Below are 144,179 nucleotides of genomic sequence, written 5' to 3'. Positions count from 1 at the left end.
CATCTTTGTCATATTTAGATCAGAGTGCTCAGAATCAGAGTGAGTGAGTGAGTTTGGAGTAACGCCGCTTTTAACAGTATTCTAGTTATATCACTGGGTGTCAGCTTTATGTGAGAGGAAAGCCCGAAGTGATGCAGGTCTCAGACGTTTACCACTTCAGTGAAACCCACGATCATGGGTATGGTGCTAACCGGGGCAAACCGAGATTCGAACCCACAATCATAGGTTTCTGGTGTGTCCAAGGGACGCAACTATGCCTTTAGCCGACTGGGTCACCCGTGCCCCCGCTCAGAATTAGAGTGAGTGAGTGAGTATGGTTTTACGCCGCTTTTAGCAATATTCAAGCAATATCACGGCGGGGGACACCAAAAATGGGCTTCACACATTGTACCCATGTCAGAATTAGAACTCAGAGTGACAATAGAGCATTCACAAGACTGTATCATAAGAGGGATGACCTTCCCATAGTCATTTTTCCGTTTTATATGGCAAATATTGCAGTAGCTCCAACTTTTGGCGTCTACATTTCACAACTTTTGAAGAACAATAAAACACACCTTTTCTTCCAAGATCTTAAATAGCGTTTTACGACCCTTGCTCAAAAATTATTTGATCCGAGTGGCCTGTGACAGTGGAGGTGTCTGCTCGTCAATCGTCGACGCACGGTGTCCGCACTAATGTGTCGCTGGTGTGTCCCAATTGTCTGTCGAGCAGTTTCCGCAGCAGTAACAAAGCGATCTTGAAGATGCTGTCGCACAATCTGACGATCCTGACGTCAGGTGGTGACCCTTGGTCTTCTACTACGTGGTCGGTCACCTGTAGTGTTGGTGGTGTGGTGCCGTTGCTGGAGCCTGTATATGGTCCTTACGTGGACTTGTAATGCATGGGCTACTTGCCGGGCGGTTTGTCCAGCTTGCAATCGTCCAAGGGCTTGGTGTCGCTGATTTCTTGTCAATCTTTGCATATGGTAGCAATTCAATAACGAATGAATGTTTTCCGACCTGGGTGGTTTTTTATAGGGAAAGAACTGGGGGAACGCATGTGCATTTCAATTTGCACGGAACTCACGTGCATCGGGTTACCATGGCCGTTGCCGTGATGCCTTTGGGCGATCGGTTTTATTGTCATCTGCTTTGTTTTTTTAATCATCAAATTTCATTTTTCCGGACAAGGTAATGTTAAATTTTAGAAACTTTGACAAAAATTACCCAGAAATTTTAATGACAACTTTTAATGCAATGTTACTTGGGGTGACGTTTCTTTTGCGGTTCAGTATATTGATGACCTTCACTTTGAATATCTACATGTTCCATGTGTGCCATTTGGAGCCTAGGACAATGACAATGATGTCAATTTTGAACAATCGATTGCCATCTGTTGACATGTGTATCTAAAGTTTTGCGTTTCTATTTTAGCAGAGTATATGTCGGTTCTAGTAATACCCTTCTTAACAACATGCAAAAGGAGGATTTGTAGAGGGAGAATGATCATTATTTCAAAATGCATTTTTATCATTCGAGTGTAGTTTTTTTTCAAAATGATAAAAATGCATCTTTTTATGATAAGAAAGCAACAAACGCAAGTAAGTGACAAAACGATCTGATTCACGAACAATCAATAAAAATTGTGGCCTGTTTCAACATGCACTATTTTCTAATTTGCATAGTTTAAGTGTTATGAAATATATTTTTAGCATATTGTGTGGTATTAGCTTTATGTGTTTACATGTAGATATGCATTATTTATTGTAAATACCATATATCTAACACTTTCACCAAAATGACGTTTGAAATTTTGGTCGCTTTCTGTCATTTTGGGTACACAGCTACTTAGAACCATTTCAAGAAAACACTGCCCCTCGCAAAAGTCCACCATACCAAAATGTCTAACGAGTGGGGTACGCTACATGATATATATAAAATGATGTTTGGTCACTCAAGGAGGTAAGACTGACCTCACACTGACAACAGCTATATTATTTATTATTTATTATTTATACTATATTGATTGTGATAAGCACTCCGTCACGATATGGCTGACATATTGCCGATGTGACGTTAAACTTTAACTCACTTGTCAGCACTTGTAGTTATTTCCCACCTCAATTCTCACTTGAAGACCTTGTATGCTATGTAATTAGATGAACATGGACTTTTCAAATCAAACTTTCCTTCAGTATTACGGAGAATATTTGATCAGATTGGATGATTGATTGTAAGCTGGTGTGCAAACGTTGTTGTTTGAGAAAGCAATATCCCCGCTACACATCGCCATGATATAGTCGGAATCGTACAATGGAAATGTTTTTGACGCTTTTATTTGCACAGTAATCTATTTGAGTGTGTTGTTTATTTACAACACACTGAAGGGGTATACGGACATGTATGAAATTAACCAATAATATTCAAGTATTGTACCTGTAAGGTAAGATACATAATATACATTATACGTTTTCAGTGACGCTAGTTTTACAATTTACATGATACAATACTGGATCTCTTCTCTTCATGAGAACAATTTTCAAAAAATTCAATTCCAGTAAAACAGTTTAAAAGAGATTTAAATTATGAATGTAGACGAAATAATCTGATGCAATATATTCTCAAATATTTAGTGTGCCTTGTATATAGTCAGCATTCTGATATATAGAACAACGTCTTTGCTTAACAGATTATGTATCTTGACTGTCTTAACAGTTGCCTTATTGACGCTTCAGGACTCATATCGTCACTGAGCGTTTTTCGAAATACACAGATAACAATATTTATCATATAATGGGTAGGTTTCTCGGCAGGATAAAGCGAACGGGTAAAAACGATATCCGTTGGGGTCATATGCGGATAGAGATGCAAATATCAAAGGTCAAGTTGGGACTACTTTCAGTGTTTATAAACAAACATGGCGTCGCTCTTGTCATTCGGCGATCGAGTCAGATTTAACCATCGGGAATATGGATAAACTACCGAGATAATTGCTATCATTATCAAAAGAACAGTTTAATATACATAAAATCAGTGTCTAGCTGTGACGTAGCTAAGGCATTTTATAATTTTTGGCAACTTTGGACATATAAATTTCGAAACAATTTTGCGAGGGGACTAGGCCTAGCCAAGCGGGACCAGTAGCCATATATCTGTGCTTGTAGACCTCTGCGGCTTGTAACCTTAATTTTCTACAAATTAAAATAGTTGGATTTGGCAGAAATATGTTTAAATTGTTACCTTGTTTCGTTTTGTCGCTGTGTGTACATCTGATTGCACTTTTTAACGTTATGACAGGACAGGCCGAATGTCAACAAAGTCTGAACGCGGCCTTGACGTCTCATAGACTAGGGTTAGAGTAGCTTCCCTTTGACAAAGGGCAGTTACTCTAGCGGACAGACCGATGTATTGCCGCGAAATACAAGTAAAACAATTGTTGTTTTGCGTATATGTTGCTTCGCCACTGTATAAGAAACAGATTTCAGTTTGAACTATATTGGCTACTGTCACTGACCGACTGACACATCACTTACCCTGTGACGTAATAAATATTAATGCTCGCATTCCAGGCAAACTCGCAATGTTTAGGTAATGTTTGTGAGAGAGTGAAAGCGATTTTCAAGCACAGAATTAAAGAATGACATTATATGATAAAGAGGTTATCACGCTTGTGTGTTTAGGGATGGTAAATATCCTGTATTAGGAATAAATACTATGTATTTAGCTCGCCAAGGCTCGCGAAATACAATATTTATTCCTAATGCAGGATATTTACCATCCCCAAACACACTCGCGCGATAACCTCTATATATTTAAAAACTAGTCGATTGTACTATTCCGGCTATATCACGAGAAGGTAGTGATGATATCAAATAGTGACGATACCAGGTGTGCATCACGTTCTGTTTTACTGTTATCTAGAAGAGTGATCATCCAGTTCAGCATAGAGTGTCAACACAATGGGAATAAAAGCGACAAAACACATTCCATAATCTTTACGAAATCTCTACCAAAACTCCATGGCACGATTCCAACTTCATCATAAGATTGTGTGTATGAATCACTATGAAATATTGATGCTCCTTGGTGTTCGCGTTAGGTAAGCGAATCTGTGCTTCCTGAGACACCCATCACAAACACGTACAAAGGTAATTGTTCACCTGCAAAAACACGGAAAACTATGGCTACCATACAACTTTCCGACATCTTCCCGAGGCAAGGGAACTTGTACAGTCAGTTAACCCCCTTGTCTCGGGATTTCTCAAGATTATTTAACAGAGATATAAGATTTTCCGTTTTCATGTTCACTTGCCATCGGCCAAAACACACGTCATTTAGTACAAGGCCCTGAAACAATCCATTAAAGAGATGCCATACAGATGAATGCAGCACGTAATTACGTTTGCGCGACACTGTGTCTGACTCTGAGGGATGTAGAATATTAAATTCCCTATCTGATGGTGTACAGTTAAGTACAGATATTAACTGTTTGGAAAGCAGACAGTGATGAGTGTTTTCCGAGATTTTGTGACCTAATTCGTCTAGTTTCATCTTGCACCGATAAAGTTACTGCGCGACAATATTTTGGACTTTACAGCATTAAGGAAACTTGAGCAAACAAGATACTGTCCAATATCTGAACGATTTATTTATGTTTGTTTGTTTGTTTGTTTGTTGTTTAACGCCGCACTCAGCAATATTCCTGCTATATGACGGCGGCCTGTAAATAATCGAGTCTGGACCAGACAATCCAGTGATTGACATTGACATCATGAGCATCGATCCACGCAATTGAGATACGATAACATGCATCAACCAAGTCAGCGAGCCTGACCAACCGATCCCGTTACTCGCCTCTTACGGCAAGCATAGTCGCATTTTACGGCAAGCATGGGTTGCTGAAGACCTATTATACCCTGTTCTTCACGGGTCTAAATATTTATATGAAAAAATAAGCTTGCCATAAATGACAAAAGTCGACTTTCCTCTATGACGTCTGAAGACGGAAGAGAGGATAACACACGCAAATATCAATTTAAAGAGGGCATACCGCTGCGATGCTCAGAACATGGCCTCTCTAACTAGGTTCATTTGGTGAGAACTTGCATTGCTGTGAATAACGACAGCAGTATATTTTCGTATGGTTTTGGTCACGATTAACCAATCTCTTCCCACACAAATATCGAAATTGAAACAACGTAGAAAAAATATTTAATAGCGAAATGAAGGGCCCAATCTAACATGTAAACTAGTCTCTTGATGCACGCATTCACCTGGTTATATGAATGTAACCTTTTTTCATGTTGCGCCATGACTGATTGAGAACAAACATTATTCTCCCACGAGCATCGATCCGCGCAGTTGAGATACGATGACATGCATCAACCATGTCAGCGAGCCTGACCATCCGATCCCGTCAGTCGCCTCTAACGACAAGCAAAAGTCGCCTTTTACGGCAAGCATGAGTTGCTGAAGACCAAGATAAGAGACACCCCAAAAGGGCAGGTTCACATAATCCAGTATTAGGAGTTTGCAAGGAAACAAACTACACAATTCCCTCCATGACAACAACTTAAACTCCAACAAATAGAAGACTCTGAGAAAATCCTGCACAACGGATATGAATATGTTTATTCATCTGCAGTAAACTACGGTTATAACGAACTCAAAGGGACTACTAATTTTAGTTCGTTATAACCGTAGTTCGTTATAGGCATATACACAGCACAACTACAGCAAATAGTCGGGACCAAAAAAAGTAAGTTCGTTATATCCGTCAGTTCGTTATAAGCGTGTTCGTTAAAACCGTGGTTTACTGTATTTTGTTTTCATTTGAAGTAATGTATTTATATGTTGCGAAATTCGGTTGCTTTTGTTACAGTTTATTGACCATTAAATAATTAGTTCACAAAAATGCCTCAGAAATATGATGAAATAAACGAATTATGGATTACAATTGGCAAATCGTCCGTGCACCGTTTCACATTTTTTATGGCGTATTCAGACACAGCCTATTTTTTATGTACTTTCGCGGTTCTGTGTGGATTTGTCGCTATCTTACACAAACAAATTATATCCAAATTAATTTTACTCTTATCAAGGTCCTCTATACGATAGTCTGAAACAGAACGATTATGATTTATAGAAAAATACGTACCTGTTAAGTCTGTTTAGATCTCTATTTAACAAAGAAAGCGTACTGACAAATGTAATTTCTTACAAACTCTTTTCTACGGGTGTCACCTTTAATATACATGAAACAGGATTGCAATGTTACAACTAAAGTCTCTAACATCTGATCATACTCATCGTTGAATAAACAAATCTACAGAATATCATTATCATATAGTATAAGTATAAGCCCAATCTATACATAAACATATGCAAATATCACTATGCAACTGTTTGGTATATTTACCTCACAATTTAAGCAGTCAACATCTTGAACAACAAATACTTAAGTGTATGATATAAAGTTCAGTTATGAAAGATTCGGTGTTATGCAAAAGATTCTTTAAAATAAACAACATGGTTATAATAATAATGAATAATGGGCATCGTATATTTACGTTATAGTTTCTAAAAGTGTTGCTGTAATTAGGTTTCCACAATGCTGTTGTGTGTGTACATTGTAGTGAAGGACCCATATATAGAAATCTATTGATTTCTCACACGATCCTTCAACAGGTCGTAGTGACCTACCCAAGACCTTGGATCATGTCTTTGTCTTCAGGCATTAACCTTGAGTGTTTGTTTTCTTTGTACTGTGCACCTCTTGACATTGTCGTTTTAGCATCGCTGTTGCCTTGTTGAAACTCTTTGAAGAACATTTATACACGTTATACATCCTTCTGATATCATGGGAGATGAAGTTTCTGATCTACGTTGGTTTGACGACTCAATATCCATAATAATGTAAACCAGAAAAGTTTTGATAATGATTGTTCGTTTCAAGGCATTTTCGATACTTTCACCTCCTGCACAAAAATGTCCAAGAGTTGAAGTTCCTCAGTCCGAAAATATTGTTATATGTATATTGCTTTGGATTTCTTTCTGTTGAGTTGTATTGCTCCAGTAAGCTGTGGTTAGAGAAAACTTGCCCTGAGTTGCTGAAGATTGTTTCGCATTAGGAAAATCAGTGGAATGTCCATATCAATATACATGTTCTTAAGTATAATAAATATGGCATTTGTTAAATGTATAAGCATACAGATAAGGCATTTATTACATGTATAAGCATATAAATAAGCCATATATTAAATATATAAGCATATAAATAAGCCATTTATTAAATGTATAAGCATATAAATAAGGCATTTATTAAATGTATAAGCATAAAAATAAGTCATTTATTGAATGTATAAGCATATTAATAAGGCATTTATTAAATTATAAGCATATAAATAAGGCATTTATTGAATGTATAAGCATAATAATAAGGCATTTAGTAAATTATAAGCATATAAATAAGGCATTTATTGAATGTATAAGCATATAAATAAGGCATTTATTAAATGTATGAGCATATAAATAAGGCATTTATTAAATGTATAAGCATATTAATAAGGCATTTAGTAAATTATAAGCATATAAATAAGGCATTTATTGAATGTATAAGCATGATAATAAGGCATTTAGTAAATTATAAGCATATAAATAAGGCATTTATTAAATGTATAAGCATATAAATAAGGCATTTATTAAATGTATAAGCATATAAATAAGGCATTTATTAAATGTATAAGCATATAAATAAGGCATTTATTGAATTATAAGCATATGAATAAGACATTTATTAAATGTATAAACATATAAATAAGAGCGACAAAACCATAACCATAATCATAAGAAAACTCAGTTTACAAATCTCAGCAAACAAACCGTCTACAACAATAAGTGATCAGACATGTTGATTGACCGAGGGTGGTCAGTTCTAGTCCAGCTCTTCATTGTCGTCCTGATTTAGTCCGAGCTAGCTGAACCAGTGTTTGACAGAACCAGCAACGTCCCATGCATTCTGAGCAATTATGAAAGACAGTCACGTCAAATATTGTGGGATCCGGATCCATATCAAGGGGATATCGAAATGCATGGGTGGGTAAAGAATGGATGATAAATGAACGGCAATACGGACGAATAAAGGATGCGAATTTTGGACAGAGATAAAGTATTACGCGAATACCCTTTCACCCTACTCTCGTGCGCAACATATTGAATGGATAATTAATTGCACTGTGAATTTTTCATCTAAAAATAAAATATTATGAATTGTCTTCAATTGAAAGATGGGCAAAGACATAATTGCACACAGGTGATGCTTGTCCTGCACAAACAGACAAACCAGTTACATGTCGCGGACTTCAACATGACGTTGCTCCCTTTGGGGTTGAATGACGTTGTCCGAAATCAATTCAGTCCATATTTAAGATTGCCACACATGTGCGATCCTGACACGTTGGCTACAGTTAATCAAGTATGATATTGTACTATTCATGATCATTTCCGGGGGGTACGGATGGCCCACTCGTCTTAGGCGCCGCGATTCGGTGTGCAGAGCTGCGTCCCTTGGGCACGCCAGAAAAATGATTGTTTGTTCGAATCCCGGTTCGACCCAATTATGTTTCTAGGTTTGTCAGCACCATACCCGTGCTCGTGGGTTTCACCGAAGTGGTAAACGTCTAAGACCTGCATCACTTCGGGCTTTCCTTCCACATTAAGTTGACACGCCGTGATATAACTGGAAAATTGTTAAAGCGGCGTTATATCCAACTCACTCACTCACTCATTATCATTTTCCATTTTAATGCATGCACTTCATGAGACTTTGAAAATCACTTTTCGTACTTCAGCTCCTCAACAGACATCATTTCACATATCAGCGACAGAACACTTTCCAGTTTCATCACAAATCTCTGCTACAAGATAGTGACCATTGTATGATTCCGGGGCGGTCGGGTAGCCTGGTGGTTAAAGCGTTCGCTCGTCACGCCGAAGACCCGGGTTCGATTCCCGACATGGGTACAATGTGTGAAGCCCATTTCTGGTGTCCCCTGGCCGTGATATTGCTGGAATATTGCTAAAAGCGGCGTTAAACCAAACTCAGTCAGTCAGTCAGTCAGTCAGTCAGTATGATTCCGTCAACGCTACACTCGTAACGAATTCCCAAAAGGATAATACTAGCTCGAGAAAATGACATCAGTATTAAGAATACTGGGTTGAACCCTAATAAATCACATTATAAATAACGCGATTTTGAGTTGTACTATAGTATTACCTCGTTATAGGGAGCAGTAGTTGATGGTAAATATAGTACTTGGAAGCTCGAAGCTTAAGCAATGACACCTCCCTTTGCACGCACATGTGCTTCGACCCAATGCTTTTTCTGTGTTTTTTTTTAGTTTCAACTCATCTAGAAAAACATACTTTGTTCATTATGCCATTTTTCAATTAATATTGAACTCTTGTACTTTTACTTGTTCCTTCTAAGGATACGCGTTTTCATACTTGGACTAGTTCAACAAGTGCTCTACCTTCGCGAATCAGTAATTTATTTACCCAACGAGTGTTCATCTTTGCCTAACCTGAAACCCTTAATTATGAACAGCACGTCGCCATAATGATGATGAATAATGGTAATGATGACGTAAGTTTACTTTTCAGTTTCTAATAGTGTTTCCTGTGATTAGGTTCCTAGAAAACCGCTGTATGTATACATTATAACAAAGGCCGACAGGTACAATATTGATTTCTCTCACGAATCCTTAAATATGTCAAAATGACTTACCCAAGACCTCGGATAATGTCTGTGTCGTGAGACATTAACAACATGGCCTTGATCTATATATGTGTTCTTAAGTATTCGTTTTCCAAACACTGAACTGTTTGCAAGAAACAGATTGCATTATACGTAGATGTGTTGTGAGTGAGTGAGTGAGTGGGGTTTAACGCCGCTTTTAACAGTATTCCAGTTATATCACGGCGTGCCAGCTTAATGTGGGAGGAAAGCCCGAAGTGATGCAGGTCTCAGACGTTTACCACTTCGGTGAAACCCACCAGCACGGGTATGGGGCTGACAAACCTAGAAACATAATCGTTGCGAACCGGGATTCGAACCCACAATCATAGGTTTCTGGCGTGCCAAAGGGACGCAACTCTGCACAGCGAATCGCGGCGCCTTAGACGACTGGGCCACCCGTGCCCCCAGATGTGTTGTGAGTACGGGTTGGCAACATCGTCTTATTTCGTATGTGGCCCTGATGCATGTTTCCATGACAGAGGAAACAAAACCAATGGTTGATCTATGGAAAACCAATCATGCAATGGAGGTTGGATAGCCCATATTCAGTTTGTTTTTTTCATGCTCAAATCTGGACCAGGCAAAAAATGGTTTATGTTATGAGCACCGTCAATGACGTCAAGAAGCAGCACAGTAAGCCAAATCATATAGCCATATGACTCGTGAACATCCGGGTTAGAATAGGTCTTCAGCAACCCATACTTGCCGTAAAATTCGACTATGCTTGCTGTAGAATGCGACTAACGGGATGGGGTGGTCAGGCTCGCTGACTTGGTTGATGCATGTCATCGTATCCCAGTTGCATGGATCGATGCTCATGATGTCATTAATTGGGTTTTCTGGTCCAGACTTGATTATTTACAGACCGCCGTCACATACCTGGAATATTGTTGAGTAGGGCGTTAAACAACAAATAAACAAACATATAGCCATACCATGTGATCCATTTAATTGTCTCATACAAAATGCATAGGTTACTGATCTATTCTAAACCGCAGAGCATATTCCAATCATTTGAATTATTTTTGAATTATAGTTTAATTTCAAGTGAACCCGTGGAGATGTTGGCCTTCAGCAAAACACTCTGGTCGTAAGCGGCGCTAAATGGATCGGGTATGGATCGGGTGTGGATCGGGACTCGGTGACTTGGCTGATTGTTCGTCACCGACAGAGTGGACATTGCAGTACATGTATTATGCTTTCGCCTTAAACGATTTACTGCAGTTAAACACAAGAAGTAGGTGAGGTGAAATTGGGTTTAACGTCGCGTCCAAGATTATTGCACTTATATAGCGACGTGCATGCACGTGTATGTGTGTGTGTGGCTGCTTGTACTAGTCCGGACTGATGCCGATTTATAGTGCTAGCTCCCTGAGATACCATGCCGCAGTTTAACATGAATACCCCACTCAGACACAGTATACTGACTCCGAGCCGACCAGTCCTTGTTTTAGCCCCTTAATGCCGAGCGCCAGACAGGGTAACAACAAGTACAATCTTTTAACGTCTTTTTGTATGACGCGGCCCGGGATCGAACCCTGGACCTTCCGCTCTCCAGGCGGACGCTCTACCACAAGACCACGGAGGCGGTCCACAAGAAATAAACGTTTCACATCTAACATATAATATATTGATCAAAGCGACAAAACAGTTTCCACAATCAAGAAATCTGAACCAAAAGGAAAGTCCATTGTGCGGCGCCAACTAAATGGAAAGTATTTGTCTTTGAAACACTATCAAACAGCGATTATAGCAGGTTTGGTGGTGAGCGTCTCCTGTCCCATCGGAGGCACTGTCATAAACACATTCAATGTTCACGTCAAAAAGATGGGAACATATGGCACAAGTCAAAATAGGGAATTGCATCGGACATTAATTTTGTTGCTGATGCGTCAAATGTAGAAGTGTTCTCCATCTTCTGAATGTTTTAACTTTGATCAAAACAGTTTTGAGCAAGAGTCGTATGGGCGTTTTATTTCTCTATAGTGTCAACTAGACGCTCGTAAATGACAACATTCTGCATCAAAGCCCTCGTTCCTCGCACTTAAAGCTGACTCTCCGCGAGATAACTTAAAATATCATTCAAAGCGGCGAGAAACCATCTCAATCATCCATTCTAGTATCAATATTGACGTAGGGTGAGACATCTTGACATCCTTTTACTCTCTGTGGTACATTAGTGTTGTAATTTCTTTAAAAACAATTAGTTGCAAAACCAAACACCAGTGACTGTTCTTTGTTTGAATGAGATTTAAAATAGTGATTGTTAATGTTATTTGATTATTTCTTTTACTGCTGATGTCATCGTACATTTTTCTGATACTTTGTCTGAGCAGCACATTTTCAAGATTCTGATTTATTGTTGGAAACAAACACCTAACACCATGTACAATGGAACCCTGTTAACTCGAAGTCTATTTAGTCGATATATCGTTTAAGGTGTACATCTGAGGACCCGACATAAAATCCAAACAAGACAAAGGTCTAATATCCACATTTCGCTACATGTGTACCATGATCTATTCTATATCAGGCTATATTACTGTAGTTAACTGCGGACATCTCTATTGATTTGTTGAAGGTTTTGAATTAATGTCTTGATACCGTGTTCGTGAGAGTTCACAGTTGGTGTGAACACATGAATTGTTGATGCGGCCATATGTCACGTGTTTTCTTCTTCTAACATGTGTCCCATGGACCAATGTTTATGTGCACCAATTGTTCACATTACCAAATTAAAGTTAATCTCCATTAATTGTGAATTAACACCTTCTTAAACATTATTCAATGCCAGGATAATATTTGCCATCTTCATGTTCTTTGAAGGGGGCACGGCTGGCTCAGTCATCTAAGGCGCCACGCTTCGCCGCGCAGAGTTACGTCCTTTGGGCACGCCAGAAACCTATGATTGTGGGTTCGAATCCCGGTTCGTCTCGATTATGTTTCTAGGTTTGTTAGCACCATACCCGTGCTCGTGGATTTCACCGAAATGGTAAACGTCTAAGACCTGCATCACTTCGGGCTTTCCTCCCACATTAAGCTGACACACTGGATATAACTGGAATACTGTTAAAAACTCACTCACTCACGTTCTTTGATTAATGTATATGTTTAAGGTTCTTCAAATTAGCAAATTCCACCCGCACTGACAGGCGAGACGCAAGATAACCCATTACGTACAGAAGTGTCATTTAATTATATCTAGACCACATCGGTGAGGGCGGCCTTTACATAAGTATAACATGATCAAAGGTGTCTGCATTGCATGAAATGAAATCTTAATCCTCGTAAATATTTCAGCTTAAACCGACCTTTTTATATATTACATATCTTTTGCCTGCATGCATTCACCATGTCAGTTTATTCTAAGTATATAACTTTTTCAATTGATAAAAGTAACAAACCCTTGCCATTATCAGAAAGAGTCCAGTGTATGATTCTGGCCCTATCATAAGCATGTGTTAATGAATTCAAAACGTTAACGCCCCGAGTATCCCCTGAGACAGATTCCATTGGGATTTAAAGGCAAAATAGTGATGAAAATTATATGGATGGATCACTGAAAATCAGTGATGACACCAGGTGTTCGCGAAAAGGGTAAGCATGTGCTGCTCCACCCTATTTTGAGTTGCATCGTAGTTATTGTGGGGTTTTTTTCAGGTTAACGATTGACTTGCCTTTGCATGTGTTTGTGACGGGTGGCACCGGTGTGGCAGGATACCCTCACCTTTTTGCGATTACCTGGTATCATATTAACTATTTGACAGTGATTCATAAACACACGATTATGATATTGTAGGATTTGTGCAATGGACCCAGTAGCAGTATTATCATTATGAATTTTTTTTAGTGTATTTTGCTGCATTTATTTACATGCAATTCATACCATTTTGGGAATAAATAACTGCCAAATGTAAACATAAAATATACATGTATTGTGTTTGGACTACTTAATGTTCTCATACAAAATAATGGCTTGTTCATTACAGAAGACAACTACCTACTATATAATCGTACAATCGATAGATGTAAAATTATAGGTATTCATATACACCTGCTTTGTTTGTTTGTTTGTTTGTTTGTTTGTTGTTTAACGCCGCACTCAGCAATATTCCAGCTAAATGACGGCGGTCTGTTAATAATCGAGTCGGGAACAGACAATCCAGTGATTGATGTCACGAGCATCGAACCACGCAATTGGGATCGATGACATGCATCAACCAAGTCAGCGAGACTGACCACCCGATCCCGTTAGTCGCCTCTGAAGACAAGTACGGGTTGCCGAAGACCAATTCTAACCAGGGTCTTCATTGGTCAAAATGCTCATGTAATCGCTAGCTTATTGTGTACTACTTTAGTACAAGACAATATTGGTAGTAATTATACAGTATAGTCGCATAGTCGCCTTTTACGGCAAGCATGGGTTGCTGAAGACCTATTCTACCCCGGATCTTCAGAGCTGTACTGAGGTAATTGTACTATGAAGCAAGTTTTTTTTATATGGCATACGTATAACCGACATGTCAGGTCCATGAGTGAAATTTTGATTTACGTCTCTCTTCATACGTTCACGGTATGTACAGATATGGACATATTTTGTCCCCACCATCTGCAAGCGTGTGACAGCAATAGCAGAGACAGCATCATTTCGTTCAGTCACAGCTGAGTAATGATCCATTGACACAAACACGCCACTAATGTCTGTCGTAACTGCTAATAGGTAACTATGTTGTGCGTATATCATCAATACGTTGGAGAACATCACAGGCGTGTATGTCTAGACGATCATCTACATTGTTAGTTAGTAGGTAACAGAATACGATGCCCATATGCTTCCTTCGTGTAAGGCCCTAATGTATTCTATGTAATAAACAAGAATTTGTGATTTGGTACGAAATTATGATTTGTATATTTTTTTTTAAATTCCAAACTTTAAAAATGAATCATACTAACTGAAAGTTTGTGTTCAATCGTGACGAAAGTACAATGATTCATTGAATGCAAATACTTTTTATTGCATTGTTAGAAGAAGAGCTCACACTGGCTTAAGTGTGGTAAAATCTTTGCTGACTCTAAAATCTAAAGTACATATGTTCCATGTTAATGAGGGGCGGTTTGGGAGCCTCGTCACGCCGAAGACCCGGGTTCGATTCCCGACATGGGTACAATGTGTGAAGCCCATTTCTGATGTCCCCCGCCGTGATATTGCTGATATATTGCTAAAAGAGACGTAAAACCAAACTCACTCACTTACTCCATGTAAATGATCCTATTAGTTAATTATAACATACACTTTGCTGTGTGGGAACTTATGTACTTATGGATATTTCTTGAAATTGTGAATGTGATGGGAATGTACTCTATCAAACCATAACAGTATATCATAATCAATAAGCATTATACGTGTTTGCGTCATTGTTTGCATCCCATACTTACAGTAAAATACCTTTACCTGTACCAGGTGTAACAGAGCCAGTAGTCTTTTATTCTCATTCTTTCCTAAACTGGCCTTTTCATTGAATTTGTAAAATGTATTATCACATAAAGAACTTCACAAATCTGAAGTCCTTTAGATCCGGGGTAGAATAGCTCTTCAGCAACCCATGCTTGCCGTAAAAGGCGACTATGCTTGTCGTAAAAGGCGACTAACGGGATCGGGTGGTCAGGCTCGCTGAATTGGTTGATGCATGTCATCGATCCCAATTGCGTTGATCGATGCTCATGATATCAATCATTGGGTTGTCTGGTCCACACTCGATAATTTACAGACCGCCGTCATTAGCTGGAATATTGCTGAGTGCGGCGTTAAACAACAAACAACACAACCAAACAACAACATTTATATATCTTTTTCTCAATTCAGAGTCGAATATATTTGGTAAAATACTAACAAATTTCTGGTTGTGTAAGTTAGATTGCCCTTATGTGTGTGTAATGCACTCAACTATACAGTATTACATAATCAATCGGCATTTATCCGTGTTTGCGTTATTGTCTGCATCCCATATTATAATATGACCGTTTCTTAATTTGCTTACATTGAACACTATTATTCCTTTTTATTCTCAAATGTAACAACCACCTTACATTGTAAGTTAGTGATGTCAAGGAACACCACGTTTGCCAATCTATACCCTGTTAGACTACGTTCACACAGTGACGATTATGGCTCCCGTTTGAGATCAGACAGCGCTACGACACGAAAAGTGAAAAAGTCGGATTACTATCCTCAGTGACCTGGAATGTCCTATCATTGTCTGAACGCAATGTCCTAAGGATCGGGAAAGGTCCAGAGAGGTCGGCCAAGCACTCCCGACAGTATGGTGCGTCCCGTAACATTCGGGAAACTCAACCGATTTTGTCTGGTCAGATTACAATCGTGACTAGATCGTGACAGATTCTGCTGTATCGGATCAAAATCGTAACAATGTCCTGTGTTGTCTGGGCGGTGTCCTGTGGATCGGGACGCTGTCGTGATGAACGGGCATCATGATCATTTAGAGAAATTGTTCATTGACGTTTCTTGTCGATTGAGTCAAGAATGCGTCCAGATCTTGCTGAATGCGAACCGTCTTTGTCGGTTCACTGTCCGGTCACTGTCTGATCTCTGTCGGGTCGCATTCGTGAGAATCGGGACGCTGTTGGGACAGATTCGATCGTTTTTTACCATGCGGAAGATACAAATCGGATCAGATTCGGATTGAGAACGGGAGAATCGGGACGAATTCGGCTGGACACGGCTGAATCGGGACGCTTCCTGAACAATATCTGATTGTTGTCGTGATTAAATAAATGTTTAAACAAATTTGTGAATTTCCACCACGAATCACAGGATCTTGATCAGACTTTTGACAAATTTTAATCGGAATGGTCCTTTCAAGGACGGCAGTCTAGTCTAGTCTGTCTTACAGACCCTGATACAAATATATATCAAATACAGCCCATGCAAGTCTATAATGTTTGGCAAGTATAGATTATGAAGAGAGTCTCTGTGCTCCCTTTTATTATATATCTAATAGAAAAATTGAACAACTGTTGTTGTTTTTCTGTACGATATGTTCATTTCAGAGACTAGATGTAAGTCTATAAAAATCTAGACTAACATTAAGTCTTTGAAATCTTATATTACACAATATCCTTCTTGACTCTAAAAATAAAAAAATTCCCTATACTGATAGAGCTAGCTTGAGCTGGCTAGACTTGCTTTTTTATGCATTTCTAGATTATTATTTTTTCATAAAATAAATATATTCCACGGTCATGGTGCAGGACTAATAAAAATCCTTAATGTGTGACTGAGCCCTTATAGGAGTAAAAGTTTCTTGAGTGCGTTCAGATATCATACATTGATTCGACATCCACTTTGTTGTTCATTTCATTTATGTGTAATTGGGTTGTTTCATTTGCATTGAGGGTTTATTGAACGTTTGTTGAAAGAAAATGTCTTTGCAATGATTTGGGTAAAGAAAATGAAATTATGGATTATAATTTGCTTATACCAACCCAGGGAAGACACATTGATATTTTTCTTTTCATGCGTTGTCACTGAATCGATCGTCCCACAGTGCTTCGAGTGTTTTCTGCGGGTAACTGAAATGCACAAAGAACGATACATCGCGACGTGATACGTAAATAGAAGCGACACAACACTTTTCTCTATCACAAGAAAGCTGTAATAATAGATTTGGTTTGGTTTGTTGTTTTACGCCGCACTCAGCAATATTCCAGCTATATGACGGCGGTCTAGTCTGGACCAGACAATCCAGTGATTGACCTCATGAGCATCCATCCACGCAATTGGGATCGATGACATGCATCAACCAAGTCAGCGATCCTGACCACCCGATCCCGTTAGTCGGCTTTTACGACAAGCATAGTCGCCTTTTACGGCAAGCATGGGTTGCTGAAGAGCTATTCTACCCCGGAATCTTCACGGGTCTGTAAAAAATAAAAGAAGAGTCCATGAAAGAAGAGTCGATTGTTCACATCTCTTTATGAATTACTATTAAATAGCGATGGTTCTAGGTGTTCGCCAAAAGGTGGGCGTATCCCGTTCCCCGTCACAAACACATGCAAAATGAAGTCAAGTATTCACCTGAACAAGCACAAAAAAATTATACGATGCAAGTCACATCTGGGCATTGCATCGAACATCATTTTCGTCGCTTGTGCGTCAGATTAAGACATGGCATTCAAAGGTGTACCCTAAAAGAATGAGTGAGTGAGTGAGTGAGTGAGTTTGGTTTAACGCCGCTTTTAACAGTATTCCAGTTCTATCACGGCGTGTCAGCTTAATGTGGGAGGAAAGCTCGAAGTGATGCAGGTCTCAGACGTTTACCACTTCGGTGAAACCCACGAGCACGGGTATGGTGCTGACAAACCTAGAAACATAATTGGGGCGAACCGGGATTCGAACCCACAATCATAGGTTTCTGGCGTGCCCAAGGGACGCAACTCTGCACAGCGAATCGCGGCGCCTTAGACCATATGATATTCCTCGACATAAAGGCATAGTTTACAATTGGAAAGTTGAAATGTCCCTTTTGTCATACAGTTTTTTATAGAATCTTTATGCATCTTCTTTCTTTTCTGTGTTTGTTGTTTAACGCCGCACTCAGCAAATATTCCAGCTATATGACGGCGGTCTGTAAATAATCGAGTCTGGACGACAATCCAGTGATTGACATCATGAGCATCGGCCACGTAATTGGGACCGATGATATGCGTCAACCAATCAGCGAGCCTGACCACTCGATCCCGTTAGTCGACTCTTACGACAAGCATAGTCGCCTTTTACGGCAAGCATGGGTTGCTGGAGACCTATTCTACCCCGTATATTCACCGGTGAGGCAGTGGCGGATGTCTCTTTTGTTTCTAGTTCTTGTGGGTAAAACAGAAGAAGGGAATTGTTTATTTGACCGCCATTGAACTTTATGTGTATCAGATCATCGATATACCTGAATAAAATAAACTTCGAGGTTAAATTCCCATGATTTGATTTTGCTAATCCGAGTATGTAGCTATTCTTGTAAATTTATATACAATCAACCCTTTATCGGCCTACTGACGCGTGTTCCATTTGAGCCTCGCATGACGGGGGTTTATGTGCATATACCAGCTTTAACGTCAGTTGACTTTGGGTCAGTTGGATATGACATGTTGATTATTGATTAAATAACGCCTTTTTTTGGTTCAATGTGCTTCATTTTTTTATCTGAAAGGCCATACTTATACCTTATTAAGTGTAACAGAGCGATTATCAGTAGTCGTTTACTCTTTGCTGTGCTGTTTTTTGTCACTTAGTTTGTACAAGGAATTACACATTACATAAACGCGTTCAGAAATCTGAAGTCCTTTCGATTTCGTTCTTTCATTTATTGTGGGGGTGCTTTTTCTCATTCAGAGTAGAATATTTCTGGTAAACTTACAAACATGTATTTGGAATTTTAAGTTTTATTGTCTTGATTTGTAATTGAATTAAGAACCGTTAGTATAATACTTTCTAGGTTATTATTTTACACACTTTAATGAAATTGTGTGTGAACCACTGTTAAAATCTGTAAAAATATAATTGATCGATTTATTCAGTTAAAAGTACACCTGTTAAGAAGGCCGAGGAACCCTCTTCACAGATTGAGTGAGTGGGTTTGATTCCGTTTTAAACAGTTTTTCGGGTACATCACAGGTAGGAAAAATTAAAAAAACGTCATCACAAGCGAAATACCAGTCTCGATGATACTCTGAAATAGACTACTTTGGGGGTGGAAGGCAAAATAGTTGTGAACATTATAAAAAGGGCAAACATGTTCTGTACTACACGTAGCACACGCAACTCACAAAGTGCGCCACAAAAGTGTTTTTTGACCGACTCCTCACAGCAGTACTGCCATGCGACGCTGGTGATGAGACCAGACAATCAAGTGATCGATGGACCGGAAAATCCATAGGCACGACAGCACATTTTCTGAAGTTGTTGAAACTAAAATTATCAGTTAATTTCGAATAACGTCTACTGTATAGATTCAGGTTCTTTCTTTCTCCATAGACCACCGACAGTTGTACAAGAGGATACATGTATATACAGTACCAACATTAAGTGGTTGGTTGGTTGGTTGCTTAACGCCGCACTCAGCACTATTCCAGCAATATGACGGCGGTCTGTATGTAAATAATCGTGTATGGACCAGACAATACTGTGATTAATATCATGCGCATCGATCCACGCAATTGGGATCGATGACATGCATCAACCAAGTCAGCGAGCCTGACCACCCGATCCAAAAATATATAGAATATTTACATTAAGAAGGCTGTGTGCATTTAGATTTAGAATACAAAGTGGTAAATACAAATAATACTTTTTTTGATAGACGTGTAAGCTCGTTTAGTTTAGCTGTTGAAAATGGGCTTTTTAATGAAAACTCATTTGCCCAAGTTACAAAGGAATAAGTGAAAGTCTTTTGTTATCAAAAGCTTGACATCGAAATATATAATGGAATTCATCAGCTATTGACCGGAAGTTACAGAGTGCACATAGACGTTGTTCTCTGTACAAGTGAAGAGATTCTGCTGCTTGTAAGTAAAGATAACCGTTTAAGAATATATTCGTTTTGCAAAACAGTGGGGATCAATATTAGGAAATCCCGAATTGATGCGAGTTTTGTCCCACATTTGCTGAACAATAGGGCATCAGTATTGATGCTCCTGGAAATATAAACATGAGCTTCAAACCTACAATCGCAGAATTCTACACAGATAATTGTGGCGCTTTAAACGACCGAGCGACATGTGAACCCCGTAAAACACACGTCTTGTGAATAGCGTTTATTTGAATAAATAGCGAAAGAACATTTCCAAAGTCATTAGACCCGTGTTAGAGAAGGTATGGCGATTATGCTTGTCGTAAGAGGCGACTAACGGGATCGGGTGGTCAGGCTCGCTGACTTGGTTAATGTATGTCATCAATTCCAATTGTGTGGATCGATGCTCATGATGTCAATCACTGGATTGTTTGTTCCAGACGCGATTATTTACAGACCGCCGCCATATAGCTGGAATATTGCTGAGTGCGGCGTTAAACAACAAACATACAAACCATAGTATATGTTGCTTTCTGTTGCTCTTTGTAACTACAGTAAACTACGGTTATAACGAAAACGCTTATAACGAACTGACGGATATAACGACCTTACTTTTTTGGTCCCGACTATTTGCTGTAGTTATGCTGTATATATGTTTATAACGAACTACGGTTATAACGAACTAAAATTAGTAGTCCCTTTGAGTTCGTTATAACCGTTCTTTACTGTATCTGTTACTTTTTAAATGCAAACATATCCTATAACCGTGAAGTGGCAGGTGTATAGAGTTTCGCTGCAGGGTACGGAACATGTCGCTGCTACGTTCAGATTTGAATGGCGTAGTTTGAAATCAATTCAGTCCATACTGAAGATTGCCACACATTCGTGATTATCCAAATCTTGCTGCAGTTCAAAAATGATGAGGCCATTTTTTACGATTTGTGATCATTTTTCATTTTAACAGGTGCATTTCATGAGACTTTTGATCACGTTTCGTACTTCACCTCCTCAACGGGCATCATTTCACAAAGCCAGACTCACATCAATCAAATCATCCATTCCACTTCACAATCGTGATGAATTCACAAAAAAAGTATTAATATTACCGCGAGAAAATGCCATCAGTATTAAGAACACTGGGCGAGACCCTAATAAATCAGCTTCATAAATAATTCCATTTGAGGTTATACAATAGCTCGTTGGGACAGGGAGCAGTTCTTGATAATCAGTCGCCACTGACATGGTAAATATAGTACTTGAATGATCGGAAGAAAAACAATGGCACCTCCCTTTCAACCAGCGGTTGGCGAACCGCTGTTATTGAAGTATCAATCATTTAGAAAATTTGCCGTGGGCAATACAATTATCCTTTACCTTTTATCAAAGAACGTACATGTATAACAAACTGACTATTTCGTTATGTCTGGTTTGATTTCGTCATTCAAATATATACAAAGCATAAACTCTATCAAATTATACTTGGTGTAGATCAACTACCTTCTCTGTTTCGCTGATTTGGTAATACAGTTTCTTCAATGGTGTATGTGTTAAGATAATTACATTGGTTCCTTACACTCAAGTGTTTGCAAGAAACGACAGTCATTACTTAATGTGCACGTGTTTGTATCTCCGGAGATCAAAGCAACTGTGGAGTTAATTCAAGTGTCTCCAAGAGCACTTCAGAGTGAAAACTTGACAAAATTCATTCACCGTAAAGTCATTCGCAGGAGCATGTCTCTGTATGTGCTATGTTTTTATAATCCCAATGTTAGTTTGGCATTTTGGTCTTCGTCATTAATATTGTTATATCTATAATCATGTTATGCTTCATGGCCCGATTCAGTTATTTAATTTCCCTCGAGTGTCAGTTTCTTTAATAGATTTATATGTGAAGATAATCACACGCACTTCATACAATGAACTGTCTGCTGAAGTGATAGTCATTACCTAATGAGCAAGATGTAAAGTTGATTAAAGTGTCTCATAACATTTTTTTAAAACACTTCTTACTGAATTACAACTTAATAGACAGTAAATACAACGGGCGACAGGGTCTATGTAGTATTTGTATGCCCGGTGATATCAATTATTTATTCCTCACTTTGTCGCAAACTCAACAAAGTACAGAACGTAAATCGTTAATACTTTCAGAGATCATTCATTCTGGGAACCAAACAGGATTTGGTTAAACGCCGCTTTGAACAGGACATCAGTCACATCTCGGCGTGAAGATTCGGGGTAGACTAGGTCTTCAGCAACCAATGCTTGTTGTAAAAGATGACTATGCTTGTCGTAAGAGGCGACTAACGGGATCGGGTGGTCAGGCTCGCTGACTTGGTTAATGCATGGCATCGTGTCCCAATTGCGTGGATCGATACTCGTGATGTCAGTCACTGGATTGTCTGGTCCAGACTCGATTATGTACAGACCGCCGTCATATAAATGGTATGATGCCAGGCGTAGACGAGGCCAGGAGCACGGGCAAGGTGCTAACAAACCAAAAAAACAAACAGTGAATTTAGGATTCGAACCCACAATCATTGATTTTTCTGCGCAACGTTTTATCCAAATTTACATTTGACGGAATATAGCAATAGCTCTTTTTCATGTTCATTCAAACTTTCATTTTCAAAGGTTCGACGGCGTTTTCCATTTCCATTTACTGTAGGCCTCAGTAAAGATTTCAAGAAATAGGTGAGGTGAGGTGAAAAGGGGTTTAACGTCGCGTCCAAGACTATTGCTCTTATATAGCGACGTGCATGCACGTGTATGTGTGTGTGTGTGTGGCTGCTTGTACTAGTCCGGACTGATGCCCATTTATAGTGCTAGCACACTGAGATCCATGCCGCAGTTTAACATGAATACCCCACTCAGACACAGTATACTGACTCCGAGCCGACCAGTCCTTGTTTTAGCCCCTTAATGCCGGGCGTCAGACAGGGTAACAACGAGTACCATCTTTTAACGTCTTTTGGTATGACGCGACTGGGGATCGAAGCCCGGACCTTCCGCTCTCCGGGCGGACGCTCTACCATTAGACCACGGAGGCGGTCTTTCAAGAAGTAATGTGGAGGGCATTTCCAAATTTGACGCATCAGTAACAAAGGCAATGTCCGATGCAGTTCCCTATTTTGACTTGGACCATATATTCCCGTGTTTGTTCAGGCAAACATGTGACTTGACTTTGCATGTGTTTGTGATGGGTGCCACCGGCGGGGCAGTGTACGTTCACCTTTTCGCGAACACCTGGTGTCATCACTATTTGATAGTGATTCATAAACACATGCTAATGATTTGGTAGGAATCGTACAATGGTAGGAATCGATTTCTTAAAAAGTTGCTTTTATTTACGATGCAGTTCCCCTTTTTCCCAAATTTTTTTACGGTATTTTTCCTCGTTTTTTTCAGGAGAACAAATTACCTGCCTTTAATATGCATGTGTTTGTGACGGGTGCCACCGGTTGGACAGGATACGCTCATCTTTTCGTGAATACCTTGTGTCATCACTATTTGTGGTTCATAACCACATGACCCGTGAAGATCCGGGGTAGAATAGGTCTTCAGCAACCCATGCTTGCCGTAAAAGTGAGTGTGTGTGAGTGTGTATGGTTTTACGCCGCTTTTAGCAATATTCCAGCAATATCACGGCGGGGGACACCAGAAATGGGCTTCACACATTGTACCCATGTCGGGAATCGAACCCGGGTCTTCGGCGTGACGAACGAACGCTTTAACCACTGGGCTACCCGACCGCCCCTTGCCGTAAAAGGCGACTATGCTTGTCGTAAGAGGCGACTAACGGGATCGGGTGGTCAGGCTCGCTGACTTGGTTGAAGCATGTCATCGATCCCAATTGCGTGGATCGATGCTCATGATGTTAATCACCGGACTGTCTGCTCCAGACTCGATTATTTACAGACCGCCGTCATATAGCTGGAATATTGCTTAGTGCGGCGTAAAACAACAAACCAACCAACCACATAACCATATGTTCATGACTGTCGGAATCGTACGATTGTTTTTGGCAGATATTTCTTATCAACATGGAAAGGGTTTGTCGCTTCTATTTCAGTACCCCTCTTTGAGACACGAAAAGAAAATCAGTGACAAGTTCCAAATGATCGTGATTAACGGAATCGATGTGTACCAGGCTCTTGTGTAATAGCAATTACACATGGTGACAAGCACATGAGAGTATTTGCCAGTGGTAGTATTATATACATGCCCTGTCCCCCGTCATTAATATGCTGACATAATGCAGTAATACTACTGGCCTTTCAGGTTTGGTCGTTTCATCGACAGAAACTCGATACAGATAGCACGCCTGAGAGAGCGGAAAAATGAAATCCGTATTTCGGGAAAATCGCCGTGATCCTTTTACACGCTTCCCAGATGCCTAATCAAATGTCTTGATCTGTGATGTATTGTGACAGATATTTCAGTAGTATTGGACTGGTATTATCCCCAGTATTGAGCTCACTCTCGAGAGACCCCTGTAAGCAACTCCACCCTGAACAAAGAGGTCTCAAAAGTAATATGTTTGTTTGTTTGCACCCGGCAATATTCCCGCTATAAGACGTCGGTCTGTAAACAATCCAGTCTGGACCAGAATATCCAGTGATTGACAGCAATGCGCATCGATCCAGGCAGTTGGTTGGTTGGTTAGTTGTTTAACGCCGCACTTGGTATTCCAGCTTTATGACGGCGGTCTGTAAATAATCGAGTTTGGACCAGACAACCCAGTGATTAATATCATAAGCATCGATCCACGCAATTCGGAACGTTTACATGCATCAACCAAGTCAGCGAGCCTGACCACCCGATCCCGTTAGTCGCCTTTTACGACAAGCATAGTCGCCTTTCACGGCAAGCATGGGTTGCTGAAGACCTATTCTAACCCGGAACCTTCACTGGTCTCCAGGCAATTGGGATACGATGGCATGCATCAACCAAGTCACTTTGCCTGACCACCCGATCCCGTTACTCGTCTATAATGACAAACATAGGTTGCAGGGGACCTGTATTCTTACCCGAAATCCCCACGGGTCTTTCCATACTTATATAATGTTTTATATTTTAAAATATCAATTGAACTGGGTCGATGGTTCTCGGGATGGATTTAAGTCACCGAGTTTCAACCTGAGCTATCAGCATTTATCTTTGCTGAGTCAACCACAAAAGATATGTTTGGGCCGAGAAATTAAAACTGCGTCCCACCGTGTTGCAAAATAAATATATTTCTTAAACAGTTTTCTTTACTTATAAGGAGCATAATGTCTGTACATGTACACAGTAGCCATAATTCAAAATTAACAAATCGTTTTTATTAGTTTCAACAAAAACAGTAACGTTATCGTGTCTCTTGCTTTTTTCTTCATCAATCCCCTGATTGTGTGGCTTGTTTACTATTTGTCGTCACGTGGCAGGAATATACCATTCTTAATGAGGCCTCGTGAATATTCATATAAATACCAGAACGAAGCTACCGTGGGCAAGTCACATTAACATAATGGCGGCGAATGCGAAAAATCTGTAATTCCTGGTTTCAAATACTTTTCTGAAGCCTATATCTACGGTTTGAAGCGTGGGTAATCACTGTTCTTCACTACACAACACCATACGTCATATGACCTTAAGGCCTTGATATCTAGGCTAATGTTCGCGATTATGCCCCGGGGGAGCTACTCTAAAGTCATAACTTCAAAATATTATCAAGGGGAGTCATTCCAGTTTACTTTATCAGCATAAACTAAACAGAAGACTCAACTTATTTCTTGTCAGACAGACAGACAGAACATTTTATTACTCAACCAAACAACGGTGGTACATGAGAATTTGAAATATTTACATCATTTAACAACTATATACATGGCAAGTGACAGGACAGGATAATATGAATATCACCTTAAGAAATTATATAATATATTCAGATATGGCTTAAGATGCTTTAAATCCTTCGTTGTTTTATTACATAAGAATTTTCTAATCATTGGATAATTTTGGAAATCACATATTTGTATCGAGAGGTAGGTATTTCGGTGTTGGAGAAGGGCTTCACACCAGAAGAGATAGTGAAACTCATCTCTAACAGCATTAGCATTACATAGTTTACATAATCTTTCTTCTTTTGGTATAGTATTCAATTCCTTCATTTCCGCTTTGAACTTAAGCTTCGTCAATGAGCAAGATAATCGAGATCATAAGCAAGTAGCTACTCCAGTAGAATTTTTGTATTATTAATGTGATAATTTAATGTTATAAAACTATTTCGTTTTTTTGTTTCAAATATTTTATCCATTCATGTTTTTCTGGGGTTTTTGTTGTTGTTGTTTTCCAATGGCTCCTGCAGGTGATGGCGTTTTCGTGTAACTGCATCTTGTTTCAGACCACAGAGGAAAACCGAATCCCCTCATCAAGTTGTGGTGTGTATAATATATAGTGTTAAACTAATTATTATGAATAGCCCTGCATACATATTGTATCGGTTATAGTTATTTATCACAATAATCAGTAATTGTTTATCACTTTCACCATGATATTTTGTTTAAAGTCACATGACTGTTAATAATTAGATCTGTAACTCAGGATTCAGTTGTTACTGGTTACTATGGAATAACATATATTTAAATGATTGTGAAAAGGAATGTAATTAATTTCAAACTAGTTCAGTAATCCTAGAAATAAAAATAGCAGATGATTGTAGAAACGTGTTTCCAGTTTTCATAACAATGTCATATTACTTTATGACCGACAAATTCCTTTTCTGTATTGACATGTGTTGAAAATGTGAAAAATCTAATATGTTTTATATAAATTATAACATTCAGATCTCACCATGTTAACAAGTGAAAATTTTAAAAAAATCAAAATGATTGCTTTTAAGATGCAAGATGCAACTGTGAGTATGTTCAGGTGTGGTGTGGGTATTAGCCCTGGCTGGCCCTGGTTTGGAGCATCACCTGATAGAAAAATCTACAATCCACGTCGAAACCCACCCCGTGGCCTACTGGAAAGTAAATGTTAACTATTCCCAAATCAAGATTGGACTATTTGCAAGTTGGTTGGTTGGTTGGTTGTTTAACGCCGCACTCAGCAATATTCCAGCTATATGACAGCGGTCTGTAAATAATCGAGTCTGGACCAGACAATCCAGTGATCGATATCATGAGCATCGATCCACGCAAATGGGATCGATGACATGCATCAACCAAGTCAGCGAGCATGACCACCCGATCCCGTTAGTCGCCTTTTACGTCATCATCATTGACTGCACGGCAATGTACACTGAGAGACGCTCTTCTGTACATTTAGGTTCCTACATGTATTCCCATTACAAGAATAGGAATACACGGAAAGGCCTGGTGGGTATTGTTCCCCATCGGGTATTAATCTTTTTGTATCTGCCATGTTCTCAGGTTGTATGTCTGACATTGTGGAATTGCTTGAGCCAGGGGATGTCATCATGGGTGACAAGGGTTTTCTTGTAGGGAAGCTACTGGAAGGAACTGGTGTGTCAATAAATATTTCTCAATTCTTGAGTTCTGCTGGTCAGTTTGAGCAAACCGAAACTGAAGAAAATCAACAGAATTCCAGTCATTGGATTCACATCGAAGGGCATATCAGTCGAGTACAAAAGGACCATCTGCTAAATGGAACAGTTCCCTTATCGAAGGCTGAGTCAACCAATCAGCTATGGAGTGTAGTCAACACTTTAAGACCCATTACAGCCTAGTGAGATTGCAATATTCGGCATATTACAGCTCTTAGGCTTGACCATAAAATGTGATTGATATCTTTTTGTTTCAACAACAGTATCAGGGACATTTCGTAAATGTGACATTGAGTAGCTGGTACGCTTGTACTGATTGAATATCGTCCCGAGTATGAGTAATACCTTGCTCAAGGTTACAAGCACAAAAAGAGGCGGACATTAATGTAAATGGGGTGAGTGAGTGAGTGAATATGGTTTTACGCCGCTTTTAGCAATATTCCAGCAATATCAAGGACACTAGAAATGGGCTTCACACATTGTACCCGTGTCGGGAATCGAACCCGGGTCTTCGGCGTGACGAGCGAACGCGTTAACCACTAGGCTACCCGACCGCCCCTAATGTAAATGGAGTTCTTGAAGTACTATAGTGTAATATGAAGGATCTGTAAAGTCTCAGATATTAGACAGTAGTAATACATTGATGGGTTCAGATGAGTATTAATTAAAATTTTGCAATAACTGTTTGAGATGTAACTGATGTGTTGTTCACTTTCAAATTGATAAAATAGATAATTCTATCTTATGCATTTGAACAGAATTTGATTGGGAATCTGAAAAAAGTCCTTATAGGTAAGAGATAATCGTGTGGTATACGGGAAACAACGTTAACCTGTGATGAATTATGAATTGTTGATATTTTCACTGTAGCGAAAGGCAAATGAAACCAATTGTCATTGTTGTAATTTATCTGAGAATGACTTATGGAATACTGATTTTATATTGTACATCAAAGGCAAACAATTGTTGTGAGTTATTATTACATGTGCTCATACTGCGTTCCAGCACATTATGTGAGGGGCGGTCGGGTAGCCTAGTGGTTAAAGCGTTCGCTCGTCACGCCGAAGACCCGGGTTCGATTCCCGACATGGGTACAATGTGTGAAGCCCATTTCTGGTGTCCCCCACCGTGATATTGCTGGAATATTGCTAAAAGCGGCGTAAAACCATACTCACTCACTCCAGAACAGTATGTAGAATCAAACTTGACTGTGACAATCAGCAATCGTTCTGCCATTTGCAGTGAGAAAAGTATAATTATTAATAATAACAGGCTATTGAAGATTAAACACTGCATTATACTATCAGCACATGATTTCAGATCTTTAAGCCCTTTATGATGCATGTCAATTAGTGCTGTTCACTGTCAAATATTTTGTATTGCAAAACATTGATCATGTTCCCACATGAATGTTTGTTCTGCTTTGTATTGGTAAGCTGGGTTGTTAAATTCGCTTTTATTGCTTACCATTTTTTAATCATGGATGAAAGGAATAATATGAGAAATTATAGAACTGATGGAAGTTATCTCCCCTGGGTAAAAACATTGGTAATTTAACTTTGAAGATAACATTTTCAATTTGTAATGATTCAAGTCTAAAATATGTAGCCAATGTACACTGAGAAATATTTACACTTTGTATCCTAAAAAAATGTATTGTTCCTAATCCCTATTACACTGTTGTTAAAACACCACAACTTGAAAAAAAATATTTCTATTTATTGTGTTTGTTATTTATATGGGTTAATTGTGTTGCTGTAGGTTACTGAATCATGTTATATTGAACTGATATCATGTTCTCTTTGAAAGTTTGGGAGTGACTTTGCCATAGTTTGTTTGTTTGTTGTTTAACGCCGCACTCAGCAGTATTCCAGTTATATGACGGCGGTCTGTAAAATAATAGAATCTGGGCCAGGCAATCCAGTGACTGACATCATGAACATTGATCCACGCAACTGGAATACGATGACATGCATCAACCAAGTCAGCGAGCCTGACCACCCGATCCCACACATATTCAGACATATATGTCTTCAGACATATTTTCAGGAGCAGAAGGCCAAATGTTAATGCTATCAAAAACAAAGGAGAGTAAATTAAATTAAAGTCAATGCCCTACTTATGGGACCCGTGAAGATTCCGGGGTAGACTAGGTCTTCAGCAACCCATGCTTGCCGTAAAAGGCGACTATGCTTGTCGTAAAAGGCGACTAACGGGATCGGGTGGTCAGGCTCGCTGACTTGGTTGATGCACGGTCATCAATCCCAATTGCGTGGGTTGATGCTCATGACATTAATTACTGGATTGTCTGGTCCAGACCCGATTATTTACAGACCGCCGTCATATAGCTGGAATATGGCTGAGTGCGGCGTTAAACAACACACCAACCAACCAAGCCTACTTATGGTGGAGACATGACAATTGAACCTAGCAGATAAATCTACTTCACTTGAACCTAGCTTAATTCTGACAAGAAACATGAATAACTCATCAAATAATGGAATAGGGTGAGAATTGTCTGTCTTTCGAAGACAGGATTCACCTTTGTAGAACATACCTCGTATGTTAGATGCTGTCGGTTTGATGAAATCAAAAAATGCTTGCAATGTTTGAAATGATGGAAATCCTGTATAATTTTCAAGCAATTTATCATCACATATGGGTTAAGGAACTCTTCAATTGTGTCATCCTTTTCCTTGAGTTGCCTCTCCTGTTCATGTACAGTAAACTACGGTTATAACGAACACACTTATAACGAACTGACGGATATAACTAACTACTTTTTTGGTCCCGACTATTTGCTGTAGTTATGCTGTATATATGCTTATAACGAACTACGGTTAAGACGAACTAAAATTTGTAGTCCCTTTGAGTTCGTTATAACCGTATTTTACTGTAGTTTCTGATTGGGCTGTGTGGGGCTCGGGGTCAGTGGCCACTGCATCACAATCTGCTTCACTATAACATACACATTATTATCAATATTACTTCTCGGAGAACACAAATAACACAAAATGTCTCTGGAATTACAAATAAGGTGCATTTCTGTATGGGCTAAAAATCATTTAATTCTTTTGAGAAAATATATAAAATTTAATGTTTGTATGATATAGGATATAGAAATCAGGTATTTTGTGATCATTAACATCTCATTAAAAGGTGCGTCAAATGTCAAAATTTATTTACATGTAACATCCTTGTCATTCTTACTGTATCTGATATGGTGACTGTTGTGGACTCCTTATGGGGATACCTCAGCTGTTGAAAGTTTCGGAGATTCATTCACCGTCACTCTTAATCACCGTGAAGATTCCGGGGTAGAATAGGTCTTCAGCAACCCATGCTTGCCGTAAAAGGCGACCAGCTTGTCGTAAAAGGCGACTAACGGGATCGGGTGGTCAGGCTCGCTGACTTGGTTGATGCATGTCATCGATCCCAATTGCGTGGATTGATGTTCATGATGTAAATCACTGGATTGTCTGGTCCAGACTCGATTATTTACAGACCGCCGTCATATAGCTGGAATATTGCTGAGTGCGGCGTTAAACAACAAACCAAACCAAAACCTTAATCACCTTCATCTTAAATACAAAAAACATATATTTCAGTTATGGTCACTAGATTGCCCTCTAATTATTTATTAACGTTTTTATTACGTACATACGTGTCATATATACTTGAACATGTTACGCAGATTTGCAGCAAACAGCTGATGTATAGACTGTTTACAATTGACATTTCCTTACCTCTATGGCAAGAGTGTCTCCTGGAGGCTGGCTTCCTGCCAGAAGTGCCATTGTCCACAGTCCACTGAAACACTGAGGGAACAGCACCTGGCTTCAGTGTCTTCCTGATGGGTGTCTGTTTGAAGTCATCCTTCATGAAAAGGTTGCTGCACACAACTGTGTTTGTGGTTATCTTTGAATAAAAATATAAGGTAGTAAACAAATGTTATATAAGGAAGGAGGAAGACTCCGAAGCCAGGTGCTGTCCCTGTGGACAATGGCACCTTATATATATAGTGAACATATAACATGCCTTAAATATGTAGATAATGTTTTAATACTATACTTATTTAAGTTAACATAAAACCTTCCACTCATTAAAATATATATTAGATCGAGGCTTTTGTAAAAGTATGAGTCATTTACTTTACTTGAGCCATTTACTTTACACCTGATTTATGTTCTGGTTCTGTTCTCTTACACAAACTCATTTAGTTCACAAATGGTTAGGACCCGTGAAGATCCGGGGTAGAATAGGTCTTCAGCAACCCATGCTTGCCGTAAAAGGCGACTATGCTTGTCGTAAAAGGCGACTAACGGGATCGGGTGGTCAGGCTCGCTGACTTGGTTGATGCATGTCATCGATCCCAATTGCGCGGATCGATACTCATGATATTAATCACTGGGTTGTCTGGTCCAGACTCGATTATTTACAGACCGCCGTCATATAGCTGGAATATTGCTGAGTGCGGCGTAAAACAACAAACCAACCAACCACAAATGGTTAGAAGTTGGTGACAGTAATACATCCTAATATCCATGTTATCTCGCATCTTATTCTATATTTACCGAGGACGTAAATGTCTAGTGGCTGTTGGGCCTAGCTAGAACTTACACGTACACTTGACTGAACACAGGTCATATTGTTCTTCCAACACAGGCCTACACATTACACAGGCCTAGACTACCTGCACCTTTATCGACAAAATCGGCATTTCTCCTCATTTACTTGTATGACATGTTAACAAACCACTGACAAACGAATTTCATTATTTTGTATGTCCGCTTAGAGACTATGTAACATAACATGTCTTAGGGTGGATTAATGTCATTTTGATCCTGAATATTGAACAGTTTGAGTGTGTTTCCCGATGTATATGTGACATGTGATAATTAGTATGTACTCACTGTGAATGACTTTCCAGGATCTCTGCGTATCTTTCGTCAAACCACTGCCTTCTCGCCTTCCTTGGGAATGCTTAATGTTGTGTGGGGTTAAATTAAGAAATGGGACATATTTTGCCCGTAACATCGTGTAAAGGGATATTGCAAAATAAATGAGTCCATGAGGTTTTAGATGTTAAACTGTCAATTCAACAAATTGAGATTTACAAGAAAAAAGTCACTACGTGACAAGCATGTAAGTTTCATATCACATTTGATGCATTAATTGTACAGTGACTATGACTGAAAAGTAAGTAAGGTTTTACGCCGCGTTTAGCATTATCCATCCAGCAATTTCACAACGGGGGACACCAGAAATTGGCTTCACACATTGTACCCATGTGGGCTATCGAGCCCGGGTCTTTCGAGCGACGAGCAAACGTCTTTAGCCACTAGACGACCCCGCTTTGTTTGCTCATGACAGGGTTGTCAAAATAGTCCAAAACGTTTTCAAACTCAGCATCCCATTGCTGTTGATAGGTTTCCAAATTGGGTAGTCAAGGTGAATCAGTGTTGGAATTGATCCCTGGCCACCTATGCTTGTCATGCGAGGCAACTGAATGGATTGGGGGATCACGCTCGGAGACTTGGTTGATGGTGTGTCAACGTACCCCAACGTCGGGGATCGTTGTTCATAATATCGGTCATTGGATTGACTGGTCCGGACTCGAGTACTTTCAGGCTGCTGGCATTGAGCTGGAATAGTGCGACGTTAAACAAAAAGTTCACACATTTTCAAACTCGAGAGCTTTAGCCGTTACAAATAGTGAAGATCCGGGGTAGAATATGTCTTCAGCAACCCATGCTTGCCGTAAAAAGCGACTATGCTTGTCGTAAGAGGCGACTAACGGGATCGGGTGGTCAGGCTCGCTGACTTGGTTGATGCATGTCATCGTATCCCAATTGCGTGGATAGATGCTCATGGTGTCAATCACTGGATTGTCTGGTCCAGACTCGAATATTTACAGACCGCCGTCATTAACTGGATTTTTGCTGAGTGCGGCGTTAACCAACAAACAAACAAACAGAGACCACATACGTAAAAACCATGTTCATTGTCTCTCTTTCCAAAGTTATCTAAAACGTCTAATAAGTTTTTTATCTTTACAAATAGTCTCTGAAAGACAAAACAAATGATGAAATGCAAAACATATTCATGCTTAACGTTCATGCAAAATTGAAAACGAATAAAAATACTGGCTTTCATCATCGTTTGATCAGTCATCTACCCTTCTGGGAAACACTTGTCAAATCCGTTCTTTTTCAAATCCTTATAGGGGCTGCTATTAAGTTACAATGGGGCATAGTTTGGTCTTCAATACCAAGGACATAAATATAAAGGAACCTCAGTTTACAGATAACTTCATGATTTTTCATTTCATTATGAATTCATCGTCGTTTGTACACTATCTTATTGATATGAAAAAGTAATTAAATGTCTGTATCAACACAGCCAGTCAGAAAAAAAAATTCATTGCATGATGATATTGAAATGAATTCATGTTCGAAGAAAAAACAATATTTGTGTTTTCCTAGGGGATTTCTTTCACGCTTCTGGTTGTCATTTGTTGAGTTTCCTGATGGTATCGCCTTAGAAAAATAACAGTGTCTTTATCACAGGTACATGGAGCAGATCGGACCACCACAACCTTCTCAATAAAACGCATTTAATAGATTGCTTCCCTTTAAAAAAAATGACGTTAACGACCTTGTTATCTAACGTCAGAGCGCAGCCAATCGGATGAAAGCAAACATTCCCTCCGGAATTAGTGTCTCGCCTGATTGGCTGGAGACAATACACGTGACAAGACATACGCGAGCTCATGAATGACGTCGAGGTGATGGACGTCTCTTACAGCATTAATGACTGAGCGAACGGAGACGAATACAAGACATCCTGCTTCCTGATAACGGTTTCTGAAATCGATTAAGGCAGATCCGAGTCTTGATATCCTCGCAGCCTATAGTCATCGCCGCCAGTGGTGATATAGGTGAGTGGTTGATTGATTGATGAATTGATAAGGCTCTGATCCATTCACGTTACAAGTTGCTACCATGTTATACTAACCTGGAATTATTTCGATTTTGAATCATGTACAATGTGAATTTCTATGAACAATGTGTAGCCTAAAACTATGCTGAGTTTTGTATCATGTCGCTGGTGTTAAATGTGTGACAGTATAATTATGGAAAGTTACTTCACCAGCTGATATTCTTCAACTCCTTCCTTATAAGTTGATATTCCTCTGCTAATTTATTAAGTTCCTAACAACTATCAATTTCAAATATTATTACTTAAATACTAAGTTACAGACGAGGGAGAGGGGGCGATTCGATTCATGAAGGATGTTTTCGTAATTTCTTGTGTTTACAAAATTCATGGGAATATATGCTCAGTGACAAGCGACTGAGATTAATTTCCATGTAGAAGCTTTCCACTTGAACTCTTGGAAGTTGCTATTGATGTGACCGCAAATCTAATTATTGTCCGGCTTCATTTGGCTGCTCATTTATAATGTATGCAAGTAGACATGCGATTATTCCCTGGGATATGACAAGATCATGCTATTTGCTATATATTAGCCTTGAGATATCATAAACCACGATAACCGCATCACCAACATTTCTGAGCTTTGGCATGGTAGAGAATACATTGAACATATTCTCAATAAGAAAAACGATCTGGCCCCATTCTACAACATGTGCTCTTGATATTTTTACTTGATATGCAAACTCCACTAATATGTATATTGTTTGACAATCTCTAATATTGTTAATCCCTGGTAAGGTTGGTTGGTTGGTTGGTGTGTTGTTTAACGCCGCACTCAGCAATAATCCAGCTATATGACGGCGGTCTGTAAATAATCGAGTCTGGACCAGACAATCCAGTGATTGATATCATGAGCATAGATCCACGCAATTCGGATCGATGATATGCATCAACCAATTCAGCGAGCCTGACCACCCGATCCCGTTAGTCGCCTTTGACGACAAGCATAGTCACCTTTTACGGCAAGCATGGGTTGCTGAAGACCTATTCACGGGTAAGGTAACATACCCTTCAATAGCAGTCATTAAGTTCATCTCGAGGGAAATTGACCCCGGCATAAAACTGTCAAATCGTAGTGACAAATGTTACCTCCTTAAGCAGCCTTATATGAGCCCCCTTATACAGCGATATCAAAAAGTAACAACCATTCGTCGATTTGTCAGTATTATAAACAATAGATTCTTTGGTTTGCAGACGTAATTCATTATTAACGTATCGTTTTTATTTTATTAAAGTAGAGTTTCTGATCCATCACTTGAGTGTTAGGCGACTATGCTTGTCTTAGGAGGAGACTAACGGGATCGGGTGGTCAGGCTCGCTGATGCATGTCATCGATCCCAATTGCGTGGATCGATGCTCATGTTGTCAATCACTGGATTGTCTGGTCCAGACTCGATTATTTACAGACCGCCGTCATATAGCTGGAATATTGCTGACTGCGGCGTCGGGCAATAAACAAAATCATTTGTATTCATATTGTGTTAGTGACGAGTGCGACCGGTCCGGTAGAACATGCTTACCCTTTTTGCGAACACCTGGTGTCATCACTGATTTTCAGGTAATCGAGACTGAACCATTGTTCACGATACTGATCACTGGATTGTCAGGTCCCGACTTGATTTTTACATTCTGCCGTCATATGGCAGGAGTATTTCTTGGTGCGGCGTTCTGCATCCAACACTTTAATTTTTTATGACAATTGTATGGGTGCAGTACCACCAGTAGAGAAGGACATCCCTTTTCGCGGCCACCTAGGGTCACCATCGGTTTTTGCTCAGTGATCAAAACAATTTGTATTACTATTTTGCCTTTTACGGCAAATAATCGAGACGGATTATTCTCTGGCGTTGACGTTTGCACTTAACCGCAATGACACGGAATAAGGAGCGTCCGGAACACGGAGGTTTAACTGTACCCATACAATTAATTTCATCACAGGCCAGGAAGCGACGTCTTACTCCAGGATGAAAGCCGTTACACCTAATTGTACATGATATAGGAAAGCCATGTTTTTTTTAATCTCAGATCGAACCCTGTACACAGAGCATTACAAGGTCGATATTCCTGAGGGATAATTTGCCCATGTAGTCATCAATCAGAGCTGTAAGAGTAAGCCCAACGTTATGAGTCAGGGCGTGCTTCAACTGTTTCGTAAAAAGCATGGACTTTCGATAGGGCGTTGCCCAGTCGTGTACTGGTTTACGGGATTTGGGTCCTACACAGCCACGTAGTGCAAACATGTAATTCCTGTTTCGTTCTGAGCCATTCTCTTTCAAATGCATTATTTGTCCATGGGCAAATACACTGCTCGAACTGTGTACGCCTCATCTGTTTATAACGATGTTAATTTATCTCAAGGAAGCAGTCTGATCACCGCTGGGGGCACGGGTGGCCCAGTCGTCTAAGGCGCCGCGATTCGCTGTGCAGAGTTGCGTCCCTTGGGCATGCCAGAAACCTATGATTGTGGGTTCGAATCCCGGTTCGCCCCGATTATGTTTCTAGGTTTGTCAGCACCATACCCGTGCTCGTGGGTTTCACCGAAGTGGTAAACGTCTGAGACCTGCATCACTTCGGGCTTTCCTCCCACATTAAGCTGACACGCCGTGATATGACTGGAATACTGTTAAAAGCGGCGTTAAACCCAACTCACTCACTCACTCACTGATCACCGCTATTGTTTATTATGGTCACTTATTCGAGTTGTACGCCCTCGTTCCAGGACTAGTTCCAGGGAAAAAGTTGTCACTGTTTTTACTACCCTACATACGAGTCCCGGATATCTCATAACTTAAACATTTTCGCATAAAAATTGAACAGGCATGTATTTTCATAAATGGTAATACAATTAATTATTATACTACTTTATACTTTACTACTTCATACTTAATGAAACCCGTGAAGATCCGGGTCAGAATAGGTCTTCAGCAACCCATGCTTGCCATAAAAGGTGACTCTGCTTGTCGTGGAAGGTGAGTAACGGGATCGGGTGGTCAGGCTCGCTGACTTGGTTGGGGCATGTCATCGTATCCCAATTGCGTGGATCTATGTTCATGATCTCAATTGCTTTGTTGTCCGGTGCAGACTCGATTATTTACAGACCGCCATCATATAGCTTGAATATTGCTGAGTGCGGCGTTAAACAACAAACAAACAAACAAATCACATTACGGGACAAAGCTCATTTCGGGCCCAGACGTGAATTTGTACCATGGTATTAGATAATTTCACCGATAACCGTTTGCGGCGTCAGGTTTACGTATTGTAACTGCCTTTTTCCACAACTTCTAATTAACAGTGAAAACTTCATAACTCGCGATATCGTTTAAGATGGTTTACTTAATGTCCTAAAACAGTTTTTATCGGCGGCATATTATATTAGAATAACCTCGGGTTTATTAGCCCCAGAGTCACTTAAAAATAAATATATATTTGAGTGATACATACAGTAATATGCTTGAACAAAACCAATCAGATTTAAAAAATATTAGAATTCAAATACGATATTTTTTTAAGAAAACGCATTAGTGTTGTGCTGTAGAACAGTCTCACACTCCACATGGGCACAATGTGTGATTTCTTGTGTCCAGGCCGTGATTTTGCTGGAATATTGATAAAGGCGGTGTAAGGCCTCACTCACTCACTCACTCACTCACTCGAACTCCACATCGGTACAATGTGTGATATCTTGTGTCCCTGTCGTGATATTGCTGGAATATTGATAAAAGCGGCGTAAGGCCTCACTCACTCACTCACTCACTCACTCACTCACTATTACCTTGCCGCTGTCCATGAACAGCATATTATCGGAGTCCAGCATCACTCACTCACTCACTCACTCCACATCGGTACAATGTGTCATATCTTGTGTCCCTGTCGTGATATTGCTGGAATATTGCTTAAAAGCGGCGTAAAGCCTCCTCCACTCACACTCCCTCATTCAAAGACTCTAACAACGAATAATCCGAGATGTCTTCAATTGTCTTCAGCGTTTAATAATTTAATATATGCACAGTTCTTGAATTGGGTTTTGAAAAGAATTGTCGCAAGCTAATTAACAAACAACACCACGAGGTATGCCAAAGTACAAATGCCATGTCACGTCAAGCAGTACAAGAACCCCACTCTGCCGACCTCTAAGACTCCATGAACCACATGTTAGTCGGGATGTTAGGGTTCTTCGAATGTGGGGCAGCAGTTATCATAGTAATTTGTATGACATTTGAAAAATCAAGGCGTCTAGATTCTTCAACAAAGGCAGTTGGTTCCTTACGCCCGTGTTCAGTACCAAATCTTACCTCGGGGCCATTTAATTTCACCCACCTATCAACGTGCGTCCAATTAGCTTACATCGAGGTCAAATAGTCAAATGACCTTTACATGTCATAAGGTGACAGTACTAGTGTGTCGAAGATCTCAAGGGAAGGTTGTGATAAAACACAAGATACGCATTTGGTTACGTCACTTGTTTCACAAAAAATGTAATATCACTGAGTGAGTGTTTTGGGTTTAACGCCGCTTTGAACAATATTCCAGTTATCGCTGCGTGTCAGCTTGATGTGGGGGGAAAGCCCGAAGTGATGCAGGTCTAAGACGTTGCATGGTGCTGACCAACCTAGAAACATTATCGGGGAGAATCGGTAATCGAGCCCGCGATTGCAGGTTTCTGGCGTGCCCATGAGACGCAACTCTGTACACCGAATTGCCTCTGTATCACTTCAGCGTTGTCTTAAAGTGACAATTCTTCTGGAAGTCTTCTATGGCTTCTAAGGAACTGACATTCGCTCTACAGAGTTGCGTCCCTTAGACGCGTCGGAGTCCTATGATCGTGGCTTCGAATCAACAATTCACCCTGATTGTGATATGTAGTTTGTTAGCACCTTGCTCGGGGACTTTAAAAAGTGGAACAGGCCGTGGCATAACTGAAATAGCTTTAAGGGTGGCGTTAAGCCCAACTCATGTATTCTACTGTGAGTGATGGAGGATCAAGTCCTCAATCGTCCTTTTGGGCGTATTCGAGGAGACCATTCGTTTCCCCCGTCATGGCGTCCGCCCGGAGAGCGGAAGGTCCGGGGTTCGATCCCCGGCCGCGTCATACCAAAAGACGTTAAAAGATGGTACTTGTTGTTACCCTGTCTGGCGCTCGGCATTAAGGGGCTAAAACAAGGACTGGTCGGCTCGGAGTCAGTATACTGTGTCTGAGTGGGGTATTCATGTTAAACTGCGGCATGGTATCTCAATGAGCTAGCACTATAAATCGGCATCAGTCCGGTCTAGTACAAGCAGCCACACATACATGTACATGCACGTCGCTATATAAGTGCAATAATCTTGGACGCGACGTTAAACCCCATTTCACCTCACCTCACCTAACCTCCCTCGCCGTGACGTTTGCTGACAGCTACGGTCCTTACTTATGTACTCTCTGTTTCACAAGTAAAAAAATACTACAGAACGATCCGTTTGCATCTGTATCTTCCGTCGTGCTTAAAGGATGTGCACCATACCCGTGCTCGTGGGTTTCACCGAAGTGGTAAACGTCTGAGACCTGCATCACTTCGGGCTTTCATCCCACATTTACCTGGCACGCCGTGATATAACTGGAATACTGTTAAAAGCGGCGTTGAACCCAACTCACTCACTAATACTGGTGATGCTGGTACAGGTTAAGGGCGACCACAACAGAGGGTTTATTCGTTTATCTCAGTAACCAATCAAAGTTTCGTAGTGTCTCGTTTAGTTAGTTATATGCACGCCAGCAAGAAGAACGGGGTTTCCGGACGAAAAGAATTTTGGGTAAACCCTCATGTACATTTGGATATCTGTAAAAGTAACATGTAATTTACAACCAACATTTGACTAAAGATGACCTATTTGGTCCTTAGTAAATGTTACGTAGTATAACCCAAACAGACATAAAGCCACATTTTCAAACAACACTCGTTTAACGCTGTTTCTTTCACAAAGAAGCGTAACTGCTTGAAACTTAAGGTTAAAAGCTATGAAGCCGGCAATTGTATAATCAAAACAACGCCTGGCATTTTTAAGGAAAAAAATATGTTGACAAAATAAGCTTTGCTGAGAATTTACAAGTGTTCACTGAATGTCATGAAATGAGTGTTTTGTGGGTCCCCCCCCCCCCCCCCCCCCCCAAAGTTGAATGTATTGAAGTCGTGACCCAAGCAATATGCCTGCAGCTGTTCAAGGCCCCTTGAATACAAAGTGGTCGGTCCGAAAGGGAGTGTGTTGAGTATCCGCAATATGCGATACAATCATGAGCTACAGTAATTAAACATTTATGCATATTTCCTATTTGGTTTTGATAGAAATAATTTTGACGGAACGACTTTACATTTTGTAGATTGCAAAACCGGTTCGGTTCTTTCAAACTCAATAAGCAAAACAAATCTTCAAAGTATTTCACTTTCTGTTACATCCTAGTATCTCATATGACCCATATTTTCGTCAATTGAAGGATTTGTGTCACCTCTGAATTTTTGCAGTAACGTTCTTTTTTCTCGTTTAATCGATTTTTCCTTGCGAAAGCTTCTTCGCCGAGAGTATAAATTGAATAGATGAAACCCAAAGCCTTCGTTAGCATCCGAAAATGATGTTTTTGTTAAGTAGCAAATGTCTTTGTACGAGATTACATTGATAACGACACAGCTGATAGGAACTACCACTTAATGGAAAAAATCTAAAACTTCAAATCTGTGTGAGTAGCATTTTTAAACCCAATGTACCATATTCTGTAGCACTATTTTCTCAGAGATCTGACCGTGGCCTTGACAAAAGAGATCCTCTTATTTTGAGAGGTCATTTTCATGACTCCTGCTTCCCTCGTTTGATGTTTCTCTGGGATGTTTTACACGCTATCGCAGCTGGATGTCTCAATTCGGATAAAGAGCCCTTTCAGACCTTCAAAAGCCCAAATGAAATCCAATCCAACAGTCATAAGAAATGGATGGCTAGGGTCTCACACATCGGTGACACTTGTTTACATGCACGCTTCTACACACATACATATATCTTGTACAGGTATTGAAAGTAATTGCTACAAACTTAAATCCCTGTGATCACGAGAAATGTGTTAACTTTGTAATCCAAAGCCTTTTACCATCACCTAACCTGTAGCGTTATCAAGAGAAATGTTGTCTTAATCCCATCCTATTTACCATCTCCTAACATGTAGCATTATCAAGAGAAATGTGGTCTTAGGCATATCCTATTAACCTTCATCCGACAAGCAGCACCATCAAGGGAAATGTGGTGTTAATCCCATCCTGTTGAACGTCAACTAACAGGCAGCATTATCAAGAGAAATGTGGTCTTAATCCCATCATATTAACAGTCATCTAACAGACAGCACTATCCAGAGAAAAGTGGTCTAAATCACATCCTATTTACTACACCTTACTTACAGCTCTATCAAGAGAAATGTGGTCTAAATCCCATCCTATTAACATTCATCTTACAGGCAGCTCTATCAAGAGAAATGTGGTCTTAATCCCATCCTAATAACCGTCATCTCACAGGCAGCACTATCCAGTGAAAAGTGGTCTTAATCACATCCTATTTACAACCATCTTACTTACAGCTCTATCAAGAGAAATGTGGTCTTAATCCCATCCTATTAACCGTCATCGAACAGGCAGCATTATCAAGAGAAATGTGGTCTTAATCCCATCCTATTAACCGTCATCGAACAAGCAGCATTATCAAGAGAAAAGTGGTCTTAATCACATCCTATTTACCACCACCTTACTTACAGCATTATCAAGAGAAATGTGGTATTAATCCCATCCTATTTACCATCACCTGTCAAATACTAGCAGTTTTGTCCAGAGAATTGTGACCTTTTCCCCATTCTATGTACCGTAAACTAACATATGGCATTACTTTTGGCACTACAATGACTAGCTTGCTATGACTTCATATTAAATGCTCTTTACATATTAATGTGGAAATGAACTGCAAGCAAAAGACATACATCATACGAGATATTTATGTATCAGTTGTCTCACAGTGTTACGTTCTCCTTTAATTGCAGTGTGGCGGAAGGTCGGGGGTTCGATCCCCGGCCGCGTCATACCAATAGACGTCAAAAGATGGTACTTGTTGTTACCCTGCCTGGCGCTCGGCATTACATGTCTTCAGCACTGGTCGGAGTATACTGTGTCTGAGTGGGGTATTCATGTTAAACAGCGGCATGGTATCTCAGCATTAGTACAATAGGCCACACACAAACGTATGGTCATGCACGTCGCTATATAAGTGCAATAATCTTGAACGCGACGTTGAACCCCATTTCACCTCATATGCAGTGTTGTGAACAATTACCGACCTCTTGCTGAAACTACGTCACACAACCGACGGTTCAAGGAAACGAACAAGTGCACCGAGAAACGCTTTGAGAATATCGTCAATCTCACATTACATGAGAGATGGTTATTTCCTTGTCACTTTAGGACCCACTGTAAACTTATGTCAACCGTCAAACGCGACGGCGTCATCAGTAGGACAGGTGTCATCATATGTCCACTCTGATTCGTGAATTCACCTATATTTGTAACGCTGTGTGTAATGATGTAACGATGAACGGTATCGACATGAAACACAATGTGCTTTTCCACCACGTTTGTTTGTTTGTTTGTTGTTTAACGCCGGACTATATTCCAGCTATGTGACGGCGGTCTGTAAATAATCGAGTCTGAAGGGAATGTCTGTTCGACAATTATAGAGCGATATCAGATCTTCCATACAAAATGTATTGGCCACATTCCGATTATTTTGAGTGTGCAAACCCGAGCAGACATTCTGACTGGTATGCATAAAGATCAACAAGGGTGGGTTGGTTGGTTTGTTTGTTGTTTAACGCCGCACTCAGCAATATTCCAGCTATATGACGGCGGTCTGTAAATAATCGAGTCTGGACCAGACAATCCAGTGATTGACATCATTAGCATCAATCCACGCAATCGGGATATGATGACATGCATCAACCAAGTGCACCACCCAATCCCGTTACTCGCCTCTTACGACAAGCATAGTCGCCGTTTACGACAAACATTGTCGCCTTTCCTCCAAGTACCTACAATTATCATATCTGGAATTTTGCCAATACAAATTCTCACTGACACCGTTTTGTATCACAACCGCCATTTGAACGCAAAACGTTGCTGTAGTTGACACTGTATGCCGAGTGCTCTCCCCCTGATCGATAGGAGAAACCACTCTCCGCGAAAATAGTTATTGCCATCATTTTAAATTGGCACATTTGCTCTTAGGCTGCAATGAACACAGCTTTAATCACTTTCGGAAATAGTTAAATGTCCCACCACACGCCAAGAACCACTTTACCCCCTCCCTTACTCTGCCTCCAACTGTAGTACATTTCGTCCAGCAGTAATACATTAAAGTCATATGTGTGTGCCAGGTGACAAGTATACCATGTGTGAGCAATAAAAAACGGTTTTATTGCTCTCAATACATAATCAATGTACTTAAGCATAGAAATCTACAAGGCACGCTCCTGCAAATAAGCCTTATACCTTTGTATTTCGATCCGGGATGATATAAGGCGTTAACGATGGCATTAATGGCTTTGGCACGTGTTAATACCAGGTAATTTTATTCCTTTGAAAAGGAAAGCTCTAATGATATACTTACACAGAGAATTAGCAACAGTTCTCAGCTTTACGATATTTCACGGTATTTCATTTACGCAGCTTGAACCTGCATCTAACTTCTTTCAAACACAAGGATCGGTTCTAACGTCAACATGATATGTGATCAGCAAGCAATTGGCATCACATCAAACACCAGCATTACCTTTGACGTATCATGGAGTTGTTCAGCTTTGTGTATCGGAACAACTCATCCAAATATGCGCTTTGACACGTGCTGATTAATATGTGTTACTTCTGCTGAAAACTCTTTTAATGTGAAATATCTTTTTTCAGGCGGCTTATTACAGATCTAAAGAAAGGCAATGAGAGATTTATTAACATTAACCTCTTATTTCCGTTGTCGCACAATCATCAGTCTGGTTTAACCATAGGGCACAAGAGTAAATTGTGAGATATCCAGCAAAGTTCCACAATTGTAATCACCATATACTTTTAACAAGCCAAGGTCCATAACTGGAAGCGTACACTTACGCATCTACTTTCATTTTGACTATGACCCGTCTTAGAGCGTATGTTTACTAAAGAGGCACTAAAGTGGTACCGTTCTCAGCGAAAAAAAACTTTCCAAACTCACAAGACATTCCTGCTAAAAGAAGAACCCATTGTAGGATTCCGAGTATGTCATAAGCATTATATTTATAAAATCATTGTCCAATATTGATGATACAAGTGTTCTCAAAAAGGGGATGTATCCTGCCCCTTCGGTGGCACTCATCAAAAACACATGCAAAGGCAGGTTAATTGCACCTGGGGAAACATATGGTACAAGTCAATATAGAGAATTGCATCGGACATCGTTTTGGTCACTGATGCATAAATTTGGAAATGTTATCCACCTGTCTAAAATGTTGTAACCTTGATCAAACAACGTTTGAGCAAGACTCCTATGACGCTCTTTGACATCTTCGTAGAAAGAGCATGTTCGATTGTACTTCTACAGTTGTGATATGTAGACACCAGAAACAGATGATGCGGGTTCACAGGTCTCCTTTCTTTCTAGTTCAACCAATGGAAGGGAATGTCTGTTCGACAAATATTGAGCGATATCAGATCTTCCATACAAAACGTATTGGCCACATTCCATTATTTTGAGTGTGCAAACCCGAGCAGACATTCTGACTGGTATGCATAAAGAACCAGATCACATCAACAAGGATGGGTTTGTTTATTTGTTTGTTGTTTAACGCCGCACTCAGCTATATGACGGCGGTCTGTAAATAATCGAGTCTGGACCAGACAATCCAGTGATTGATGTCATGAGCATAGATCCACGCAATTGGGATACGATGGTTGCATCAACCAAGTCGGCGAGCCTGACCACCCGATCCCGTTAGTCGCCTATTTTACGGCAAGCATGGGTTGCTGAAGACCTATTCTACCCCGGATCCTCACGGGGCCATGTGACGAGGTAGAAGTGCCCACCCTGAATGTGTGACGCTAAGTGTTAGATATCTTTTGTGAATTACCATCATTTCAAGGTGAGGTGAGGTGAAATTGGGTTTAACGTCGCGTTCAAGATTATTGTACTTATATAGCGACGTGCATGCACGTGTCTGGCTGCTTGTTCTAGCCCGGACTGATGCCGATTTATAGTGCTAGCAAACTGAGATACCATGCCGCAGTTTAACATGAATACCCCACTCAGACACAGTATACTGACTCTGAGCCGACCAGTCTTTATTTTAGCCCTTTAATGCCGAGCGCCAGACAGGGTAACAACAAGTACCATTCTGTAACGTCTTTTGGTATGACGCGGCCGGGGATCGAACCCCGGTCCTTCCGCTCTCCCGGCGGACGCTCTACCACTAGACCACGGAGGCGGTTCCCATCATTTTAAAGTGATTTTAAAGATTTGTCGAATATGTGCTTTAGTTAACTGAAGGATGCTGTGGACTGTAACAATCAGTCAAGATCAAAAGTCAATATATTTAGCGTGCATTCCTTCCTTTTGCTCACTCGGTTGTGTTGTAGCGTATTCTCTCATACACATGCAGTCAAAGAAAGTTCCTAAATGATGATAAAGAACGGGTGTGTATTTATCTTTCGCAAGGAAATTCCCAGGGATTTCCCCAGGAATGTGGAAGTAGCTATAGCTAGATCATCAGTATTAGGATCAAGTCTTTGAAAGACATTTAGAAGTGATACACATAAGGAAGAGAATTTATGGATGTCAGCTTCTTTATTATGAGGAACACAACGTTTAAGAGTATATGCTTACTCCTTCATCACCATATACTCACCTGACGAAGGAGTAAGCATATACTCCGAAACGTTGTGTTTCTCATAATAAAGAAGTTGACATCCATAAATTCTCTTCCTTCAGTATATACATCATTTCCTCAAAATGGAACTTCAAAATGTGTCTTTCATATTCTTATAAACGTCCATTATCCCGCTGGAAATATAAAGAATTAATACGACGTAAAATATTAACACGACATTCACCATTGTCTAGCCATATTAATATGCAAATGTGTCATTTTACATTTAACATCCTACCTCATGATGACATTATAACAATTTTTTTGCCAATTCGTCGGTAAATGCAGCCTCGACAAAAAGAGAATAGTATCAGACATTAGCGGTAAATGAGAATGACATGGACAGAGACAATCAACATGTTTCGCCCTCGGCAACAGAGACGAAGCCATAGAAAATATTAACACCATTTCCGTGATAATGTTTGGCCAATGCAATTATTCTTGGTACATTTTTTTACCACGTTTGCCAATTGTCATTTCGAGAAACTTCCTTGCGGAGGGTTTGAGTAACTAAAACTATGTTCTGATTGGAATCAAGAAAGATGATCTTTCTCATAAACTGAATCCTCTTGCAGTGATGCTGCTTCCAGATCAAATGATGCGACATCAGAAGCTTGTTCGTCAGTTTCTTTTTCGGATTTTCTAAATTTACAGTTACATCCATTTTCATGTGCTCCAAATTCTTAGCGGTAAATAATTCACTTGAGACAACTGATGTTATGCTTGATTCGTGTTTGATTATTTCGTCACGATTGGATACAGTATGTATAATTTTAAGTCGAAGATAGAAGAGATACTTTTTTTCTGATTCCCATTAAACATATGTCTCAACGTCATGACAATGAACCAGAAAATCTCTTAAAAATACGAGGGGCGGTCGGGTAGCCTAGTGGTTAAAGCGTTCGCTCATTACGCCGAAGACCCGGGTTCGATTCCCGACATGGGTACAATGTGTGAAGCCCATTTCTGTTGTCAGCCGCCGTGATATCGCTGGAATATTGCTAGAAGCGGCGTAAAACATACTCACTCACTCACTCACTCACTCACTTAAAAATATGAGATAAATTGGAACTCGGCTCGTTGTTTTTCAATGTTGACATAAGGATACCAGACATCCTCCAAAACGGCACAGGATAACAGTTGCACAAACGTGGAGGATATGCGTATTTATAACACATGACCGCTTATTGTTCATAAATTCATATTTCCTTTTTTTAATATCTTAAAAGTGGAAAACAAATTAATCGTCACCAAAATAAGGATCTTTATTCACGAATAACGGTAACTACTCTCGATTGTACAGATGTTGGATATATTAGTGGCATTTTCAATAGATTTATTTGGTCGCCTTATAGATAGTCACCGAGTGCTCATTTCAAGGTCTGATTAATCCTCAAACGAAGCTTATACTAACGTGCTATTCTAAACACCACGGGGTTTTCTATCCACATGTCCTTGGACAACAGTAACTGGCGTCGTGGGCAAGCAGGAAATCCAGTGTCAGGTATTAGATATAAAGGCCATAAAATAACCAGTTTCGATTATCCCTCGAAACAGATTCCACGCGGCGTTAAAATCAAAATAGCCGTGACAATTATATAAATGGATCACTGAAAATCAGTGATAACACCAGGTGTTCGCGAAAAGGGTAAGCATGTCCTACGACGTCACCAGTCACATTAAAGTGATGGCTTCCTTTTCGCGAACACCCGGTGTCATCACTATTTAAAAGGGATTCATAACCACATGCTTATGGTATAGTTTTTGTCGCTTTCGTGTTCTATTAGAAGCGACAAAACCCTAACACCATTCTTGAGAAATCCCAAAGCAGAGTCGATTGTGCGAGTCCGACCATTTCATGAGCATGAGTTTATGAATGACTATCAAACATTGATGACACCAGGTGTTCGCGAAATGGTTAGCGTACCCTGCCCCATCGGTGGCACCCGTCACAAATACGTGCAGGGCAAGTCAATTGTTTACCTGCAAAAACACGGGAACATGTTGAACAAGTCAAAATGGGGAACTCCATCGAATATTTGCATCGGACCAAAAACCAATGGTCATCTCTTCCACTTTAGGTGCGATCGTTCGGCCACTGCGTTTATCTGCGTTGCCCAGCTACATCTGTAGTGAACAACTCACTAGACACTTCATTCTCAAAAATAACGTCGTCCAATTTACGTCATCGAGTTGAGAGCGCATGTTCGAATCTCCAGAAATACCGTCATGATAGAACAATGTTTTATCGTGAAATAAATCACGCTTCGTTCTTCATTGTTTTTTGTGATTTATCTTATATTTTATAACAGTGAACTGATGTTGAAGGGGGATGTTGTTTAATCATCAACTTCGCTATTCCCGTGAAGATCCGGGGTAGAATAGGTCTTCAGCAACCGTTAAACCGTTGCCGTTAAAGGCGACTAACGGGATCGGGTGGTCAGATTTGCTGTCTTGGTTGATGCATGTCATCGTATTCCAGTTCCGTAGATTGAAGCTCATGATATCAATCACTGGATTGTCAGGTCCAGACGCGATTATTTACAGACCGCCGTCATATAGATGGAATATTGTTTAGTGGGGCGTTAAACAACAAACGAACAAACAAAAATCAAATTTGCTATGAAAGCGAAAAGCTTTTAACAATCGATGGTTACTTCTTCGAACGTCAACGTCTTTGTATCAATAATTAATTAGTATAAACAACTAACGAAAAAAAAATTTGCTAAATGTTTTGTTGTGGGAAAAGTGGTCTACTTCTTCAGCTGAAGACCATTTAATTTAAATATTTAAAGATAAAACCGAATAAACCTGGTTAATTGTTCGTGACGATCGACATTATTTCGATTTGTGGTAGTTCGAGACGGATGAAGTTACGCCACCATATAGTGCCATTGTGAATTATGTTGGTACAATACTTTGCTCCGTTTACTACTATATATCAAGTGAACTGAAGTTATGGTGTTTTATTGCCCAAAATAAAGTTTATATGCAATAGTTTCTTTTTTAACGCCGCACTCAGCAATATTACAACAGATCAGGTGTCCCAATGACCTAAAGCGCCGCAATGTGCTGTGGAGAGTTGCGTCCCTTGGGCAAACCAGAAACCTATGATCGTGGGTTCGAATTCCGGTTCGCCCCGATAATGTCTCTCGGTTCGACAGAACCATCCCCGTACTCGTGGGTATCACCAAAATGGTAAATGTCTATCACTTCGGGTTTTCCTCCCACATTAAGCTGCCACGTCGTGGTGGGACTAAAATACTGTTCAAAGCGGCGTTAAACCCAACTCACTCGCTCATTCAACAGATCATATACAGATCTCCAACATTCGCCCTCATTATGATCCTCGGTTTGTCAGCGTCCTACCCATACCAATGGTGTATACATGTTTTGCAAATTTGCCTCCCGTGTCAGCATCCTATAATGGTGGGTTGGAATCCCAAATTCGCCCTGAACGTGTTTCTAGTTTTGTCAGCACAATGCCCGTTCTCGACGGTTTTACCAAAGTGGAGTGAGTGAGTGAGTAAGTATGGTTTTACGCCGCTTTTAGCAATATTCCAGCAATATCACGGCGGGGAACACCAGAAACGGGCTTCACACATTGTACCCATGTCGGGAATCGAACCCGGGACTTCGGCCTGACGAGCGAACGCTTTAACCACCAGGTTACCCGACCGCCCCTACCAAAGTGGAAAACATCTGAGACCTGTATCACTTCGTTCGTCTGTCTTCCACATCAAGCTGCCACGTCGTTATGTAACTGAAGCACTGTTCAATGCAACGTTAAGCCCAACTCACTCACCGATAAACGTCCATACGATCAATACTTCAAAATGTAAAAACTCAACAAAATCCTGCAGAAATGTCCTACATGTCCTACGCCTGTTAATGAAGAACACTAAAGTTTCCAGTTAAAGCTAACATGCATTTCCTGGGGCTGTTCTTGAACTCAAGTACCGGGTATGCATCTGTTAATATTCCAAGCTTCCCATCAGATCTACTGGACTATTCCATCACTGAAGCGAACACGAACCTACTAAAGTGTGAACGAACCAAACCCATAATGTACCCTGTGGGGGACGGCTTCAGTCGTGCAGGTTCTGGAAGCTGGTAGGAGGGATTGCAACACAAAAGCTTCCACATTCATGTTTGATTCGTTGCACATGGAAATTGAACTGGATTTGCTAAACTGAACGTGAGAGTTTGTCCCGTGGGAATGCCTCAACAGTCAATGGAGGGAAATTGTTTGTTACGATAGATAATTGTCTGGGAATTTTTTCGCTGCGGAGACAGAAACATCCTTGGGGCTGAGTGACACTTTTCGTTATCTGGAACGAAAATTACTCGGAATGGAATATTGTACATTGAGTGTTCGGTTTAGAAAATAATACGGTGTCACAAATGGGTGTCCGTATATTGACTGTCGAGTCCAACACTTTCCTTCTTCTACTTATTGAATTACATTAGCATAACAAACACCAACGCGTTTTCATTTAAATAACGTAATGGAAAGTTTTACTTGCTCTGACATGCTTGTTAAACATTGTTTCGTTTTCCATAACTTTACAATTATAGCATACATATGTATGGCATTTTGAACGTTCTGGGAAAGTCTCCTTAAGGCTATCTGTTAACATGCAAAGTCAGTCAGAAGACTGATAAAATATGATCCATATTCGGTGAATTTCAGATTCAAAAGCTATCAAAAACACAAAAAGAAGTCTTGAAATAACCTCTTATTCCTAACACGTCTGAAGATCATCTTCTTAAAACCTGAAGCATTCCCAATCTCTCTTTTCCGACGTTCTTTAATCACAATCAAATTAATCACAGGCTAAGTTCATAACATATTAGACATTCTTTTTATTCAAATTAGGTAATCCAGGTAATCTTTCATAAAGCTGGCATGTCAATAATATCATATTGTACGCTATCAAAATAATGTCAAAACTAATAACCTGTTATATCATATGATATTATAATAATATTCAATATTCTGCTGATACGGTATTTTATTCATTTCAAGGTAGTTTTACAGAGTGTTGTCATGATCGTAAAGTTGGACAATGGTTGCCTTGGTCGTATTTCCCATGTGGTGAAGATCAGCCTGCGACACGTGAGATTGACGTGTTTCTATTGACTGTACAACTGTGATCCCTCCCAGGTCATTAAAAGCCACGCTCGGGTTGTATTTTCATTCATACAAAATCCTGTATAAATCTCAAGAGACCAGCCACGTTACGCAATTCAAAACCAGCACGTAACCCCGGTACATCCATTTTGACACGGAACCAGCCACTCAAGTGAAAAAAGAAACAATCAAAACATCAACGTGATATATTCAAATCCCTCTTGGGTGGGGTACCGCCGTCTGACAACATAAGACTCTTGTCGGGACATTGACTCCTCTGTAAATATGCTTCTTCAAAGCTTGTCCCTTAAGGTGCTCTAGTTTTTTCGTGGACACGTGTATTTCTTAACGCCGATGATGTATGTCTGGTACATTCGTTCTTCTTTTACTTATCACTGATGAAAACGAAATGAGCAGTTAATACTCTTAGATGGCATCAACGGCGACTCCTTAATTCCTGAAGCCTTCTCCTGCTATTTCTGAGTGGGCGACGTTACATTCTGTCGTCATGCTACTCGGCCTAATCACCGTGACGTGAATGACATTAATCAATCAAACCTATTCAATGTACGTCACAATATTAATATACCCGCTAGGAAGTGTATGCCTCGTGTAGGGCTGTAACTTGTCACCGATACCTACGATATCATCGATATTTAAGTACACACGATACTTGAATCGTCAATTTGTGAAATCGCTATACGCTATAAATAGAACAGAAACTTAAAGAGTTACCTCCCGTAATGGCGGAAGTAGCATAGCGCCACCTGTAGGCATGACAGAACACGAGGACGTTGTGGCTCGGGACTCTCCGACTAAGTGTTAAATTTGATAACCATCTCTTCCTATAAAACTGGGGTAGCCTAGTGGTTAAAGCGTTCGCTCGTCACGCCGAAGACCCGTGTTCGATTCCCGACAATAAATAAATGTATGAAGAAAGAGGTTTTAAAGCTATATCTTTGTGATTTCATAATTTCTTACTATTTAATGTGGTGTATCGTGATACCAGTAGTTTCGTCAGTCCGTATCGTGATACGAATCGTATCGCAAGATACCAGGCGATACTCAGCTCCAGCTTCAGCTGCAGGTCACAGGGTTGTGTCCAGAACAATAAATACAATTTTGTACTCACATTTTGTATTCCCATCGTGAAGTTACATTAATCATCATCTTTTATCATATCGTTTTCAATGGAAATATTAAAACTGCCTACGTAATGATGTGACATATTTATTTTTTATACTCTAACATCATATTTCGTTACGTTTTAATTCATTTTTCTCGAGAAATGACTCTAATGATGTAATTGTATACCCCTGGCACAAACTTCATTGTATATGTCGACTTTCGACATGCATTCGTTTGTGTCATAGATTTCGAGTCAAAAACTATCTTTGATACCACGTTTGGGTGAACCATACAATGACTGACATTCACCATTCATAATCATCTATTCCTACTAAATAGATATACATTGTACTCCATACAAATCCTAACCAAAGGCGGACAACAGGCGGACTATGATGAGACATATTTGAAACTACTAATGTCCTGATATGGTGAATGGGAATGCAGCCATCGTACATCCCTATAGGTTTTAACCAATGGGATGTTGTGGAGGACCGTTGTAGACATTCGACCGCCTCCATGGTTTAGTGGATAGATCGTCGGAATGTCGGTGGTTCGAGCCCCGTCTGCGTCATACAGTAAACTACGGTTATAACGAACTCAAAGGGACTACTAATTTTAGTTCGTTATAACCGTAGTTCGTTATAAGTACATATACAGCATGGCTACAGCAAGTAGTCGGGACCAAAAAGTAAGTTCGTTATATCCGTCAGTTCGTTATAAGCGTGTTCGTTATAACCGTAGTTTACTGTATTAACATGTACAAACGTTAAAGGGGTCTAAAACAAGGACTGGTCGGCTCGGAGTCAGTATACTGTTGGGTATTCATGTTAAACTGCGGCATGGTATCTCAGTGGGCTTGCACTGTAAAATCGACATCAGTCCTGACTAGTACAAGTACACACACACACACACACACGCACGCACATACACACACACGTGCATGCTCGTAACTATACAAGTGCAATAATCCGACGTTCAACTACATTTCACCTTACGGTTTAGACATTCAAATTACGTAAAATATTGTTTTGAAATATGGTTTATGTTTATGTGTGTGTGTGTGCGTGCGTGCGTGCGTGCGTGCGTGCGTGCGTGCGTGCGTGCGTGCGTGCGTGCGAGCGTGCGTGTGTGTGTGTGTGGAGGGGGGTCCGTGTGCAGTGACACAAGTTAATCTTGATCGTTATAGCTATAGGGTAATGCAATGTAAGTAGCCTGCTTGATATATATATAATGCGCCAAATCCACACCTTAGAGCATGCTAAAGGCGCTATATTATCACCCGGGTCAATGGATCACTGTGCACTCGAATTTCAAACTCAGCTCCCCGGGGAGTATACAACCTAAGCTGCCCGTGGGGTCCTAGAAGGTTAACAGTCACATAATCATCTTATCCCACTGGGTGCCCATTCACTGCTGGTGAGCAGAGGCACAAGGAGACACCACATATGTACAATGTGTTGCAGTGTAGGACTGGAACTCCCTGGAGTCAAGCTGCCGACTCGTGACAGTAAACAATATCCCGGTGTTGTTGTTCTCTTGAAGCAGGTTAATTAGTCCATTAAAGAGCTTGTCCCACCTGAGTTGGAATCAATAGTATTAGACACATCCATTGTCGTATATGTCAACACCTGTAATAAAACCAGACTTAGTCGATGTGAAAAGCCGTGTTCAAGGCACAGTGAATTCTACTGCCGATGGTGTAGCCGTGCCGGAAGGAGTAGGTTGCCGTCCCTGATGGCGAAAATCGTAGCATCCTTGATGCCGTCTCGTACTGACGTCGCTGATGCTATAAGCCAGACGCTGTGGACCTTAGCTATTACACTCATGTTTAACATCAAAATTGATTATGGTTGATAAATATGCGTATTATTATTGGTACCCAGGGATAATCATTGACGTTAGTCTTATAACTGATATCTGACAAGTATAAAACAGTACTTATTAATACTGGTAACAAACAAGAACAGCTAGTTATATTGGTTACAAATAGTAAATCAAACGCTTTGTCAAACACATTGGTAACACCTGGTGTTATCACTGGTTTCTAGTGATCCATTCATATAATTTACACACAATTTTGCCATTTTACGCCCGATGGAATCTGTTTCGTCAGATAATCAAGACTGGTTATTCTCAGGCATTGTCGTTTTGTATTTACAAATACAGCTTTTACCAAGAAATGTCAAAAATAGAATTCTCCAAGTCAAAGGTGTTTTGAAAAAAACTTTCCGATGAGAGTGAATGTGTTGCGTAAGACAGCCCATTGAATGGTAAAATTTGTCTTTGTAATGTTGAAGCAAACGATAAAGTGGCTCAGTGCTCCAGGCTTCCTTATATGGGTTCGTGGTAAAAACTGTAACCTTATATCCTGGAACATGAAGCAAACCAAAGGCCAAACTTCCCAAGGACGCTGTGATTCGTCATTCATCCTGGATGATAAACGTACCTTCACTGATAGGAGTTTCAAAGCCAACAATCATACCTTGATGTGACAGTTAATAAAAATTGTTCCTATTGACATATTTCCATCCTCCACCAATGAGTGTATTACTAGTTTCCTGTGCCTTATAGTAAAAAGTCAAACAACAAAGTGTCTATGTTCACGACTTGTTCATGTAGGTCAAGACCGATTCCGCCCACAAACAATCACAAGGAGTGAACCAGAAGCAGGATGCAAAGATATAAGGTGCTTTACAATGATCGTCACTGGAAGTCTTTGAGCCACGTCGTAAAAAGCATTCAGCCAGAGTCTTAGGCACTGAATTGTTTTCAATAGCTAGCGTAATGTCGTGCACATACAGACCATCCAAAGATCCACGTCCTTCAAGCAGGATGAACAACACAGCAAAGTAGCCGATCCCCTGTGCTTCGTTGGGCATGGTGCACGTAAAGAGATTCTCTGTCTCGCAATTCCCAAACTAATTACAAGGAAGGAGTGAAAGGTAAACTACCACCTTGCAGCACTCCACGCTGTGAAGTTGAATCGATGGCGCGCGGTGCATTGAGTGAACTCTTACGTATATTGGGCGACTTCGACGTCAGTAAATTTAGGCGTTTCAACGACTTTAGCAACAACTTGGCCGAATCAAATCAATTACTAAGGAGGCTAATAGTAAACAGAAACCTGCTTTTTAGAGCTTATTTTCGTTAGCTGATTGCATGTTTGTGAAGTAGTCATGTCTAAATCTCAAACTAGAAACAAGAGAGAAGTGGCATTTAATCAGTGTAAGCCCACGTGGCTTCTAAACTTTGAATTCTTTGCAAGGTTTCTTATTACTGAATTATGTATTATTCATGAAATATTTGAAGGTATATTGGTTATAGCAAGAGGTTATGCACCCGGAGGCATATTATGTCAAAATTATTTATTTCCTTTTTTTTTAAGTCGACGAAACAGTTTAATATTGAAGCGTTTTACAATTGGTAGACAAAACATCATTATAATCTGTTTTGTCTTAAGCTTTTATCAATTTGTAATAACAGAATGATATTTGGCTATATTGACAATATATCAAATCTATAAGAGGGTTAAGGGAATCCTGTTTTCTTGAGCTATTGTCATCATGTATTGATAGGCTAACTCTGATATTTATAATTAGTGTGTGACATCCCTGTGATTTCACCTGGGTAAGATTGCATTTGTGACCATTGTCAATGTTTAAAATATTTAGTTTCTCCGACACCGAATATATGCCGAAGTTGATGATTTAGACCATACTGTGATGACGTCCGCAGTTAATGAACACAGAATACTGATATCATGCAATATCATGAACTTGCAGCGTGACGTTAAACATTCATAGAGTATGTCAGACGTTTTCATTGCCCATGACGACCACCGTCATATAGTTGGAATATGTGAGTGTGACGTTACACAACAACAAACAAAAAATTGCCCTTGACAACCGTGATGATCGTGAAAAGGAAGATGAGAAGTAATGTGCTACGGTACGTAATACGTTTTTCAAGATATTGTATTCTACAAAAGGTTCAAAGGGTGTTGCATTATGAAAGTGAAAATAAAATTATGCGTTGGGGGGACTTCATACCCATATACCTCTAACAAGAAAAGAAACCAAATAAAAACTTAACAGAAAATTCTTTCACGATTCATTCACTATGACATTGATGTGCTAAGGACAAGAAAGCGGATGCCCTGTTTTACCGATGTAAACCGTGAAATATTCATGTCAGTCGAAAAACAGTGTACTCACCAGCAAATATAATCTGTATATTCATTGTTAATAATTGTTTACACAATTGTTTAAAGTAGTGCATCTACTTTGATGGAAAATGCACTTGAGTTATATTTATTCAAAATCATTGAATATATGTTGCGTGACTCGAGACTGACGATAAACGATAAACCATTTCCATACTCATACAAAAGTTTACTAAAAGCGGGGTCGATTGAATCATTATCATGTGTTTATGAATCACTATCAAATAGTGATGATGCCACGTCTTCGCGGAGCCTACCGGTGTCAACCGTCACAAACACATGTAAAGGCAAATCAAATGTTCACCTACGAAAACATGGGAAACTATGGTACAAGTCAATAGAGAATTGCTTCGGACATCATTTTTGTCACTGACGTGTCAAGTTTGGAAATATCTTCACATGTCGACTATAAAACCTTTCGAAAGCTCTACTGAGGCTTGCGAATGTTGTGCCCTTTATCAATGAAAGATCAGTACCCATGTAATATGTATACATTTGTAGAGTCATAACCTGGCTATGACACCAAGAGGGTATAGAAGCGACAAATGACCGACAACGTTTAGAGGGAGAGAGAGAGAGAGAGAGAGAGAGAGAGAGAGAGAGAGAGAGAGAGAGAGAGAGAGAGAGAGAGAGAGAGAATAATGTTTATTATAGTGTCACATGTTATATGCACTTCTTACTGAAACACGTACACATACAAAAAAATATAACATCCGACCAGGTATGGCCTACGAGACACTTAGACATAAAAGCTAATTATAACATCATGATCTGGATAAGGTAAATTAAGACATATACTAACACAATGTTTAAAGTTAAGATTGGGTTATGAACACGCACGCACGCACGCACGCACGCACGCACGCACGCACGCACACGCACACACACACGCCAAATTATTTATAAAGTCACGCACGCAATCATACACAAACACGTAGACACCCACACACCCACCCCACACCCACCACACACCATACCACATACACGCACACACACACACACAAATACATATTATATTGGCAGTGTCACACGGCAGCCTTCATTAACTCATCTAGCAGATATGTTAAACATATACTCAACACCCCCGTGTAATCACCTTCAATGACGGTCCGACTGCTAACAATTGTGGTGCATAAATAGTTAATAAATACACGTTCATCAGGCTGGAAACTGTATTATAAGTTAACTTAAACATGTCTGACTTTCATGTTATGAAAGGGTATTCTTATAGAATGTGTAATCTGTTTATCAGCATTCTGCTAAAGGTGACACCTGCTCAGCCAATTGTGAAGCTACGAGACAATAAACTGACTTATTATCGTGAAAATAAAAGCGACAAAATCCTTCCATATTAATAAGAAATCTCTGCTATGATTCCCACTATATCATGAGCATGTTTTTTTTATTATGAATCGCGATCTAATAGCTTACAAAGGCTCACTCGTTGAAGGCTTACACTCTTTTCGCGTTTAGCAATATTCAGTCATATCACGATGGCAAATACCATGAACGGATCTGGACCATTGGTCCAAGGTGGGGAATCGTAGAGTCTTCGGCGTGGTGAACGAACGCTATAACCTCTTAACTATACAGCTGCCTGTTAACGCTCTGATAGAATCCAGATGTTCATGAAAAGAGTTTGTTTCTCATCCGTGTAATCCTGTTCCAAATTATTACTGACCGAAAAAAATGAAATATTAAGGAGGGATAATAAAAATAACCGCCCATTAAATCATTGACAATATTTGATTGGATATATATGGTAACAATCTGTTTGGCGATTTTGAGTGAGGATCATACAGAATGGCAAGCACAGACAGGATCATCAAGTTCCATTTAGAGAGTGTCTTTTGTATACATACATGGAAGGGAAACTCTCTACACTCCCATACACTCACAAGCACACGAACAGAGACATACATACACTGTCATGTACACATACACACATTGTGTTCACTCTGCCTTCCTATATGGTAGCCATTACCTTTGCCATTTGCAATGTTCTGAATCTCTGTTGATCACGCAATTCCTCAAAAAAACCGTCATCATTAAAAATATCAAATATCCTTCACGTACATTGCCTTTAAGGATATGGCACACAGTCAAATAGATCTTATTTAAAAGGCAATTTGTCTTAATCAACACATGCACACGCCAAGGTGCGCGTATTAGAGCTGATTAATATATGTATATTTCAGTTCCTGTAGTCGAATTAAAATGTCACACCCTGGAAACAGTATCATCAACTTCCTTCCAAACTAGTATCCATTTAGCTGACCTGTTCAACAAGCGACCAGCCCCCACAGCTGCAATTTGCATCCTCTCCTGGCTAATGAGGTCGTGTTGATTTGAAAGCAATTATCAAGAAGCGTGCTCTGGAAATGAGACGCAGTAGTGTGCCTTATGCTGGTCTAAAGCCACCCTCGGGGGGACTGTAGCTATCATTTTCAGATTTAGATAAATATATTGACCCCTTCTTTGTATAGGTAAAGTAGATAATAACGAGGACTGCGATGAGTCTGTTGATAGCCATAAGGATAATCGAATTATCATTCCTTTTCATGTTTACTTTAGAGATATAAAAGAAATTAGTGTAATGGATGTGTAGGGGATGTCCAGATACGGAACGGATTGTAGATAAACAGTATTGGAAAATCAGTGTGTATCGCTACACTGGATGCGGTTCATCAGCTGTTGGTCAGCCGGAGGTTGTTAATGACAGAGAATACATCTGCCTAATGTGGGGATCCTGTGTTCAGGTCAGCCAGATGAAATGGGCTTCAACGTTATTGCACTTATAAAGCAACGTGCATGCGCCTCTGTGTGGGTCTGTCTGTCTGTGTGTTTGGCTGCTTCCGCTAGTCTGGACTTATGCCGGTTTTATAGTGGATGCCCACTGAGGTACCGTACCGCAGTTTAATGGATACCCAACTCAGACACAGTATACTGACTCCGTGCTGACCAGTTGTTAAATCCCCTCAATTTCGAGTGTCAGACAGGGTCACAACAATTACTATCCTTTAACGTCTTTTGGTATGACGCGACTTGGATGGAACCACCTACCACTATCCACTAGACCAATGATGCGGTCCATTATTCAGGACACCAAAATACATATTCTATGTAAAACAAGTGGGGGATATTTTGTTCTGAGGTAAAACTGGCAATGACAGTAAGTTAAACATGTGGCAACAACATTTCCGAAGAAATCAAGCTCCCAAATGCAACATTGTTATATCCATCAAGCACGTGACCTCGGAAAGCACGTGCAAGGGGTGTCATGCCTGATTTACTATTGTCACTCAGACTCGGTTGAGAGCAGACGCATATTGTTTTCTCGGAACCAACCGTTCAAAGACATTTTATCAAACGCATTTAATAATTAAGAAGGCAACAGCATTGATCATGCGACGCTGTGGGGTGGTATCACTATGACTGGCCGAACTGCGCTCCATATTGTCCATGGAAGAGTCACAGGTCAGTACTATTAGGACAACATCATCGCACCATTCTTGGTGCCATTTGGCAACGTTTCATCTTTCAAGATGATAATCTTTCAATCCTCCAACAGCAAAACATCCATGCCATGCCATGGACAGCACTCAGTCCTGACATTTCCCCCTTTGAGCTTGTCTGGGACGTCATTGGCAGACGTGTACGTCAACGTCAAAATTCACCCACCACTCTCAATGAACTCGGTGCTGCTCTCACTGATGAGTAGAACAACATGAGTCAAGTTGACATTGGTCGACCCATCAGAAGATGCCTAGAAGAATTCGTACATGTCTGGTTGTTTTACCCGATATCAGTAAAGTTGACTGCAAAATGCATATTTTGAATTTAAGGTTACACACAACCAAATGTTTTCCCACAAGCATTCAACAGCTATTACCTGTACGTGTGTGCACAGTTTGGCCTTAGAGCAGCAATAAAAACCAAAAAAATGACTAGCTTAGCCAGTTCCTTTTCCGAGTACAGGAAGCTAAACACACCATCCCCTGTTCCGCTCCAAATATCACCTACTTGAAAATATCTGTGGTCACATTCAGCATAAGCATCATGTTGAAAAAGACAGTACTAAATATAGAAAAACATGGTCAGTTTTAATAACTGGATGGATGTACATGTACATATAAAAGACATAAATTAAATAATCTTACACAATATCCTCCAATCACAGCCTTTAGATATCACTCGATCTGCAATGAAGGCTATGAAAACCGCACTGTCCCAACTGGTTCTGATTTGGTGTAGTAGAACCTTAACCCTCGACCTCTATAAGACCGCCATCTCATCAGATCGCCACATTGCCAATATCATATACATGTACACTCAATTAATCATTATGCTGCAGACACTGAGCGAGAACTATTGCAAGTCAACGTACTTGCTTGAAACCAAGGCAATACAATACTAAATGTGTCTACCTATCTCTATATATCTTTATCTTGCAGACACTCAACGAGTATCATTGCTACTAATCGTATTTAATAGTGACACAGTAAGGTTGGTCTGTTGGTTCTTTGCTAGCCAAATCAAGCCTCTGTGCTTAATTACCTTGCCAAATCTTTCAGACAATCGCATTAAGTTGTTCCACACGGAATATCTGTCGTGAAGGGATGATCTGAAGAAAATATCAAAGGTGAAATTTCACAGGTAAACAGTTACTGCAACTTGGACAAAGCTGATGCTGCTTTTATTACAAACCTCACATTCGACAAAATTTCGATTCTTTTTTCATAACTTTATTCCATAAGTTCTGATGTGTTGATCTACATGATACAAGATCGTGATGAACGTGAACAAATTCAGAACAACTCACGAAGAGTATATGGCTACATGTGCAAATAAAAGGCGACTATGCTTGTCGTAAGAGGCAACTAAGGGGATCGGGTGGTCAATCTTGCCGACTTGACCGAGTGCGGCGTTAAACAACAAACCATTCAACATGTGTAAATATGGTACATTTTGCTTAATATGTAAATATGGTACATTTATGGCTACAATGTGTAAATATGGTACATTTACAGCTACATGTGTTAATAGGGTACATTTATGGATAAATGTGTAAATATGCTACATTTATGGATAAATGTGTTAGCATGGTACATTTACGAAAAAATGTGTAAGTATGGTACATTCATGGATAAATGTGTAAGTATGGTACATTTATGGATAAATGTGTAAATACGGTATATTTATGGATAAATGTGTAAATATGGTACATTTATGGATAAATGTGTTAGCATGGTACATTTACGAAAAAATGTGTAAGTATGGTACATTCATGGATAAATGTGTAAGTATGGTACATTCATGGATAAATGTGTAAGTATGGTACATTTATGGATAAATGTGTAAATATGGTACATTTATGGATAAATGTGTAAATATGGTACATTTATGGATAAATGTGTTAGCATGGTACATTTACGAAAAAATGTGTAAGTATGGTACATTTATGGCTACATGTGTAAATATGGTACATTTATGGCTGCATGTGTAAATATGGTACATTTATGGAAAGATGTGTAAATATGGTACATCTCTGGATAAATGTGTTTGTTCAAAAATACGAAAAGATTTATAAGAAATCACAGTTTCTATTGCTCGTGAGGATAAACACAGTTGATCCCATGGACAAGCATGTAAATAAAAGCAATTGTTTAAGGAAATCGATTTCTTCGGTTGTACGGTTCCTACCATGGATACCATGGATAAATGGATCACTGAAAATCAGTGATGACACCAGGTGTTCGCGAAAAGGGTAAGCATGTCCTACGAAGTCACGTTAAATTGATGGCTTCCTTTCACGAACACCTGGTGTCATCGATGTTTGATATTGATTCATAAACACATGCTTATGATACAGTTTTTGTCGCCTTCGTATTTTATTAAAAGCCACAAAACCCTTACGATATTCTACAGAAATCTCGTTTGGGCCATGCCGACAATATCATGAGCATGTGTTTATGAATCACTATAAAATAGTGATGACACCAGGTGTTCGCGAAAAGGTGAGCGTACCCTGCCCCACCGGTGGCACCGTCACAAACACATGCAAAGTCACGTCACACGTTCGCCTGAACAAACACGGGAATATATGGTCCAAGTCAAAATAGGGGACTGCATAAGACATATTTTTTGTCACTGATGCGTCAAATGTATAAACCCGGTGGTGCCACCGAACAGTGCGTTTACCAATATTAGTCAGTAGGTTCTGGAAAGTGTTAGGGAGCACGGCTGGCCCTGTCATCTAAGGCGCCGCGATTTGCTGTGCAGAGTTGCGTCCCTTGGGCACGCCAGAAATCTATGACTGTGGGTTCGAATCCCGGTTCGCCCCAATTATGTTTCTAGGTTTGTCAGCACCATACCCGTGCTCGTGGGTCTCACCGAAGTGGTAAACGTCTAAGACCTGCAACGCTTCGGGCTTTCCTCCAACATTAAGCTGACACGCCGTGATATGACTGGAATACTGTAAAAAGCGGCGTTAAACACATCTCGGTCACTCACTCTGGAACGTGTTGTTCCAATTTACGGACGTTAACCGATAATCCTACACTTCATTTGAAACGCAGCGCTTGCATTATGCGATTCCTGCTTGCATGTTATTCCTTAATATTGAGTTTACAATTGTTAAAATGACAGAGCGCAAAATGTTTAACAATATCCCAGTATCTGAAAACACACAGTATTTAAGGACTTTGTAAATGCAAAATATATCAGTCGATAACACTCTCCTTTTACGTGTAGTCGAGCAGCTGTGGAAAAAATATCGTTCAATGACGACTCTGTTACACAATCTACACACTGTGTCACGTATGTACACAAACATGTTCGTATTGATTATGTTTATCGCTACCCACCATATGATTTACTGGGAATTTTTTTTTGTATTTAATTATTATGTATAATGTGTTCATGTTACGTTATGTATTGCAGTTAATCTTTTAGAGAGATTTTGTATATTCGTAACATCTCATCGTGGGCGCTTGGTGTCATCACAGATTTTCAGAGTTCCATTCGAGTGGTTTTCATTCTTATGCCCAATGGAATCGGTTTCACTGAAACATGGAGGTGTGTGTAGTGTTTTCCATAAGTTACCAATGATATTATTTAAAAAGTAAACGAAGTCAACAGGGGGGTTTCAGATAATATAATATAATATTAATCTATTGTGATCCTAACAACGTCATAAAAAGACCGACTTTGAAGTCATCAAAAGGATGACATCGCCTTCAGCTAGTAGCCAATCAACATGAACGTGTATTCCCCAGACAGATTACCGATTTAACACTGTGGGTAGCATTTACCATTGCAATTGCAATCCATATGTGCAACTGAAAATATTATGCGGAAGGTAAATAATGTATTTTTGGATTTGTGAATTAAACTTTTTGCGTGTTCTTGAACACATCTGCAACACCAAGCCAGGTTACATCACAATAACACAAGTATATACATTAAACTACCGTTATAACGAACACGCTTATAACGAACTGACGGATAAAACGAACTAACTTTTTAGTCCCGACTGTTTGCTGTAGTTATGCTGTATATATGCTTATAACGAACGAACTAACTTTTTAGTCCTGACTGTTTGCTGTAGTTATGCTGTATATATGCTTATAACGAACGAACTAACTTTTTAGTCCCGACTGTTTGCTGTAGTTATGCTGTATATATGCTTATAACGAAATTACGGTTATAACGAACTAAAATTAGTAGTCCCTTTGAGTTCGTTATAACCGTAGTTTACTGTAATTAGCTTTGACCTGGTCACTTTGCTGCTCGCTGGACGCTGTCCGGAGTGTCACCACAAGCCGGTGCGGGTCCGTCCATCAATTGTCTGATAAATAACAGATGCTAACTGCTAACAATGAGGAGAATATAATCCCTTGGCTGGCCGACAGTGATATTTAATATGGTCAGCGCGACATCCACTCACAAACCCCCACAAAGCCAGGTGGATGAAGGTCGAAGCAAATGATTACTGGACTCTTGTACTCAGCCACGCCGTACAGACTGTTTTAGTTCAAGAATCACCAGGATATTGATAAGTAATTGCGTTCAATTAAGTATCACGGCGAGATACAGGAGCTTGGAGACGATGTGTGTCTGGCGTCATGTTAATTTGGTCGTTATCACTGACCAATACAGCGATGTTATCTAGTTATCATTTAAATTCCATGATTAGAGATTGTTGGCATGTGTGGAAAATATGTTGATGATTATTCAGACACGTACTTATGAATGTTACACGTGGAACAGTTTGGATAACGCGCACGTAACTTCATATCACATTGTATGCGTGTTAAAGGTTTTGACGCAGCAGTAACAACATTTATGTCCGATGCAATTTCTTATTTGACCTGCACCATAACATGCAATAATTATCATATTTGCACACTGTTCTCTGTCATCTAAAACATCCTCTGGTGAAGTTATCGCCAACAACAAAGCTATGCCTTAACCGAAGACAAAGGGTCAACAGTGAAAATATATTCAACATTTGTTTTGCAGATTGGGCAGGGAGGTACATTTGCCAGTGACATAGCTGAATCAAACAGCCCAAATGTTGTGTGTATTGATATTCACATCGATTTTGTAAACGGTACTGTCGCAAAACATGTAACCCATCTGTACAAATTGAGAAATTACACACGTCTACTCGTTTGCATATGGTGTCACAGCACACTTGATATGATTCGCTCACGTCGTCTTATTTTTTGCTTGATCTTTTTATCATGACACATGTCCCTTCCGCTTGTTATCTAGAGAGCAAAACTCTCGTGCTTACACTCCTAACACCATTTTTCATTTTCAACATTTAGAGGATCTAATCTTTCTGCGTTACACGAACCTTGAAATGGTTTGTTGGACAAATATATCCAATACAGCCCATGTAAGTCTATAATTTCTGGCAAGTCTAGATTACTGCAGTATCAGAAAATGAAGGTCTCTCGGCTCCTTTTTATTATATTATATTTATTATTTCACAACTGTTTTTTCTGTAAGATATGTTCATTTCAGAGACTAGAAGTTAGTCTACCGTTACCCATGCCCAGCCCTGACCCGAGAACCACAGGCTTGTCTGAAAGGATGACTACAATAGTAATTATTAACGAAATTATTTCTATCTGATACAGCCTTTACGTTTCGCATTAAACGTATTAAACCTTCAATCGGTGTACCTTTCCAAATGAAATCTCGATTACCCATTTTCCGGACTAATTTATATACTAGTATATAATCCCTTCGATTATACAGACGTTCCCAACATAAACCGTTCGCATTAACAGGGGTGCGGTGTATGGATCATTGTACCATGTTCTAGCCTAATATAGACACATCCCAGATGAACCACATCGGCAACAACCTTGAAATGATCCATCCATTAGGTATGGAGTTCTAATCATCACGGTGATGCTATCATTAAAATTCATTCGCTTCATCCTACTGATTAAGGGCAATTTTAGATTGACATTATACCTTCCTCGGCATTACAGAGGTAATTGTCCACCAATACTGCTTCCTCGTCAATTCCAATTACCAAATTGAGTTATTATAAATTGGAAAAGTTAAGCCTTGAGCTGCGAACTCTCTAAACGAGGCTGCGTGATGTTACCTAGACATTGATTGGATTGTTGTCACACCTTGGACTTTCATTTGTCAATTAAACAGAATATCTTCATTATCATCCTTGCGTCCTGTCTCATTTGAAGGCCGGCGGTGTTGACCGTGCGAAAACATCTTTCCATATAAGTTTTCAAAATTGAATTTTTTCTTATCATAATATTATCTTCAAAAGAGCAAGGACTATATTTGGAGGTGTAGTTACATAGTGACAAGTCCTTCACAAGTAAAGGGTCTTAACGGTACAATAAAACACTGCAGGGAGAATAAACCATGCGGGGTGCAGCCCCGAGTGATGTACTCTCCCTGCAGTGTTTTATTGTACGTTGAACAACGACCACGAGGCGTTTATTTCTTATATGAGATGTCAACATTATTTACATCCTCTTTAAGGGTGATGATGATGATGAAATGTACAAGCTTTAACAATATTTACCCGAATTTTAATAATGATGACTCCCTGAGAAGAATCCGACCTCGGAAATGTCGGACAAGACAATTGTACGAACAGGTGGATTAAGTTTGGTGTTTCCCGCATATTCCCACAATCAAACAATGTGTTATCGTGAAATAAACCACGCTTTGTTCTTCATTGTTCTTTGCGATTTATCGCGTATCTATGCTGTATAGTGCAATGATCTTTCAAGCGACGTTAAGCCCCACCTCACCTCACCTCACCTCACCTCACCTCACCTCACCTCTTACCGGTACGGCATGTCAGTAGCGCTGTAACGACATTCTTTGTCACGAAACGATATGGATATCAGTGGTGAAAAAGTGTTACATGCTACGGAACATTTATAATCAATTAAAAATGGCGTGCGTTTATGTTTGTTGTTTTACGCCGCACTCAGCAATGTTCTAGCTACATGCCCGCGGCCTGTTACTAATCAAGTCTGGACCAATCAACTCATTGATTGATATCATGAGCAACGATCCCACAGTGGGGTCACGATGACACGCAATCAAACAAATCACCCTGTCTGACTGTCTAATCCATTAAATGGCCTGTTACGACCAGCATGTGTTCCTAGAGATGTTTTTCTACCCGGAATCCCAAAGGAACCAATTTTATTAAAGTAACCATGTTGAGAGCACTCTTGTAAATACCTTCAGCAAAAAGTATTAAACAGTTCATATTCACACAGTTTATCATGCCTTTCGCCTCTATACACATTTGCATATAAACTGCCTATCAAAAGAAAGTATATACTGTTAGATTGTTGAATAGGTTTTCATACCTTGGCCAAAGGAAAGTAAATCAGTCTGAAAACGATTGTTCAAACATAACCAACATCAATGACTGTTAGAAGTTACATTTGGAGAAAAAATATCGTTTGTTTATTTCGTTTTAAACAGAGTTTTCGATGATAGCACAGAGGGTATAAAAGCAAGCGGTTGAATCCCCAATCATCACAGCTTATAAAAAGATGCGAGAAAAATGCTAAGTTTTTCAGCAGAACAGAAAGTGTTCTGTTCTGCTGAAAAAACTTAGCATTTTTCTCTTTGAGTCTTTGGATGGCGCTGATTGGCACAAAGCAGGCCCATTTTGCAAGAACGTAAAGTGACAGTTAAAACCCAATATGTGTTTCACTGCTTTTTATTGATTGATTCATTCAAATGAAATTGATTTTGGCTTATTGTACCATAAATAATGGAACTTGAAATGATGAAAAATTAAATATGTACATGTTTCCTTTTCTTAAGCAGTCCAAGTCGATGTATATTTTCTTCTGATCAGTGTTTTTGTTTTGTATGTCACGATACGATGATCGTGCCAAGTATCGCGATGCATCAGTTCTCCGATTAATTTTTTTAAAGGAGCTCAGAGCCGGTACAACGAGATGGGCGTCGTGGCCTATGCCACATGCTGTCGTGCACACTGATAGCAATCTGTCAATACAAAATCTCGCATTAAATTTTTTTTTTTTTTAAATAAAATAAAAGTTCTCCGATTAATCGTCGTAGCCCAACGGGTCATGGCATCCTGTCTCGCGAACACCTCATGCCGTCACTGTAATGCAACATTAATTCATATTTCTTTTGACATAAGGGGGCACGGTTGGCCCAGTCGTCTAAGGCGCCGCGATTCGCTGTGCAGAGTTGCGTCCCTTGGACACGCCAGAAACCTATGATTGTTGGTTCGAATCCCGGTTTGTCAGCACCATACCCGTGCTCGTGGGTTTCACCGAAGTGGTAAACGTCTGAGACCTGTATCACTTCGGGCTTTCCTCCCACCTTAAGCTGACACGCCGTGAAATAACTGGAATACGGTTAAAAGCGGCGTTAAAACCAACTCACTAACTCACTTTTGACATATTGTCATTCAGTTTGGGCTTATTTTCACTTGTGATCTTGCCTATTGCGGACGCAGAGACAGTGAGTGAAACAAACAAACGAATACCTATCCCAGGGTGTGATTGAGTGTGGGTTTTGGATGAGGGTGTGAGTGAGTGATTTGGAACCTAAGGCCTATTCCTCCATGGAATCACAAAGATGCTAACGGTCATCAGTTTTTCAGCTGATACGTCCAATAAGTGCTTTGCATAACGGTCCAATTTCAATGTTCAATCAAGATTCGTCGTTCCAAGTTTAATTAACGATTGAGCCATACATATTTCGAGATGAAATTGCTGTTACATAGCTATGTACATTTAACGAACACGGGAACACTAGGCGCACATCATGTATACGGTACATAACATCCAGCTTTGAAGCTAAGAAGTCCTCTGAAGAACTTCTTCCCGTCAGTCTGTAAATATTATCTTGGTCGTGTGAAGTAGCATGCGTTCGTGAATTACTTATTCGACCATACAGTGTAAAACAAGCAATACGTCCTTTTATGAAAAACTTGACACAGGACGTCAAACATGGTTTTAAGGACGTTATTAATTATCGGCTTCTCTTTGATAACTTTCTTGTGTGAAATCAAAGCACTTGTTTGTATCCAACTATTCACAGTTATGAATACAGAAGTGGTCAAAAGTGGTCAACATGGTTGTATCCATAGTTATCGTTGGGAACGTTGGTCACATTAGGTTATAGTAGTACTGAGCTGTTATAACAGTTGCATCAGTAGTAGTAGTAGTAGTAGTAGACGTTGCACCAGTAGTATTTGTAATAGTCGTAATAGTAGTAGTGGTAGTAGTAGTAATAGTAGTTCTGGTGGTGGTTGTGGTTGTGGTGGATGCGGTGGTGTTGGTGGTAGTTGTAGCAGTGCTGGTGGTGGTACTAGTAGGATTAGAAGTTGTAGTGGTAGCAGTAGTTGTAGGAGCTGCAGCAGCAACAGTAGTAGTAGTAGTAGTAGTAGTAGTAGTAGTAGTAGTAGTAGTAGTAGTAGTTCTGGCATCAGACACCAGTAGTTACACTGTTATTATTAGATTGATTGAGTTGGGTTTAACGCCGCTCTTAACATTATTCCAGTTATATCACTGCGTGTCAGCTTAATGTGGGAGGAAAGCCCGAAGTGATGCAGGTCTCAGACGTTTACCACTTCGGTGAAACCCACGAGCACGGGTATGGTGCTGACAAACCTAGAAACATAATCGGGGGAACCGGGATTCGAACCCACAGTCATAGGTTTCTGGCGCGGCCAAGGGACGCAACTCTGCACAGCGAATTGCGGCACCTTCGACGACTGGGCCACCCGTGCCCCGTTATTATTAGAGATCCAGCAGCAGGAGAATGGAGCCATGGGTAGGTGGAAGCGGAATGGCATAAGACGTACATCTAGCTGTTGATACAAATAAGAGAACAACTCCTTTTGTTGCAATGATGGTGAGGATGGAAATTCAATTTTCGGCACATACTATGATGAGGAACGTCCACTCATACATCCGAATTTCCATGCAAACAGCCATCCCTTCACCCATACACTTACGCATCCATCTGACATCTATCCACCATCCATCTGTCCATCTAGCAATCTATCCACACATGTATCTTGTCATTCATCTATCACTCAATACGTCCATCTTATCCTCCAAAGATTGCCGCGGCAATACATACATCTGACTGAGTCAGTTGTCCAGGGTTACCCACACTGGCCCCTTCTGTCAAATCACCATTCATGCACTTGTAATATTGCCATTATTATTCTACATCCTTCTACCAACATGTGCTTGTTTGCTCTCGCAGACATAACAGCATTTTCTCACTGACTGAGAAAGACCTAGTCTCTTTTCTCCACTGGGCACAATATGCCTGCTACCACACGTCATTAAAGTCAATTCCAATGGTCTACGTGCTTCCATTGTCGTCTTCCAGGTTTATTATAAAAAGCAACAACTTATTATCCTCATTTGTTGACTTTTAAAGAAAAAACAATCTATCCATGTTTTTATTACGAGAACTATTTCACAAAAGTATCCAGCCCACTTTTGGACTTTTCATGAAGGAAATGACAAGAATAGAGGTCCATCAACTCTTGTGTTTATAAGCGGAATAGGCTGCTCTCACTGTTGTCGACATGTTTTACAAGACCAGAAAACTAATTCTACTGCTACGTGTCTGTCTGTCAATCATCAGCGCTCCTTCACACATTCGATCAGCTGATCGATACCGGAGCTGCAATGCGATTGGCCTAATTGGATCTCTAGAATGGCTCGCTCTACCACACAGGCCTTCAGGTGTGCTCGACCCTACAAATACCTAGAATCTTTCATTCAGTTTTCAACCGTTTCAGGAGTGGCGGTGCAACTTTCGGCAGATAAAGATGAACTGCCGGTATTCTCTGCAGTTACTGTTTCTGCTGGCTTGTCGATATGGGTGAGTAAATGACTTTATATTTACTTTTGTATTTACATTATATCGTTTTGTCTCGTTTAAAAAGTAACAATTCATACTGGATATGTTATGAAGGTGGCTAAAGTCAACGTTTAAGACTTGCATCACTTCTGGCTTTCTTTGCACATCAAGCTGACCTGGCGTGGTATCACTGAAATAAAGTTTAAAGCGGCGTTAAAATACACACGAGAAGGAATTACGGAACAAGATAAATATATAATTTTAAAATAACTTCACTTGCTGACAATAGTTTAGTGATGAGATTATGGAACACATTACATTAAACAGTTATTACTGCTCCAACGTTACTGGCATTTGGATTGTTTGTGTGACGTAAATATCATGATATCCAGACATCATTATTAGTGAATTATGTCAGCGTTGAACGTTGCTCATAATATCAACCACTCGATTTTCTGGTCAAGAATTGATTATTTATTGGCCACGGTCATATAGCTGGAATATTGCTGAGTGCGGCGTAAAACAACAAACGCGTACTGACTTATGTATTGGATACTTCATGTTCGTCTATGTTGGAACAGATAGAAAATACATTTGGAATGATATTCTCAACTAATAATATAATATCTAAATATATATTTTATTACACGGAAACGTTCACATTGAAACGTTCACCAAGACAACACTTCTTCTTTTGGAAATTAGAAGCGTTTAAACATTTGTTCCGAGTGTAAAGTTAAAAAGTTTATTTACTTGTGGCACAAACCACCGTCTTGTTTGATTTGTTTGATTGTCAAGATTGATTTCTGCATGTGACAGTTAAAGAAACGCTGATTCTTGTTCATTCTGGATCAATACTGTTCTTCAACTTACTTCAAATACTGTTTGTTAAGCACTTTTGAACTTTTTTTAAAGCAATATATTACAACATCCATCAACGAACTTTTATTTGAACAATCCTGCTTGTAACGTTTGAGACAAATCTGGGTTATAACAATGTTCATAAGGAAATGATCCATACTGGTGGTTTATGATACTTTTATTCGAATTTATTTCGTAAGTTCAATGTCACAAGCTGACGTTGCCATGCGTGAGCTGGATCATTAATTTACTTATCAGGAAACATGATGAAATATAATCATCCTCAGGCGTCATTGCATTATATGCTGTGGAAGCAGGTATAATGAGATGTCCACACCAATGTGTTACTCAGCAACCGTTGAAAAGAAATGTGTCCGAATATTCGGACAGTATGGATTTCGTCAAATTGTCACAAAATATCCTTTTCCACATTTCGTGTACAATCTGTTGTCAAGAGGATGTAGGATTTCCGTTAAAATGAAGTTAATATACTTCGCGGTACTTTTTAGGAAATCAGTTCAACAATGAAACTGGATGACGTGTTTGCTGTGACATTACCTAGCAATTTTAGAAAAGAAGATATGAACACGGTACTTAAATGACATACCGATGCGGTGCTTATATATTAATACTTTAATTTTAAATTATTAACCAACAAATTAAAAGACAGGATTATCTGGACTCGTCCAACGCCAACTAATTCTTTTCGAAATTGGATGCACGATTCCAGAAGCTCACAGCATCATTGTCTGAGATATTACAATCATGTTATTACGTAAATCCGTTAATTCCTCCATACATTCGGGTGTCTTATTCAGAGGTCTGGAGACTGAGTATTACTTTTCCTGCATTTACATCATCCTGCCAAGAACACATTAAAGCCCAATAATGGATGAAGGTCCCTACTTTCTAAGCATGAAGAGCCCACATAATGTCGACCCGGTGCCACTTAGAATCCTCGCGCCTCACCATTCAGAGGTCTCATTTCCATTTAGGCTTCAAGGAAATGGTTCAGGGTTTCTCCAAGATTTTCAAAGTATCCTACAAATTGTAGCACATCTTTCAGTGCACTGCATACGCACCCTCATTTCCCCCATTCTCTGTGAAAAATGGCGAAATAAGGAATCAGAAAGATAAGTAAGCGTTATAATACTTAGCCATGCGGCATGCGCGTGTTCAAGGGTTTTGAAGTGTCTTTTCAATGACAAATGTGAGTTGTTACCACACATCTATGGCATAATTATTAGCATTGGCATCAAAGGGATTTTTTTTATCACGGACTACTTAACATTTAGTATGGAGCAAAGTAGTTTTTCCTGTTAATGTTAATGTTAATGTATATTTGACTTAACATAAAATCTAGTTTTTAAGCCTCGCGTGGCAGGCTTGGGGCCTCAGGCAACAAACAAACACTTACTTTTTTATGCAAATTGTGAAGTGGCGGGTGCTTACCCTTTTTGTGAACACCTGGTGTCATCACTGATTTAAAGTCATCCATTCATATACTTTTCACAGTTATTTTGCCCTTTACGTCCATTGGAATCTGTTTCGGTGGATAATCAAGACTGGTTATTATCAGGCTTTGCGTTATATAATAATGATATATGTTATACAAAGAATTAACCTTTTGATCTTTTATCTGAATTATTATCTTTTATTGTTTTTTCTAAAGTAATACATTTTCAATGCGTGACAGAAATATATGAAAATTATGAAAGGAAATGTGTACGTGACACAATTAGGAAGCGGTACATGATATTATTTTCAACATGCGAAATACTTAATATTAAAACAACATTGCCAGAATTCATTTTTATAATGTTAAGATATTAGCAAAGATTTAGACATAACGTTTATCAGCAAGACAGACGTACCCTTATCAAACGTTAACGTTTTAACAAGCCTAGGCCTCTTATTATGAAATCTGTTCTTGATGTCTATCATAATACATTTCATGTGTATTATATGATGTGGCACTGTATGACATGCTTGGTATTCATCATTTAACCAGATACTAACACAACGACCAAAAATAATCTGTTTTGAGGAAAGAACATATTGTTCTTAGCACGTAAGGGAAGTACCACTATCTGTCATATCAATAGATATGATACTACTACATTATATATGCGTGTTATGTCAATGGACATGCTAACACTTCCGATTTTCTTGCTCCCCTCTTATCCATTGTCTAAACAAATTTGTGTTCAGTCGGATTTTATTCTTTCCCCTAATGAAGTCAGCGATTTGGCATAGTTCCATTTAACACGCAAATGAAAGATAGTTTTTATAAGGAGCTATTTTCGGAAATCGAAATTAGATTTATTTCTTTAAAGAAACGTTTCGTGGTGCTTTTTTATGAATTGTACGTGAATGAAAACATCGACGATTATATTATTCAAATAAAACTTTAATGCAAGGTTACATGTCTGATATACGTCTCACGAGGTGACTAATGTGGTTAAAGAAAGATAGGTATATATGTAAATATTGTAGGGAATAAATTCCCTGTTGGGATGGGTGATTGGGTGAGGTGTATATCACCATAGGCAACATTGCAGCAACATGCCAACTTGGACACTATAAATGCACTTCACATGTTGCGATAAATGCAATATCTCTTCTTTGTTTAAGTTATTGTTTTAAGCCGCAATATTCTAAAAAAACTATAACACGAGAGGCCGGTAAATGGTCGTTGTTTGAAAGAAGAGTGAGTGAGTATGTCTTTACGCCGCTTTTAGCAATATTCCAGCAATATCACGGCGGGGGACACCCGAAATGGGTTTCACACATTGTACACATGTCGGGAATCGAACCCGGGTCTTCGGGGTGACGAGCGAACGCTTTAACCACTAGGCTGCCCGACCGCCCCATTTGAAAGAAGAAAAAACGATCTACTCCTTTGGGTACAATGTGACATGCAAGAACCAAGTACGCGATTCAATTCAGCGGCTTCTTACGTCACAGTGTGTGCTGGAGCTTTGCTAACAAGGGTACCGGCGGGGCACTTCTCTTGTGACAGATGTGCCATCACATTGTAAATTATATAATCATCATAACCATACATAAAAAAGGCAGTTGCTCTCTTTTCAGCCTTTAATGGAACAGGAAGTTCTTATTCTAAATATTATATGTACGGAGTGACCAGTAACTCTAACCAGTTAAAGAATATTTGCAAATGTGAAATGAACTGGATACACCTTAATGGTTGTTTCAAAATGCGTTTGATAGTTTAGTTTGGGATATCGATTATAGCTATAGTCATATGATGCGAGTGTTAATATTTTCTTAAATTTTCGAAATGGAGTATTTTTATTTGAAAATGTCATTTGAGGTTTGATAGCTTGGAAAGTTTAAATGAAAGCTTTCGTGTTAAGTGAATAAATACAGTATCACAGAACAACAGCAATGCCATATTGTGTGAACCTCATCGACGTTGCTGTGAACAGTTTGACGTCATCATCAAAGGTTGTTTTGTTATCTGTCTTTTGATTCGACACTGTGACTGACAACAAAGAAAGGTTTAAAAAAGCCAAACATGACGCATTAGAAATGTAGATCTTTTGTTCTGGCACAATCGGTAGAGAAAATGATGCTCTCATGAGACTGTAATGTAATTATGTCAAAGAGGTTGTGAAGCTTCCTGCATAAACAAGACAGTCATTTGAAACAGACAGCAAACACATTAGACACGTTGAGCTACTCAGTGTAATTAGAAACGTAAGTTACAGCAATGAATTGTTGATTGTCAGACTTACCTCTTGAGGTTTCAGCTATTTAATTTTCAAATTGTCTCTTTAACTCTCTGTAATGAAAGCGTGTTCTGCCTCGAAGCATTACTGGGCATGTAATGGTGTTTGAAACACACTGCTATTATCATTCCTACTTTTAAATTAGCTTTGACTAACAGAATAGTGTAGTTAGGTATTAAATAATAATTTCGTACCCGACGGCGTAGACCGTTGCTCATAATATCAATTACTGGATCGTCTGGACCAGGCACGAATATTTACGGACCGCCGTGATATACCTTGAATATTGTTGTGTGGCATGAAACAACAAACAAACAAACATCCATTTTGCTTCCAAATCATTGCATGCGTTTACCAAAGAAGGTACAAATGGTCATCATATTCGTATTTTTATTTTATTTTTAAATTCATATTCATATTTTTAAGAAGTTTCTTAAGGGATGATATATTATCAATTTGACAAATTGGAATACTCTCATCTTATGAAATTAATCAAGCTGATTACAATTTCTTTGCTAATGAACATTGCGTGGTTATTAAATCGACCAGGAAACTAATATGGTTTCTGGTTTTGATGAACTATCAATTATGCTTGTTGTGACATGTCCTTTAATATTACGCTTGCACTTTACTCTTGGAGGTTGATTGGATAGGTAACCTCATTTGTCATATTCGCCATCATGCCCCGTGACATCACCGCAACAACCACGTGATAACCAACGTTGTTCTACGTCACTGACGGCAACCGTAATCGCCCATTTCTGTATAATGAGATTGTCCACATATTAGCAATATGCAGTTATTGTAGTCATTTAATCATGTACTTGATTCCCAAAGGGATTGATGAGGCGCTGTTGTTAATAGCAAGTAAACACTCGTGATGATAGCTTTCGTGAATGGGGATAATATTCAGATTAACATGTCGATTTCGACATTGTTCATTTCAAACTGACGTTGACAGCTGACAGGCATTGGTTGGAGAAGATTAAATTGAACATGTTGCGGAACCGAAAATACCTAACATGGTTATCGTCGAATTAATTGTAATTGCTAGATTTGAAATTAACTTTGAAATGCTTTGAAAATGTCAATTTCATTTGAGTGTATGGTTTATGAAGTTGCGATCATCAATTCAATTGAAAAACAGAAATCTACTGATATGCCTTGTCTGCTTAGAACTAATCCAATATCATAATTGAGAAATACAAGCCAATTGAACTTAGTTTCATTTGGGAATTACAAATCTGGTTTCGAAAATGCAAGATTTATTTTACTAATACGACGGTAGGGATGGGCAACATATCTGCCAGTTATTGATGCATTGGACGTTGCTTAATTATGAAATATTACGTCTAGGATATACAGTAAACTAAGGTCATAACGAACACGCTTATAACGAACTGACCGATAGAACGAACTTATTTCTTAGTCCCAACCATTTGTTGTATCTATGCTGTATATTTGCTTATAACGAACTACGGTTATTACGAACTAATATTAGTGGTCCCTTCGAGTTCGTTATAACGGTAGTTTATTGTAATGAGACATTTTATAATGTTTTATTTGTTAATATCACAGATACAGAGAATCAGCATCCTAGCAGTTTAATCGTTACAAATGGCATAGTCGTAAAAGCTCAAAACCATTTTGTTGATAATTTGGTCATATGTACAGTATTCTGAAGAGGCGAACTTCATCATTGTGACATGGAACCGAAGTTAGAGCATTTATCATCTACATGGGTGGAGAAATTATTTCCATATTTATTTAATTCATTTATTTTAGTCAGGTACTATAAATATGGAGGTGGTATACAACTTCATTCTGTAATTGTTAAGCGCATATGTTGTACTTTGTAGTAAAAAGCGTTACTGAATTGACCATCGTAGAAAAAACAATTTAAAAATACGCCTGACTGCGCTGTCGTGATGAAGATTAAGTTGTTCCGAAAAAGCTACATAAAAAACACCATCGATCATTCGCGTGTTGGTAACATGTCAGAGAAAAAGTTACCAAATTAGCAATCTCGTATAAACCCTTTCTTAAGTACCTCATTTGTTTTAAAAGTGTTTCCCTCATTTATCAACATTGAATGGCGCAGTAAAAATAATACACCCAGCCTCCCTTATCCATGACTCATTCACTCATCGGACTTCACTTTACGTTCTTCCCCAATATGTCCAGCACTGCTGAACCAGTACGATCACATTCCTTAACTCACTGACTCCCCGAACTTGTTCTACGTTCTTCCCCAACATGTCCAGCAGTGCTGAACCAGAACGATCACATTCCCTCACTCACTGACTCCCCGAACTTGTTCTACGTTCTTCCACAACATGTCCAGCAGTGCTGAACAAGTACGATCACATTCCCTCACTCACTGACTCCCCGAACTTGTTCTTCTACGTTCTTCCCCAACATGTTCAGCAGTGCTGAACCAGTACGATCACATTCCCTCACTCACTGACTCCCCGAACCTGTTTTAACCTATCAACGAAATGTTACCATCCTTTTCACCGCCGAGCTGTTGTTACCAATTTATGAACATAATTTTATGTTAGGCCTTTTCCAGCATAATAAACTACATCCCCAACATGTCCAGTCAAGCTAAACCAATACAACCAAATTCTCTTATTCTCCAATCTTCCAAGAAGTGTAAGATCCTTAGTCAGTCGAGCTAGTCGGAATTAATGAATGATTAATTGTACACCTGCAGCTTTACGACAGATGAACTCAGTCCAAAAGTGCTAGAAGCACCTTATGATCAGATACTCTCTCTCATTCAGCGGCATCGTGTAAACATGTCTGAGGTTGACGAAGAAAGGCCCTGATCTCGTCTGTGAGTCAATGTCCACATACAACAAGCTGATTAGAAGTAACGTTCTTTTAGAGATGCTACCAACTATTTTATGTCCCTATTTTCTAACCGTCCAGATGTCGTTGTCTTATTTCATTCTCGTTGTCGTCAATGATGACACATTTAAGGTCTTTGCGTACAGATGCTCCTCAAGACACATATGATTAATTTACTCTCGAAAAAGTTACTTTCGCTTTAAGAGACTCAAGGATACCGAGGCTTGCGTGTTCAAGTTATGTAACCCGTTTGTAGTGGTTTTTCATAGTAATTCCATATCCTTTGGGTGGTTTGAGATGCAACGGCGTTTGAAGTTAAATGAACGTCCATTGATCTGGAATGAAGTTTTTGATTCTTGAGGAACATGCACGTGCGTGCAGGATGGACATATGTTATTTTCAAGGTGACATTATCCATGTGTACACATGTGTTTGTTCTTCTTGATAATGATCTTACATATGTCGCGATAGTGCCAACACTATCCCTGTACTCCCGGAGTGGCACATGACAACAGTGTCCAACGTGCCCAAGGATTACAATAAAGTCGGGCCTGGACCAGAAAGTCTTTGACTAAAATCATGCGATCCACAATGAGCAGTAGTGACACGTAATATTTCATGTCGCCTGATCATGTTTAAGGTGAGGTGATGTGAGGTGAAATGGGGTTTAACGTCGCGTCCAAGATTATTGCACTTATATAGCGACGTGCATGCACGTGTATGTGTGTGTGTGGCTGCTTGTACTAGTCCGGACTGATGCCGATTTATAGTGCTAGCTCACTGAGATACCATGCCGCAGTTTAACATGAATACCCCACTCAGACACAGTATACTGACTCCGAGCCGACCAGTCCTTGTTTTAGCCCCTTAATGCCGAGCGCCAGACAGGGTAACAACAAGTACCATCTTTTAACGTCTTTTGGTACGACGCGGCTGGGGATCGAAACCCGGACCTTCCGCTCTCCGGGCGGACGCCCTACCATTAGACCACGGAGGCGGTCGATCATATTTAAGAAGCATGGGGTCCTTGGGGTCGGGATTGGGAGCAATAATTATATAAGTATAAACTACCATATTCAGCAAAATAATTATGATAAAGTACTTTGATACTCACATATATTGCTTGTTTGTTGTTCAACGCCGCACTCAGCAATAGTTCAGCTATATGACGGCGGTCTGTAAATAATCGAGTCTGGACAAGGCAATCCAGTGATTGACATCATGAGCATCGATCCACGCAATTGGGATACGACATGCATCAACCAAGTCAGCTCTCCGGGCGGACGCTCTGCCATTAGACCACGGAGGCGGTCTAGTTTATTTAAGAATTATAGGATGAGTGATCGTTGTTTATCGTACTATAAAACATTGAAGAGACAATAAACAATCAGGGGCGCAAACACTATTTTATCGTGAAATAAATCACGCTTCTTTCTTCATTGTTCTTTGCGATTTATCGCGTACCTATTTTATATTCGGTATAAAGGCCACCTTACCAAGAATACAATAAATAAGACAAAGCTTTTGCACATTGACAGGTTGGACAAATCTTATACTGGCTCAATAAAATATGAATGTTACATTAAACGGGCAGATTTCTCATTAAATATACAGCAATATTTTATATGAGCTTAACATAAATATGAAAAAAAATGGACCGTACGTTTCCAAATTTATGAATTTTACCCAAAGCATCCTTTAAGTGTATAGCAATCAATGTCCGGTTGGTGGACTCTCGGGAGAAGCCGGTGCGTTCTGTCACGGTTAATAACTGTGAAAATAGTGTATATAAGTACACGTATACACATAGTTTCGTTTTTAACATAGACGCACATATCGGATGTGCTGATAAAATATGCATATAACATAGGCAAACAATAATGAAAACGAACAAAGAGTTACATCCAAAATGTATGTACTTCTTTAGTCCGAGCCTGTTTGGAAGGCCTACCTACTCAGGATATCACTACGCTTCGTTAATCAAGTAATGTAATTTCAAATCCAGTGAAAACGGTATTGTCTGGATTAAAGATTTTTTTAATTTGGTTCTTTTGTCTTCAACGTCCACGATGTAAGCAGTATATATATATATATACAAAGTTCTGTTATTTCCTATAATTGATCCCTTCTAGTCATTAGGGAATCATTACATATATTTCACATACAAGTGACCAACTGATGGTCAATACCCCCTTTCTTAACACTTCGATCGTCCTTATGGTTAGCAAGTGCAACTTCATACATGACCCTGCAGAAATATATAGCGCAGAACGTTCACTCAATTACGAAATGTTTTTTTCTAGGGCAAGCGCTTTTTAGGATCACACAGATTGGCATAGTACCTTGTTAAGTTCAACACGACCGCGCGACACTCTTGTGTATGAATGTAGATTTTCAAGAAGTCCGCATCTACAATACGCCGTCACGAAGAAGTGGCCCTATCAATATGTGACAATTAAGAATTGACAAGCAACGGTACCCATGTTGAAATGCAACGCCCTAATGTGTCCTTAAGAGTCTGGGAGAATGGAGAAACTACTAATGAAGCAAGCATAACGCTCTCATTAACAGAGCGATGCCTGGCCTGGCCTTTCGAGAATATGGAGAAGGAATCGGTGGCCTACTTCGTATTTTTCTATTTTCTATTGCTTTACAGTATAGACGCTGATGGAATGCATCATTGATCATGGCCAGATTCGGAAAAGGGGCATATGTAGCCCCGTCGTCGTTGCATTATGCCAACGACGTTGTGGGAGATATTGGTAAAAGGTGCTATTTTGCAGCTCACTTGAATGCTAGGGCTCTTCCAGTTCTTTTAAATAGTCCTTAGGAACGGAGAACATAATGTGCTATCAACCAGACCATATGTTCGAATTCGGGTATACTTTGTGCATTGTACGGCGGTTTTTATTCTCATTAAATGTTGTTTCATGTACATTTCCTGTGTTGGCTGTGATTGACGTGTCGGTCGATGTGAGATTTCCGGCAATGTATAGAACAATAGATATCCTTGAAGTTTTTAGAGTGTAGCATATTGATCTGATAAGGTTTGATGAAGAGATAATATTAATGGAAAGAGTTTCGAATTGGACATTATGACCTTTGAGGGATTGGTTCGTGTCAAAATGGACCTTCTGAAAACTTCAAGTAACCGGCGATCCTGGCGATCAAAAGCAACAAGGCCATTTTGGTAGAAATATATATAAAGTGTGAATGCGAGGTGGATTCTACGTCCTTTTAGCACTATTCCAGCTGTGCTACGGCGTGGAATACAATGGTTTCACGAACATCACCCATATTGGGGCGGTCGGATAGCCTAGTGGTCAAACCGTTCGCTCATCACGCCAAAGACCCGGGTTCGATTCTCGACATGAGTTCAATGTGTGAAGCCTATTCCTTGTGTCCCCCGCCGTGATATTGCTGGAATATTGCTAAAAGCGGCGTAAAACCATACTCACTCACTTATAGCACCCATGATGAGAATCGAACCTGCTCCCTAGGCAACACTATCATCATCGGGCATCCCTACCGCACCATATAAAGTCATATCGAACGGTTAAGTGTGGAGCCCATATTCGGGAACGGTCTTTTCTGAACATTTTGGCAAACGTTCCAAAATGAGAACCATTATCATCAAGATATGTGTTGGTCTCAGTCGCAGCGAATGAGTAACGGAGTTGTGAACCGCTTTTGAATTTTAAGTCCATACCATTCATTAACTAAACAAAAGTATGTATACTAACAATAATTGTTGAACGCTATTGCGTAACACGTGCTGTTCACGGCGCTTTATTATAATGCGGTTTAGGGCTCTTTATGAACACATGCTGTTTTGCGCTCTTAATCTCGGTTAAACAGAAAGGACTTCTGATGATGTTGCTGAAACATTGTTTAAATGCAACCAACAAAATATGTACCCGCTACCTAATGTTTTGTGACCATCGGGCTTGTCACGTGCGTACACTTCTAATTATGTTCGTACGTGAGTGAGTGAGGTATTGCGCCGCTTTTAGCAATATTCCAGCAATATCACGGCGGGGGACACCACAAATGGGTTTCACACATTGTTCCCATGTCGGGAATCGAACCCGGGTCTTCGGCGTGACGAGCGAACGCTTTAACCACTAGGCTACCCGACCGCCCCACTGGTCGTACGTATCTGGCTACGTTTTCTCTCACGTACATGCCATGACGTACACGAACTACTTGATTCTGCGGTTTGCTGAAGGAATATTAACATTATTTTTTGTCATGTATTTTTTAAAAAGATTTGTAGCCTACTTAATATAAAACGTCAACACCAGAGAATATATATAAGTACTAATTGAAAATATATATAATATTTCACCTATTAAATGTACAAGATAAGTCTTTGTTTAATATGTGTCATATAACTTTCATGCCAAGGCCAGAAAAACACCAGTCTTCATTATCCGACGAAACATATTCCATTGGGCGTAAAAGGAAAAATAGCGGTCAACATTATATGAATGGATTTCTGAAAATCAGTGAAGACACCAGGTGTTCTCTGAAAGGGAAAACATGTCCTGCCCTGAATGTAACAAAAAAACATAATCCTCATCCCTCCTCAGCCAGGATTAAAAAAGGGTATTTTATTGACTGACCTAATGCAATCTCGTGTCGTAAAGTACACCCAGGAGTGGCATAGTTTAGAAAACTGTATATCCGATGAAGCATTTTTGAGTTTGTATTTTCAGGTTTTTGTGGCATTGTGAAAAAGTTACCCTTAGAGCCGTTCAACCTCCTTCCTGAAAGTACTCGCCCTGGCCTTCTGTCTTGACAAGGAATCCCACTGGGTCTACATATATGTAGAGCGGCGAACAGCAAATTATCCTTTTAGACTTTTTCCCTCAATAGTTCAATCAATATTATGCCAAACAGGGGACCTTCTCCTTGCGAAAGCTTTTATGAGAAACGGTGTTTAATTGACACAGATTTTAGAAACACACTTACGGCTTTCTTTACAATTGGCTTCCCTCCGCATCGGAAGTGCAGCGGGGAGTTTCCAAACACAAGGGACGACCCACGTGTCATTGCTGAATGCTAAATTGGCTTAGCTAAAGCGAGGATGGTCATCAATCGAATCACATTATTGCGTGATAGATAGGATGACAATAAGACGGTTAGGCTGCGTCTACAGATACACTGTTTCCATTAGCGATGTCCCTACCTGACCAAGGCTAACTCAAATACGTCACAGTGAAAACATCCAAGTGACCTTTGGACAAGCAGGAACTATGCTTTTACATCTTGATCGTAATGCCTTTACACAGTGTTTTACTCACAAATTAAGATATAGGTTCGAGTCGTTTCGCCAATTGTTTCCCAATGGCTTGTCCTTCCAAGACTGATGTACAGGCCGACGTGATGAAGTTCGAACCTCTGCTGACTGCGGTGTAAAACAACATTCCTTTCCTGAATACTTTGATACTTTATATTTATATTTATACTTTTTATTTTATTTTTTTATTTTTAAGAGGGTTTGGGTGATCCTGGCACAGTCAGGCTGGTTAGGCTCGTCAACAGCTCAGGGCCCTTGCGTCCTCTACACGCAGCCCAGACAGCGAATGGGACTACTCCCAGGAAGCGCTGCCTTGTCGAACCCACCCAGAACTGTTCGGAGAATGTGAAGACTCCCCAACACTGCAGCCTTCTGCATTACCCAGATTGTCAGAAGGGCTGTATTCCTGGTAGCAAACCCGGGTACTCTCCCAATGTCAGTCAACAGATTGGGAGGTACCAAACCTAAGGCACCGAGAACAATGGGGAGTCGGACAACTTGGTACTTGGGGTGCAAGTGGCGTGACATTTCGAAAACGAGGTCTGCATATTTGCCTTGTTTTTCCTCAATCTTGTCAATCACATTACTGTCAAAAGGGACAGTAAATTCAATGATATAAAAAATGTCATTGGGTTTATCAAAAAGGACAAGATCAGGTTTGTTGGCCTGGATACGTCTGAGGCTGTAACTGGGCCTATCCCAAAGAATTTTGTATTTATCATTTTCCATGACGCCCTCTACATATTCTGGGTCGTTCCATGGATGGACCTCTGTGTCAAAACCCCAAGCATGGCGAAGACGGTAATAAAATGATCGAGCCACTCCATCATGTCGCTTAAGATACTGTGTTTGTGCCAAAGCAGGGCATCCACTGACAATGTGTTGGACAGTCACATTAAATTCATTACATAGCCTACATTTCATATTGATATTCTGATGCAAAATAACACATTAACGGTTTCGAGTGGGAAGTGACTGGTCCTGAGCAGCAAGCAGAAAGCTTCTGTTTCACTTTTCATGCCAGACGGACTTCATCCGAGTTAAGGACTCTGCTGGGTTGCTGAGCTTCTCAACACACTGCACACAAACTCGATGCAGTGGTCGTTCACATAGCCGGAGTGTGGTCCGATTTGATATCAATGTCACTTCGTTTCGTTGACACTCATTTCTGTACCGTCCAGCAGTACAGAACCATCAACAACATCAAACAATGACATTGCAAAGGTATCACATATCCTTAGTTTGTTTCAGAAAACTGTGACATGCCTTGTTTTCATCATGATTCTTTAAGCTTCACAAGAGGATCATCAGACAAATAAATGTGTGCAAAAGTGCAATACAATTCTATCATAAAGGGCCTGCACGTTAATCAAACCACGTCCTTCCATTATAATTGGCAAATATAAGCGATAGAGGGAAGAGTGAGGGTGATGGGATCTACTCTGGGATCTTCGTGTGAGGGTGTCCATACCCTGAACTTCTTGTTTCCTCCAATCAACAACACCACTGCGATGCCTGGGATTTCGTGTCGGACATTTTCTACGAAGTCCGAGTTTAGTTCACAGCGCGATTGTAGTATAAACTGCTGCCACCACTACCCCGACACCAGCTGTAATAGTAGCAACAGCTGACACCGCGTTGAATGTAGAATAGCACTTGTACTCACTTTGCTTGCTTGACCTCGACTGTTGGCCAGATTTAATCCCAGTCCAGTGTTTAGGCTTGGAGCTGCATGGGTCCCCTCCTCTCTCTGGCACGGGTCTCCGCACTCGGATAGCCTCGTCTACCCTTCCGGACATCGCCGATCACCACATTATCATTACATTCGTCACCATTCGTATGTTTCCGTAAACTAAAACAAGGCTCGTCCCCTTCTCGAAGACCGCCATGCGTCGAAACGGCACAAGCGATCTGAATGCGCGTCAGGATATGGGTACTTTGATCAATATAATCCCGAGTATTTAAATTATTTTTGGCAAGATGCGTCTGTTTTAAAAAATATGGAAAAATGTAGATTGTCAGTTGCACACAGCATTGTATACAGGTAACAGCAATGTGATATATTGATTGATGTTGTTTCTTGCACGGCTATGTTGGATGATAAATTTAAATGTACATGTGCGTTTGTTTACACAAAGACGTTAATAGATTGTATTTAGTTTACGTTAAAGAAATGGCTCACCTGAATACGACATCCGTTCATTTCAGCTATAACTAGACCTGGCTTTCAAAAAACGACATTCCGTGTAATATCCCTTTGTATATTACACCAAGAAATGAAAAATGTGTAAAAGTAATTCACTAACAAATTATTCACGTACCTATCAAAATAACATTGTGACATTGGATATTTTGGCCATTGGATTTTTTTACGAATATGATTGTAACAGACAAAGGTAGCCAATGCTCCGGTAAAGACATGAAAAAAGGAAAGTAAATTTCATACCGGATAATAAAATACATGTTGTACTGAAATATTAGAATTTGCAAAGTGGGCGTGTAACTATATCGAGATGGCTGAATTTGCTCAGGTCATTCATATTTTTCGTGGTATTTATGGGCCATGTAAAAAGGGTGAGACGGTCGGGTAGCCTAGTGGTTAAAGCGTTCGCTCGTCACGCCTAAGACTCGGGTTCGATTCCCGAGATGGGTACAATGTGTGAAGCCCATTTCTGGTGTCCCCCGCCGTGATATTGCTGGAATATTTCTAAACGTGGCGTAAAACCATACTCACTAACTCAAAAGTGTGCAACCGAAGTATTATAACGTCCAAGTTGGATGAACAACGAATACTTCTGAGGTGTTCATGGGATTTACTCTGTCTATTGTTCAATCACGGATGTAAAGCCTAAGATCATAACACAAGCAATATGGAGAAACGATGATATAACCTAAAACATAATACAGTAAGGTATATAAACAAAACAAATACGGAAAATCGCGAAGATTTTGGTTTCTTGCCAAAATGATTACCCTACAGCTATTGTGGCCATTTTCAACATTAAAGAGGCAAGTTTGTATTATTTTAATACGTCAGAGCAAACGTCGTAATGAATCTCCTTTCCGTCTAACTGTATTGCTCTCTTGGGTAATCACCTTACAGGCTGAAAACACTACAATCAAAGTTAACAGCAGTGATTGTAACAGGGTGACAAATGCTTTGGCGTTTTTAGGACCAAACCAAATTAAATAGTTATGTAAAGATAAAAGGGTGTTTCCTTAAGACTAATATAATTAACGTGGCTGAGTGAAAGCTTAGAGGCAGTAATCGGATGTACTGTCAGCATTAATTTGTGGTGCGTTCATCTGAGCACCATGACATCGGTTTGCGTGTTACATTGTTGTCAGGTGATTAGTATTTTTTTGTTACACGCCTTCATTTTCGGCATTACTTCTAGGAAGAGTGCCTTGGCGTCATGCAATGTTATTCCAGGGTGAAAATCAAACTATTCTCACTAGATTCCGTCAATATGTCAACAGATATTCTTAACATCAAAGTGGTAAACGTCTGAGACCTTCATCACGTCCATCGTTCCAAGCTGACACGCCGTGATAGAACTGAAATACTGTTCAAAGCGACGTTAAACTATTCACTCACCCCAAAGGAGTGCAGGGTCTGCTTTTAACAGTATTCAAGTTATATCACGGCGTGTCAGCTTAATGTGGGAGGAAAGCCCGAAGTGATGCAGGTCTCAGACGTTTACCACTTCGGAGAAAAAAAGGAGCACGGGTATGGTGCTGACAATGGTTGTTAGTTATGAACGTAAGTCAACATCCTTCACAAAAGCCAGCGGTCATCCCACCAATGAACTATAGTATGTCGTTTCGAGTTGTTTTTGGAACGTTTTCATGTCGACAACGAACAGTTGGTGTTATCACTAATTTTCAGTCACCCTTTCATATACATTTCACCACTGTTTTCGCCCAATGGAACCTGTTTATTCTTATTATTCTCTTGGGTTGACATTTCATATTTACTGCCTTCGCGTATTTCATTAAACCGGACATGTGTTAATCCGGACGAATTCAGTGAGCACGATACTGTCCGGTTAACAAAGTTTCACAGTATATATCACCTGACCGTGCTGACATGGTAACTGGGACTCATTAAAAAGTGACGACTGGAATATTAATCTATACAATCAGTCACATCCCCACGAAATCTCTCATAACACGCAAGATATTAATAAATAATATAATCGTAAACACCGCGAACTGGTGCCAACCTTATTGGAGCAGCTGAGCCAGTGAAGCATATTTGACGTGTGGCACTGAGTGAATAGACTCTAGGATACTCAAAGCAAGAAGCAGGTATTTTTCTGTCAGCTAGTCCCACGTCGCTTCATGGATGGACTGTTCCACGTTGATATCGATGAGACTGAATACCAAGCTGCAATAGTGCTTTGATGTCATTATGCCGACGCATGACAAACAGACCTCGAGCCCACCACAACCTAAACTACATCTTGTATCTGAAATGATCACATCTTACGGAAAAAACAGTTGTTAAATTATCTGTATAAAATATAATAAAGAGACGCTCAGAGACTCCCTTTATTCCTGAAACTGTAGTAACCTAGCCTTGCCCACTATTATAGACTTGCGTTGGCTGTATTGGGTATATTTGTTTCAGGACAGTCTAACCCACCCCTTTTGGATTTTTTTAATTTGGGGATACCAGCAAAGTCTCACCGCAGAGACATTGAAATCAGGTTTCCCAAAGGCCTGGTGGCACCTTACCTACTTCTGGCAGGGTAAAAGATCTGAACATTTTTCAGGCATTTTGGAATTGGAATGATTTTTGACTAACTCAATGTTTCATGAAAACGAAAGAATATTATCAGTATCTGGCAATAATAACCAGAAAGTAAAAACGTTTAATAGGTCATTCACCTAGGATCAGATTTCGTTACATCATTATAGACGTAATATTGAAACATCCGATGTTTTTCAGTGAAAATGAATGTTAAAACACCACTCAACTTTTGATAGGGAAAATACGATATGTCACATCTATCTAAACGTACACTTCACTTGTTATGAATATCCGTTCTATGCATCATGGAAAGATAAAGATATCCCCATCAAAATTGGAATAGTATATATTACTATACTGCAGCGTGGTTACCTCTAACATGTAGTAAAAAGAGTGTGTGAGTGAGTGAGTTGGGTTTAACGCCGCTTTTAACATTATTCCAGTTATATCACGGCGTGTCAGCTGATTTAACTGAAATTCTGTTTTAGGCGACGTTAAATACACAGCAAAAACAAGTGATGACATCTCAATTAATTTTATGATTTTCCTTTTCCAGGTCAGCACAAGAGGGTATCGATGAAACAAAGCCGGCCTCTGAAGTCATTATCGCTTCTAAACATCCCCAGCTTCAGAAAGCCATGTTGAACCCTAAATGGGATTCCTTGATGACCCAGCTGACCCGGAAGATGTTACTACAGATCCTGGATGACCCCGAGGTCATTCAAACCCTCCTGGATGCCCGCCAATCAACCTCCGAGGAGGTTCCAAGCAAACGTCACGTTGATTCTATTGCAAGTGACCTTATCAAACGATCCGACGGAACCCAGCTTCAATCTCATGCAACGCCTGACAAACGCTATCTTGAATCCATTGCCGGGGATCTTTTGAAGAGAGACGGCGAGAAGATGGAGAAACGGTACCTTGAATCCATAGCGGGTGATCTCTTAAAGAGGTCTGACTCAGTTGGCACCGAAAAACGTTACCTTGAGTCGATCGCTGGTGACCTATTGAAGAGGGCTGATTCGGAAAAGGAGGACAAGAAACGTTATCTGGAATCCATCGCCGGAGATCTTCTGAAAAGAGAAGATTCAGGACGCAACGAAGAAAAGAGGTACCTTGAGTCTATTGCAGGGGACTTACTGAAACGGTCACAGCTAGAGCTACAGGCCCATAAGCGTTACCTGGAGTCAATTGCTGGGGACCTGTTGAAGAGATCGGAGATGGACGACGAACCCCACAAACGCTACCTTGAATCGATTGCAGGGGATTTGCTGAAGAGGTCAAGGGGCGACCACAAGGTGAAGAGATATTTAGAGTCAATCGCTGGTGACCTGCTGAAGAGGTCGGAAGGGACAAAGGGTGAACGCAAGCGCTACCTGGAATCAATTGCAGGGGATTTACTCAAAAGAGCTGATATGGAAAGGGGCTATCACAAGCGGTATCTTGAGTCAATTGCCGGGGATTTATTGAAAAGAGCGAAAGATAAGCATGACGAACAAAAGCGATATCTTGAATCAATTGCTGGAGACCTCCTGAAAAGGTCACATGGAGACACCTTCCAGGAAGAAAAGCGATATCTGGAATCGATTGCCGGTGATCTTCTCAAGAGATCAGCCGTGAAGGACACACAAAGTAAGCGGTACCTGGAATCTATCGCTGGTGATTTGCTCAAGAGATCTCAAGGAGATCATCTGCCCAGCAAACGCTATCTCGAATCCATCGCAGGGGACCTACTGAAACGTGACTCCGGCGACAAACGCCATCTTGATTCAATCGCAGGAGATCTCATTAAGAAGTGGCATATGGATTCAATCGCAAGTGATTTGATCAAGAAAAGGCACCTTGATTCAATCGCAGGGGATCTTTTCAAAAAGAGAAGTCTCGATTCAATTGCGGGAGAGTTTATCAAGCGCAATCTTGATTCCATTGCGGGTGACCTACTGAAGAAACGCAGTCTGGATTCCATAGCCGGAGATCTGTTCAAGAAACGCAGTCTGGATTCCATAGCTGGAGATCTGTTCAAGAAACGCAGTCTCGATTCTATCGCTGGAGATCTATTCAAGAAACGCAACCTCGATTCTATCGCTGGAGATCTGTTCAAGAAACGTAACCTCGATTCTATCGCTGGGGATCTATTCAAGAAACGCAACCTCGATTCTATCGCTGGAGATCTGTTCAAGAAACGCAACCTCGATTCTATCGCTGGAGATCTGTTCAAGAAACGCAACCTCGATTCTATCGCTGGAGATCTGTTCAAGAAACGCCATTTGGATTCAATTGCTGGGGATCTTCTCAAACGAGATGCACCGGACATGCCCCACGCCCTTCACAAGCGTGACGCTCCTGTCTCCACCCAGAGATTGAGACGGTCCCTGGAGGCTTATTCCCCCTATCACTCTGGCGGGCCATCAGCTCTTGACTGGGCAGCCTTTGAAAAGCGATACATAGATTCAATTGCCAGTGACCTTCTGAGAAAACGGACCGCTGGCCCAGTGTACAGACGCCTCCTTGTTCCGTATCCCTCCCACATCGTCAACAGGCGGATGATGGACAGCATAGCAACAAACTTGATCCGGAAGTGACGTCATCGTGACGTCATTTGAGTATGAGCCCATGTTAAGACTTGACATTGTATCGGATGGACTATTACTGAGCGAAGAATGTGATATATTTTCACTAGGATTGTGAATAAGTATAGATATCCAGGTTCACGAGATGGCGAACGATTTATTGAATATACGAATATGCACATTTTAACTGCTTGGTGGACGTGGATTTGTCACTTCATATCAGTATGTTATATATTGATTGCACCATAAACTGCCCTACATCATTATAGACAAACATTATATTGAATTTATTTTTCTGGCATAGTTCATGCATTAGACCCGATGCACCGATACAACCATATCGATCGATAAACGCCTACGATTCTAACCGATATTTACGTTTTTGTCCAAAAAAATCAAAGAGTTAAGATTGTATAAAGTTTTATGTCCATTAAATAAGCAGGATTCTTCTGTTCAATGTTACACGACTATTTCTTCTTTGTTGTTGACATATATCATCCAAAATAGTTAGTACAGAAACAATATACGTATTAAATGCTAATTCATGTGATCACTGCTCTTATTTTCTTGCAACACTGCTAAGCGGGTAGGATCTCGGATTGTACTGAAACTAGACAATAAAGAGGTTATTTTTATGTTTATCTTGATTGACTGAGTCCTTGTACATGCTCCGGTAGAAGATGACAATAAAAGGGTGACCTGTGATCTGACTGCGTGTGTATACTTGACACCCGGTGTCACCACCCACGTTGCGTGAGGGATGCTTGCAGTGTGATACGTGAATGTGTCTTTGTGTGCGTGCGTGCGTTCGTGGTTGTGTCTGTATGTATGCGTGCGTGCGTGCGTGCGTGCGTGCGTGCGTGCGTGCGTGCGTGCGTGCGTATGTGTGTTTATGTATGTGTGTTTTGTGCCGTGAAGATTCCGAAGTAGAATAGGTCTTCAGCAACCCATGCTTGCCATTAAAGGCGACTATGCTTGTCGTAAAAGGCGACTAACAGGATCGGGTGGTCAGGCTCGCTGACTTGGTTGATGCATGTCATCGATCCCAATTGCGCGGATCGATGCTCATGATATCAATCACTGGATGGTCTGGTCATATAGCTGGAATATTGCTGAGTGCGGCGTAAAACAGCAAACCAGCCAATTTTGTGCCAAATAGGATTTACGAAACAAGTTTAAGAAAATATGCATATTTGAGTTTTAAGTGATTTTGAGGATTGCGTGAATATTCTTTGAGGCCACAGCCAGCAATATTTTACCTTTATTACGGCGGCGTGTATAGTTAAAACGGCGTTTGTGTCTAGACCAGATAGGCTAGACGATCAACTTAACCTGGTACTATGACACACAATCAGTCAAGCCACAGAGCCTGACCTTCAGATCCTAATTTTAGCTAGCTCTTACGGCAAGAATGATATACTTGGGACCTATTCGGACATGGATTTTCCAGATGACTGAACTACATCTATGAAGAAACCACAAGTGTATATACCTGTTATTCATACACACTTCAGGAATAACCATTGTGAGTTCTGTATTGAAAAACGTACAGTGGCAACGTGACGTCACAAGTTATAGATTGTGACGTCATCAACTACGTCATTATCATTACACGGAAAATCGCTATCGAGAGGTGCGTACATCAAGCGTGCCAGAAACTTACGATAGTGAGTTTGAATCCAAGGTTCGAACTGATCATGTTTCTCGGTTGGTCGGCGCCATAGTTTCACCAAAGTAGTAAAGGTTTGAGACATGCATCACTTGCCTCTCTTATAAATCTGACACGCCGTGATAACACTGGAACATTGTTCAATATTTGGTTATCCCCCCACGCACTCACTCATCGCAATAACATGTCTACATTATGTAAATAAATTTGCAGGGCACGGGTGGCCCAGTCGTCTTCGGCGTCGCACGTCTCTGTGCAGAGTTGCGTCCCTTGGGCACGCCAGAAACCTAATAGTTAAACCAAACTCACTCGCCAAATATTTTCCAACTTCCAACTCGAAACCGTCAATGTGTGATTGTGTATGAGAATGTGGATATGAAATGTGGATTATGTAATGTATTTAATGAAACTGTCCAACACATTCTCAGTGGACGCCCAGCTTTGGCACAAACACAGTATCTTAAACGACATGATGGTGTAGCTCGATCATTTTATTACCGTCTTCGCCATGCTTGTGGTTTTCACACAGAGGTCCATCCATGGTACGACCCGGAATATGTAGAGGGCGTCATGGAAAATGATAACTACAAAATTCTTTGGAATAGGCCCATTTACAGCCTCAGATGTATCCAGGCCAACAAACCTGATCTTGTCCTTTTTGATAAAATCCAATGAAATCATTTATATAATTGAATTTTCTGTCCCTTTTGACAGTAATGTGATTGACAAGATTGAGGAAAAACATGGCGAATATGCGGACCTCGCTTTCGAAATGTCACGCTTGCATCCCAAATACCAAGTTGTCCGACTCCCCATTGTTCTCGGTGCCTTAGGTTTGGTACCTCCCAATCTGTTGACTGACATTGGGAGAGTACCCAGGTTTATGCCAGGAATACAGCCCGTCTGACAATCTGGGTAATGCAGAAGGCTGCAGTGGTGGGGAGTCTTCACATTCTCCGACAAGTTCTGGGTGGGTTCGACAAGGCAGCGCTTCCTGGGAGAAGTCCCATTCGCTGTCTGGGCTGCGTGTAGAGGGGGCAAGGGCCCTGAGCTGTTGATGAGCCTAACCAGCCTGACTGTGCCAGGATCATGATAAAGAAATAAACCCACGTAGGAATATATACGCAGACAAACATCTTTACTTGCGCTTATTCATTAACGATTTCACTTCCTGTTCTATTTTGCTCTTTCAGTTGTAGTGAAGCGCGCAAAAGAAAATCAACGATCCTTAAATGTCTTTTAAAAGGGGAATTTCTTTCAGGTTACTTTATTATATTAAGTATCGAAAAAGTGATAATGTTATTTGCGCTACAATGGCGTCAAGTAATTCGAGGGAACATGTGCAACCTAATTTGTCAAACCGCTAGAATTTCAAGACATCGGGAGGCTTGTTCAGTGCCTCAGACATTACATTGGAGGGAAGGATACACCAGTGAGTTAGTGAGTTAAAACACAGTTTTAAAAAGTGTTTCACCTATATCATGGCGTGTCAGCTTTATGTCACTGTTTTGTGTGTTTCTTGTTTAACGCTGCACTCAGCAATAATCCAGCTATATGACGGCGGTCTGTAAATAATGGAGTCTGAACCAAATAATCCAGTGATTGACATTATGAGCATCGATCCACGCAATTTGAATACGACGACATGCATCAACCAAGTCAGCGAGCCTGACGACCCGAGTTCGCCCCAGTTGTGTTTCTAGGTTTGTCAGCACCATACCCGTGCTCGTGGGTTTCTCCGAAGTGGTAAACGTCTGAGACCTGCATCACTTCGGGCTTTCCTCCCACATTAAGCTGACACGCCGTGATATAACGGGAATACTGTTTAAAGCGACGTTAAACCAAACTCACTCACTCACACACTGACCACCCGATCCCGTAAGTCGCCTCTTACGACAAGCATAGTCGCCTTTTACGGCAGAGCATGGGATCTTCACGGGTCCTTTATGTAAGTAGAAAGACTGAAGAGATGTTTACATATATTATGAAATGGTGGTGACAAAAAAGAATTTTTGCAAATCTGGGATTCGAACCACGATCATGAAGCAAGAGCAAGGCCTGTATTGTACGTACTTTGTCCAACACGTGACATACACGTCTATGAAAGGCAGGTTGAGTGGGGTAGTGGGTGGGTGGGAGGTATTTGCATGCAATTGGTGGGTGAGTGAGTGAATATGAGTGAGCCATTGAGTCAGTGAGTGACTGGGTGAGTAGTTTGTTTTCAATTTTTTTGAGAGTGAGGGATTTGGATTTTAAGCTGCTTTCAAAATATTGCAGTTATATCACGGCATTTCAGTCCCATCTGAGAGGCAAGCCTGACATGATTCAGGCCTCAAACTTATTGGATGTCGAATTGATTTTTTAAATCCCTTGGGATTTAACACAGTAAATCACATCAATATATGACTTGTTCCTAACCCAATACTCTTCTAACGCTACATCAATATATGACTTGATCCTAACCCAATACTCTTGTAACGCTACATCAATATATGACTTGATCCTAACCCAATACTCTTCCAACGCTACATCAATATATGACTTGATCCTAACGCAATACTCTTCCAACGCTACATCAATATATGACTTGATCCTAACCCTATACTCTTCTAACGCTACATCAATATATGACTTAATCCTAACCCAATACTCTTCTAACGCTACATCAATATATGGCTTGATCCTAACCCATTACTTTTCTAACGTTACATCAATATATGACTTGATCCTAACCCTTTAAGTACACTTACAACGCTACATCAATATATGACTTGATCCAAACCCAATACTTTTGTGACGTTACATGGAATAAATCCACCCATTGAAAGGTTAAAAAAATAAAACTCCGAAATTATGTTTCTGTTGATAACACATTACGGTTTTCCGCATTTAGCAAACACGAAGGACGTTTTCACAGTTACTCAACAAAACAATTGGATAACTTTGCACTGAAGGCCTCATCTACCATTAGCGCCACCTTGACAACAACACAGGAAAAACTCGTCCATCAAGAGGGAAACCATACTAATCTCTCCACTCACATTAAGCTGGCACGGAATGACATATATGCACGTCCAAGTGGAGTTAATCACATCTCACGGTATGACAAGCATCATAACAACTAAGGATGTCGTTACGGCTGCTGCGACGTCACGGGTACCTCTCCAACACACCCACTGAACGTACGTTGTTGCCGACTGCCACTACGACAATACAGCATGCATAAACTGCCGGTCATATGAAAGTATAACATCCTTTAACAGTTTGTAAATGATGTTGATTTCTCATATAACAAATAAATGATGTTTGTTTCTAAAATATGGTGTTTGCCCTTATATTCATACAGTTAGGAGATATAGCTACAATGACGTCATCCTCCACCACTACCTGTTGCCATGCCTCCTTAAACAAGGACTCAGTGTCGTATATCCACCAATTAATAATAAATTATTATTATCAGGCTTTTTTGTTATTTTTGGAAGTAGTCGTATTATTTTAATAAAAAATATATATTATTATTATTATTATTATTATTATTTACAGATTAAAATTAAAAATGCAGCAAAGAGGGTTTGGGTGATCCTGGCACAGTCAGGCTGGTTAGGCTCGTCATCAGCTCAGGGCCCTTGCCCCCTCTACACGCAGCCCAGACAGCGAATGGGATTTCTCCCAGGAAGCGCTGCCTAGTCAAACCCACCCAGAACTTTTCGGAGAATGTGAAGACTCCCCAACACTGCAGCCTTCTGCATAACCCAGATTGTCAGAAGGGCTGTATTCCTGGTAGCAAACCCGGGTACTCTCCCAATGTCAGTCAACAGATTGGGTGATGCCAAACTGTAGGCACCGAGAACAATTGGGGAGTCGAACAACTTGGTACTTGGGATGCAAGCGTGACATTTCGAAAGCGAGGTCCGCATATTCGCCATGTTTTTCCTCAATCTTGTGATTCACATAGTGTCAAAGGGGATACAACTTTATTTCAATGATATAAATGATTTCATTGGATTTATCAAAAAGGACAAGATCAGGTGTGTTTGCCTGGATACATCTGAGGCTGTAAATGGGCCTATTCCAAAGAATTTTGTATTTATCATTTTCCATGACGCCCTCTACATATTCCGGGTCGTACCATGGGTGGACCTCTGTGTGAAAACCACAAACATGGCGAAGACGGTAATAAAATGATCGAGCTACACCATCATGTCGTTCAAGATACTGTGTTTGTGCCAAAGCTGGGCATCCACTGACAATGTGTTGGACAGCCCATTAAATTCATTACATAATCTACATTTCATATTTATATTCTGATACATTGACGGTTTCGAGTGGGAAGTGACTGGTCCTAAGCAGCAAACAGAAAGCATTCTGTTTCACTTTTCAGGCCAGACGACTTCATCCAAGCGAAGGACTCTGCATGATTGCTGATCTTCTCAATACACTGCACATACACTCGATGCAGTTGTCGTTCAGATAGCCTCTCCTTTAAAAACTGAGTATTGGACGACTTGATATGGCATTTCGCTTGGTTGATACTCATTTCTGTACCGTCCAGCAGTACAGAACCATCAACAAAATCAACACCGACATTGAGATTATGTCCCACATCCTTGGCTCGTTTTAGAAAACTGTGGAATGCCTTGTTTTCATCATGAGCCTTGACATGCTTCACAAGAGGATCATCAGACAAATAAATGCGTGCAATGTGCACAAAACAATTTTATCATGAAGAGCCCCAACGTTAATCACACCACGTCCTCCCATAATGATTGGTAAATATAAGCGATTGAGGGAAGAGCGAGGGTGGTAATTGATCTTCATGATTCTTCGTGTGAGGGTGTCAATACCCTGAATTTCTTGTTTCGTCCAATCAACAACACCTAAAGAATATGAAACGACGGGTACAGCATAAGTATTTGTGGCTTTTACTTTATTGCGAGCGTTCAGCTCTGAACTCCAGATTTTCCTAAGTCTACATTTGTACCCTGCCCGAAGATTTTCCTTGATATGGACATTCTGCAGTTTTTCCCTAATCTGCATCCCTAAGTACGTATAGGCCTGACCTTCCACGAGATGGTCAATAACTCCTCCTCCAAGTGAACTGACTGATCCTCTCTCTCTTCTACCTTGCCACGTTTCAGATGAAGAATGTTGCATTTATCGAGTCCAAAGGATGCAAAATGCCAATATCATTAGAAAAGGACTCGACAAGGAGAATCGAGTTTTTTGAGTGTGGATCCTGGCAATAAATTCAAGGTCACTTCCGGTAAGGTGTCCATGGCGAGAGGCCGCTACTTTCGTCTCGCTCACGGCAAACTGCCTAACCACCTAAAACATGTCAAGTACTAGGCGAGGGGGTACTCGAAACAAACAGCAAGACGAAGCTACTGTTGATAATCAGCCTAAAGTCGACGGGTATCTCAGTAAGGCGAGGCAAACAGCCGACAATGTCGACAGTCGTGATGATACAGTCGACCCGAGTCCACCCGACAACATGGCGGCCGAGTTGAAACAGTTTATAAGTGATACACTTCGCAGGCAAACGGATGAAATTGGTAGCCAAATTGACTCGCTGAAAACGGAGTTCACGCAACTTCGAACCACGACAGCTGATATACTAAAGACTGTGGAATTTAACGCGGCACAAATTGAGACCAATAAAAAAGCCATTAAAACAACTGCCGACGACATAGTAAGTCTTCGTGAGGAATTCGAGAAACGACTGCTTACACAGGAACTATACAGCAGGAAGCTCAATCTTCTCATCTATGGTACCCAGACTACAGAGGACCCGGAGATATCTACCAGAAAATTGTTTGAAGACATGGGAATTGACAACGCACGCGAGATGCTGTTAGTGAACGTGCATAGACTGCCTAGACATGGTACAGACCCAACATGGCCGTCCTCCGGGCCGGGACCCGTGATTGTTAAGTTTGTCAGAATGACAGATAGGCAGAATGTATTCTACGCAAGCTTCAAACACTCCATTGTGCTCAGAGATCAGAAGAAATCAATTAGATCGGATCTACCCGTAAAACTGAAAAAACTGAGGAGCAAACTTGTCGCAAAAGGAAAAAATCTACGAGAAACTCAGAAAGTCCAAACCCGGATTTTCGAGAAAGGCGGTGATGTGATGCTACAGTATCGATATGACAAGGAGTCTCGGTGGCATAATATCGAGCTAGAAGAACGCTTTCCCCTTTAATCTATTGTCAGACTCTGAAACCGTGCTAGCTTTTCGGTGGCTACAGTCGCCCTGTGCAGGGATGCTAGAAACTTAAGTCAAGATCTGACCCTATGGGGGTATAGATACCTTATATGATCAAAATGCATCTTAATTTTTGTTAAATGACAGTGGAAAAAATTGCGAATGTGAATTATGCTTTGTTTTTTCTCGCTAACAGCTGACTGGCAGGATTCGCTCCTAGTGTGTATACACGCGATGCTCGGAGTGTTCGGCGTTGTAAGGAGCTAACCCTCGGATTTGTTTACTTCCGGTGCCCTCACAGTGACTCTTTATTTCTTTTTCCTTTTTGCCTTGGACTTGGCTTGTATCCATCTAGTGTTTAAAAAAAACGAAGGCAGTTTTGCAGGGACAACATCGCCTACTGGTTGTGTGTAATTTGTTTCATTTTATTTTCCAGGTGTGCTTGATGTACGAAAGGTGTGAATGTATGCTGCTAGAAGCTTTAGATTTTTTTCACTCGATTTTAGAAAATGGCTAATAATTTATGTTTTGGATCTTTAAATTGTAGAGGGCTTGGGGATATAAATAAGAGAAGAGACATATTCAACTTTCTGCATTCCAAAAAATGTACGTTATATTTTTTGCAAGATACACATTTCACATTTGGGGAAGAAAAATATGTAAGATCCATGTGGGGCTATGATGTGATTCTTAACTGTCATTCTAGCCAAGCTAGAGGTGTAGCTCTATTATTAGACTGTAATGTAGAGTATAAGATTCACCATGTATTTAAAGATGGCTCCGGCAACTTTTTATTGATTGACATAACTTTGAATGGTAATCGAATGTCGGTTGGAACTATTTATGGCCCAAACACCGACACACCTGATTTCTATAAGATGATATTGACAAAATTTAAGGAATATGGAAATAGCAGTTACATATTAGGTGGAGACTTTAATCTGGTGCTTGACCCTGATAAAGATACAAACAATTACAAAAATATTAACAACCCTAAGGCCAGAGAACAACTTTTAGAACTGATAGGAGAACTTAACCTAATTGACATTTGGCGAGATAATAACCAAGACTCAAGGCAATATACATGGAGACGTTCAAATCCTATAAAACAGGCCAGGTTAGATTTTTTCCTTGTTTCTGAAAATCTGTGTAGTAATGTTACCAATGTCAAGATAAATCCAGGGTACAGAACAGACCATTCATTTATAAACTTTACCATGAATATTGAAAGAAACACCAAAAGGAAAACCTATTGGAAATTTAACAACTCCTTGCTACAAGATCACAAGTATGTTGAACAAATAAAACAGGTAATATCTGATGTAAAGAAAGAATATGCTATACCAGTCTATAATCAGGATGCCATTGACCAAGTCCCTAATGATAACCTGCAATTCCAGATTGATGATCACCTTTTTATGGAAACTCTCCTCATGAAAATTAGGGGCAAATCAATAGCCTATTCTTCATTTACAAAAAAACAAATGACCAAAAAAGAAAATGACTTAACAGCAGAAATTGATGTACTAGAAAACAATTATGATGAAAATAATCCTGATGATCTAGAAACTAAAAAGATTGAATTGCAACAATTGCGAAAAAAAAGATTGGACGGTATATTAGTGAGATCAAAGGCAAGATGGATAGATGAAGGTGAAACTATAAGTAAATATTTCTGTAATCTGGAAAGTAGAAACTATATCAGCAAAAATATGAGGGAAATAGAAACAAAAGATGGAACTGTACTAAATGACACCAAGGATATTATACATGAAGCAACCAATTTCTATCAAAACCTGTATACTTCTAGAGATCACACGATTAATGATATAGACCTTGATGATTTACTTCTAGAATATGATGTTCCTAAACTTAAAACATCTGAATCTGATCTTATCGAAGGATGTATTACTAAGAATGAGTTGCTAGCAGCTCTTAAAAGATCCAAGAATAACAAAAGTCCAGGGTCAGATGGTTTTTCATATGAATTTTTCAAAATGTTTTGGCTTGATCTGGGAGACTTCATACTTAGAACAATTAATTATAGCTATGAAACTGGAAACTTGTCAATCACCCAGAAGCAAGGCATCATCACCTGTATCCCCAAAAAAGATAAACCGAGACAATTCATAAAAAATTGGCGCCCAATTACCCTGTTAAACTCCATATATAAACTTTTATCTTCTGTGATTGCAGATAGATTTAAAAAAGTATTGCCTCAGATAATCAGTGAAGACCAAACTGGCTTCATGTCTGGAAGATATATCGGAGACAACATCCGCCTGATATATGATCTACTCTTATACACAGAATCTAAACAAATGCCAGGTATGCTACTTCTAGTAGATTTTGAGAAAGCATTTGACTCTGTCTCCTGGTCTTTCATCTTTAAAACCCTGAAATTTTTTGGATTCGGCGAAAGTATTTCTAAATGGATATCTGTACTCTATAAAGATATCAGGTCTAGCCTAATTATAAATGGAAATATGTCACCTTGGATACCAGTCGGCCGTGGCTGTAGGCAGGGGGATCCATTATCTCCTTATATTTTTCTGCTTTGTGCAGAAATTCTCGCAATTCTTGTGAAAAAAAATAAAGATATTCAGGGCTTAACTATAAACGGTAAAGATTATTTAATTGCGCAATATGCAGATGATATAGAATTTCTTTTGGACGGTTCTAAGAGATCCTTCGAGGCTACCATAGACACTCTTGATATCTTTGCAAATATCTCTGGATTAAGAATAAATTTTGATAAAACTCAAATAATCTGGATAGGCTCCAAGAAAAATAGTAATATCAAATTTAGACAAGACTTAAACCTTGAATGGAACCCTGAAACCTTTAGAATTCTAGGCATAATTTTTTCTACTAATCGAGATAAAATGATTAAACTTAACTTTGAAAGCAAAATCTTTGAAATTGAACAAACCATCAAGAGATGGATGAAAAGAACTATAACCCCATTAGGCAAAATTGCAATTATCAAATCAATGCTCATTTCAAAACTTAATTTCCTTTTCCTTACCCTTCCTAGTCCCCCAGATGAATTCCTTAGAAAGATAAATACTATTCTTTTCAAGTTTTTATGGGATAATAAACCAGACAAAATAAAGAGAACAGTTGCTTGTAAACCGATTTCCCTTGGAGGACTTGGTATGATAGATATTTTTGCATATGTTGACGCTTTGAAAATAATCTGGATAAAATAGTTACTAAATGTTGATTTGGAAAAGAAATGGAAAATTTTAATGACTGATACTACTCCTGAATTTCCTGATCTACTATTTATGGGAAGTGATTATCCACTTAAGCTTGCTAAAAAAACTAAAAACCAATTTTGGAAAGATTGTTTTACTGCCTTTTCTAAATATAGCAATAAAATAAAACCCAATAATTATGAAGAGTTCCTAAGGGAACCTCTGCTATACAATAAAAACATTATTATAAATGGCAAGTCACTAGATAACAAAACCTTTCATCTCAATAACATACACAGCATACATTGCTTGCTAAACAATGATGGAAATTTTATGACATTGCAACAATTCTGTAATAAATACTTCAATATAAATTTTCTTGAATTTTATGGTATTACAAGATCAGTAAATACATACATGATACAATTAGGTTTTAATAAAGACCTGCATCTGGAAACAACAAACAATACAAATATATCTATTGCCAATCTCTTCTCATGTAAAAAAGGCTCAAAGAAATATTACTATGTAATAAGTCAAACCGATGAAAGCTTAAAAGTTATTGACAAGTGGGAAGAGGAACTTTTAATGGATATGAACTGGCCTAGCTTATTTATCAGAGCACACAAAACTACTCCAGACCCTAAACTTAGATGGTTTCAGCTTAGATTGCTCCATAGAATTCTACCTGTTAATACTTATCTACTCAAGATGCATATTGTTGACAACTGTCTATGTACTTTCTGTAATGCCGAGCCAGAATCTATCCAACATCTGTTTTGGGACTGTAGGGTAAGCAAAAATTTCTGGAAAAGATTTTCACAATGGATTGAATCCAAGTGTCCACATACTGGCAAGATAAATCTTACTTCAGACCTAATTCTTTTTGGCTTTTCAAAACATTTCCACACTGATGATATTTTTGATCTGATACTCTTATTGGCCAAATTTCACATTTATAGATGCAAAATGAAAAATAACCAACCAACCATTACACATTTCCAAAATGAGGTTAAATATTATTACCAACTAGAAAAATATAGACACTTTAATAAAGCCAAACAGACTGAATTCTATACGAAATGGGCTCCTTATGAAAACCTTTTGAAAATATAAACATTTGCTATTCCAAAACTTTACTAAATATATATCCTGCATCCTGTCTTCATAAGTACTAAAGCTTCTAGTGAGTGTGAATGTGTGTATGGATGTGTGCGAATGATATGTACTTTCTGAAAAAACCCTGGTCATGTATTTTGACCCTCAACCAAACATGATGTACTTTTACCAGGAACAATAAAAAAAAAAAATAAAAAAATAAATAAATAAATAAATTCAAGGTCATCCATATAAAGGAGGTGAGTAAAAGGGGTGTTGGGGATCTGTGCTGAGGAGGTCGAGGATGATAACCTTCCTCTTTGCTAAGCAAAAAGCTGAAAGGATTTAATGACAGAGTGAGTGAGTGAGTGAGTATGGTTTTACGCCGCTTTTAGCAACATTCCAGCAGTATCACGGCGGGGGACACCAGAAATGGGCTTCACACATTGTACCCATGTCGGGAATCGAACCCGGGTCTTCGGCGTGACGAGCGAACGCTTTAACCACTAGGCTACAAGACCGCCCCTAATGACAAACAGAAAAGCAAAGGACTGAAAGAATCGCCCTGAAATATTCCTCTTCTCATAGAAATGGGTTCCGAAGTCACCACCTGCCCCTGCGAATACATCTCAAGTTGAGTTGACCAGGAATTCATTAGAGACTTGAGTAAAATAAGTAGTCGCTCGGGGGGGGGGGGGGGGGGGGGTCAATACATTCAAGTGACTTCAAAATCCATTTCTGAGGTACAGAATCATAAGCTTTTCTGTAGTCTATCCAACACATTGAGAGGTTACGGTGGTAAGTTTTAGCCTCTTCAAGGATCATTTTCTTAACCAGCAATTGATCCTTACAACCCAAACATCCCTTTCTGGCTCCTTTCTGCTCCATGCAGATAATGTCATACAAAGCGCAGTACGATGACACGAGATCTGTAAGACACCCTGTAAATAGTTTGTACTGTGTGTTCAAACACGTAATTGGGCGGACGTTTTAGGGTCAGTCAGATCACCTTTCTTTGGGAGAAGTATTATTCGCCCATTGCAGAACCAAGGTGGAACATCCCCTGTATCCACGAGAGAATAAAAAACAGTGAAGTAATGGCGTTTGGACACAAGGGAACAGTTTCCAATACCGGTTTTGAATACCATCAGGCCCTGACGCCGTATCAGATTTGGACTTTTTAATGACATTTTTAAGGCAATCAGATGTACTGAAACACAACAATGATGACCTTATTTATTCATGTACACTATTTTTGTAATCCACTACCCATGGTCCCTCGAGGTTACAGTTGCCGCGTATAGACCAGAACAGTTTCCAAATCCTTTCACTGGAATCCATAGCGGGTAATTTCTCATCACTCTCGACCCGTGAAGATCCGGGGTAGAATAGGTCTTCAGCAACACATGCTTGCCGTAAAAGGCGACTATCGGGATAGGGTGGTCAGGCTCGCTGACTTGGTTTATACATGTCATCGGTCCCAATTGCATGGATCGATGCTCATGATATTAATCACTGGCTTGTCTGGTCCAGACTCGATTATTTACAGACCGCCGTCATATAGCTGGAATATTGCTGAGTGCGGCGTTAAACAACAAACCAACCAACTCATCACTCTCATTTGTTGCATTTAATTGCCTGTAAAATTGTTTTTTATTTGATTTAAACAATTTATTTTGTTTATGAAATTATTTTTCTTATCCCACTTTCTTTTTCTTTCTGTACAAACCTTTGACTTTGCCTTCAGAGAATCAAGAACTTGATTGAGAATTTTCTCCTTTGTTGTCTTGTGTTGTCTTTATTTTTTCCAAATTGATCTCTGGCGTTTTGACAAAGATTGTCCTGAAGAACGCGACTTTAAACAAAGTTCTATCCGAGACATATCTTTTGTTGTTTTATTCAATTTAATTTGAAACCGGTTTTTCCTTTAGTTCATATTCTTTGGAAACTGTTTAGCATTCCTCCAGTGTTCGAGCAGCAGCATACACTGTTATGCAGTGAACAGTCCGCATTGAGAGTGACAGAAATAATGTAATTTAATTTATTAAGTTGATTCTGTGGAAATTATTGGTTAATTTGTTTTATTGGCCTCCGTTTCTCAATTGTTTATAAAATACATAAACAAAATATACAAGGGATCGTCAGAAAGATCATCGACAGAAGAGGGGTCGGAAGAGGGGGACAACTCAAAATCTTCGAGGCCAACATCAGAAATGTCCTTTTATGAGCCTATGAGTGGGTCATCAGGTAGTTTAGGGAGAACAATGCGAACGTCCATTTGCAATTTCGGGTGTGCTGCTGTTGGAACTAGGGGTCATGCAAAGGCGTCTGACGAGCAGTAAGCTCACCAGCCTCACGGCGCATATACAGTGTCAGTCGCCGGAGGTGGTCGCGAGTATTCTGCTCTGTCAGGTATGCACACATGGGCTAGCTTTGTCCCAATGTTGCTTCAGTAATTTGCCATTTATACGTGGTATGTCTGGCCATCCTGTTGCTTTCGCACCCTCAAGAAGTGTCGACGTGCGTTGGTAGGTCCAAGATCATCTTGGATGGGTTCTGTGCCCCCCCCTGGGGCAAGTCTCATCTCCAGTTTGGTTGGTCTGTGTCCCGGAGGGAGGCTGACTGGGCTGCGGAGTTGAACAATAGTTTTTTTCTTGGCGTTCTGTAACCCAGTTGTTGACCAGCTTCGGGGGGTTAGCCCTTACTGGGTGATGTACGTTTAGTTCAGGGGAATAAATCCTCTCTATTTAGGCCCACCACGGAGAGGCGTACATGATCAGGCCCTTAGTAGTAGTAGTAGTAGTAGTAGTAGTAGTAGTAGTAGTGACTTACTTATTTTGCAGACCGCCTCCGTGGTCTAGTGGTAGAGCGTCCGCCCGGAGAGCGGAAGGTCCGGGGTTCGATCCCCGGCCGCGTCATACCAAAAGACGTTAAAAGATGGTACTTGTTGTTACCCTGTCTGGCGCTCGGCATTAAGGGGCTAAAACAAGGAGTGGTCGGCTCGGAGTCAGTATACTGTGTATACGGGGTATCCATGTTAAACTGCGGCATGGTATGTCAGTGGGCTAGCACTATAAATCGGCATCAGTCCGGACTAGTACAAGAAGCCACACAAACACACACAAGTACATGCACGTCGCTATATAAGTGCAATAATCTTGGACGCGACGTTAAACCCCATTTCACCTCACCAACTTATTTTGTATCAACAATTATGGAAAAAAACAGGATATTGTTTGTTAGTATGACAGAGCAAGCCAGAAGTACATTCCACGCCGGTGTCTTGATTGAGTATAATATCAAACTTGCCACAAACTAGAACAGACAGCAGTTTACAATCATATTCAAAGACAAAAACAAAATCACAGAGCGACATTACGAAATACATTCTCTTTAAACTGACAGAAGCAAGACGCTTGTATCGATCAACATGTTCTTTTCTAAAAGTTTATTTTAACACCAATACAAAGCAAACTCAAAATTCATGACTGCATTCCCGTAAAGAAGCACCATATATCCCGCCTCGATTAATGTTGTGTTCCAATATATAGACTTGTACATCCAGAACACATCGACACGTGGTGACACGGAAGCCAGATCGATTACAACACAAGAGCCAACCATGCAGTGTTGGAGGGGACGGACGTTGCCAGCAGTGTGATTTAATGAGCGGTAAGTCGTTTTCCGGGCTGTGTTTCGGGACTAATCAGTCGTATAACGGGGTTAGGAAAACCGGGTCGGTAATCACCGGTTGGGATTGAGGGGGAGATTGTTGCGTGTGGGTTCCGTCATCTGTGAGGGTTGATGGTACTGGGTGTCAACCGCGTGAGGGCGTTAAAGAAATGTCAACTAGTAGTAGGGAAAATGGGATCGTGTAACTGGACACGTAATGAATCATGTATGACGTCATTTGCAAGGTTGGCAGCATCAGAAATTTGAGCTTGTTTAATCATTTCGACTGGGCTTAAGAAAGATGAATAAATAATCCGTATTGATATATTACTTATTGAAAGATCCGACAGTGGTAGTGTGTGTAGTGTGTCGTGTGTACTGGCCAGTTTCGTGCTTCAAACACTGTTTTCATCAGCCCTGGCTGTGTCAACACTGACATTTTCTGAAGATGCACTGAGTGACCTCAAAATGGAACGTTTGAAGCCAAACTGGAACTCGTTTTCTGCTGCGGATGCACATTTGTGCTCAGACAGGGTACTTGTTCCTACGCGACAGATTCACTCAATTAATATTGTTACATTTGCGTTTTTCTAAATAACATAAAGCGTTATGCATTGTGAAAATTTTACCAACGACATGTAATTTTCTCGTTTATTTTCAATGGTCGACAGGTGACTTCTTCCGTGTTTGGTAAAAAAACATAACCTTGACTTTTCACGCTGATGATATTATAAACGTTTCAGAAACTGGTTTTCTTGATTCGTCTTCAAATGACATCTGTTGAAATAAATAAAACATGACACTCGTTCCATTTTGATGGGATATATTTGTTCCTCTTAAAGTAATTTTCACTCGGTTTGTTGGTTGGTTTGTTGTTTAACGCCGCACTAAGCAATATTCCAGCTATATGACGGCGGTCCGCAAATAATCGAGTCTGGACCAGACAATCCAGTGATTGACAACATGAGCATCGATCCACGCAATTGGGATCGATGACATGCATCAACCAAGTCAGCAAGCCTGACCACCCGATCCCGTTATTTGCCTCTTACGACAAGCATAATCGCCTTTTATGGCAAGAATGGGTTGCTGAAGACCTATTCTACCCCGGATCTTCACGGGCCTTAATCTTGATATTAAGCTGAAGCTCGTGTAATATCCTGTTTTTATATGCCAGCCCGTGCATTTTGATGTATATTAAAAATTAATAATTACCGAAACTACACACGGCGATGTGTCATTTTCACACACGACAGCACAACGTCTAGGCCTAGAATACGGTCTGGAGATCCTTCAAGTGGTGGAGGCTTGTGTCCAGTTTGAAGAAAATGTAACTTAGCGTGTGACGAAAAACAAAATATCAGAACAGTTGGTCGCCGACATGTCGCTGTTTGTTCAATTGTTGAAACGACAGCTTTTTCTCTTATAACCGGGTAGCCTAGTGGTTAAAGCGTTCGCTCGTCACGCCGAAGACCCGGGTTCGATTCCCGACTTGGGTACAATGGGTGAAGCCCATTTCTGGTGTCCCCCGCCGTGATATTACTGGAATATTGTTAAAAGAGGGGTTAAACCCTACTCACTCACTCTTTTAACGTTGTGTAGAACGCATGCTAACGGCATGAAGAAAATGACGGCTTATGGAGAGAGAGAGAGAGAGAGAGAGAGAGAGAGAGAGAGAGAGTGACAGAAAGACACGGAGAGAGACAGAAAGACAGAGAGAAGTGAGACTGAGAGAAAGAGTCAGAAGAGAGACAGCGATCAAATGAGAGAATACAGACAGAGAGCCGATTGGCCGCTTCCTTGACATGCTAAGTATCAAATTGACAGCGAAAACCGCCGCACTTAGTGGCTAGTGATGTAAGGGAGACAACTCCACCTACAATAAACGCACGATACACCAACATCCCAAGATCATTGTCAGAGTACTCATCTGATAGACTGACATCTTGTCCCAGAAATAAAGTTTTCTTATTTAAAAATATAAATCTACAAAATAAAAATGATAAAATCTAACTGGTACCCAGAACAATCCATAATTTCCGAGCAGTTGCAATCCAGACTTGCCAGGTCATTCTTGACTTGAATTGGAATCCTTTTTTAATTTATTCTCTGGGGTTTTGGAGACGGACTCTTAAATCACATAAAAATAAAGACTTAAAAGAGACTTTTTTCTTGAAAGAAACAAGACTGTATTGACAAGTGTTTCGTTGTGTTTTGCACGTGACGGATTGTCTAATGTATCACATCATACAAATTACTATTCGTTTTCCGTAATAAATAAATTAGATCAGATCGGCCCACTTCACATCCTTAGTATACTATACCCTCACAAATGCCCTTTTTTGAACGTGACTTGTTCTTTTCATAAACAAACAAGGTATAAAGTATTCAGTTGCAAATTTATGACATTTAAACGTTCAATTTTAACTGATGTTTTTGCCTGCAGGTTTTAACAGAAACAATTCTGCGTTTTCTCTGTGTAGTCAAATAAGGCGGCCTTTAGCTTCATAATTAAAAGAACGTACGTGTGAGAAAAGATGGCCCCTGGACAATATATAGAAGGTTCACCACGAGTGTTTATTTTTTTACAAACTAAGATCGTCTCCTTGGTGTAGTGGATGGAGCGTCGGCCGGAGAGTGGAAGGTCGGTGGTTCGATCCCCGGCTGCATCTTACCAAATGACGTTAAATGTAGGTACTTGTTGTTAGAGTCAGTACACTGTGTCTGAGTGGGGTATTCATGTTACACTGCGGTATGATCTGTGTGCTAGCAATATAAAACTGGCATTAGTCTGGACAAGTACACACACACACAGACACACACACACACACACACACACACACACATATACATACATATATATATATGCAATGAACTTGAAGACGAATGTAGTCCCCATTTCACTTCACCTTAATATGGGAAATATCAACCGAGTCTTAAATAACTGGTACAGTCCGTTTGGCGCCAAGTGAGAACGATGAAATGCAAAATAGCTAAAAATCGTGAAAAGTTTATTGAATGTTAATACTTAGTACAAGTTTACATCTTGAACGGCGGGGGGCACAGCAGTAGGAGGAACAGCACAAGCACGTGCTATATAGTATGTTGTTGACTGACAAGAGGCGCCTATTTGCAAACTTACGCAAATTTGGGTATGCGATAAATGTACATGTTTTATGTCATAGGCTTATGTCATGGTTAAATGCTTTAAAATTAGTTAAATGATAATTTCTTTCTTTATATGAACTAAATTCGTACAGATGCTGGTTTTAGCAGTATTTACCAACAGCTTTGAAAATTGGAAGACTCAACTATATAACGTTTTTGCATTTTATATTTGACCCGAATATACATTTTTTTAGATTCATATTTTATATGCAATGCTTTTTAAATTTAAGTTCACGTGTTCAGATATCAATTATACTCTGAAGTTTTCATTACAGGTTTTACGCCGCGTATTCCAGCAATATCACGGCGGGGTACACCAGAAATGGGCTTCACACATTGTACCCATGTCGGGAATCGAACCCGGATCTACGGCGTGACGAGCAAACGCTTGAACCATCAGGCTACCCGACCGACCCGGTATTTCCATGAGCTAGCGATATCGGTATTAGTCCGGACTAGTATGCCGCTATATAAGTGCAATAATCTAGAACGCGACATTAAACCCCACTTAAACCTCACCTCATTACGGGTGTACAGGCCAGTATGCTGTGAGCCTGGGTTCGATTCCGAGTTTCGCCAAGATTATGATCCTTGGTTTGTCAACGTCTGAGATCTGCATCACTTCGGACTGTCTTCCAACAGTAAGCTGACACCCCTTAATATAACGGAACACTGTTCAAAGTGTGACCCCTGTCAAAATCCCCCTTGTCGTATGGGTCGTCTGTGCTTGTCGAAGGGGAGCCTAACGGGATCGGGTAGTCAGGCTCGCTGACTTGTATGATGCATGCCATCGTATCCCAAATACGTAGATCGACGCTCGTGATATCAATCACTGGATTGAATGTCCTTGAATATTGAATATTTACAGACCGCTGTCATATAGCTGGAAAATTGCTGAGTGCGGCGTTAAACAACAAAACAACACCAATATACCAGTCACCTTCGGACGTTCCTCCCCTATAAAACCTGACACGAAGCTATGTAACTGACTTACTTTCCAAAGCAGCGTTAAAACCAACTCACTCATTCTCTCACGCAACATGTTACATATTATCTTCGCTGGACGTCTTTGAACGTTATCTTTGAGTACATGCATCGACACTCATATTGACCTGGACCCGTTGTTATCACACAGAACATTAACTGAAAGACTTTCACCAACGAGCTATGTAGTCTATATCAATCAAAGGGAGACAACCGGCATTAAGTAGTGAATATCTAGTCACGCACATTGGACGAGGTGGCTTGAGTCCTCAGACGGGTATGTCCGCAGATGTGTAAAATCATGAAAATTGCAATATTTGGCGCCACGGGTCCAAGCGGCACTCTGCTAGTGGAGGAGTGTCTAGGGAGTGGACACAGCGTTGTGGCACTGGCCAGGAACCCAGACAAACTAACGATCAAACATGAGAACCTCACGGTGGGTATAGTGTACCGACATATCTAACATGCACCGACCCGTGTAGACTACCTCGGAGTTGAAATACTGAAATATGTCCCCAACAAACTATGCTGGGACCCGTGAAGATCCGGGGTAGAATAGGTCGTCAGCAACCCATGCTTGCAGTAAAAGACGACATTGCTTGTCGTAAGAGGCGACTAACGGGATTGGGTGGTCAGGCTCGCTGACTTGGTTGATGTATGGCATCGTATCCCAATTGCCTGGATCGATGCGCATGATGTCAATCGATTATTTACAGACCGCCGTCATATAGCTGAGTGCAGCAATATATGTGAGTATCAAAGTACTTAATCATATATTTTGCTGAATATGGTATTTAATACTTTTATAATTATTGCTCCCAATCGCTCTGACCCCACGGGGACTCCGGCCACCATGACCCCTTCTTGTTAAATATGATCAGGTGATTAGACTCCACGACAGCACTGATTGCGTATCACTGTTACTCACTGTGGATCGCATGACTTCCGTCATAGATTGCCTGGTCCAGACTCGACTGACGATGTGGCGGAAATATTGCTGACTGTGCAGTTTTACAACATGCACCCTCACACGCGCCACTGTCATATACACTAAACTGTATGATTGTTATACGTGAATTTCATACAAGGAATAGCGATACATGAAATTCGGATGAACGAAAGAAAATACACAAGCAGTTCTTTATGTGAACACACAACATGTCTGTTTGTGTGAACATATTGTAACGAGAGACAATGAGTGGACAAACATGGAGAGTCTGAAATATTTCACATATACACATTCGATGCTACCCAGAAAGCCACATACACACACCACCCCACCCCACCAACCCCACCTCAATCCACCCCACACCACACCACACCACTGTCTTACTAGCAATGGTCTATTCTCCTAGTCTAGCCGTTATATCTGGCATGTAACAACATACAATTATAGATATATATGAGGTCATGCCTGTGTTTTTGAGCCGAAAAAAAGCAAGTAAGAGGCTGCCATCCCCCGTTTGGTACCTACGATTCGGGGTCTATTTAAGAGGGTATTGGGGACTCAGCGATGTGGTATGCGGCTGCAAATAAAATCGTATTAGGTTCGCATATTCAACATTTAAAAAAATCTTTTTTTAAAGGTGTACTTGAAAATGTCCTTATTCATAATGTTACTTCAAATCGCAGCTTTTTCTCAATGGTTTTCAGATTTGTGGTAAATAGTATTCAGGGTTCAGGGATGAGCAATGTCATCTTCACAAACGTAAGAAGGTTCCAACAAACGGAGACATCTGATTGGCTTAGGTTTGGGAAATACCTTTTCTGGGTAATTCCCATTCTATTTTAAGTAACTCAAGTACATACTGTGAATTTTCAGACCTGACTTGTAGTCAATATTCGATTCTGTCGAATGATACGTGACCGCTTCTAGGACAATGAATATGGCGTCATACCAAAAGACGTTAAAAGATGGTACTTGTTGTTACCCTGTCTGGCGCTCGGCATTAAGGGTTTAAAGCAAGGACTGGTCGGCTCGGAGTCAGTATACGGTGTCTGAGTGGGGTATTCATGTTAAACTGCGGCATGGTATCTCAGTGGGCTAGCACTATAAATCGGCATCAGTCCGGTCTAGTTCAAGCAGCCACACACACACACACACGTGCATGCACGTCGCTATATAAGTGCAATTATCTTGGACGCGACGTTAAACCCAATTTCACCTCACTGCACCTCAATATCAGTTTCTTGGGTCCATAAAATAAATTGCCCGAATTGTGGTCAGTAATTGTATAATTACACAATTTGAAAAACAAGACTATTTTGAATTCAACAATAATTGAAACAGATGTTACGGGAAATCACAGGATATGATGCACGACAAACCTTGCGTTACGCTCTCTCTGATTCGCTGAAAATAGTTCTCTCCTTTGAGTTAATTGGCTTAATCATGCAGGGCAATATCGTGTTTTATGGAAGGTCATGTGACCCTTTCTCAACCAATCAAAAATACAGACAAAATTTGTAAATGTAAATGTTAAGGTACGTTTTACACCTAAAACAACGCAAACAAACACATGCTTCTTTTCTGCCTAAACCAAACGTGTATTTCAGGTCGTGAAGTCGGACATACAGACCCAGGAGGAGCTGGTATCCCCGCTGACGGGATGTGACGCCGTCATGTCGTGTTTGGGGTCCAGGCAATCAATCTGGTCCACCGTCACGCTCTACACGGACACTGTCAAGGTCATAACGGGCGCCATGAGGGCGGCTGGCGTCAGCAGATTCGTGGCAATGGCGTCCTGGGGGACTAAATGTATGCGTGAGGAGCAAAACTAAAGTAATCACAATTTGTCAGGAATTCCAGAATGTGCCACGAGCATATATTTTTATTTGTAAGGAAAATTTATTTACAGTAAACTACGTTTATAACGCACACGCTGAAAACGAACTGACGGATATAGCGTACTGCCCAAGGGACGTAACTCTGCACAGCGAATCGCGGCGCCTTAGACGACTGGGCCACCCGTGCCCCCTCAGCAATTGAGAGTACATAATATGCACGTGTGTTACTCCGTGAGTCAGATGGGTGTAGCAGTGCTTTGTACAATATGAAGAGAGGAATGTCCGAGAAACTCTCCATTCCTTGAAGCCGATGGAACTCAGCCCATTGTTTTAAAGGAATAGAGGGTTATGAGAATATGTCCCTGATTTTAAACATTCTTTTGTGAAAATATTTGGAAAAATATACCAGAATCTTTGTAATCTTGGTCTTTGCGTGTTGCACGTGCCTCTATTTCCGTCGCTTGTTGATCTCTATAATACATGCATGGCTCTTTATAATTTCGCAGGGTGCTCTTTGAAACGACTCTTATGGCTATCTTTAGCGCTTTTAGAAAACATAATGTAGAAAATATATAGCCCCAAACGAAGATATATAAACTGCCGGGCGAAATAAAGAATACACCAATGTTTGATGGTGACTAAAAATGAAAAGCTATTCAATGGCGATGCATTTAATACGGGTATCATAGTCGTGTTTTGGGCCCTACGTTTGCAGTGGTCCGACTGTTTTCAGCCAAGTAGCCAAGTTTTGATAACAATTGCACTTTTTGGTCAAATCTAATTTTCAACTGTATACTTTCTTTTGCCCGACAGTTCATATTGACAAGGTTTTAAGTTTTTCTAAAAAAAGTTCATCTATCGCTTTAACTTAGACATCGTATTAAGTAATACGATGAAACACATATCTATTACATTCTTGTAGGGGAGCGGTCGGGTAGCCTAGTGGTTAAAGCGTTCGCTCGTCACGCCGAAGACCCGGGTTCGATTCCCGACATGGGTACAATGCGTGAAGCCCATTTCTGGTGTCCTCCGCCGTGATATTGCTGGAATATTGCTAAACGCGGCGTAAAACCATACTCACTCACTCACTCACATTCTTGTAAGTATTATACAAATAGTTGAAAGTACGTAAAAGTTAATTTCATACCATCCTAATACTTTTTATTAGATTAAACTACATATGGTCATTTTGAAACGGAAACGACTTTAAAGTTAGCCAATGAGAGGTTATTTCGAAAATGGCTTGAGTGTAGGCTATGTGTTATAATGCGGGGCGCTTTAAAATGTTTGCAACATTATTTGTTTGTTTTGCGAGATAAGATCAATATTATCAATATTTGCTGCTGCCGATGCGGCCAAAAAGATGTTCCCCCCGTTGACGTATTTCCATCACAAGTCTTCCAGCCTTTAACTGTGGCCCGATGACCATCTTCAGGTTAGTATTTTACATACTGTTAAATACAAGTCCCGATGCAGTATCTATGTAACTATTCACTTTTTATCAATGGTGATGAGGATACCCCTTCTGTGCAGATGAAGCGGGTCTGCCGTTTGTGATCAAGTGGATCCTGCGTCCACTGATTCTGAAGAACATCCTCCTCAACATGGGGCAGATGGAGGATTATCTGGCGGAGTGCGGGGACATCGACTACACCGTGGTCAGAACTGCCGAACTCACGAAGGATGAGTCAACGGGTAGGCAATTCAGTTGTGCTTATTGCCGAACTGTAGTTTTCCAATTGAAATATTGAGGAGGAAGCGACTAATCGATATCAAATTGTATCCCTAATTGAATATTAATTGACTCTAATAACTATAACGTTACACATTTCTCATTGTCTTGCTCAACTCCATCGGGAGATGGCGGAAAAATTTGAAAAAAAATAGAAAATAATAAAAACATGCTTTTGGTTAAGAATACAACAGTTGACTGGAACGCTGTCTGTTTAAGACATACATATAAGAAAATATAATCACAATGTAAACGTTATTGTGCATTCGAAATGCAAAGGGGTTGGGAACTTTAAACCACAGGAACTCGATGATAGCGTGTATAACATAATATATTCGTATAGAAAAAAATCCCACCCCTCTATATACATAAAGACGTCTCTATGTATATAGATCGGTGTGATTTTTTTCTCTCTATACGATTATATTTTGTTATACAAGCTATCATCGAGTTCCTGTGCTTTAAACACGGTAAAAAACAGGTTTTAAAAATATTAAAACATACAATGCAATAGACACTGCAAGATTAATTCCCTTTTTGAATATCCTGAATATATACGACAGCGGGTGATATAGGGGCCTATTAAGACTGGGATGGATGGAAACACACAGACGTACAGCTGAGTTATGATACACATTTAGCCCTCAGTGTGATTCCTTACTTTCGAATTGGCCTCCAGGAGACTACGTCTCAGCTGGCCGTATACCCGTGAAGATCCAGGTTAGAATACGTCTTCAGCAACCCATACTTGCCGTTAAAGGTGGCTATACTTGTAAGAGGCGACTAACGTTATTCGCCTCTTACGACAAGCATGGTTGCTGAAGGGCAGTTTTAACCCGGATCTTCAAGGGGATCGACATGTAATGATGTACTGGGGTATTTTTCTCCCAAACTTAGATTTAAGTATTTATGAGATGTTAACGTTCGTATTATGTATTTTTTTGTCGAACACCTGGCGTCGAAGTGGTAACCGTCCTACTCCACCTTTGATGCTCTTCATGCGACTGGATGTGGCTGATTGTATCGAGATGTCATACGAATAGTTAGCATGTGGAAGTAGGGTAGCCTAATTGGTAGAGTGTTCGCTCGTCACGCTGAAGAACCGGGTTCGATTCCAATCGATTCCGATGGAAACAATGTGTTAAGCCTATTTATGGCGTCCCCCGCCGTAATAATACTCAAATACTACCAAAAAGCGGCGTAAAACCACACCATGTAACATGGTATATCGCAGTACCCCTAAAGTTGAATATTGTCATTAATACTTAAAGACGGTCGGGTAGCCTAGTGGTTAAAGCGATCGCTCGTCACGCCGAAGACCCGGGTTCGACTCACGACATGGGTACAATGTGTGAAGCCCATTTCTGGTGTCCCCCGCCGTGATATTGCTGGAATATTGCTAAAAGCGGCGTTAAACCATACTCACTCACTCACTCACTCACTCATTAATACTTAATTGGTCTTTTTGACACCCGTTACATTTCTTGCCATAGATTTGAAGGTTCTGGAATACTATTAATGTTAAAATGCATTCCTATGTTTTTCTATACAATATAATGATCTATCCAGGTCGTGAGGTAACAGGTGTGGATGGCCAGTTCGTCCCTGATGCAGCGGCAAGGATTCCCCGCCGTGATGTCGTCAGGTTCATGATGAGGTGTGTAGTCAACGGCGAGTGGATGAAGAAGTGTGTTTCAATCGGAATCAAGTGACCTCATTGCCACTAACATTCAAAGGGTCAAACGACTATGAATGCAAAATAAAATCCATATAGTTCTTAAAGGATTACTAATGGGTTCCCGTGAGCACATCCTGGTGTGATATAAGGATGCACCTAACTGCGGACTTGCCAGCATACCGTGATGGACAGACGCTGGTTCTCCAGCTATTGTTTCCCTGATTCAACAACCAGACAAACTCCATCAAGACATTCGGCTCACGTCAATCACACACGTCTTCTCGAACAGCACTTGAAGGAATCCATATTGGATTTACTAGTGTCACTAGTTCACGTGACTATCACATTACACAATACAATCTGGCGGCAGTCGTGACCGTCAAACAATCTTTTTCGATATTAAATTGTATCCCTAATTGAACATTAAAAGTTTTCTCAAAATTGGCCGTCATGTTTTATTTCTGTGTGCAGAGGTGCTAGGCGATGTATTGTTGGTACTGTACCCATGAAATATCACTACCCCATCGTTTCCAGGTATACCATGTAGGTAGGAATTAACCGGGTGGACCCATATAGGACCCTTTTAGGGGCTTTTGGATTTTTTCTATTTTCTTAAAATTAAGATATTAAGTTGAAATTTCAAGATGTTATATTGAATTTTAAGATACATACTAAGCTGAAATTTTAAGATGCTAAGTTGAAATGTATACTAAGTTGAAATTTCAAGATAATGATCTTGAAATATCAAGCTAATAAGTTGATTTTTAACTTGAACTTTCAACGTATGTATCATAAAATATCAACGTAGTATCTTGAAATTTCAATTTAGCATCTTGAAATTACGACTTACTATCTTGAAATTTCAAGACAAAAAAACAAAAAACAAGTGGCCCCAAAAGGCTTCCGTACGTTCATCAATCATGTATGTTCATGATAATATTAGCTTTGTTTATGAACTTCGAATGTTCCTTAGGGATAGCAAATCAATAACCTTTAGCTGACACAATTTAATACATGTGAAAAGAATGGTAAACAAATGTGTTTTAAGCAGGACATAGTGACCAGATGACTCCTGCACACTCCTGTCACACACCTGCACACCTGTCATACACCTGCACACTCCTGTCACACACCTGCACGCTCCTGTCATACACCTGCACACTCCTGTCACACACCTGCACACTCCTGTCATACACCTGCACACTCCTGTCACACACCTGCACACTCCTGTCATACACCTGCACACTCCTGTCACACACCTGCACACTCCTGTCATACACCTGCACACTCCTGTCACACACCTGAACACTGCCGGCACACTCCTGTCACACACCTGCACACTCCTGTCATACACCTGCACACTCCTGTCACACACCTGTACACTGCCGGCACACTCCTGTCACACACCTGCACACTCCTGTCATACACCTGCACACTCCTGTCACACACCCGCACACTCCCGGCACACACCTGCACACTCCTGTCACACACCTGCACACTGCCAGCACACACCTGTCATACCCCTGTCATACACCTGCCTGACACTCCTGTCACAAACCTACACACTCCTGTCACACACCTGCACACTCCTGTCACACACCTGCACACTCCTGTCACACACCGGCACACTCCTGCCACACACCTGCACCCTCCTGTCACACACCAGTCCGGGGTTGTGAAATCAAATGCAGTCAAGCCCCATTTAAAAGGCAATGTGCTTTCTTTGATGTTGGTATATGGTGAAAGTTGCTGCTAATTGCAGCTGGACCCTCCCCGGCGTTTTTATCCTCGGCGTATTATGGTTTTATAACCCCCATTGAAATAAAAGTTCTCCCTTGAAATAGTGTACTGGTTTAGGTATGTCCATTTGTGGTTTAGTGTTTGACGTGAACATCACAAGACGTAAGTAGTATACCCGAGGTAGTAGAATAGAAGAAGCAGTGCTGGCTGCAGTAGTAGAATAGAAGTAGCATTGATGGCGGCAGCTGTAGCTGTGGTGGTGGTAGAAGAGAAGTGGCAGTGATGGCGGCAGCTGTAGAATAGAAGTGGCAGTGATGGCGGCAGCTGTAGAATAGTAGTAGCAGTGATGGCGGCAGCTGTAGAATATAAGTAGCAGTGATGGCGGCAGCTGTAGAATAGAAGTAGCAGTGATGGCGGCAGCTGTAGTTGTGGTGGTGGTGATAAGAAGTAGCAGTGATGGCGGCAGCTGTAGTTGTGGTGGTGGTGATAAGAAGTAGCAGTGATGGCGGCAGCTGTAGCTGTGGTGGTAGTGATAAGAAGTAGCGGTGATGATGGCAGCTGAAGCTGTGGTGGAGGTGATAAGAAGTAGCAGTGATGATGGCAGCTGTAGTTGTGGTGGTGGTGATAAGAAGTAGCAGTGATGATGGCAGCTGTAGTTGTGGTATTGGTGATAAGAAGTAGCAGTGATGATAGCAGCTGTAGTTGTGGTGGTGGTGATAAGAAGAAGCAGTGATGATGGCAGCTGTAGTTGTGGTGGTGGTGATAAGAAGTAGCAGTGATGATGGCAGCTGTAGTTGTGGTGGTGGTGATAAGAAGTAGCGGTGATGATGGCAGCTGTAGCTGTGGTGGTGGTGATTAGAAGTAGCAGTGATGATACCAGCTGTAGTTGTGGTGGTGGTGATAAGAAGTAGCAGTGATGATGGCAGCTGTAGTTGTGGTGGTGGTGGTGATAAGAAGTAGCAGTGATGATACCAGCTGTAGTTGTGGTGGTGGTGGTGATAAGAAGTAGCAGTGATGGCGGCAGCTGTAGCTGTGGTGGTAGTGATAAGAAGTAGCGGTGATGATGGCAGCTGAAGCTGTGGTGGAGGTGATAAGAAGTAGCAGTGATGATGGCAGCTGTAGTTGTGGTGGTGGTGATAAGAAGTAGCAGTGATGATGGCAGCTGTAGTTGTGGTATTGGTGATAAGAAGTAGCAGTGATGATAGCAGCTGTAGTTGTGGTGGTGGTGATAAGAAGAAGCAGTGATGATGGCAGCTGTAGTTGTGGTGGTGGTGATAAGAAGTAGCAGTGATGATGGCAGCTGTAGTTGTGGTGGTGGTGATAAGAAGTAGCGGTGATGATGGCAGCTGTAGCTGTGGTGGTGGTGATTAGAAGTAGCAGTGATGATACCAGCTGTAGTTGTGGTGGTGGTGATAAGAAGTAGCAGTGATGATGGCAGCTGTAGTTGTGGTGGTGGTGGTGATAAGAAGTAGCAGTGATGATACCAGCTGTAGTTGTGGTGGTGGTGGTGATAAGAAGTAGCGGTGATGATGGCAGCTGTAGCTGTGGTGGTGGTGATAAGAAGTAGCGGTGATGATGGCAGCTGTAGCTGTGGTGGTGGTGATAAGAAGTAGCAGTGATGATGGCAGCTGTAGTTGTGGTGGTGGTGGTGATTAGAAGTAGCGGTGATGATGGCAGCTGTAGCTGTGGTGGTGGTGATAAGAAGTAGCAGTGATGATGGCAGCTGTAGTTGTGGTGGTGGTGGTGATAAGAAGTAGCGGTGATGATGGCAGCTGTAGCTGTGGTGGTGGTGATAAGAAGTAGCAGTGATGATGGCAGCTGTAGTTGTGGTGGTGGTGATAAGAAGTAGCAGTGATGATGGCAGCTGTAGTTGTGGTGGTGGTGATAAGAAGTAGCAGTGATGATACCAGCTGTAGTTGTGGTGGTGGTGATAAGAAGTAGCAGTGATGATACCAGCTGTAGTTGTGGTGGTGGTGATAAGAAGTAGCAGTGATGATGGCAGCTGTAGTTGTGGTGGTGGTGATTAGAAGTAGCAGTGATGATGGCAGCTGTAGTTGTGGTGGTGGTGGTGATTAGAAGTAGCAGTGATGATACCAGCTGTAGTTGTGGTGGTGGTGATAAGAAGTAGCAGTGATGATACCAGCTGTAGCTGTGGTGGTGGTGATTAGAAGTAGCAGTGATGATACCAGCTGTAGTTGTGGTGGTGGTGATAAGAAGTAGCAGTGATGATGGCAGCTGTAGTTGTGGTGGTGGTGATAAGAAGTAGCAGTGATGATGGCAGCTGTAGTTGTGGTGGTGGTGGTGATAAGAAGTAGCAGTGATGATGGCAGCTGTAGTTGTGGTGGTGGTGATAAGAAGTAGCAGTGATGATGGCAGCTGTAGTTGTGGTGGTGGTGATAAGAAGTAGCAGTGATGATAGCAGCTGTAGTTGTGCAGATGTGATAAGAAGTAGCAGTGATGATGGCAGCTGTAGTTGTGCAGATGGTGATAAGAAGTAGCAGTGATGATTGCAGCTGTAGCTGTGGTTGTAGTAGATTAGAAGTAGCATTGGTGGCAGCTGTAGCTGTGGTGGTGGTGATAAGAAGTAGCAGTGATGATGGCAGCTGTAGTTGTGGTGGTGGTGATAAGAAGTAGCAATGATGATGGCAGCTGTAGTTGTGCAGGTGGTGATAAGAAGTAGCAGTGATGATGCCAGCTGTAGTTGTGGTGGTGGTGATAAGAAGTAGCAGTGATTGCGGCAGCTGTAGCTGTGGTGTAGTAAAATAGACGTAGCAGTGATTGCGGCAGCTGTAGCTGTGGTGTAGTAGTAGTAGTAGTAGTAGTAGTAGTAGTAGTTGATTTTGATGCATTGTATTCAGCACAAAAGTGATAATTTTTATACATATAAGGTTAATAGCTATTTAGGTTAAAGAATGTAGTTCGATCTAGAGTATGACCAAATATGTTTCCCCTATGTAATTACGTAAAACCAAAGCCAAATTCATCAATTTTAAAGTCCGAAAATAAAATGCCCTCGCTACCGCTGCTCAAATCGAAACATCGCCAGCTTTGAAAACGTGTCGGTTTTCGCTGATAATCAGTATAATTATATATGGACACCTTGAGATAGATTGGATACAGGCCGTGCTTACAAAGCCTTGTATCTGATAAGTGCACACAATCGATCAAAACAAACGAAACAACAGATTATGTTATAAAGAGCACCTCCAGTGTAAATACGCCACGCTGGTATTAGCTTAACCGACATATAACACGAACTCGCATCAGTGACGATATTGCGGAAGGCGATTTCATCAGCCTGGGCTGGACCTGTGCTTGCCTGCACGTTGCGCCTGAGTTTATGACGAATCGGTATGTCGGCCCTCCCATTGAGCACGTACACAAGGGAAATTTCTACGCATGGCGCTCACGGTAACTACAAACCGGTAAACAGAACCAGAGTACGTTCTGGATCATTAAACTGGGTAGCCATCAAGGCGACGATAAGGCTACTGTTATTCGACGGTCAGGATTTTTACGCACTGAAAATTAATTTACGCATATCAATGCGGCACAGGTGCGTCAACATTGCCACGTGAGTTGTGGGGTAACCAGCCTGAAAACTACACCCACTGAGACTGATTGCCACATGAATCATCGTTCAAAGGGAGGTAACTGTTGACGAGGGCGATAATTTCAGCGGGACTCGGTCTCTGAGGTTTCCGGGTTTATATAAAGGCAGAATCGTAGATTTTCTGAGGTGTGCGGAGTGAGACGTATTCGCGGCTTGAAAATCGACCGAAAATGAAGTTTGTAATATTCGGTTCAACTGGCCCGAGTGGCTTGCAGTTGGTGGAAGAATGTTTACAGCAGGGACATTGTGTCACAGCTTTAGTGAGGAACCCCGATAAGATGTCAGTGAAGCACGAGAACCTCACGGTAAGTAGTATATATGGTACAATTGGAGCGCTTTCCGTTGGCTATTCATAGTACATTTTCGCTAATTGAGCACGTCCCGTCCCTGTTAATGAGACTGTATTTATGACATACGAGGCGTGTGCTTTCAGCTGTTCGTGGATTGTGCATTTAACGGGGATATTATGATGAAGGTTTTATAATTGTTTAATCAAAATCTTGACGTAAATGAGTTATTGAGTGAGTATGATTTTACGCCGCTTTTAGCAATATTCTAGCATTATCACTGTTGGGGTGTGGGACACCAGAAATGGGTTTCATACAATCTGGTGAATGTGGCGAATCGAACCCGAAATCTTAACCCTCTGCTACCCAACGCCCTCGACATAGCATAGTATGGCTGGGACGGGTTAACTCGGGTACTCGGGTCGGGTGGGTACTGAGTGAGTAGGACCCGGATACCCACAGGACCACCCGGACCCGTCGTTAGTCACATGATATGTTGTTTTATGACCAAAAATTATCTAGAACTCTATGGTTACACTACAAGTCACTTATGTTCACATTTCTTTCTGACTAGGCACCCATTCCTTCCGACTTTTGTATGTTTACATAAAGATAAAACTTCAGTAAACTTCAGTGTATGATTGTCTTATACGCGAATGTAAATAAAACGGACAGTATGTATCTCTTGAGACCTACAGCGGGTACCCGGTAGGGTCGGGTAATGGGGGGGGGGGGGGGGGGAGAGAGTTACCCCGGGTAGTAAATTTGGACTCGTTCCAGCCCTATTGCATAGCATAGCATAGCATAGCATAGCATAGCATAGCATAGCATAGCTCACTAAAACCGAATGTGACCGGTCTAAAGATTTTCATTAGTTTTTGAAAATATTCGATCTCTTGAAATGACCAATAAGGCAGGCCTATTGATGTCTCTGTACCTAACACTCGACAATGTGGGGCACGGTTGGCCAAGTCGTCTGAGGCGCCCAACTCGTTGTGCAGAGTTGCGTCCCTTTGGTACGCCAGAACTCAATTGTCGTGGGTTCGAATCCCGGTTCGCCCCGATTATGATTCTAGGTTTCTAGGTTTGTCGGCACCATACCCGTGCTCTTGGTAACCGTCTAAGACCCGAATCAGGGCTTTCCTCCTACATAAAGCTGACCCAGAAATCATTTCAACGTGTAGATATCGGTCATTGCAGGATTTGCAAAGCATGTGTAAAGCCAAATGGCGTCGACAGATATTTTGCAAATCATTTTTTATTTTTTTAATCAAGGTGCTCAAGTGATATGATGCAAAGTTAGACCCGTTTTATCACAAATATAGATCTTGATTATCGATCAGATCGTCTTGACATTTTGTTTGAAGCAAATGCAAGTGATTTGAGAGATAGAATCAGATTGGTCAATAGGAGGGACGTAGAAGGGACATAACCCGAAATAGCTACTGGTGGCGCTACGATCGAGCCTGGAAATTCCAATCTAGGTCGGCAAGGGTGGAAACTAGACTTTTATAGTCAGTTAACGCCCTTGCCTCGGGAAAGTGTTCCAGAAGTTCCACAACATCCAGTGTGGATGAGGGATGTTGTTTTACGCCGGTGTCAGTATCAATGCTATCGCTGTATCAGGGAAACCTGTAAGCGAAATAACAATAGTATCGATACACGTCGCTGGGGCAGATGACATGCAAAAAGGCAAAGCCACCTGTAGACCCTAGCCTCATGTTAATCTGCTCTTACAAAACAAGCGTAGAGGCGATCGGGTAGCCTAGTGGTTAAAGCGTTCGCTCGTCACGCGGAAGACCCGGGTTCGATTCCCAACATTGGTACAACGTGTGAAGCCCATTTCTGGTGTCCCCGCCGTGATATTGCTGGAACATTGCTAAAAGCGGCGTAAAACCATACTCACTCACATAAAGGACGGAGGTGTGGTAGATAATTCAATAATGGCACGCAGGTCGCAGTCGGTTAACTCGAAAACCTGGAGACTTGTCCCGGTCCCTTCATGTTCTACTTATCAGAGTTTCACTCTATACATTCTATAGAAGTGTATTGAATTGTTTTTTCATGTTGACATTCAAAATAGTATCAATGTTTTCGGTATTAACCGATCGCGTTGTTCAACAGGTTAATAAAGTCGACCTTGCCAAGGAAGAAGACCTGGTGCCCCACGTGACCGGAAGTGACGCCGTACTATCATGTCTGGGCGCCCCGGCGGGCATCTGGGTGCCCTGTTCGCTGTACACGGACACCATCAAGACCATCACAGGCGCCATGAGAAAAGGCGGAGTCAGCAGATATGTGGGCATGTCGGCATGGGGCACAAAACGTGAGTAGTGCAGGAGCCAGTGTCTCGGGTTTCACTCCTAAGGCGACGCAGAACGCCTTGGTGAAACCTATGTATCAGAACGTAGGTGGTTATCAGGACCATTCGAATTCATATTCCTAAGTTTCTGGACGTTAAAGCCTTCATTTATGGCGCGACCCGTGAAGATCCGGGGTAGAATAGGTCTTCAGCAACCCATGCTTGTCGTAAGACGACTATGCCTGTCGTAAGAGGCGACTAACGGGATCGGGTGGTCAGGCTCGCTGACTTGGTTAATGCATGTCATCGATCCCAATTGCGTGGATCGATGCTCATGGTGTCAATCACTGGATTATTTACAGACAGAAACATTTACAGAAACATTTTCGAGAGATTAACAAACGGCAAGAAGTTATATTAACTCCAGTAATAACCATCTGTCTTTATTTTGCCTTGTCAATGTAGAACTGACGTAAAAAGGACGTCAACTGTTTGTGTACAGGCTGAACAGTTACGATAAAGGGAGACCATTTAAGGGGAGATAACTCTTGTATGACAATAATTTCGTCAAAGTGTTATGTTAACCAAGTGAAATATCAAGTGTTATGTTCACTGTAATGATAATATCACTTTTCTTTTAATTCACACTGAAGTATATAATAAATTGTAATCTCACCTTAGCAATGTTTAGTGATTCATGTGACTCTGCTTCTAGACGATCCGGGTCTCCCGTGGATCATCAGGTGGGTGCTGCGTCCCCTGTTTTTGAGGAACATCTTGCCCAACATGGCGGAGATGGAAGACTACCTCTCGGAGAGCTGCACCGACATCGACTACACTGTCGTCAGGCCGCCGGGACTCACAAACGACCAAGCGTCAGGTATGTTCCGTAATGGCCTGAGTTGCTGGTGAATCTGACCCCCACTACAGAACAATTTGGGCCATTCTGTTCAGACGAATGCACGTCAAGATCGTATCATGGCTAGGGGTGAATTTCCGTTGATCTCGGCCGTACGGTTACTAACAATACTCGTATAGAGGTCTGATCTCGATCGAAGTGCCACCAGTGGCTATTACGAGTTATCTCCCTTCTATGTCTCTCCTATTGACCAATCAGATTCCCTCTCTCATATCACTTGTATTTGCTTCAAACAATATGGCGGCGCACAGCGAAGATGACCTGACCGATAATCAAGATCCGTATTGTAATAAAACGGGTTTTACTTTGCGAAGTGTATAACGTCACATGAGCACCTTGATAAAAAAAACATGGACAGATTTGGAAAATTTCTGCTGACGGTACACATGTTTTGCAAATCATGCAATCAACCGAAATCTGCACAACAGTCTACGAACCGGATGTCGATCTCATCACGCGATTTTGATTGGACTGTGCATTGACTCGTTAGTCCAGCCAAAGTGTAACTCCATAATTCCAGCCTAGATCGACAAGGGGGTAAAACTGAACTCATATAGTCAGTTAACTCCCTTGCCTCGATAAGTGATTGAGTATGGTTTTACGCCGCTTTTAGCAATATTCCAGCAATATCACGGCGGGGGACACCAGAAATGGGTTTCACACATTGTACCCATGTCGGGAATCGAACCCGGTTCTTCGGCGTGACGAGCGAACGCTTTAACCACTAGGCTACCCGACCGACCGCCTCGGCAAGATGCCACACGGGAACAATGTGCGAAGACCATATCTGGTGTCCACCGTGATATTTCAGAAATAGTGCTAAAATCGGCGTAAAACCACACTCACTCGCTGATACGCTGGTTAATAATAGGAGGGTGTATTCACGACTAATTGGGGGTAAGTAGTGTATAGAAGCCTATGAAGTACAGACGATGGGGAGAAAAGGGCCAGTATATTTACTTAATATGTCTCCTAATTGCAGGAAAGGAGGCATTGGCGTTTGAAGGTCAGTATGTCCCGGATGCCACGTCAAGAATTCCCCGCCGTGATATTGCAAAGTTCATGTTGGCGTGTGTCGTCAATGGCGAATGGAAGAAGAAACACGTGGCCGTAGGCATCAAGTGACGTCACAGTGACTTAACATGTTCCATCTCCACACAATCCGGATCTGACGTAACACGGCATGACACCATACGGCATTATGGGAAAACGGAGTCATGCCACCAGAATGATCCTTGAAAACTGATATATATCTACATTTAGCTTGTAGCATTACACCCACAGTGTAAACAGTCATTGTTAAAAGATCAAATAAACTACACTTTATTTTCTAACATGCGCTTTAGGAAAAAGATGGTTCGCACACTTCAAGTATCCATTTTTAACTTTTTTTAATATAATTTATATATATGGCTTATATAAAAAACAACATTGTTCGCTGGATATATTGGCTGTACTGAAAAAAAGGTGACTAGTTCTGGTCCTTAATTTCAGAGAAATATGTGTTTATGTGTATATTCTGACGCAGTTTCTCCACACAGGGTACACGTGATCTGTTACATTATCACTTAATACATATCTGGGGGCACGGGTGGCCCAGTCGTCTAAGGCGCCGCGATTCGCTGTGCAGAGTTGCGTCCCTTGGGCACGCCTGAAACTTATGATTGTGGGTTCGAATCCCGGTTCGCCCCGATTGTGTTTCTAGGTTTGTCAGCACCATACCCGTGCTCGTGGGTTTCACCGAAGTAGTAAACGTCTGAGACCTGCATCTTTTCGGGCTTTCCTCCCACATTAAGCTGACACGCCGCGATATAACTGGCATACTGTTAAAAGCGGCGTTAAACCCAACTCACTCACTCACTAATACATACCTACATTTTGACCGAGATGGTTCCGATGTGATGTTAGTTTTCAACTCACTCACTCACCTTATACACTTCGAGATATCTGTTGTCTGGATGCATATGTTAGCGTATTTTCATCACCAACTGATGACTTTCATGTCACAGGATCTATATGACTTGATGCAGTTTTCTGTCAAGGAGTCTGTTGAAAGGTCGATTAGATCCAATTCAATCAGAAACTTTGGCTTACATCCGTGGAAAAAATATAAGACTTTCGAGATAACGTGCTATGAACATTATATAGGCGGTCGGAACCGGAGAGAATAGGTTCGTAATATCGGTGCGTTCGAGATAACTGGGTATTTATTTATAATTTTATAATAATTATTATATAATTTATTGAGTTTAGCACTGGGCTATTGTCGGTATAATTTATGTGGATCCCCGCTTGTCTCGTACTACAGATCTCTCGACTTACACTCGACTTACACGCGACTTACACGCGACTTATACTCGACTTACGCTCGACTTATACTCGACTTATACATACAACTTTTTGCCAGGTGGTTATTCATTTACCTCATTTTTTCTCTTTCACGGCCAAATTACATAAATCCACAATGATGTTTGTCTGATGAGTGAAATGTATGCGAATCAAACATAGGCTACACGCGATACATTCTCAGATGATTCACGGAGATCGTGTCACGTGACCGTATCTATATTTAGTGAAACTCCTTTAATCCGGACAGTTGTGTTGCAAATGAAGTTGTCCGGATTTACGAATCATTAGTCAACTGATATATCTCTTTTACTTAAAGTTTATATATAGACGTTCATGGGTTCATTGTCCTGAAAACAGGGGGTCCTGATTGACAGTGTCCAGACTGACGAGGTGTAATTGTAACACGTTCATGGTGAAGTCTTTACTTCATACACTGGGCAAAAGAAACTATACATCCATCTTTGATAGTGTCTAAAAATGAAACAAACATGAAATGATTTTTCAATGGTGGTTTTTGGGCGACATAGGGCGATTGCTTTCAGCCTGGTGACGTTTTGATAACGTTTGTAATTTCATGGTCAAGTCCGGGTTTCAAGTGTATAATTTCTTTTGCCCGGCAGTTAAGGTTGAGGTCAACTCATTAGTTAGGTAATATATACTCGCATTTCACGCTATGCGAAATATATACATTTGGATTTATAGACATATATGTTCGCAAGCGCTGTTATTTGCTGACCTAACAAAGTCGTAGTAAAAAATCATACTGTAATGACTAAATATATAGCATACTAATAGTGCAATTACAGTTTTACTGTTTTTGTTTTCATTTACGACCTCAGAAACACCACAGAACATGCGTATTTTTGCTCTGATGATACAATAAATACTTAAAACATGCTTATATCTTCTGTCCTCAACAGATATTAGAAACTGCGTTTTCCTGTTTATGTTAGAATAAATATATTCTTAAACTAAACGTGTTGTGCTTTGTGACATCAACCACTTCTGTTTTATAAATGCCAACGAGAGAGAGAGAGAGAGAGAGAGCAATGAAAACAGATCAAATCGCTTCAGAATACAAAGAAGGCGACATCCATACTAAACAGAGTAGAAGAGAGAATTTTGTTCACAAAATCTGACATAAATTTAACTTACGTATTGAAATGGCTTGTGGCACTCGGCAACATTCCAGCTATATGAAGGCGGTCTGTAAATAATCGAGTCTGGACCGGACAATCCAGTGATTGACATCATGAGCATCGACCTACGCAATTTGGATACGATGACATGCATCAACGAAGAGGTGTGTGATGAAATGGGCTTTAACGTCGCGTCCAAGATTATTGTACTTACATTGCGACATGCATGCACGTGTGTGTGTTTATGTGGCTGCTTGTACTAGTCCGGACTGATGCCGATTTATAGTGCTAGCTCACTGAGATACCATGCCGCAGTTTAACATGAATACCCCACTCAGTCACAGTATACTGACTCCAAGCTGACCAGTCTTTGTTTTAGCCCCTTAAGGCCGAGCAACAAGTACCTTCTGTTAACGTCTTTTGGTATGACGCGGCCGGGGATCGAACCCCGGATCTTCCCCTCTCCGGGCGGACACCCTACCACTAGACCACGGAGGCGGTCGCATCAACCAAGAAAGAGAGAGACTTGAATGCACGTTGCAATAATGTTTAAAGCGCAGATTAACTCGGCTCACCTCAGTCCAACGGGACCAAGGTTAGACCAACATCTACTCCCCGAAATGTGAAGGTTCTGTGCGAGATTAGGCCAGAGTAAATTAACTACCACATTGTCATCAAACTTTTGATAAAAGGGAGCGAAGGTATTTTATGTTTTATCTTTTATTTACTTCAGGGAGAACACGATCTTGTCCTTGTGTCGTGTAAAAACACAAAGGTGTGGCGATGGGGAGCACACAATACATGCACACAATGAGTTTCATAAGACATGACGCGAGCACGTACACCTGAAACTGTAATCCGTACTGCATTACGCAAGTTCAACCTATTATTCCCCTACCTGATTGTACAAGGTCTTCATTGTATATCTGGATGTATGTTTGTAATGTATGTTATTAATTTTATGCAAAATTTCATTTAATATTGCATCAATTCGGTAGAATGGAAGTGAACTGATCGGCAGATCGCACCAACTCACCGTTGTTTTATACTCTATTTCCGGAGTACACCCTACACATCACACCCACGCTCTCCCCCTCAGTTGTCAGAGAATGGATACATATATCATAAATGTCATCCTTTACTCGTTAGAAGTCATAGTTGTCCACTTTTATATGACTATTATATGTCAACATATTGTTATACATTATTGAAAATAATCTAGTCTGGACCGGACAATCTAGTGACTGACATGAAATGTATCGATCTACGCGAGAGAGAGAGGGAGAGAGAGAGAGAGAGAGAGAGAGAGAGAGAGAGAGATGTATGCACGTTGCAATACTGTTTAAAGCATCGATACGCCCCATTTCACCTCAAGGAATTTTGCTTAACTAACAGGAGTGACCTCCCTTACACCATACACGCACCATAACAATAACCATTTGCAGCTGCAATTGATCACCGTTAGCTTTATGCTTAATGGGCTTCCCGCATTCTCGTAACGGCCAGGGAATGCATTCGGCACTTCGATCTGGGTGAATGCGCGTACGAGGCAGCACAGGCAATGCCTTCACGACTAGTCACTCGCCATGTTTATGCCATTAAACATTGCTGTCTAGCTAAACCACTGGTCCGGGAATCGTCAAGCCATGTCTCAACTGACGATGGAAGGTTATCGATTTTGGGCGCTACGGGCCCCTCCGGACTGGAACTTATACAAGAAGCGTTATTACAGGGATACGCGGTCCAGGCGCTCGCCAGATCCCCGGACAAGATAGCCCTCGCTAACGACAAACTCACGGTAGGTGCGCAAGGTCACCTTGACCTTGCGGAAGTCGAGATTTCAATGTCACAGCAAAGAGACGGATTTGATCTGTGATGTACATCTATTTCTTTGTTGAATGATTTGCATGGACATGGTAAGAACAAATTCTGTTTTATATCAAAAGGCATTCTTCCATGCCGATAATGTATAATAGGTAAGAGCATGTATATATATTGAAGGTGGTAGGGTGTATTATTTGGAGTAAATTACCCAAAGGCGGATCCAGAGGGGAGGTCCAGGGTCCTGCCCCCACCACCACAAACCACCCCACACACACACACCTTTCTTTTCTTTGAAAACCAAATGTAGTTATGTAGTTACTGTATGTTATAGGCAGTATATACAAATATCTGCTAGAGCATTTTGATATTTTGAACCCCTCCCTCTTTAAAAATGCTAGATCTGCCCCTGTGACCCTATAAACTATTCCTGTTGGTCATACTGAAAGAGAGATATATGTTTCTCTCATCTCCCAGCATTGCATTGATACGTCGCTGATTCGTTTTATAACTGATATATGCAAGTATTCGATTTCCCACCAATTCAATGCGAGTCCCTTTATTGAATGAAGCGTTCATAAAATGACCGTAGACGAGCTGTGTAGGTGTGTGTGTGTGTGTGTGTGTGTGTGTGTGTGTGTGTGTATGGAGGGGGGGGGGTCGGAGGGGGAAAGCTCCCCAGAAACATAATATTTTTCTGCTGGTGGTGAAAAGCAACTAAATGAATCAGGGAGTCGATCTTGTTGACTAGGTAACAGAGTGCATGTCATCGCACCCCGACGGCGTATTATATATATTTCAGATGCAATTTAAAGCACATCGGGATATGAGAAATTATACAGTATGATTGAACACATTTAAGTGTGTCTTGGGGATATTATAAGCCAAATAGCGACTCGTGCCCATCTCATGGCCATTTTTGCGACCGGGTTCCGTCTTACCGGTCAATGACAGGTCATTGTTAATTTACGTGTTGTTGGTGTGTACCATATGTACAGGCTGCATATGTACAGACAGCACCACACCTGTACATGTGCTCGTGGCTTTCACCAAAGTGGTACCATCTAAGACCTGTAACAGGCTTCTATTCCACATGCAGCTGACAATGTCGTGATTTGACTATACTGTTCGAAGCGGCATAAAACTGAACTCACTCCCTCGTGTGTGTTTCAATCTGTTTGCTTTTTATCTTTCAAGATTCTGAATAGCTACCAGCTTCAGTAAATTACTGCATTTTAGATATTGGGTGTTACATCTGTTTATATTTTTGCATTTATTTTTCCAGGTGGAGAGAGTAAACATCTTCAAACCTGATGACTTGGCAAAACGTCTGCGTGGTTCTTCGGCTGTTCTGTCGTGTCTAGGAGCCCGGGCAAGTCTATTCTCCCACCAACCGTGCACGCTGTACTCACACTCCATGAAAACTGTCGCCGCCGCCATGACAGCTGCCGGGGTACATCGCTTCGTCTGTGTAGATTCGTGGTGCACAACATGTAAGAAATATACACTTTTATTAGCTCTCTGTGATGTTACTTATCATCCTAAACTGGCATCCACAGCACTTACTGCTTGGTTGAGATATCGCGACAATTTCCGCAGTTGCGTTTTCGTTTACCATGACATCACAATCAAATGACATCACTAAACTCTACCACTGCTGGTAATTCTACTCTCAAGGTACTGGGCATTCGTGACCAACTCGTGTTATTCCGGGACATGCCGAATAGCGATCTTCTTTCAGGTTACGGAAAGGGACGAGTGGTGATGAATGGGTACTGGGTCCGTGCCGCCAAGGTGATCGTAACTCCTATGCTTAAACGTAGACTTACGACTGTCGCTTTGTGGAAGGGGGCCTTGGTTATTACTGTGTGCAAACTGAAAATGTCGGGGAAATGATTCTGAATGATACATAGTATCTCACCCGAGTGTCTTCTGATATCACGTAGAATATCAACCGAGTCGATGACAGTTTAAAACTCAAAGGCTTGTCGACCTGTGTTGATATATTTGATTTCAGGAGACATTCGGGTGAGGTCACTATAAACGCCGTCGTCGGCAATATTCCAGCTGTATGACTGCGACATCACGACTTCCACGATGACTAGTAGACTTTAGTCTATGAAATCTTATATTACACAATATCTTTCTCGACTCTAAAATTTAAAAAATACCACACCCCCGATGCTGATTTGCTTTTGTATACATGTCTGCAGGACCAGATTAGTGGTTGCTTCTGTCAGAGACCATATACCGATGGTCTCTGTTTCTGTAGACAAACATGAATAATTATATCATTTAGCCCTATAATATCATTGTAAATAGGGCGGTTCACTCAAAGACTGCATTCATTCGGGGTTTGTAAAGGAAATCAGTTGATTGAAATTACGTCTCAAACATCGATTATCTTTTTAGAATGACATCAGGCGAGTATTACATTTGTGTGTTTCAGTATCATTAAATTCATTCATTAAGAAAATCTCGCACAAGACTCGCCTAATGCATTTTTTATTCCTTATCTCTGATATTTTTTATACGGAAATACAATCAGTTAATTATCTATTTATTACCCCGTCTAACTAATTCATAATTATATCATGTGTTTATCATGTATCATATCTTTTGTGACCATACCAATACTTTCTTGCTTGTGACATGTGGATATTTTGTACTGAATTAATTTCCCCAAGGAATGACGGGATTGCTGATAATTCAACAGGGGACACGTACAGAAGTCCACAGCTCTATCTTATCAGCACCGTGTTATTAACCGCGCTGTTATTCAGGAGCCCGTTGGTTTTCCGATTGCTCTCCGAGAGTAGCCGAGAGTAGCCTCTACACTCGTTCGTGACCAACTCGTGTTATTCCGGGACAAGCCGAAGAGCGACTCGTGCCCCTCTCATGGCCATTTTTGCGACCGGGTTCCGTCTGAGCGCAAACGGGCATACCTAAGACAATTGTCAATTCGTTGACATATATTTCCCCATATATTATAATTTTATATATTTCAAAAGCAATTTAAAGCACATCGGGACATGCGGAATTATACAGTATGATTGAACACATTTAACTGTGTCTTGGCAATATTTTTAGATGCAAGACATATCTAAATTTAAATCAAAAAGTATTTCTGAGGGATTCTTTGACGAAGAACTTGAAATCATACGCGCATTCTGATTGGTTTGTCGTATTTTCGCACATAACATTCATGAAAGGGGGACGAGTCTTCTTGCAGGTTACGGAAAGGTGCGAGTGGTGCCGAATGCCTCTACACTATTCAGTCCATCGTCATGACCATACATGGCTATGGAGGTACTGGTCAGTTCAGTGATATCCCTCATTCACACCACGTGGTCAAATGTTCGTTGTTATTAGCGCATGCGAGTTCTGTTATCGAGCACCTGGCATTAGCCGGTATGTGCAGCCAGCTCCGTGCCATCTGGTACTATGTAATTAGATTCTGTAAACGTCCATTGAACAACAAATAAGGTCCGACTATTACATATTCTAAGGGGAGGCTGAGATAGTTGGTTGAGACAGAATAGGTTTCTGTCTCCGCTCCAAGACAATTATTTTCACGAGAAGAGCTGGGGCTGTTCTTCCGTCCGTCATATTTGGTTTCAAGAACACAACTCAAAGACCGTTCGATAATTCAGACAATTTTATTTTGTTCGTTTATGACGCATTTTGCAGTATAGTAAATATTACGCTTGAAGGTCTATCGGTAAATACACCTATACTGTGAGGTGAGGTGAGGTGAAATGGCGTTTTATGTCGCGTCCAAGAATATTACACTTATATAGCGACCTGCATGCATGCGTGTGTGTGTGAGAGAGAGAGAGAGAGAGAGAGAGAGAGATACCATGCCGCAGTTTTAACATGGATACCCCACTCAGACACAGTATACCGACTCCGAGCCGACCAGTCCTTGTTTTAGCCCCTTAATGCCGAGCGCCAGACAGCGTAACAACAAGAACCATCTTTTAACGTCTTTGGTATGACGCGGTCGGGGATCGAACCCGACCGCGTTTATTTCACTTAACTATTTAGAGAAACGCCGAAACAGTTTGAATGTAACTATTTCGCGAAGTGATTTGCGTTTGAAATCGTAATATTTTCCCTGGAATTTGTTTTTTCGAGAAAATATTGGACGAAAAGTATATTATTAGTTATGGTGTCGTATTAGGTTAGCCCAATATTTTTCTGTTAACCTAATATGACACCTTATACGGCAAGTAAAGGCACCATAACGAATTTATTATGCCGGAAAGTTCACAATATTTGGTATCTTTGTCGCACATATCATGTCAAAACTTAAAACCCAAAACTTAACACTTACAACCTAAGACGTTAAGGGTCAAAGGGAGACTACTCTTCAAACCTCAGAGGCCAAACCTTGTTGATAAGTTTAACTTTATATAATCTTTATTAAAGTCACAAACGTGACCCCAAAAAACATTAACGTTCTTGCACATCAAAATTAATGATATTAAAACACAAAACAGCGTACCAGAATTTCCATGTGAAATATGTGAGGCGGGTGTTGCAAAATCCAAAATGGCTGCTACTGACGGTTTTCGGTCTCATATTAGGTCAGTAACAACCATCTTGGAGTTTTACTGACGGTGTACAGGCTCATATGGGGTCAGTAGATCTGCTCACTGATTGGTAAATCTCACTTTGAGGCATAAAATGGGGGGGGGGGGGGGGGGGTGGTGGCCTAGTATACGTAGTTAAAGCCTTCACTAGTCACACCGAAGACCCGGGTTCGAATCCCCACATGGGAACACTCGAACAATGTGTGAAGCCCATTTTCTGGTGTCCCCCGCCGCGCCATTGCTGGAATAGTGCAAAAAGCGGCGTAAAACCATACTCACTCACACTCATAACCGTTTTCTCGTTAAACATATGTCGGAGACCTGCATCACTTCGGGCTTTCCTCCCACATCAAGCTGACACGCCGCGATATAACTGGAATACTGGTAAAAGCGGCGTTAAACCCAACTCACTCACTCACTAAACATATGTCGGCTCCTTTCAGACAATACAATTGTTGGCCTTGAAGCAATAGCGGGAAAACCTCGAGACACACAGCCCCACTTCCTCGGGATTATTAACTGGTCGAGCCCTCACCCTGCACTCGTGTGATATATTCCAGATACCCCCGGCAGCCCAAAGGTGATAGAATGGTTCTCCCGGCCGCTGTTCCTCGGGAACGTCCTGTCCGACATGGCTGCCATGGAAGACTACGCGCGACATCACTGCAGCAACATCAACTACACCTTCGTTAGAGCCCCAGGGCTTTCCACTGGACCATCCACAGGTAACTATAGCAACGTGACATGACAACCGTTGTTCATACTTTGGGACTGTTCTGACCCAAAGTTCTCCCAAGTGGTTACTTGTGCGTATAAGTGTAGTGAGTGAGTGAGTGAGTATGGTTTTACGCCGCTTTTAGCAATATTCCAGCAATATCACGGCGGGGGACACCAGAAATGGGCTTCACACATTGTACCCATGTCGGGAATCGAACCCGGGTCTTCGGCGTGACGAGCGAACGCTTTAACCACTAGGCTACCCGACAGCCCCCGTATAAGTGTAATGTTAGTGTGATGTTAGTGTAATGTTAGTGTAATGTTAGTGTGATGTTAGTGTAATGTTAGTGTGATGTTAGTGTAATGTGAGTGTGATGTTAGTGTGATGTTAGTGTAATGTTAGTGTGATGTTAGTGTGATGTTAATGTGATGTCAGTGTGATGTTAGTGTGATGTTTGTGTGATGTTAGTGTGATGTTAGTGTGATGTTAATGTGATGTTAGTGTAATGTTAGTGTGATGTTAGTGTGATGTTAGTGTAATGTGAGTGTGATGTTAGTGTGATGTTAGTGTGATATTTGTGTGATGTTTGTGTGATGTTAGTGTGATGTTAGTGTGATGTTAGTGTAATGTTAGTGTGATGTTAATGTGATGTTAGTGTAATGTTAGTGTGATGTTAGTGTGATGTTAGTGTAATGTTAGTGTAATGTTTCACAAAAATATTTCACGATGCGGCTAGCTTCATTTTGTCCCAGCACTTGAAGAGTGTGGTCAGAGCAAAACGATGTTACATACATACAATCGCATTAAAGTCAGATCTTAGTTCTCGCAACCGCTAAACAAAGATCGAAGGACATCCCATCACGTCAAAACGACCTGTCATCCGACCAATCAGAGCGTCGCTTACCAGATCAGGCAAATGACAGGCAGAATGTGTTTTCTAAAAATGCAACCAAGGGGTATTCCGAACGACAGTTACGGGATGTACGACTGAATCCACACAATCTAGACCATAAATGTAGACCATCTATTAGTCATTCCAAAAATTCCTTTAGTTTGGTTTTAATCTTTTTATCGAGAATTTGCAAAAATGAGTTTCGAAACTCAGTCGCCAGTTTAAGGCTAGTGCCGTAAAGCACGAGAAACCTACCTTTTGATTGGATAAGGTCGACTTCTTGTCAGTCGTTCCATTGGTAGGTCAAAGTTCACGAAAGGTCAGCCTGACGTGACACTTAATGGGATGTCCTCATATTTTGGTTCTAAATACAAAGCTCTGAGGACATCTCATTACTGGGACCCGTGAAGATCCGGGGTAGAATAGGTATTCAGCAACCCATTCTTGCCGTAAAAGGTGACTATGCTTGTCGTAAGAGGCGACTTACGGGATCGGGTGGTCAGACTCGCTGACTTGGTTGAATGTTTCGATGGATCGATGCTTAGGATATCATTCACTGGATTGTCTGGTCCAAACCTTTATATTTACAGACCGCCGTCATATAGCTGGAATATTGCTGAGTGCGGCGTTAAACAACAAACAAACAAGAAAACACATGTGTGCCTAATATCACCAACATGCACACACTGTCTATTATCCTATCCCCTCTGTTCGGGGAGTGAGTTTGGTTTTACGCTGCTTTTAGCAATATTCCAGCAATATCTGGACACCAGAAATGGGCTTCACACATTGTACCCATGTGGGAATCGAACCCGAATCTTTGGCGTGACGAGCAAACCCCACACAAAAAGTAGAGATTCACGGTTAGAATAACTTCCCAACAAGTCCGGTCAGGTTTGTTGTAAGAGGCAACTAAATAGATCGGTGGTAAGGCGCGCTGACATGTGTGTCACCATTCCCCTGACTACATGGGACCGGTGCTCATGATATCAATCACTGGACTGTCTGGTCCAGACTCGATTATTTACAGACCGACGTCATATAGCTTGAATATTTCCGAGTGCGGCGTAAAACAAGAAACAAAACAAAACAAAACCCTTCACTGGTCATGAGATTGACATAGCTATTGCCAGGTCGCCGTTTAGAGTAGAGCTTCCAGGGTTATCTCCCTTCCTATAGCTGCTTCAAAGCGAGTGTCACCATCGTTTCCCCGTTTGGGATCATCGCTGCCACTAGTACGTAGGGGAACACTAGACTCGAGTATATTCCCTCTAACCCCAAATGTGGTGACATGTTTATTCTTGTGTATGTCTTCAGGAATGTCATTACTGTGAATGACCCGTGAAGATCCGGGGTAGAATAGGTCTTCAGCAACCCATGCTTGCCGTAAAAGGCGACTATGCTTGTCGTAAAAGGCGACTAACGGGATCGGGTGGTCAGGCTCGCTGACTTGGTTGATGCATGTCATCGTATCCCAATTATGTGGATTGATGCTCATGATGTCAAGCATTGGATTGTCTGGTCAAGACTCGATTATTTACAGACCGCCGTCATATAGCTGGAATATTGCTGAGTGCGGCGTTAAACAACAACAAAAACAAATGTATAGTGTTATGATGCCGATGGAAAGCCAAGGCATCCATAACAATTTTAGATGCGTTCAAAACATAATTATTTTATTTAGGATAATTACTGACCATTTTGAATATTTGTTGCAAAGAACAACAGGGCGTTAACTCGGCAATTATCGTCACTCCTGCTGAACCTAGAAATATACCATTCGTGACCAACTCGTGTTATTCCGAGACCAGCGACTCGTGCCCATCTCATGGCCATTTTTGCGACCGGGTTCCGTCTGAGCGCAAACGGGCATACCTAAAACAATTGTCAACTCGTTGCGTAATGGTTCACATATATTTCCCCATATATTATATATATTTCAGATGCAATTAAAAGCACATCGGGACATGCGGAATTATACAGTATGATTGGACACATTTAACTGTGTCTTGGGTATATTTTTAGATGCAAGACATATGTAAAATCAAAAAGTATTTCTGAGGGATTCTTTGACGAAGAACTTGAAATCATACGCGCATTCTGATTGATTTGTCGTATTTTCGCACATAACATTCATCGATAGTGGGACGAGTCTTCTTGCAGGTTACGGAAAGGGGCGAGTGGTGACGAACGGAAAGCTCTAAGCGATCTTTTTCTTAAGCGAGATAGACACAACTGCTTGTCCGTTAGTCCGAGACTAGTTAAATTTAAAGGGACTATTTTACATTAACCACAGGTCCGTAATGAGGCCCATGACCACATTCGTGTTATTACTGACACGTCATTCCATAATTGTAACCACTGATTATATAAATCATATTTTCTCAATCGTGAACGCTTCGTTTCCTTTCTTTAATATTTGCATATTTGTAACTGACGTCATAGTCTACTGCAGTAGCGTCATCTCAGATGTCTGCAACGGTAGCAGCGACTCCGGAGTCGTAAGCGTCAACATTCACTTTTTTTAAGCATATGGGGATTTTGCTGAAGATTTGTTTGTTTTGTTTGTTGTTTGACGCCGCACTCAGCTATATGACGGCGTTCTGGAAACAATCGAGCTTGGACCAGACAATCCAGTAATTGACATCATGACATACGCAATTGGGATACGATGACACGCATCAACCAAGCGAGCTTGATCACACGATCCTGTTAGTCGCGTCTTACGACAAGCAAAGTCGCCTTTTACAGCAAGCATGGGTTGCTGAAGACCTATTCTCTACACGGATCTGATATCGGTGTAGAATAGGTCCGTATCACTTTTTGTTTGTGAGAAGAGGAGACCCACTTGGGGACAGAATGGCCACTACCGACAGGAGGGCCATCAGTAACCTGGCAGGGTTTGTGTTTCATCGTACCCTGACGCCGTGATACAGTGCTCACACTATCAACCCCTAGTTTATATTGTTCAGGTGGAGAGACTCCGCTATACGCTATGCAAAAATGATTGTCACATGGTGTGCATCATATGATCTTGGGTTCGAATCCCAGATTCTCACTGATTATGATTCTTGTCAACGATTCCCGACATGGGTACAATGTGTGAAGCCCATTTCCGGTGTCCCCCGCCGTGATATTGCTGGAATATTGCTAAAAGCGGTTTAAAATCAAACTCACTCACTCACTCCTGGTTCAGGACCGAAAACACAACATCAGCACAGACAGAAAACACAACATCAGCACAGACTTAACATTCACAACATCAGTACAGTACTGACACTCTCTACAAATTAACCAGAATATTATAAATGATATCCTATATTTTCAGGTAAGCGGGTCAAGGCGACGGAGGGGCAGTATATCAAGGGCGTCGCGCTCAGTATGCCAAGGAGAGACGTTGTCAAGTTTATGTTGTCCACCTTGAAAACTCAGGAATGGGACAGAAAGTGTGTTGCCATTGGCATTTAACTGCCCACACTTCGCTCATTTTCTCGGAACACTGTAACCCTGTCAATCTGGACCCCGTTAAACCGGACATCCGATTTCCGAAAGATGTCTGTACTGAACAGCTACAAAGAAGATGATTCCATTATTATTTTTTTATCAGGTAATTTTAAACCTGCACAATATCAATGTCCGGATTAACGGTATTTCAATGTACTGATCTGCCCTGAAAGTCGTTAACAGTACCACGATACTCATTCTCAGTAGAGACATTTTATATTCCCCGATCTACCTGTGTTGTTGAATCTAGAGCTGAGCTGGCTTTAATGGTTTGATATATTGTCATAATTGACTCAGAATTTGTAAGGTTACGTATGTAACTGTTTTTCTTTCTAATCACTTTTATGAAAAATCGATTAGGTAAGCAAGATTTCCCAAACGTTTTCAAACTGAGTTTACACTTACTAAACAGAAACATTGATGATCGGTAGAGATAATGTCATATGTCCTTGATCATTACGGGTTTCTTCAGAATGTGCAAATTCCGGACTTGAAATAACTCGAAAAAGGTCGAACCAAATTAAAAAAATGTGGCCTAAACCTATATTTGTCAAAATTATTGCAAACCATTTGAGGTTATTAAAATCAACCATTAGCAGACAAGGCCATGACGCCAAGGATCAGGCGTTTGAGCTGTTTTGCTTGGATCTTTCTGAAAACGTCACATTTAACTCTTATTACGTTTGTGTTTGTTAGTCTCAGATAACTTATATTTGTCAAAATTATTGCAAACCATTTAAGGTTATTAAAATCAACCATTAGCGGACAAGGCCATGACGCTGAGGATAAGGCGTTTGAGCTGTATTGCTTGGATCTTTCTGAAAACGTCATATGTAGCCCTTATTACGTTTGTGTTTGTTAGTCTCAGATAAAGCTGCGCCGAGACGTCGGGTCGCAGATACACAGCTACGAATTCCCCCTATTGTAAGTATTACGCTGCCAAAGAATCCGGGGCTCGGGTGGCCCATTCGTGTATGGCGCCGCAGTTCACTGAGGCAGAAATCTGTGCTCGTAGGTTCGACTCCAACATTCCCCCTGATTATGTTTCAAGGTTTTCACAACCATGCCGTGCTCGTGGTAAACGTCTAAGACATTCGGCTTTCCTCCCGACACGCTGTGAAAAACCAACATGCTGTTCAATGCGGCATAAAATCCATCAAAAGCGTCCACTAACCTTTTTATCAAAGTATTGTTTCACCCTTGCCACATCAAGCCCACTTTACTGTGCTAAATATGTTTTTGTGTCAGGGATGAAATTGCGAATGATTTTGTAATCTGATCGACTAGATTGTCGCCTATTGTAGTCGCCATTTCTATGAAGCTGTACGAGATAAGTACAGCGATCTGATTGGATATCGCGTTTCATTACAAGGGGCACAACTCGTGAGTTACGCGAGGGGGCGCCAGGGTCGACCCAAGATGTGGACATCGGATAGTGGACACGCTTGCCTCGGGAAGAAGCGTAACACCTGCCCACTCTCGTTGATTCCGATGCTGATATTGAACATCAGCGAGAAACTTCTGAACAATTCGCTTGTTATTTGATGAGTATTTTGTTTAATGTTACACGTGTTAGGACCGGCAAGTGCTCTGAAGGCAGTTAACTCGTAGTTGCTTTAGAAAAAAAGTTTTTAAAAAACGATACCGACGTCAAAGAAATTTATTTACTTGGAAGTTGTACTTTTGCTTCTCCTTTTTTCACCCATGGGGAGGCTAGTGTTCTTATTCAACGTGATCTATCGACTCTGTAATGTGTTAGTCTCAGAGTTGGAAAGGTTCAAGCAGACTTTAATCAGGAACAGTATGACGTTTTAGTGGTGCTGCATTATGTATTGTGTAAGTGGTGCATGTGTCTATGACCTTTCCTGCAATGTTAATTTAGGACAAATAACATGTAGTTTGTCTACCTTCATTGCATGTACCGTCCCTCGGAGATTCAGGGTAAGAATTGGTCTTCAGCATCCCATGCTTGTCGTAAGAGGCGACTAACGGGATCGTGTGGTCAGGCTCGCTGACTTGGTTGATGCATGTCATCATATCCCAATTGCGTGGATCGATGCTCATGATGTCAATCACTGGATTGTCTGATCCAGATTCGATTATTTACAGACCGCCGTCATATAGCTGGAATATTGCTGAGTGCGGCGTTAAACAATTCGCTAACATAGTTTCGTTTTGACACAGATTCAAATTACACGATGCTATTTAATTTTGTTACACTCTACACATGTGCGAGTGGGGGAGGGGGGGGGGGGGGGTTAAAGGTACAGTCGAAAATATGGCAGATAT

At 40.7% G+C, this 144,179-nt stretch overlaps 4 protein-coding genes across 4 annotated transcripts; all 4 read left to right on the top strand.

The window, feature by feature from the left end:
- The first annotated feature begins 34,704 nt into the window (after positions 1–34,704).
- LOC124129906 (cyclic AMP-inducible protein BP74-like) lies at positions 34,705–92,456 on the top strand. Its single transcript, XM_046493263.2, has 3 exons — positions 34,705–34,846; positions 71,660–71,742; positions 89,802–92,456. The coding sequence occupies exons 2-3, from the start codon at positions 71,690–71,692 to the stop codon at positions 91,825–91,827; spliced, it is 2,079 nt and encodes a 692-aa protein (XP_046349219.1). The 5' UTR covers positions 34,705–34,846; positions 71,660–71,689; the 3' UTR covers positions 91,828–92,456.
- Positions 92,457–112,040: 19,584 nt separating this feature from the next.
- Positions 112,041–118,458, top strand: LOC124129900 (flavin reductase (NADPH)-like). Its single transcript, XM_046493258.2, has 4 exons — positions 112,041–112,250; positions 114,371–114,572; positions 116,135–116,296; positions 117,903–118,458. The coding sequence occupies exons 1-4, from the start codon at positions 112,104–112,106 to the stop codon at positions 118,043–118,045; spliced, it is 654 nt and encodes a 217-aa protein (XP_046349214.2). The 5' UTR covers positions 112,041–112,103; the 3' UTR covers positions 118,046–118,458.
- Positions 118,459–123,121: 4,663 nt separating this feature from the next.
- Positions 123,122–128,206, top strand: LOC124129890. Its single transcript, XM_046493246.2, has 4 exons — positions 123,122–123,669; positions 125,776–125,977; positions 126,669–126,833; positions 127,855–128,206. Exons 1-4 carry the CDS (start codon positions 123,535–123,537, stop codon positions 127,995–127,997), a joined length of 645 nt encoding a protein of 214 aa, XP_046349202.2. The 5' UTR covers positions 123,122–123,534; the 3' UTR covers positions 127,998–128,206.
- A 3,577-nt stretch (positions 128,207–131,783) lies between these two features.
- LOC124130952 (uncharacterized protein At2g34460, chloroplastic-like) lies at positions 131,784–143,891 on the top strand. The gene is made up of 4 exons (XM_046494007.2): positions 131,784–132,158; positions 133,467–133,674; positions 137,337–137,501; positions 141,715–143,891. The coding sequence occupies exons 1-4, from the start codon at positions 131,922–131,924 to the stop codon at positions 141,852–141,854; spliced, it is 750 nt and encodes a 249-aa protein (XP_046349963.2). The 5' UTR covers positions 131,784–131,921; the 3' UTR covers positions 141,855–143,891.
- The last annotated feature ends 288 nt before the right edge of the window (positions 143,892–144,179 follow it).

This window comes from Haliotis rufescens, unplaced genomic scaffold, assembly GCF_023055435.1.
Source record: "Haliotis rufescens isolate VD_foot unplaced genomic scaffold, xgHalRufe1.0.p SCAF_9, whole genome shotgun sequence".
NCBI lineage: Eukaryota > Metazoa > Mollusca > Gastropoda > Lepetellida > Haliotidae > Haliotis > Haliotis rufescens.
The sequence above is the reverse complement of the archived record's forward strand: the minus strand, read 5'-3'. Positions and strand labels throughout refer to the sequence as shown.

Bases quoted from the DNA above. Each gene is read 5' to 3' on its own strand.
- LOC124130952 (XM_046494007.2), top strand. From the start codon at position 131,922: ATGCCTTCACGACTAGTCACTCGCCATGTTTATGCCATTAAACATTGC. The intron at 132,159-133,466 runs GTAGGTGCGCAA...TTATTTTTCCAG, and splicing joins TCGCTAACGACAAACTCACG to GTGGAGAGAGTAAACATCTT. The intron at 133,675-137,336 runs GTAAGAAATATA...GATATATTCCAG, and splicing joins AGATTCGTGGTGCACAACAT to ATACCCCCGGCAGCCCAAAG.
- LOC124129900 (XM_046493258.2), top strand. From the start codon at position 112,104: ATGTGTAAAATCATGAAAATTGCAATATTTGGCGCCACGGGTCCAAGC. The intron at 114,573-116,134 runs GTATGCGTGAGG...CCTTCTGTGCAG, and splicing joins GGCGTCCTGGGGGACTAAAT to ATGAAGCGGGTCTGCCGTTT. The intron at 116,297-117,902 runs GTAGGCAATTCA...TGATCTATCCAG, and splicing joins CACGAAGGATGAGTCAACGG to GTCGTGAGGTAACAGGTGTG.
- LOC124129906 (XM_046493263.2), top strand. From the start codon at position 71,690: ATGAACTGCCGGTATTCTCTGCAGTTACTGTTTCTGCTGGCTTGTCGA. The intron at 71,743-89,801 runs GTGAGTAAATGA...TTCCTTTTCCAG, and splicing joins CTGCTGGCTTGTCGATATGG to GTCAGCACAAGAGGGTATCG.
- LOC124129890 (XM_046493246.2), top strand. From the start codon at position 123,535: ATGAAGTTTGTAATATTCGGTTCAACTGGCCCGAGTGGCTTGCAGTTG. The intron at 123,670-125,775 runs GTAAGTAGTATA...GTTGTTCAACAG, and splicing joins TGAAGCACGAGAACCTCACG to GTTAATAAAGTCGACCTTGC. The intron at 125,978-126,668 runs GTGAGTAGTGCA...CTCTGCTTCTAG, and splicing joins GTCGGCATGGGGCACAAAAC to ACGATCCGGGTCTCCCGTGG.